This window comes from Lissotriton helveticus, chromosome 6 (assembly GCF_964261635.1).
Source record: "Lissotriton helveticus chromosome 6, aLisHel1.1, whole genome shotgun sequence".
NCBI lineage: Eukaryota > Metazoa > Chordata > Amphibia > Caudata > Salamandridae > Lissotriton > Lissotriton helveticus.
This window is the reverse complement of record NC_136067.1, coordinates 1,844,581,959-1,844,726,137: the sequence shown is the minus strand read 5'-3', so window position 1 is coordinate 1,844,726,137 and position 144,179 is coordinate 1,844,581,959.

The window sequence follows — 144,179 nt, the reverse complement described above, 5'->3', positions numbered from 1 at the left end:
AAACACAAGTGAGAAACAACTCAAAAACACACACATGGTCAAAGGCTGTGCACTGCAGGGTGTTGTCCGCCTGGAGCGAGTTTGGTTCAGGGCCACGGCCAAGCCCCCTCTGTGCATAAACAAACACCATATGTGACAGGGGGTTTGCTACTTGAGGGGAGTTTGGCGAAGGACCTGGCCATAGGCCATGCCCTGCGGCCAACCCCAATTGCACATGGCCAAAGGCTACGCATGGTTGGCGTTGGCCACCCACATGAGGGCTACACGCCAGGCCCTGTGGCCAACTCCATGCTCCCTTGCTGTGCAGGGCCAAAAGCAGTGCTCAGTGGGAGATTTAGGTGAATATGATCAACCCCCTCCCCGGCCCCCAAATTCACTGACAACCAATAGGTTAAGCCATAGGTCTAATAATATTTTTTTACTTTACATTTTACAAATATCAGAAATTCACTTAAAAAACAAAGGTTAAAGTTAGGCCTTGTAATAATTTTAAAAACTAGAGTATTAAAACAAAAAATCATAAAACACAAGGAAGTCACCCTTAATTCAAGAAAAAAGACAGGTTGTATATATACAAACAACAATAATGGATTCCCTTTTCAGCTAAATCAATATTAGAAAGTCTTTTTTACAGCACAGTAGTGACCTGGACCCACCTATTATATGGCGGCGCCTATTGTCAGGGTCTCAAGAGATTCAGAGACCCTCCGTCCCTATTATAGAGAAAAAATAAAAACAATGAAAAACAGTCAAAACAAGTACACATAAAAATCGTTCTCAATAATGTTAAAAAAACATTATTCACAATAGAACCATTTAAATATAAAAATATACATATCTGAGTATTTCATTTTTTTACCACTGTTAAAAAAGAATTATTACATTAAAACACATAAATACATATCTGTCACGAGCCAGGAGACAACACTGACTACAGTCTCCTTGTCTTACAGGCTCGACTCGACGAAACCGGATGTCAGGCAGCCTGGAGAGGACAAGACCTTCCGTTTTAAGTTAGCCCGTCGAGAGGCAGGTACGCAGGAAGCACAAAAGAAAACAGACACGATCTGACAGCGGCGCTCTCCTCCAAGCGAGATCAAGGGTTGTCCGGAAAAGAAGAAATAGTCCCTGTCAGCCGGTGGTCTCCTACTCCTTGCCACGTACGAGGAGGGATGTTGCTTACCCAGGGGCGTGAGCGTGTCTTCAATAAGGTTAGAATGTGGGAAGGAAGAAGGGAGAAAGTTATGACTCAGTAAAGTATGGGCTAGAAAGAACAAGCATTGGCATAGCCAATAGGTCTCACTTTTGGGACCTTATAAGTATTTAGTTATGCAGCACAATATCCTTGGTGCAACAACATATACTGTTGCATGGCTAAATACTTATAAAATCCCAAAAGCAAGACCTATTGGCTATGCCAATGCTTGTTTTACATGTTGCACAGCAGTTGAGCTGCCTATAACATGGCTTAAAGTTAGTTATTTAGAAGAAAAAAAGCACTATGCCACAGTCAGTGCTTTTTTATTTTTACTTTAAGCTATGTTTTAAGCACCTCAACTACTGTACTACATGTAAAAAAATATTGAAAAGCTAATAGGTTTCGCATTGTTGAAACCTATTGGCTTTGCCAATGCTTGTTCCCGAAAGGCATCAGGGCACAGACTCTGCTTGCTTGTTCATCCATTCATCTGAAATGAAACAGCTGCTCCCTTGGCAGTTTTTTCTGTATTTTTATTCCGTACGTGTGTGTCAGTGTTGAACCAATCTTTAAGAAAAGTGATTGGGATGAAAGCTGGGTCCACATACTGATGTTCAGATCAATCATCACTGGTTTCCACTGCCCCTCCCTTGACTGTGTTTGCAAAATTTAATATTAGGTATTGTGGTGGACCTGCTTTAGTGGATGACAAGTCAAAGAGAGCCTCTTCCACTCTTAGCACTGAACCTCTTTGGTGTATTCTGCGCCCTTTCTGCAGAAGGGCTCTAAATATCTACAAGTTGCCATTCTGTGGCAACTATATAGAATTCTTCGGGACCCATAAAGGCATTACAGCTTAAACTAAATGTCGGCTGCACTCTTCATCACAGTTCTTGTTTTACAGTCTTAACATGGCAGGGCATCAGTGCTAACTGAAGTACATATATTGAGGTCAAACCTACACTCAAAAAACTGCCAAGTGACGTCAAGGGTATCGCCTAGGTTTACAATTACACCACTGCTGCCCACAACAGTCACCACATGATTGCCCTTTATAAACTTTACCATAGCCTCACTTTAATCCTACACTTTACAGTGACGCCACTATCACCCAAACACTGTGCAACAATCCCATGACATGTGCACAATCAAAACCTTTAAGGGTGCAATTAAATGCACTGGCAGCGGGGTCTGTGTTGGGAATAGGAGAGTGTCACTTTGTTTGTCCTTGTCCTACAGCTGAACTTCTCGCTGTTTCTCAGCTCTTGCTTCCACTATCTTCTATCATCTTACTCTTCTTAGAGATGCGCATGCCTGCGAGGTGCATCATGGGGTGTGTAGTTTAGATGTGACAATGCAAATTCCTGTGTTAACTTTTCACGCCCCCTACCTTGCTCCTCAGCTTTCATTTCTGCAGCAATTTCCTTCAACACCCTTGTCATTGTTTTAAAAAGTCAAAATATACTTTCGCGAAACGTGCTGCTTAAGCAGACATGATTAAGCAGATATAGCCGACTCCCCCACTTCTTGCTCTATTTTCTCACCATTTACCCGAGATATGTTACAGCCAGTGAAGTGGCACAGAATACTTTTCAGAGAAGGCGGTATCAGCACATTCTATGAAGTGAAGATGTCCGGCCTGTCGCTAACCGCATCCCCTGCTGTTTTGAAATAACGTGCACAGGAGATAGGGAGAAAGCTGTCAAAACAATCCAAGATCGCCTCATTTTCCGCACAACCTACTGACTCACAGCGGGATACAAAGAATAGGAGAGTTCGAAAAAAAGAAATAGACTTTAAACAAGTATTTATTAAACAAGCACGCCACGGAAGAGAGACAGTCAGCAGAGGCACTCGTAAGGAGTGATTGATGGGAAGTGCAACAAGAGCGCGCGACTCGTGCTGACACGGAAAGGAGGAGTTAGCAGGGGGAGGGTGAGAGAGGAGGGGGCCTGCGCCTTGTTTCCCGTGCGGGAGCGAGCAGGAACCATATGGTTTCAAAGCTCGCTCCCGCAAGGGAATCACCAAACCTGCACGTGTTGCCATTGACGGTAATGCAATGCAATGCAAAGGCGAATCGATGGCTAAAGGTCTTCTTCCTATGCTGCGCATGCACGCTGCGTAGGTGAGACCTAAAAAAGGGGGGCGAAGAGAAGCTGGCAAAGTGGGAGGTATAAATGAAGGAAAGCAGGGCTGAGAAAGAGCTATCTTTAGTCTCTAAAACCGAGAAACCCAGCTGTTTTCTTAATCCTCAAACTCTTCAAGTCAAGTGACACCATTCTTCCTACTAAGAGTGCACCCAAATATAATAGGAAAGAAAATGAAGAAGAGCACGATGCTAACATGCTCAAAAGAAGAAAGAATAAAAAAACTATTCACTTACCTAATGTATGTTTAATTTTATCGAGGTTACCGGCAGACAGGAGTTCCAAAGGTTATGCGAGAGAAAGAAGAAAAGAAGAAGCCATAAAGAAGTGAAAAGTTGTTTTACTTATAATTTGTTAAATCTTATGACAACTATTCTATGCTATAAATAAAGGAGAATTGAGTGACACTTGAGAAAGCAATCCTTGTTACTTCAGTAACGCCCGTTCGACAATATCATAATTGCATTTTATACAGAAAATACATTCCATAAAGTGCTAATGTAAATGATTATACGCAAGAATAATATTTAAAATCCCCTAATACATAAATTATTCTACGATTCAATATATTAATAAAAAACATGACAATGTTGACAAACTTCATATATTAAAAAGGCTGTTGTGCTCAGCACTACCTCTACCCAAAACTGTTGACGCGGGGTTTCGGTGAAAAATCCAATTTTCATCACCTTCTTCAGGACAATTGATAAACATTCAAACATTATCACTTTATCGAAACAATATTGAAAAGAGCGGGAGACTATGTGACATCTGTCTCTTGCCTCACGGATCTTAAACTGGTGTAATCTCTTATCCACCCTCGCGATGACCTTATTCGCCAATTAATTAATGATGAATTTGTTGAAAATAATAAGACACTAATATTGATTCAGGTGAAAAGGGAATCCATTATTGTTGTTTATTAAAACAAAAAAAACACTAAAAGCCACCAGTTACAGTTTACTGACCTAACCTAACTTGCATGATAAATTCAATGACATCATTGATGACATCTCATATCAGATCATTGATGTCAACACTGATGACATCATACAATCTACTGCGGTTTATGTCACTATATAAACCAGTTTAGCATTTCCTATGAGCAGCTTTTCCCTGTACTGAACATTTTGTGCATAGCTGACCTCATGTAGACAATTAACCAAACATGGGTGGGCTAGTTTCTGGTGTATATGATCTTCGCTTTGTTAATAACTCTTCATGGCAATCTCGTTGCCCCAATCCTCTTTATATGGCCAAGCCCCTACTACGCACAGCCTTGGAATGATTACATTTACATTGCATAATGAGTGAAGAGGTAGTCGTATGAGAATAGCTTCAGATTCACATTGCATTCAGTAAAATATCATAGTAGTTTACACTGATTAGGCATAAGTGATTTTTTTATTTGGTTTTGAATGGTTTAACGGATGAGTCATATCTTACACTGACTTGGATGCTGTTCCATTGTTTGAGAACATACCCTGAGGAGCTGACTAAAGATGAGATCTTGTTACCTCGTTTAGATACAAGTACAGATTTATTAGCACATAGTGGAGATGTCTGTGCTCCTCTGAAGTAGTACATTTATTTTTTAAGTAGTTGGATAAGTTAAGTTTTCAGTGCTTTGAAAACCCTGCATGCTGTTCTGAGAGTAGTGTGAGATTGAAGGGGAAGCCATTTTGTTTTAATTTCATATTAGTGTGTTTTAGTTTGTCAGAACCCAATCTTGCAGCTGCATTGCGGATAACTTATAACAGGCCATATAGATGGAAAAGAGGCCTGTGAGTACGACTATCCCATATTCCAGCTGTGAACGAAAGAGTGTGTAACCTACTTCATAGCATCAGCAGGCAAAAATCTCCTTATAGATTTCAATTAGTTGGGAAGAATGTGAGTCCTTCCCAAGTAATAAGCTGAAAATCTTGTTAGGTCCAACAAATAATTTAAAAAAAATAACTTATGCTCCACCACTGGTAGCTATAGAATCGAGGAGAGAGGATTAAATTAATGAAAAGCGTTTAAAGTATTTTTTTTAATTTCTTTTTATTTAATAGTTGAATCATGACAGATACCAATTACAACGGATCACATTTCCATGAGCAGGCCACTCGCAGGAGGCTAGATCCTTTTTACAGTATCAGTTCTTACTCTTTTTAAACCCCTTCAGAATTTCACAGTTGCTTAACTAATCTTGGGTCCCCCTCTTCCCAAACAGAGCATCTATTACATTTCGCCTGCTGGCACCAGTCTAGGTCCTACTTCCAATCTTTTTCTGCTGGAGGCCTGCTTGCTCTCCAGTCTAGCTAGAATGCGCTTTGCCACTGCTGCTGCCACTCCCAGCCAGGTATTAACGGGGTTGGGCCACTTCTCTTCTTCTGACACTTCCAGCAGTAGCCACTTATCTTCCAATGGCACCTGCTCTTTTGTCACCTGTTTCATTATTGCAGCTATGTTGGACCAGTAATTTGTTGCATGACAGGGCAAGTCCAAATTGTATGATAAAATGTGCCCAGCCCACAACATCCCCTGGGGCAATCGGAAGAGTCAATCGAACCCATTTTAAACAGTCTTGTCCTGGATAGGTAGGATCTGTGCAATATTCTTAGTTGCACTAACCGGAATCTAGCTCTGATCGCTATCTTTCTTGGACTTTGAAGTGCTTCGCTCCAGTCTTCATCATCTAGTACCCCCAGGTCAGTCGACCATGTCTCTCGCAGTGGGACAAGCCTGTCCGGCAAATTGTTTAGGATTTGTTTATATATCAGAGATACTGTTCTAAAGGGCATTGGATCTAGTAGCAGTCTATCTTCTAAGGGAGAATACTGTGGAATTTTTTTTCTACCTCTGTCAGATGACTTTTGATGGCGGGCTGCAACTGCCAATATTGGAATATTTTTGTTTGTGCCAGGTCAAATTCGATCTTTAGTTTCTCAAAAGTAACTAAGGTGCCAGATCTTCATACATTGCCTAACTTCTCAATCTCCATCATGTGCCACTTCGAGTATGCGCTCAACTTCTTAACCTCACCTAGTTCATCACTGTTCCATAGTGGAGTTTCCTCTGTAAGTTTCCCTTCCCATCCCAGCCATCTACTAGCTGCATTCCAGGTTCGAAGTACCTCCAACGTGTGCAGTGAAGCCGATTCTGAACTTTCCTGCCATAGAGGAGTGCCAGGTAATCTCTTCTTCCAATGACCAGACAATCCACTCTATGAACAGGTTCCTGACTATCTCCAAACACCCACTCATTCACCACTGCTAGTTGGGCGGCCCAGTAATAGGCTTTAAGATCTGGGACCGCCATGCCCCCATCATAGACTCCTCTCTGTAATTTTACCAGCTAAATTCTGGCAGCCCCGCCGTCCCATAGTAATGACCTCAAGATTCTGTTAATTCTCTGCATAAATGATTCGGGAATTATGAATGGTGTATTTTGAAAAATATACAGCATTCGCGGAAGGGTCATCATTTTAAAGAGGACTGCTGTTTCCCACCAGCGAAAGGGGATGTTTGCGCCAGTGACCCACATCCGTCTAAAAATGATCAATCTGGTGCACAATATTGAGTGTCAGGAATACATTATCATCCCTGGTAATTTCAATACCCAGGTATTTAAATCTGTCCGTGACCAATGGGGCCGGACAGCTATTTGGTAGGGACAAGGGGCACGGGGCAAGCGGAAAGATCAAGGATTTATTACAATTGATTTGATATCTGGCATAGCTCCCAAATATATTGAAAATATGCAGAATTCTCGGAATAGAGGGCTTACTTATGTAAAGCAGGATATTATCTGCATATAATTATATTTTTTCCTCCTACGTATTGTCTACTGCTATTCCTCGAATAAGCGGATCACCCCAAACCCAGGTTGCTAACGGTACCAGATCCAAGGCAAAGATCATGGGGGACAAAGGACTTCCCTGTCTAGTACCCCTTAGCAATTTTATCACCCGCGAGATACAGCCATTCACTCTCACCCTGGCTCTCGGTCCCTCGTACAGCAGCCAGACCCAGGTGCAGAAATTTGAGCCGAAGCCCAATCGAGGCAACAAGAAAAATAAATAGTTTCATTCTTCCACACTGTCAAACGCCATTCGAGCGTCATGGGACAGGACTGCTACATCCTCTGCCTCATATTCCCTCGTCAGGTGCAGCACCCCATGCAATTTTCTCAGGTTTAGAAGTGTACTGCGCTTTTGAACAAAGCCTGATTGGTCAGGGTGGATCAGTGATGATAGCACTCCTGTTAACCTATTTGCCAGGTTCTTGGCTAATATTTTGGGTTCTGCGTTGAGCAGGGAAATGGGCCGGTACGATGCACACTTCTCTTGCATTTTTCATTTTTTTGGTATTACCACTTTGGTGGCAGTTCTTTGGTCTTCTGGCAACTGTCCCCTGTCCCTAGCATCTAATAACATATTTAAAAGCTGGAGTGCTAGTGCTATATCCAGCCCGTTGGGGCCCGTGGCCTTACCAGACTGGAGTTCCACTAGAGCCCCAGCTATTTCCTCTGCTGTTATGTGGCTGTCTAACATCTCCAAGTCTTCTTTAATTAAGGTGTTTAGTTTCATTGTAACTAATTGCTCCTCACACTCTATACTAGACCTACTAGTCTTGGAGGTGTATACCTCTTCATAGAAATCTGCAAATACTGCAGCTATTGCCTCATCACTTGTGTGTCCCACCCCCTCATTTTTTGTTTAAATGTGTTTTTATTGATCTTTAATTTTGCATTATTCCAATACTTCAGGCAATATTATTACAATACAGTTGCGTTTCGATGCCAGTATTTCACCTGGATCAGCTTTCTAGTGAAACAAATCTAAATCATACACGAATACATCATAAACATAATAGTTATTTTCTCTTAAAGTGAGCTTGCCATCCTAATGAGTAGAGAATTAGACTGTTTGCAACACACCATTAATATAACTAAATGAAACCTCACATTGACTTCTGTGTTTGAAATTATAATTTTTGAACATAGTAACACGATGCACTTTCTAGATCTATTAATTGCAAGTGCTGTTTGCTCCCCTGCAAGCAGGGCTTGGGAACGTTTTGATCCCACAGTATTGTTATTGTTATTGTTAACTACAGCTTGTATAGCGCCAAATCACCGTCAGGTCTCTAGGCGCTTTTTGACAGAAGAAAACTATACTAACAAAATGAACAGATACGTAAAGCCATGGCACTAGGTGGAGCTTAGGGCTTCTCTAAACAGGAGTGTTTTTAGAGATTTCCTGAACTGCAGCAAATTTAGTTCCTTACGAAGAGACTCTGGAAGTTTATTCCAAAACTGTGGTACCACCACCGAGAAAGATCTGCCACCCTTCGTTGCTAATTTATAGCGGGAACAGGACAGCAGTTGAATGTTCGAGGACCTTAAAGATCGCGTAGGTTTATAAACTCCAAGGCATTCTTTAGTGTAGGCAGGTGCTTGACCATAGATTGCCTTGTGGGCAATACACAAACTTTTGAACTCCACTCGTTGTTTTATGGAGAATGTAGCCAATGTAGCTTACATAGCAACGGCGATGCATGCGTGCGTCTAGGTAGCCTAAAGATCAACCTAGCTGCATCGTTCAGGACTACTTGCAGCCTATTTGTCAGTGTTTTGGGGAGACCCAAATACAGGGCATTCCCATAATCTAATCTTGAGATTATTGTGGCCGAGACAATGGTGCGGAGCGTGGAGAAGGAGAGCAGAGGGACTAACTTACGTAACTGTCTAATTAAGTTAGTGCAGGTCCCGACCACTGAGGAGATCTGACTGACCATTGACAACTCATGGTCAATCTTTATGCCTAGACTTTTTCGTTGGAGCAGGGTTTAGGGGTCGGGCCAAGGAGATGCTTCGGTTGAAACCACCAAGACCTTCGTTTTTTCTGGGTTGATCTTCAATGAATTTGCTGTCATCCAGCTCACCGTATGACTAAGTATTTTTTGGGCATGGGTCTGTGCGGATGCAGTGTTATCAATACTAAGTAACAACTGGGTATCGTCCGCATAGTTGAAAGGTTTACATCCCATGCTTACCAAGGAGTCAATTAAGGGCTGCAAATAGAGGTTAAAAAGGAGTGGGGACAAAGCAGATCCCTGAGGGACTCCACAGTTCAGGATACCCAGGTTTGATATACCTACCTCCAGTTGAATCCTTTGAGATCTTCCAGAAAGAAAGGATTTGAGCCATTTATAGGCTGCGTTTTGTATCCCAAACGCGGCGAGTCTGTCCAAAAGCAGGGTATGGCTGACAGTGTCGAATGCCGCTGACAGGTCTAATAATATCAGGGCACTCGGTTTTTTACTGTCAGCCATACCTCTGAGCTCATCAAGCACCGAAAGCATCACCAATTCGGTGCTGTGATGCGCCCGAAAACCTGCTTGACGCTCCTGGAGTAGGTGGTGTGACTCCAGGAAAGATGAAAGAGATATCAGAACGAGTTGTTCCAAAATCTTTGACAGGAAAGGCAGCTGCGATATTGGCCTATAGTTTTTTAGGTTGATGGGATCAGCCTCCGGCTTCTTTATTAGGGACCTGACTCGTGCTTCTTTAAAGCTGGATGGAAGCTGGCCAGTGTATAATGATTTATTTAGTAGGGAGACAAAATGACTTCCTAGAGCAGGGAGCGCCAAGCGAAAGATGCTAGGGGGACATGGATCTGCAGGTGAGCCAGACTTTGTTCGATTCATGAGCTGTCCTAAGACTGTGGAATCAATCGAAGGAAACTTAGGGATAGTATATTTTGGCGGAGGGGCTTGGGGATAGGGAGAAGAGGAGTGACTGCTGGAGGTATTCTTGATGTCATTAAGAATGATTTGTACCTTATCGACGAAGTAGTGTTGAAAGGTGTTACAATCAAGTATGGCTACTACTCAATGATTGTATGTTATGTACTGCATTAACTGTCTTTGACAATAGCCAGTAAAGGGTTATATGTTCGTCTCCGCTTGTGTGCCCCACCCCCTCATGATCTAGAATTTCCTTCACCCAGTTTTTCTCGTTATCTCTTTTCTCAAGCCATCGGCAATGCATGAGCCCTTCCTGCTCCCTCTGCTTCCTCCCCCTGTTCCCGTTGTGCTAATCTTATTTGGTCTATTAAGGTCCCCTCTCGGTCTTCCCTTCCCAGCAGCTCAGACCCCATGTTTACTATTCTCTGTTCCAGCTAATGCTATTTTTGTCTTTCCTCTTTCTTTTTAATGCCTGTTAAGGCCTGATATTGCCATCTTAGATCCACCTTGTATGCTTCCCAAAGGACACAACTTGAATTCACTGACCCCTCGTTTTGCTGAAAATGCCTCCCAGTGCCCTCCCTTATCGGCTCTACAAAGTTCTTGTCAATCAAGTGCCAGGTTTCCAGCCTGGGTGGCAGGGTGCCCCCTGCTGACCACCCTTTGAGCCAGGTGACCACCAGGGAGTGGTCTGAAATGCCTCTTGATAAATGCTGTGCATCTTGAAAGCATCCCACCTCCTGCCCCAGAGTGAACAGATAGTTGATCCGTGAGAGACTCCCATGCCTCGCCGATTGGTTTCTATACTGGTGCTCACTTCTGGTATGGTCTCTCCAAACATTCACCCAGCCCAGTGCCTCCACAAAACCTCCCAAGGGAGTACCAGAGTTTGCAGTTGCCCTCCCCAGCCATCTGTCCTCCAACAGGGAAATAACATTGAAACCAAATCCCAGCACACCACAATACATATCTCAATTTAAATAATCTTCAAAGTTAAATGTGAGCATGGACAACATGTATCATTTTAATATGTTTAGGTAGTTCAGGTTCCAGCCGACATGTGTTTAGTCGCTCGGGAAGAATTACCCGCGACTTCCTCAGGGCTTAAAGAAATGCTAAGAATCAATTCCACCTTCTGACTGGTTATAATTCCGTCCCAGGCTCAATGTGGCTGGGCAAAAAGGTCGAAAGACGTTCTCAATCAAGTCTCCTTAAATCAGTTAGGTATATGCGCGCAGTATCCAAATCCGGAACAATAGCAGTGCTCCCGATGCGCATACCAGTCTTAGTCAGTAGCGCTGTATCTGGCTACCTCCATGCGGCCAGGAGTACTCATATAACGAACTGATTTAAGGAGACTTGATTGTGAACGTCTGGAGTACCAGTGTGCGTTTCATTTTGGATCCAAGACTGTTTACTTTCCAGGACATGATTTAAAGCTTGAGTTGATCCTGCCTCTTTTACTTTCATGTATGTTTCCCTCCGTGCATAATCCTTTCGGGGTTCCCACTGGCATACCCTTCTTTGTTGCTTGTAGTGTGTCATTTCCCCTGGCTCTGTGTCATGTTCAACTGTTATCACATTAACTAGTAAAACTTTAACACCACTAACTCCCCCTCCCCGCCACCCTGCAATGCGGGACCCCAATTTGCAGAGTGCCTGTCACCCAAAACTGCAAGGGGGGGGGGCTGGCTGCAAGTGTTTAAAGTATTTAGCTGTATCAAAACAATTACAAATTCAAAACACAACATAATAAAAATCCAGCACATATATATATATATATATATATATATATATATATATATATATATATATATATATATATATATATATATATATATATATATTTATATTCACTGAAGGAATTGGGAATTGGCTGTTATAAAACCATTGAAATTCACTCAAAGAACTATAAGTTTTAGTGGTGTTATAGTTAGCTGGACATTTTACTCATACATAACCATTGAAATTGCTCCTATATAGTTAGTTGTACTAAGTATATATCGCGCACCCGCAATCCACTGCTGATGATGTCACATATTAGATCATTCATGACATGGTCAGTGACATCACTGATGACATCTCAATTGACATCACTGATGATATCACTGATGACATCATCCAGTGAATGTGGTTTGCTTTGTTATTTAAATATGCATTATATATATAGCAATTTGCATTGAAGAATGAGTGGATATATATAAATAAATATTTGGATGGAGGATTTAGTAGCAGTGTAATTGACTGTTTACTTGACCAATTTATAATGTCTCACTAAATATAGTAGATAGTGACTAAACTGTGTGAATATCTGTATCACTTTGTCAGTTGTTGTGTAAACTGATTCTACAGTTGGTTACTAGCTATGTGAAAGTCTATATTAGTTATTGATTAGTTAACTGAGTATTTGTATGGGAGTGTGAAAGTGTGTGTGGTTCGGTGGAGGGTGTGTGACTGTCCAAAGATGTGTGAATAGTTTATTCAGTAGATATATGAAGTTAAAACAACATGTTCTAACAGTTTGGGTGAGGGAATCTCTTTAATGGTGTGGTGATGAGCAAATATATTTCTCAAAGGTACAGGTCCAACAAACTAGAAAAATAAAAGGCAGTGTATGTGTCAGTTGTTGTATATAAATAAGTATACATAAGACACAATGATTGTGTGAGTGACTGCATGGATAACTGTATACTTGTAATAATGATTTTATAATTCACTAAGAATGACTTACTATCTAAATGAATAGATGAAGTGGTGTTTGTATAAGTGTTTTGCTAAGTAAATATGAAAGTATGATCCATTGTTTGCATAAGTGAGTAGGATGACTTCATATGTGAATAGGATGCGTGCTGTTGTTTAATGTCGATATAGATGTATAAGTATTTTTGATAGTGTTCTATTGTTCATTGACAGCATGTATGAGTGAATCCATAGGTAAGGGATTAGATGTGTGTATACATGTATGAATCACTGAGTGGATTTTTGGATACTAGTATTGCTGTGACAATGGATTTAAATATGATACTCTGTATTTTACAAAGAGTGATGAAAAATTGTAATAGTGTATGAAAAGGTTTATGTGATTGTCACGTGGATGATGTCATCAGTGATGTCATTTGAGATGTCATCAGTGATGTCACTGACCATGTCATGAATGATCTAATATGTGACATCATCAGCAGTGGATTGCGGGTGCGCGATATATACTTAGTACAACTAACTATATAGGAGCAATTTCAATGGTTTTGTATGAGTAAAATGTCCAGCTAACTATAACACCACTAAAACTTTTACCCCCACATGCATCAACCTATTTAGGAAGTGCAAACGGTGCGAATCGGTAAATTCGGCCGTTTGCGCTTCCTAAATACGTTTTTGGGATGCATCAAACACTTTTTCAGAATTCGCATTTTTTTGCATTTCTTAAAAATGCGAATGCATTTAAGGAATCGCATTTGTGCGATTCCTTAAATGCAATGCATCATTTTAAAAAAAAATGCGAATTATGAAATAGGAAGTGCAAATTAACTAACCCTGGGCGTAGTGGGCGTAGTGGGGCTTCGTGGAGCTACGTGAAGTGGGCGAGAAACTACGCCCACCTCCGCACTCCGCGTAGCCCCACTACGCACCGCAGGCCTCCCTCCCGCCCTCCCTAAATACTTTAAATTAAAAGTGGAAAAGAATTAAAAGGCACTTACCTTGCCCGCCGCTGCCCGCCGCTGCCCGCCGCGTCCCCGGGGCTCGCTATCTTCATGGCTTCCGTCTTGTGTATCTAATGCGCATGCGCGGGCGACCGCGCATGCGCATTTCTCGTGAGAAATGCGCATGCGCGGCCGCTCGCGCATGCGCATTAGATACACAAGACGGAAGCCATGAAGATAGCGAGCCCCGGGGACGCGGCGGGCAGCGGCGGGCAAGGTAAGTGCCTTTTAATTCTTTTCCGCTTTTAATTTAAAGTATTTAGGGAGGGCGGGAGGGAGGCGGGTGGCGGCCAGCTACGCTCCGTCTGCGGAGCGTGCATAGTGCCGGATTCTACGCCTGCTACGCAAAATGCGTAGAAGCCGGCACTACGCACACTCCGTGCACGGAACGTAGCCGCCCGCCCAGGGTTAAAATTAACACGAGGTTGACCCTCGTGTTAATTTGCGAAAATCTGTCAAAAAGCAAAAAAAAACATTTTTTAAACTGTCATGTTACAGACACACATGTCCTTAGGACATGTGTGTGTGAAACATGCACTTTCAAATGCATTTCAGGGGTGCGGGGCGGGGTCCTTTGGACCCCCCCCTGCACCCTTGGAATGCATCAACAAATTGCGAATTTGTAAATGCCTTCCCATTGACTCCTATGGGCCTTTTGGCCCATAGGAATCTATGGGATTTGCGAAAATGCACTTAGGAATTCGCTATTTATTTGCGATTCGGTAAAAATTGCGATTTTTACCAAATCGCAAATAAATAGCGAAAAAAATGATGCATAGCATTTTGTGATTCTTAATTTGCGATTCGGTAATTTTCGCAAATTAAGAATCGCAAAATCTATGAATGATGCATGTGGGGGATAGTTTTTTGAGTGAATTTCAAAGGTTTGTAAAAGCTAATTCCTAACTATATAACTCCTGAAACCTATGGTTTTTTCAGTGAATTTCAAAGGTTTTTTTAAATGCTAATTCCTAACTATATAAGGCCTGAAACCTATGGTTTTTTCAGTGAATTTCAAAGGTTTTTTAAATGCTAATTCCTAACTATATAAGGCCTGAAACCTATGGTTTTTTCAGTGAATTTCAAAGGTTTTTTAAATGCTAATTCTATTAGCGGATAGCGTTTAAATATATTAATATCCTAGTGGGACCACCTGAGCAGCCCTAGAGGGTCAGGGTGTTTCTACCCTGCCCCCTTTTTGTGTTCTACACGTTTGTTTTTCTGCTTTCTTGTGCCTAATTCCTAACTATATAAGGCCTGAAACCTATGTTTTTTTCAGTGAATTTGCAAGGTTTTTTAAATGCTAATTCCTAACTATATAAGGCCTGAAACCTATGGTTTTTTCAGTGAATTTCAAAGGTTTTTTAAATGCTAATTCTATTAGCAGATAGCGTTTAAATATATTAATATCCTAGTGGGACCACCTGAGCAGTCCTAGAGGGTCAGGGTGTTTCTACCCTGCCCCCTTTTTGTGTTCTACACGTTTGTTTTTTTGCTTTCTTGTGCCTAATTCCTAACTATATAAGGCCTGAAACCTATGTTTTTTTCAGTGAATTTGCAAGGTTTTTTTAAATGCTAATTCCTAACTATATAAGGCCTGAATCCTATGGTTTTTTCATTGAATTTGCAAGGTTTTTTACATGCTAATTCCTAACTATATAAGGCCTGAAACCTATGGTTTTTTCAGTTAATTTGCAAAGTTTTTTTAAATGCTAATTCCTAACTATATAAGGCCTGAAACCTATGGTTTTTTCAGTGAATTTCAAAGGTTTTTTAAATGCTAATTCCTAACTATATAAGGCCTGAAACCTATGTTTTTTTCAGTGAATTTCAAAGTTTTTTTTTAATGCTAATTCCTAACTATATAAGACCTGAAATCCCACCAGGAATCTCCAGTATGCACCAGGGGACTGCATTGCAGAGAGGTGTAATTAAGCCACGGCCCTTTTTACACCTCTCTGCAACGCAGCCCCCGTGCATGTTTGAAGAGGGGGAACTCATTCCCCCGGCATACTGGGGGCCCCTGGGGGCCAACTAGCCCACCTGGAACCTCCAGTATGCGCCAGGGGGCTGCATTGCAGAGGTGTAATGAGGCTGTGCCCCTTGTTACACCTCTCAGCAACGCAGCCGCCTGGCGCGTTTGCAGAGGGGGAACTAATTCCCCTTGCATAATGGGGGTCCATGGGGGCCAACTAGCCCACCAGGAGCCTCCAGTATGCGCCAGATGGCTGCATTGCATAGAGGTGTAATGAGGCCACACCCTTTTTTACACCTCTCTGCAACGAAGCCCCCGTGCATGTTTGAAGAGGGGGAACTAATTCCCCTTGCATACTGGGTGTCCCTGGCAGCCATCTTGTGCGTTGTTAGAACCAAGGCACAAGAAAGCAGTGAAACAAAGGTGTGAAACTCGCAAAGGGGCCAGAGTAGAAACACCCTGACCCCCTAGGCCTGCTCAGGGGGTCCCACAAGGACCCCCAAGGCAAAAAAAAATTTTTTTTTTTTTTTTTAAAGTCGCGGGGTACAAAAAAACAATAAAAAAAATATAAAACAACAATAAGAATAAAAAACAGTTCTTTTCAGAACTACCTCCAATTTATATAAAAATGCCACATTTAAAAAAAACTCTGTCTTTCTTTTTTTCTCCAGGGTACGCGTACCGGTACGTGTACTGATACGTGTACCGGGGCGCGCACCCCCTCAAAAAAATAAAATAATAATGAGTCTGTGTGTGTGTGGTGTGTGTGTGTGGGGGGGGGTGTGGGGTGTGTGGGGGGGTTTATGTGTGTGGGGTGTGTGTGTGTAGGATGTGTGGGTGTCTGTGGGGGGTGTGTGTGTGTGTGTGTGGGGGGGGTGTGTGTGGGGGTGAGGAATGTGTGTGTGGGTGTGTGTGTGTGTGTGTGTGAGGTGTGTGTGTGGGGTGTGCGTGTGTGTGTGTGTGAGGTGTGTGTGGGTAGGGGTGTGTGGGGTGTGTGGGTGTAGGTGGGGGTGTGGGTGTGTAAGGTGTGTGTGTGGGTGTGGGTGTGTGGGGTGTTTGGGTGTGGGTGGAGGTGTGGGTGTGTGAGGTATGTGTGGGGGGTGTGTGTGGGAGGGGTGGGTGTGGGGTATGTGTATGTGGGGGTATGTGTGTGGGGTGTGTGTGTGTATGAGTAAAATGTTCAGCTAACTATAACTGGTGTCAAACCTATGGTTTTCTCAGTGAATTTAATAGGTTTTTTAAATGCTAATTCCTAACTATAACTGGTGTGAAACCTATGGTTTTTTCAGAGAATTTCATAGGTTTTTTAAATGGTAATTCCTAACTATAACTGGTGTGAAACCTATGGTTTTTTCAGTGAATTTGAAAGGTTTTTTAAATGCTAATTCCTAACTATATAAGGCCTGAAACCTTTGTTTTTTTCAGTGAACTCGCAAGGTTTTTTAAATGCTAATTCTATTAGCGGATAACATTTATATATGTTAATATCCGTATGGGACCACCTGAACAGCCCTAGGGGGGTCAGAGTGTTTCTACAAGGCCCCCAAATCTTTTTTTTTTTTCTTGTTAAAAAATGAGGTACGCGCACTGTGCGTGTACCGGTACGCGTACCGTAAGCGTACCGTAAGCGTACCCCGCGATTTTCTGATTTTTTTTAATTTATTTTTGGGGCTTTGGGGGTCCTTGTGGGACCCCCTGAGCAGGCCTAGGGGGTCAGGATGCTTCTACCTTGTCCCCTTTTTGAGTTCTACACGTTTGTTTTTCTGCTTTCCTGTGCCTCAGTCTACCGAGGCACAAGATGGCTGCCAACAGTTTTTGTTTTGGAGTGTTGACAGACATTGGCAGCCAATCAGAATGCAGCTCGCGCACTAGAGGTACGCGTACCGTACGCGCACGTACGCATACCATGAGCGTACCGATAAGCTCACAGGTAAGCTGCCATAGATATATACATTTTTTTCAACCTAAATTACTCAAAATCCACTGAAGCACATATCTTGAGACATAGCAAAGGCACATCGGGCTACCAGTCCCTACAATTTTGCCAAGTTTGGTGGAAATCAATTCAGCCGTTCGGGCTAAAAGTGAGTTCGACCGCCCTATGGAAATTAACATGGGGAAAACACGTTTTGGGACCCCCCTTTTATCTCGGCCCCTGCTTGACGAATCCCCCCCAAACTTTCAGGGAAGGACCGGAGCGTCGTGAGGCAAAGTTAAGGAAAAATTCAGGAAGATTCCTCAACCGGCGCCAAATTTATTCCCAATAGAATGTTGCGATTTCCCTATGGAAAATAATCCTAACTATATATACCTACAGGCGACCGCCAGTAGGTAATATATATGTATATGTGTATATATATATATATATATATATATATATATATATATATATATATATATGTATATATATATTCACTGAAAAAACCATAGGTTTCAGGGGCGTTATAGTTAGCTGGACATTTCACTCGTATAAAACCATTGTACTAACTATAACTCGCGCGCCCGCAATCCACTGCTGATGATGTCACATATTACATCATTCATGACATGGTCAGTGAAATCAATGATGACATCACTGATGACGTACGACTAACTATAACGGGGGAATTTCAATGGTTTTATGTGAGCGAAATCTCCAGCTAACTATAACACCCCTGAAATCTATGTTTTTTGAATTTCTAAGGTTTTTTAAATGGTAATTCCTAACTATAACTTCTCTGACACCTATGGTTTTTTCAGTGAATTTAAAAGGTTTTTTAAATGCTAATTCCTAACTATAACGTCGGTATAACCTATGTTTTTTTCAGTGAATTTCAAAGGTTTTGTAAATGCTAATTCGTAACTGTAACATATGGAAAACCTATGTTTTTTTGTGAATTTCAAAGATTTTTTAAATCATAATTTTAAATATATTTATTGTTTTTTTAAATATTTTCTAAGTATATTTTTTAATCATTTTATTTTTAGGTGTTATTTTTTAAAATTACAGTACACATTTTTGTTTAATATTTTTTTTTACATAAAAATATATATTTTTCATTATTATATATTGTTCATAATTACTTACATTATTTTTATTTCTTTTTTTCTTTTTTTGGAGTTGCGCACCGTACGAACACCCTGCTCATTTACTGCGCAAAACGTGTCCGCCATTTTACGGTCGTTGTGGAGGATCCGAGTAGGGTGCGCGACGGGTACGACTTCTCCAACGCGGTTGCTCTGCGACCTGTACCCGACGCCTGGCACATATGCGAGATGTACGCATAACGTGACGTGACGGACGCGCGGTAGCGCTTGACGTCATATGCATATCGGACACGGTGGATGTGCTGCTTCCGCGATTTCTTTAATGTTGGAAAACGTATTTCTATATATTTAATATACATATTAAGACAAGAGATTTTCTGAGGTTATTATAAAAATAATATTCTTTAACTTTCTTAAAAAGTACATAACTTTTTATTGCAATTTCGAGAAGTCACGCTGGACCTGAGCACGATGCAAGCAGGGTGGGTATTGAGTGTGCACATCCAACGCGCATCCTACGCGCACACCATGTGACTTTAAAAACAGAGATTTGATTGGTTCATTACACTTCCTATTGAAACTATTATAGGACCCCACCCATTTCAATCACTCTTATTAGAACTTTTCGGAGGGAAAGACCTCCTGAGAATATCTGCTTCTCTTTCTTTTTTGGAGAAGAGATTAATTTAAAGATAGTATGGCTGCTAATCCACCATCATCTTCTGATTCAGAGAACTCATCAGAGCAAGAATTTGTTCCTGAACCTCCACTAAAGCAAAGATATACCTGCATTGTCTGGAAATTTTTCACCTTTCCACCAGGCTTAAAAAAGGGGACTGCAACAAAAATTACTTGCCGAATATGCAATGAAGTGCTTTCAAGGTGTGACCCCAACAAAAAGTACTCATGCGGAACTGCAAGTATGAGGAAGCACTTGCAATCTAAGCATCCGGTCAACTTTGCAAAGTGTGGTAAATAAATAAATTATTACCGGATCTATTTTTGACTATAATCAATAAACAGGTAGCTCAATAAATAAGAGTCAAGATTCGAGGTAGTTGGAGTTGACAGGCTTTAATCAAGCATAAAGGACAGGAACAGGACAGCCTGTACGGGAATAGGATGGCAGGGCCCGATAGCTGTCGGGCAGGATCTGGGAATTGGCTAGCAAACTTTAATATCCGTGCACAATATTTATAGTTAAACAAAAGACATTACATTCAATACAGTAGGCGTAGCAGTAGGCGGGGTTTGTAGCAGTCACGAAAGATAAGGGCAACATGATGTAACAAGAAGGCGTTACAGGGCGTATACATAGACATGTGATACAACGTAACAGAATATGTCATAAACGGGGCGGGAACATGGAGGGGGCTACCTGAGCAGCTGGGACCTCTAACCTATTGGTGCGCGCAAACTGACAATGACGTGTTACTAGGGAGAACTGGGGGGCTATGACTTCTGCGCTAGAAGAGGAGACTAAAGTCTGGAGTGTCAGAGCGACATGTACCCGGGCATATCTAGTATCTAGTGTTTAGAGTACATGTTGATAGAATCCAAAAGTTATCAGAGTAAAGGCTAACAGACATTAAGACTGGTGCATGCATAATTCTACATGTAGTGCGTGTGCGGGGAATATTTTATGAATATTAATACAGTATTTCTCTTACATGGAGACATAAAGGCTAGACCATGACGGAAACTATTGATGCGATTCAGTAGCTTAGGAATGCAGAGAAGGAGGGCTGGACTGATAACTAGAATCATAACATATTCTTGGCAGACTGGGAGGCAGAGCCAGGCCGAGCCGGGCACTGCGAGGCATGAAAGTAAGCTAAGGGTCAGGGATACAGGTGGGGGCTGTATCGCTCCTCGGAGAGGGTTCAGGAAACTGGAGCTGAATCTGATGTCCGGGCCCTTTTGAGGCCTAGAAACGGGGATAATTCAATGAATTAACGTGCACACTGTAAAACGTGGCAACGTAGCTTTACATAGGCCTAATATTCGTAGCTTTCACGAGGACTGGAAACTGACATACTAAAGATGGACACAACTGTAATTGCGTCTTTAATTGATCAGAAGGGAATACATGCATATCGATCATGCACATATGACATAACATGGGGAACACGTAGGCACATACAACATGGCAAAATTTACTTTTCCACATTCCCTCCTTGTGCCCTACGTTTCCATCAGGAAACATCTATATTCATGATACCATCTATCATTTCATACAGCATCATTTGCTCGTCTCGAATTGTCTTGGAACGGGACTTAGGACTAGGAATACAAGAGGTAGCGCACACGCCGCAAATCGCAGGGCCACATTGTATACAGAGGCAGCAACTGAATATGATCATTACTGCAATACCAAGGAATGACAATACTTTCCATCCCCAGGCAGATATGATACTCCAGAGCCAACCGGACCATGTCCAGGTGCCTGGATTCTGGTGTAACTGATGGGCAATTTTATGAAGTCTGGTTATAGCTGAATAAACAGACGGCGCGTTATTAGGAATGAAAATGCAGCAACTAGATCCGATGACTCTACATGCTCCTCCTCTATCGGCCAGTATGACGTCAAGAACGAGACGATTTTGGAGCACGACAAATCTCATAGCAGATTGCTCTTCGGTTAAGTTACCTAAAGCAGAAGTAGTCTCATTCACTACTGCTTCAAGGGTTCTGGTTAGTCTACGTATTAACTTACTATTCTGGATAGGTCCTATAAAGAAAAAGAAACCTTTATTGAAATCTGTATACTGTTCTAGAGCAGTTTCAGTTTGATCGACAATTGGGGACTCAATCTCCCTTCTAGGTCTAATGTGTACTAGATGTGTGTTTCTGTGATAATCAGATGGGGCTAAAAAAACTGGTGGCAGTAGGAAGGCAACGTAACATGTTCCATCCCAATCGAGGGGCAGACGAACATATGCGGTCTGACCACAAACAAAATAAGAATGACGTGAAGCTTTGAAAATAGATTTCCCACTGTCTCTATACTCGACAGTAGTAGTACAATCACTATGTCCTACATGTGCGGAACCATTCTTTCTGACACATAATTCGCCTTTGACTGGTAATACTGAAATAGCAGGTAAGTCTGGAGTAGTATCAGACTGAACATTCAGGACCATAAAATTCGAAGAATAATTACCTAAATTATAAACTTCATTTTCTAGATCTAACCCTGTTCTATGGGGGAGACCTTGCTTGTCTGGAAAACATGTTCTATTCAGAAGGGACATATCATTGGAGGATGACGTTAACGTGGACCATGCTCCACACGAACCATTATGTGAAAACGGATAAGGAAAGAGTGGCAGAACTCCCTTCGGTGTCTGGAAAGGGGGGAGTCGACCACACACCCAACAATTAGTAGCATTGCTGGTCTGGTGTGAATAGTGTAACATTCTTATAAATGTATTATTTCTCATAGCAAGACGATAAGATAACTCGTGAGGAGGCAGATCACTAAATGTGTGCTCTACTGTAGCATTAGAAAACTTATTTACATGAGAAATTGGAAAACATAAATGTAATGCATAACTTGTGCAGGTAACCATCAAACTTAGAAACAATAAGAAACTTAGAAAAACGATACATCTTATAGAGTTTTGACTAACTCTCTCACTATGGGGGTCTATCTCATACATGTCAGATACCTGTCTAACCGTTTCACCCGAGAGGGACTTAGACAATTAAACTGGCTGACTTATTTTACTAGACCGGAGCTTTAACTTATACTCCTGTTGCGGAATTTTCTCTAACAGAGGAACTTTCAGTTCAGGATTCAGATCAAAGTCTGGTTTCAGGCAGTCTTTAGAAATGGAACAGTTCTTTGAAAATGTTTGTTCTCGAACTCCATGGAACTTCTTTACATGGGACAGATGGACCCACCCCTTGCGGCCTTCCAACTTCACGGCCGTGCGGGTGGTCAGGAGGACAAGTCGCGGCTCTTTCCAACGAGGCTCCAGTGGACTTGAACGATCAAAGTTCCTCACAAGGACGAGGTCGCCTGGAATGACCTCATGCGGTTTCACTTCGGTATTGTCTGGAAATGCAGCGGCAACCTGGGAACGACAAGAGTGTAGGGCAGACATCAAGGAAGCTAGGTAATCTGTCAACATATTACTGGAAACATCTGTAATACTGCGGGGTCTAGGTGTACCCCACATGTTTGGGGGGCGGCCGAATACGACCTCATAAGGGGACAGACCTGATCTGGAATGTGCAACCATCCTCATGAAGAATAGAGCAACTGGCAGGGCAACTAGCCAGTCTACACCTTTCTCTTTACATGTCTTAGCAATACGGATTTTCAGGGTCTGATTATGTCTCTCTACGAGACCGGCTGCTTCAGGATGGCACACACAATGGAACTTCCACTGGTACCCTAACAAAAGGGAAACATGTTTCATTAACTCGGATGAGAATGGCTGGCCGTTATCAGAATACACGACCCTAGGGAGTCCATAACGGGGAAAGAATTCACGAACCAGCTGCTTGGCAGTGGTCGCTGCTGTATAATCTGGAACTGGATATGCTTCTGTCCACCTGGACAAAGCGCATACAACTACAAGGACATACTTGAAACCTCGACATCGCTCCATCTGAATATAATCCATCTGGAGGACTTCAAAAGGGTGGTCAGGGGGTTGGAATCCACCTTGTTCCACCGGGACACTTTTACCTGGATTGAATTGGCAACATATCATACAAGTACGGACTTTTTGCTTGGCTGCAGCTCGTAAGTGCTTGTTGAACCAAAGGTTCTGTATACTGTCTAACATGGCTTTTTCTCCTAGATGTGCTGGACTATGTGCGGTATTGATAATGACTTGAACCATGAAGTCGGGGAGAAACCATGTGGCTTTTCCCTTCGTCACCCATCCCTGATCTGTCTGGACCCCTCCTTGTTCGGACCATTTCTTGATTTCTTCAGGAGTAGCATGTAACTGTATGTCTATGACATCTTGTGTAGGGTCCTTAACTGTCATACAAGTAGTCTGTTCTGGAATGGATGTCTGTGTCTTGTTAACTGGAATGTCTGGTGTCTGAGCTGTAAGCTTGGCTGTTCGGTCTGCTAGATTGTTACCTTGGGAAATGATATCAGTAACTTTCGTATGTGCCTTGCACTTCATGATAGCTATAGCTGTCGGTAAATGTATTGCATCTAACAGAGCTTGAATGAGGAGACCATGCTGAATCTTGGTTCCATGAGAAGTCATGAAACCTCTCTCCTGCCAGAGTACTCCGAAGTCGTGTACAACTCCGAATGCGTAACGTGAATCTGTGTGTATGTTTACTTTCAGGTCCTTGGCACGTATGCAGGCTTGGGTCAGAGCAACTAGCTCTGCTGCTTGAGCAGACAGGATGTCAATACGGTGTGTTTCAATAACTTCGGTTTCAGTAGTCACTGCATACGCGGCTACTAGTTCTCCTGTACTAGTTCTCATACATGAACCATCCACATAAAGTGTCAGGTCGGGATTAGGTAATGCAATGTCTGTCAGGTCTTGTCTTGGCTTAGTCATAGTGTTAATAACTTCCACACAGTCATGTGTGGCAGGATTTGAAGTAACTGACGGTAACAGTGTAGCAGGATTTAGAACGTTGCAGCGTCTGATTTCTATGTGTGGCTGGAACAGTGTCAGTTCATAACCTGTTAAACGTGCAATTGTCAAGTGCTGAGTCTGTGTTCGGTTTAAAAGAACTTCCACGGAGTGTGGAACTTGTACTGTCAGGGAGTGTCCTAATACTATGGAATCACTTTGTCTGATTGCTAGAGCTGTGGCTGCAACTGACTTGAGGCACGCAGGCAGAGCCTGGGCTACTGGATCTAATGTGCTCGAGAAATAAGCACAAGGCTTGTACTGTCCTGCTTGATCTTGTGTGAGAACAGATAATGCAGTACCATCACGTTCTGTGACAAAAAGTGTAAAAGACCTACTGTAGTTCGGTGTAGCTAGAACAGGTGCTTGGCATAAGGCTTTCTTTAATTCATTAAAACTAAGTGTATGTTCCTGGGTCCAAGGGAGGACAGTCGATACGGCTGCCTCCTGTGTCGTTAACTGTATCAGTGGCTTGGCTAGAAATGCATACTGAGGAATCCATTGTCTGCAGTAAGAAGTGAGGCCAATAAAAGCACGTACCTCCTTCTGTGTCTTGGGCTGTGGAAGACTCGCTATCAACTGGATACGGTCTGGTGTCAACTGCCTACCCCACTTGGACAGTAAGTGGCCTAAGTAGATCACTTGCTGGACACAGAACTGAAGCTTCGAAGGGGACACCTTGTGCCCCATCTCGGCCAGGAAATACAGAACTGTAAGTGACGCACGTTCGCAGTCACGTTCAGAACGGGCTGTGATCAGTAGATCATCGACATACTGGAGTAGGGCAGTGTCTGTTGGCATGTGAATATTGTCTAGTTGTCTTTTAAGTGCTTGACTGTAAATACTAGGACTTTCTGTGAAACCTTGAGGAGCTCGTGTGAATTTATAGCTCCTTCCATTTAAACAAAAACCGAAAAGGTACTGGCTGTCTGGATGAATCGGGACACTGAAAAATGCATTCTTGAGGTCTATAACAGTGAAAAATGTAGCTTCAGAATCAATGGCTGTCACTAGGGATGAAATATCTGGGACTACTGGATACTGGGGTATGATACATTTATTAAGTTCTCGAAGGTCAATCACTAATCGATATACTGGAGGTGCATTTGGATCAGTACGTTTCATGACTGGAATGATAGGAGAATTACATACATTGGAGTCAGTTTCTACAACCACTCCTTGAGCAATAAGCTCGTCAATAATTTTGGATAAGGCTGCTACAGCCTCAGGTGGCAATCTGTACTGTCTGATTCGTGGCAAGACTATACCTGGCTTGAGGGTCACACGATGGGGTGTGATTCGCATAAAACCTACATCAGTTGGACCTTGCGCCCATAGATGCTGTGGAACATTTAATAACCTTGGATCAAAATCACGTAATACATAGTGACCTTTAAAGTCACGCAAAAACAATCGGATTCCTTCTGGAGAGCAGCAAATTACTGCACCTAATTCTTTCAATGTTTTAATGCCTAACAGATTTTCTGGACATGACTTCGTAAGTAACAAATCAGTAGTTCGGGACAATGGACCAACTTCTAGAGTAACTGGTTTTGAAATCTCGTTAACAATAGGCTTTCCTGAAAATCCAAGGGAAACATTTTTAGAGCCTGAGAGCGGAGCCCCTGGAACCTCGTCATGACTGATAGTAGTCCTACTTGCCCCTGTATCAATCAGAAACTTTCTGTCTTTCCCTAATACTTGACTGTGTACATAGGGACCCTCTTGATCTACAGGTATCTCGATGAGAGGCAAGCCTACCTCCCTCTCTAGGCTGTTTCATGAATACTGTTGATACTCTGGATACTCTGTCTGGGCATACTGGTACATCTGCTGTGTAACATGCTGTGTTGCAGCGATAGGCTGCGGTGCTGGAACTGTCTGTTGTGCATTCTGGGGTGACTGAGAAGTCTGTGAAACTTGTTCTTGTCTAGGCGGACGTGGTCTTTCTTTAGTCTTACCAGTTGCTATGTTGTGTTTCAGAACTGCACACTCGTTTATAAAATGACCTGGCTGTTTACAATAATTGCAAGTCCCTTTAACGGGAGCTGCAGGATGACTGACTTGATTCGGACCCCTCTTCTGACTGTCTTGTGGAACAGATTGTGCAACTAGTACTTTCATTTTCGTATCTTTCATACGTCTCCTTTCGTGTTCTTGCTCTTCCCTGATTCTATTCTGGTGATACTGGAGCATCTGTAACATTTGTGACGGGGTACTAGCTTGCCAAGTACTTCCGACTTTCAAAACACGATTTTTAACTTGTGGACTTGAATTCTCGACTAGTTTAGAAACAAAAAGATGAGGGTATGACTCGCTACTTGTCTTCAAACCACTGTTAATAATAAAACATTTCTCAAATCTAGAATAAAAATCACTAGTGTCTTCATCCTGTTTCTGTTTGCATGCTGAGATTGCATCACAATCTTCCTTTTTCGTGGCTAATAACCTTGGCAAAACTTGTATCAATAACTCGGGCAATTCTTTACATTTGTCCCCAAGACCGGTACCTGGTACTCGTATATTATCTTCAGCTTCTAGAGCTGTCCAATCAATCTTTTTCTCTCCCACCTCCCATTCTTTTTCCTTGAGTTTTTCATATACCCCTGCGGGCAACAGGACCTTTAGCATTTTAATAATATCTGGATACGTGTATTCTCCCATACGGAGCATGTCTTTTAATTCTCGATGGAACCCTGCTGGATCTTTGTCGTGACAGGGAATTAATTTCTTCATCTCTAAGAGTTCCATCTTTGTAATAGGGGTGTAAACAAATACTCGTTGCATTTCACCACCCGGTGTCCTAACTGGGTGTACTTCTCGTAACGGATGCTGTCTATCTATGTAAAAGGGTTTACTTTCTGGAGGTGAGACGTGAACAAAATGCGGATTCAAAAACGTTCTATATTTGTGGCGCTGTTCTAGAATGACACTAATTAAATCGGTACCTAAACCTTTCCATTTATACTGGAGCAACTTGTTCAGAATATCATGTAACGGACCTGGATCAGAATGTTGACCCTCATACAGTGTAATGAGGTGCTGGATCATATACATACCCACCAGTCGCTGCTCGGCTGGGGGCAGTTTCAGAAACATTTGTGCCACTATTTCGTCTGGAAAAGTGGTAGAATCAGTAATCCATCGGACTGCTGATCGGGCTAGTTCTTGTTCATGCATGGTACTAAGTTCACTATAACCGATTCGTGATTTCAGAATGTGATCGGTAGCTTGAAATACTTGTTCTAGAGAACCTTGTTCTAGTGCTGGAAGGTGAAAAACTTTCTTGTGTTCTAGGCGTGAATATCGGTCTGGAAGTCTAGATTAACCTACATACGCTATTCTGGCGGTATTCTCGTCTTCTACCTCTTCAGTATCAGTGTTGTCTTCTTTCTCGGACACGTTTCTCGTGTAACCTTATTATCTCCTTACGAATTTTCTTGTACATACTCTCTATACTACTGAGTGTCTTGTGTCTTCCTTCGGCTATATGATCACTCCACTTTGTCAGAACTCTCATTTCGATCGGATCTTTGTCTGGATAATCTTGTTCCCTTATTAAACAATTGATTAGAAACTTTAATAGCATGAGCTGAATCTCAGCTTTCCTTTGAGACATGATTTCGCCAATACTTTCTGGATCTTCTCCTGTACGGATGAAATGGTATATTCTGTCTAGATCTTCTTTCATATTCGGTAGGGTGTCCAAATACTCGGTCACCCGTCTTACACGCAATGAATATATTACCATATTATCATCGCCTGGGACTGGATCATAACGGCATTCGGTAAGAGCTCGTCTGATATCTGCAACGGACTGATACTTGGGCGTACGTTGTAACGCACGTTCATGTAACTCGACTAACGTTACACATTTGTGTGGCGGCGGGGTACCAGGAGGACCTCCCCCCGCGGCCCCTAAACTGGAATCGTCGACTGATACTCTTCGTGCGGGCAGAGTGACTGATGTAACGGGTACTTGTACTACGGGCTGGACCGGGGGTACCGTAACAGGTGCTGTAACAGGTGCCCCGGTGACTGGAGGAACAGGAATTACATTATTTACAGGAGCTGGCGGAAGAAGGATTTGCATATTCTGGGACTGTGTCGTCCAAATAGGACGAGAGAAAAATATCAGCTGCGGTCGGTTTGTGACGTAGCTTAATCGGAACTAATGGCGGCGGAAAATTACATGGTGCTTCCGGGGTTGCTTTTGGCAAGCCCTCGGCAAGAAGAGGATACATACCCTTAATAAGGGCATTTCTCTGTCTGTCTGACTGTTCGGCTTTTACTCGTTCACCTATTTCAATTAATTCCCTTTCTTGGGCTCTTTCTGAGGATTCCCTACTTAATTCTGTTTTTCTGATTTCTTTTTCGGTTCTTTTATGAGATTCTTTGCGCCATAACTCGATGGCATCTTTCTGGGACTGTCTGGCTTTCTTTTTCCATAATGCTTCTTCTACTCGCATGATGCACTCGGCATCCCACGTACCTGATACGGGCCATCTATACTTTTCTTCTAATTCTTTGGTGTACTCCACCCATAAATCTAGATATAATATGGCACTTATGCCATGCTTTTGATACATAAAATGACCTGGACTGTCCCTCGGCGGGACAGGAACTGCTTCCTCGAGCAGACCTTTTCTGGTTTTTAACTGACGTAACTTCGTGAACAGAGGCATAACTAAGGCTGGACACAATACAATACACGATAAACACAATAATAACTTTAGGAAAACAAATCACTCATACCACGACATTGAAAACACATGGAATAACATTTAAAACAACAGTTCGGACAGAATATTACCTGAAATACTGAAAACAGAATACATGAATTTCTCGAGAACAGAACTTACTAGAATGACTAGATGCACTGCTAAAACAGTACGAAACTTACCGGTCCCATAAAGAGACACGTCAGGACCCGCGCCCACCTAAGTGAACACTTTGTGTTGGATTTGCGTACCCAAACCCACGGACCAGAGACAAATTAATTGACCCTGTCTAGATACTACCCCAGCAACGGTACTCACCGGGCAGCAAGAACGGAAGGCCTCGGACTGGACTGGACTGCTACGACGACGGACGGACGAACTTCGGACTTCAGTTACAGGTGGGCCTCCGGATACCTCGGACCTTGGACTCTCGGCTTGGGCTCTGGTCGGGACTCGCCGCGTTCCTCCACCGCCTCGTCTGGACGCTGGACCGCAACCTCCGTCTCCTCCGTGGGCCTGAGGGATACTTGAAGCAGAAATATCTGCACGTGCACGGTATGGTTCCGTCACGGCTGCAGAGGATCAGGGGGCCTGCGTGGCTTCTCCGGCGCGTGGGGAAAGGGCAAGTCCCTATTCGGGCGCCATTATGTGGTAAATAAATAAATTATTACCGGATCTATTTTTGACTATAATCAATAAACAGGTAGCTCAATAAATAAGAGTCAAGATTCGAGGTAGTTGGAGTTGACAGGCTTTAATCAAGCATAAAGGACAGGAACAGGACAGCCTGTACGGGAATAGGATGGCAGGGCCCGACAGCTGTCGCGCAGGATCTGGGAATTGGCTAGCAAACTTTAATATCCGTGCACAATATTTATAGTTAAACAAAAGACATTACATTCAATACAGTAGGCGTAGCAGTAGGCGGGGTTTGTAGCAGTCACGAAAGATAAGGGCAACATGATGTAACAAGAAGGCGTTACAGGGCGTATACATAGACATGTGATACAACGTAACAGAATATGTCATAAACGGGGCGGGAACATGGAGGGGGCTACCTGAGCAGCTGGGACCTCTAACCTAGTGGTGCGCGCAAACTGACAATGACGTGTTACTAGGGAGAACTGGGGGGCTATGACTTCTGCGCTAGAAGAGGAGACTAAAGTCTGGAGTGTCAGAGCGACATGTACCCGGGCATATCTAGTATCTAGTGTTTAGAGTACATGTTGATAGAATCCAAAAGTTATCAGAGTAAAGGCTAACAGACATTAAGACTGGTGCATGCATAATTCTACATGTAGTGCGTGTGCGGGGAATATTTTATGAATATTAATACAGTATTTCTCTTACATGGAGACATAAAGGCTAGACCATGACGGAAACTATTGATGCGATTCAGTAGCTTAGGAATGCAGAGAAGGAGGGCTGGACTGATAACTAGAATCATAACATATTCTTGGCAGACTGGGAGGCAGAGCCAGGCCGAGCCGGGCACTGCGAGGCATGAAAGTAAGCTAAGGGTCAGGGATACAGGTGGGGGCTGTATCGCTCCTCGGAGAGGGTTCAGGAAACTGGAGCTGAATCTGATGTCCGGGCCCTTTTGAGGCCTAGAAACGGGGATAATTCAATGAATTAACGTGCACACTGTAAAACGTGGCAACGTAGCTTTACATAGGCCTAATATCCGTAGCTTTCACGAGGACTGGAAACTGACATACTAAAGATGGACACAACTGTAATTGCGTCTTTAATTGATCAGAAGGGAATACATGCATATCGATCATGCACATATGACATAACATGGGGAACACGTAGGCACATACAACATGGCAAAATTTACTTTTCCACAAAAGGAGGAGTTAAGGAGATTGTGAGAGGCTCCTCCTGCTTCATCAGAAGGCCGGAGTACGAGTGGATCACCACCATTAACCTCTACCGCACACCCTGATATTCGTCCTCATTTTGGGAAAATTAGAATGAGCTGTGTAAAATGTGGACGGCTGATAGCATATGGAGAGCAGTCGGTGGATCTGGTGTGTTGAGCTGTTGACCACCACCATTGTTAGATTTCTTTTCTCCTCTCCTTCCAGTTTTTAGTTCTCTTTTCCCAGTTCTCATGTTTTCCCCTGTTTAAAAAAACAAAATTGTTCGAAAAATTCCCAAAATAAACAAAACAACAAAAATATATTTTTTCTTTTTTTCAGAACTAACTGCTCTGGTTAAAGAAAGATCTAAACTAGTATGCTAAAATGTGAAAGTCGAGATGAATGTATGTGTAGTGCATGATTGACTGTACAAAATACCTTTCTGATGTGTGGTGAATGCATAAGTGCAGAATTATAAGGAAGTGCTGCAGCATGAGCATGACACTGTAAACTGTTTAACTACAGCATGCTGTGGTATTTCCAAAGCACAAGGATGTAACACATGTACATACATATGTTTCAACTCTGTGCTTCTCTCTGCACAGCTGCAGAAATTGCAGGCATGTGGTGTCACAGGCACCCTTGCACAATGGTGCAAGGATGTCCGTGTCATGTGGAGATTGTTTTTGTGCAAGAAGGGACGCCTTCTTGCCCAAAAACAATCAGTAAAGGCATTTTTTTCCTTCAATATATACTGTGCATTGCAACATATATTGAAAGTGAAAAAATGAGAAGTGAAAACAATTTACCTTGTTGTGCTTTGCTATACCAATAGAAGGATGGTGTAGCATTCACAAACATGTCCAGATTTATGATTTCTGATAAATCTGGAAATATGTATTGTTTTTTGCGTGTTCTGTGCAAACATGCACAGCAAAATCTAAAGAACACCTTTTCAATGCAAATTACTGTGTATAATGAGATTATATTTACATGGAAAAGAAAAGGTATACAGAATGCCTTTTCCTCACCTTCTAAATATGAAAGAGATTATTATAGGAGTAAATTTCGGTACTATTAACAGAGAACAAGATACATTTACAACTACTTAAGTTTTAGGGGACTGATAGGACATGTTTATATGTTACTGAATGGAAGGGATGCGACCTAATATGGCATTTGCACAAACACTAGCTGATGTGGTTTAAATTAAACCGTTTCATTTCTTTTAATTCTGAAATTATCAAGACCTGCAAAAGAACCATATTAGTCCATTCTGTACTATACCATATATCTTGCAGACAGGTGTTCTGAAGCTGTCCCCTATTTTATACCTTTTTGCCTTGCAATTTTCTGACAGAAATTTTGTCCATCCATGTTCCTCTTATTCTACTGTGTGGAAACACAGTTCATTCTGCATTTTAAGACTTACTAAAACTTACCTCAACAGTAATACATGTAAAAAACAGTACACATTTTATTCACTTGTTTTTTATAGTCTAAATGGTGGTAAATTTGATATTTTAAAATTAAGATCTGTAAAAAAAAAGAAAAACTAGTTATAACATATAATAATGCATTTTTAACAGCACAGCATAATTTTAACACTTTACAGAGTAATTTCTTTGCCTTTTTTGCTGTTCTCAGAATATATTGAATATCACTAGAAACAGTGATTTCAATTATACTCATCACATAACAGCGGGCAAAAAAAAAACCAATCAATTAGATTGTTTAAAAAAAACAATAATACATCTATAGTAAAATACTAGATAATACAAATCACATGTATATAAAATGATTACTGCTAAGAAAATGTTATAACTTAAATTTATAAACACAATAAATAATGCCACTTAAAATTATACACCGAGACAATGTGCAACAAAAAGTCCATAATTCAAAGAAATACATTTCCTTGATGCCAAATTGTTTTTGCAGTAATTTTTATGTAAATTATCCACTGATAATCCTATAAAATGATAACAATAAATCCCTCAGAGGCTGAATTATCTTCTCAAAACTTTGGCTTTAAAAATATTAGATAGGAATTTGGCAATTCGAAAGGCAAAAGTTGTTTGAAAACCAACTCAGCATCATTACGAAGACTCCAGCCTTTCTCACTTTTGAGATATGCAGTGTAATGTCCTGATGTTATTGAAGAACCATTGTGGAAAATTATTGCTACTGCTACAAAAGTCCTTCCAGATATTGATAGTTGTGTAGCAAGACAAAATTTTATTAAAGTGTCCAATTTTCTTCCATCAGCTGTACAACGTTGCATCATTAAAATGATATATTTTCCATATCTTTGCATAAATAATGTTGATAAAATTTCTGATTTGCATTGCCTACACTCCATGTTTTGGTTTGCAGCTTTAACTAATTTACTGAAAGACATTTATTTACAGTCCGGTAATGTCAAATATAAAAATATTTCAGTCTCCACATTAGTGCTACATGTATACATACAATTTTCACATTGATGTTCCTATTTATAACAAAGGCCAAAAATATTCTCCATGTCTACACCTTCATTTTCCAATTCTGTAAGCATATACATTAGAAACTCCCGAGCATCTTGTTGTATATTTTGTGTAAATTGTGTAGAACCAGAACATACATCCAAAAGATTATGAACATCAGAAACGCTTTGTATTTTACTTCTATCCATTTTTCATAAAGAGAATGTAACAAGGAACAAAATCTTTTTTCCCGATTCTACATAATTTGCTGTTGCAAACCTTCAAGAAAAAAAACAACATTGACCACTACATTAGCAAAGCAGTTGACACCAGAACTGTTTTCAAACTGAAAACCAACAATCTCTTCAACAGTGTCCTTTTCCTTTTTGCTTGCAATCACAACATTTTCTTGTTTTTTCCCTCCTCTACACCTTCAGTATAGATATTCTCATACCTTCTTTTTCGAGCAACCACACACTTTTCAAATACAAGATATTGACCTAAATTAGGAGCATATGTTCTTCTTAACCTATTGTATTCTTTGACACAGTTGTCATCTGCAGTAATCTTGGTATCATCAAAATCAATCAAAAACAAACCAGATAATGTTCTGACTCTGGACAAAGCAACATATGCAATACCTTCTTTAAACACAGAATTTCCAATGTTCACCAAAGCACTGTCAACACTTAAACCTTGAGATTTATGAATAGTCACTGCATATGCCAGAGAAAATGGAAACTGTTTTCTACGGACATATAAATCTTTAACAAGCAAAAAACTAACAGAACAACGACCAATTTGTTTCACTTCTTCAATCTGATCAAATTTAATCTTTAAGAATTCAATACCATCTTTATTTTGATAATGAACAAAATCCACAACTTTGCCCATTGCTCCATTAACTAAACCTTTTTCTACATCCAAATTACGCCTTAAAATTATCCGACAGTTCCTACATGCATAAAGATTATTTTCTAAACCAGCAGTTTTAGATATTAATTTTTCGAAAGAATCCAATTTTGTCTTCAATATTTCGGTTAAAATAATAGTGATTCCTTCATGTTCTATTTTATGAATGGCTTCCATTTTTATTATTTTTTTCATTTTCCAGTTTCAAAAGTTGTTAGTTGAATATAGAACACTCACGCAGTGTTGGCATTAAGCAGATTACAGATTTCTTATCTGGAATTTCCATGTATATTTTCTCAGGAACTATATTTTCATTTGGAAACAAATTGGAAAGTAATCGAGTCTGTAAAGCTTGTTTGCCATTTTCTGTCAGTAGTCCAATTCTTATATCATGGAGAATAGTTCCATAATCAACATCATTTGCCTGTCGCATATTTGTAATGAGAGTTCTTTGTATGCAAAATATGACCAAATGTTCACGTTTCCAACACTACCCAGAGACTTTCTGGTGTCTTCATGCGCAAGTGTTTTAAAAACTGGTTGTCCTTTTACTGGAGTCAGTTGCAGTAGATCTCCAAAAACGATGACGTGTTTTCCTCCAAATAGTATGTCATACTCTGTTTTAAGAACTTGCTGCATTCTTAAATGCACAAAGGCAAGCATTAAGTTTGAGACCATGCTTACCTCATCAATAATGAAAAGTTTCATTGTCTTCAAGACTCTTGAAACTTCTTAAAGCTTCTCCAGATAGCTTGTGGTATTCCAATTTGTTTTCATGTTCTTCTGGTAGCATTAGTAAATGATGTAAAGTAATTCCTTTAATGTTGTGTGCTGCCAACCCAGTTGGAGCAGTGACAAATACGACTCGGTTATTGTTTGTAGATTACTTGTAATTACTTTAATTAAAAAACTTTTTCCTGTTCCAGCTTGTCCACTCACGTACATTCGGATCGGTTGAAATGATGTACATGAGCACTCTTTCTTTACATGAAGTAATCCATGGTCAATCTGTTGTCTCACTTGCTCATATATTTGTTTATGCTCAACATTTAGTTGTTCTTCCAAATTTCCTAAGTTTGTTACATTTTCTTGAGCTTGATACATTGCTGTTTCCACCTCATTCATGGCGATTGCCGCTTCGCTTTCAAGAATTGGCTGTCCTAGTGGATCTTGACTCAGCGCAGCAGAACTTTATCTTGAGAACTGTCTCTAGTAATCTCAGCTGCAATTGTAGCTTCTTGATCAATTTCATTGTTCAACATTTTCACATAATTTGCAAAAGCACTACATTGTATGCTATCTTTACAAGCATTAAAAGAATCTTCATAGCTCTGGAAATCTCCAAGAAATTCCAATTCTGAACGCCACGGTTTAAACAGTTGTAAAAGAGCTAAATAGTAAAATTCTCTTTTATCAGCAGTGTCACAACTCAACTTCCTGTGATTAATCAAATTTCCTTTCGTTTGTTCAGAACCAATGACTCCATATTTTCCATCATTGATGTTCTCTGTGGTATTCCGTTTAAAAGTGTAGTTTTGCAGCACTTCATAGAGACACATGTTCTCAAGATGATGACTTCTGTTTGGGTAATATGTGTCCAACATATTCGTTTTAAAAATATCTGTACTTTCTGGATCTGTTTCTGCTAAATATTCAATTTCTTGAACAGATTTCAGTACCCGATTTCACATTGCTGCAAGACCTAGACTCACCCAAATGATTCTTCTAGATTTGGAGTATAGACTTGCCGATGATAACCGATCTGAGAATTCATATGCTCCAATTTCTGGATGCGATAACATCTTCAAACTGAAACGGTATAATTTCTTACTTAGAGTCTTCTCGTGAGAAATCTCTTCCCACATTTCTTTTAATTATGTCTTTTCTGATTTTGTTAAATAAGATGTTACATATCGAGCAACAGCAATGGAATTGTCCGCAACATACTGAATATCCATGTTAGCATTCCACATGGACAAAATTACTGGGTTGTGGTCATTTATGTTTTTTGACTCTTCTCTTCTTCTTAAGTTGTAGGTATTTTTCGAAGACTTTCTTGTGATAGTATGTCGCAAAGATGACATAAAACTATTAACTCTTCCTTTCGATATTACAGGACGTGGAAATCCAAAACGACATTTGGTGTAGTATGATGTACTGCCAACATCCTGAAATGGTGAAAAACACTTTGACATATTTTCCTTGAAAGACAAGCCAGAGAATGACCTTGCAAACCAGTATGTTTTCTCACTCTGCAAGGGTCTAGTCCTTGCAACAGCTTAATCTTCTGTTTAACACTTTTTTTACAATATGCATGTAAGAAATTGCGTAATTTATCAATAGATTCTTGACGGACACTACAAATACTACTACAATCCCAAGTGTACACTGGAGCTTTAGGACGTCTGCCTAGAACTTCATCAGCTATCACTTCTTCTGCATTTCCAGGAAGCATTTGCTCTTTCTAAATTGGACAACCATCTCTAACCTCATAAGCTCGACCACTGGTGTCAACTGCATACAACAAATGATTGCTCTGTAAATAACTCTCTTCATTAAAAAAGGCTCAAAACTTGAACTGTTTCCATTGTCCTAAAAAAAATCACCAAAATTTGTTTTGTTAATTACTCTTTTCCTCTCACTTTTGGCCTTCATTAAATGTATTGGTTTATCCAATGATCGAATTCTCTTCAATACTAAAATGAAGAGTTTTTCTTTTACTTGAAAAGCCTTTTGAACAATGGATTCAATATGCTTCTTCTTTTTATAAACGTGTGTTCTCTTTCTATATGTTTTTTGTGTCTTTCAGTAAGTTATTCAAAACTCTGTTGTAAAATAATTTTTGGCGGATTTCTTTATATTGATTTTCTCTTCTTTTACTATAAGTTGTATCCTTTGTTTTTACATTGCCTTTTTTGCCTTTCCTATTCTTTGCACTTTTTCTTGTGCTTAGAACATTTTCCCTGCTTTGCACATTTGTATTTTTTTCCTCAGTCAAGAATCTTTTTTATAAAGTCTTTTGAAGTCTTACCAGAAATTGTTCTCTTTTTCACCACATTATGTTGGTCTTTCAAGAGTTGTGATTGAGTTTTTTTCAAATAAATATCCTTTTTCGGACTTTTTATGAGTCTTTCTTTCTGCGGCATAATAACTTTATTTTAACGATGATAAACAGTATCTGTAAAAAATAAATATATATAAATATTTATTAAAAAATTATACATTTTTATTACTATACAAACACATTTCATATAAATTCTAACTAAAAATTTGTAGGCCTGAAGCAGAACTGTGAAAGTTGAAAGAGCACTACATACATAGTGCATACCAATGTGAAGCACTCCATAACACTAAAACCTGAAGCACTCTATGAGTACATACATATTTTCTAAATGATCACAATACTATAAGGAAAGACACTGAGTGAATGCATAATTGGTTCACTTTTACTTTAGTAAATAGATTACTACATGGTACATAAACAGTCACTATGGTTTTGCAACACTACAGATTTAGAATTTAGAGTAGTGCAGTGTTGTTTGTCTAGTGTAAGGACTCGTGCTGGGGTAGTGTTCTAGGGTAGCACAGTGGTATTTGGGTAGTGTAGGAGGTAGTGCTGGGGTAATGTTTTAGAATTTAAGGTACTGCACTGGTGATTGCATAGTATAGGTGATCGTACTGGGGTAGATTAAGGGTTTAGGGTAGTGCAGTGGTCTTTGTGTAGTGTAGGGGGGTCCTGCTGGAGTAGTGTTCTAGGATAGTGCAGTCGTGATTGGGTAGTGTAGGAGGTCATGCTGAGATTGATTTAATGTTTAGGGTAGTCCAATGGTGTTTAGGTAGTGTAGGGGGTTGTACTGGGGGTAGAATTAGGGTTTACGGTAGTGCAGTGGACTTTGTGTACTGTTGAGGGTCCTGCTGGAACAGTGTTCTAGGATAGTGCAGTGGTGTTTATATAATGTACAGGGTCATACTAGGGATAGTGTTTTAGGATTTTAGATAGTGCAGTGGTGTATGTATACTGTAGGCGGCCATGCTGAGTACTGCAATGATGTTTGACTAGTGTAGAAGATCGTGCTGAGGTACTGTTCTAGGGTAGTGCAGTGGTGTTTATGTAGTGTATGGGGTCATAATAGGGATAGTGTTTTAGAGTTTAAGGTACTGTAGTGGTGTTTGTGTAGTGTATGGAGTAGTTCAGCAGTAGTGTTTTATGTTAGTACAGTAGTGTTACGGTAGTGTACGGGGTTATACTGGAGTAGTGTTCTCTGATAGTACAGTCCTGATTGGGTAGTGTAGGGGGTGGTGGTGACATAGATGTAATGTTTAGGGTAATGCAATGGTATTTCAGTAGTGTCCAGGATCGTGCTGCGTGGTGTTTTATTATTCAGGGTAGTACAGCGGTGTTTATACAGTGTAGGGGGTCATTCTAGGGGTGGATTTAGAGTTTAGATACTGCACTGGTCTTTCTGTAGATAGAGGGTCGTCTTGTGGAAGTGTTCTAGAAAATAGACTGGTGTTTGGGTAGTGTTGAAAGATCTGCTGAACTATATTTAAGATTTCCACAACATTCTATTGCCAATAACTTTGGCATCGATTAATGAATCTTCTTGAAATTCTCCACACATTCGGCCAGCTCAGTTACGCTCCTTCTCTGAAAGTTTGGAGGTAATTGGTGAAGCGGGGGGCGAGAAAAAAAGGGGGTCCCAAAACATGTTTTCCCCATGCAATTTCCCATAGGCCCTTTAGCCACGGCTACAGCCCGAACGGCTGATGGAATTACACCAAAGTTGGCAGAGAGGTAGTCCTCAGTTCCGATTTTTGCCTTTCGATTATCTGGTGTCAATCTGTTCAGTAGTTTCAGAGAAAATTATGGTTAAAGTCATATATGTATCTAGGGGAGCGGTGGATCCCAGGATTGTACGAGGATTGACCTCGTAGGATAAGCGCACCGTCTCGATAACGCGTTGAATTCTAATTGGCTGTCAAGCGGTTGCAAACATTCAAAATCAGGAACTGTTGGCAGCCATTTTGTGCCTCGGTAGAAGCGAGGCTGAGGAAGTCAGTGAAATATGTGTGCAAAATGTGAAAAGGGGGCAGGGTAGACACACCATGACCCCCTAGGCCAGCTCAGGGGTCACATAAAGACACATGAACTACCAAAATACTTCTCTAAGACTGAATCCTAAATTCTTAGGCTCACTGTGTGATTCTAGACAAATACAAATATTCCTTATAAATACAGTAGTAAGATACTATAGTAGTGTTTGGGTAGTGTAAGGGATCCTGGTGTGATAGATTTAGGCTTTAGAGTAGAGAAATGGTGTTTAGGTAGTGTAGGGAGTCATACTGGAGTAGTATTCTAGCATACAGCAGTGATATTTATATACCATAAGAGATCATGCTAGGGATAGCGTTTTAGGCTGTAAGGTAGTGCAGTGGTGTTTCTGTTGTGTAGGGGGTCATGGTAGGGGATGTGTTCTAGGAAATAAACTGGTGTTTGGCTACTGTAGGAGGTTCTGCTGGTGTAGGGTAGTAAAGAGGTGAATAAGTAGTGTGGGTGGTCATGCTGGAGGTAGATTAAGGGTTTACAATAGTGTAGTGGTGTTTGGGTAGTGTAGGAAGTCATACTGGTGGAAGTGTCAGTGCTAGGCTACATGTACTTATCTGTCGGCAAAAACATCAACCATACATTATACATATTTCAGAACTGCGTTTTACTATTAATTCTAAATTCATTTTGGAAACACATAACCAATGACTATTTTCTAATTCTACCAAAATGTGAGAACACGATACGTTTTAACTAATAACATATCGGAAAACACATAAAGGGGCATATTATCAAGCAGGGCGTGAAAATTATCGTCCTTTTAGCGGCAGAAAACTGCTGCAAAAGCGGCGATAATGGCCTTGATAATATGCCGTCAAGAATTCCAATAGAAGCCCATGTTCACACTAGAGCATAGGTTTCTATTGGAATTCACAAGACCACATTATCAAGCCCATTATTGCTGCTTTAGTGGCAGTTTTCTGCCGCTAAAACGACGATAATTTTTAACATCCTGCTTGATAATATGCCCAAAATACCAAAATGCTTCTCTCAGAGTGATTCCTAAATGCACAGAAACACACGGTGGGGCATATTATCAAGAACGGCGATAACATTATCGCCGCTTTAGTGACAGGAAACTGCCGCTAAAGCAGCGCTAATGGGCTATATAATATGCCCTTGTGAATTCCCATAGCAGTTCAGGTTAACACCAGAACCTGGTCTGCTATAGGAATTCACAAGAGCATATTATCAATCCCATTGTCGCCACTTTTGTTGTAGCCGTGGCTAAAGGTCCTGTGGGAAATTGCATGGGGAAAACATGTTTTGGGACCCCCCTTTTTTCTCGGCCCCCGCTTCACCAATCACCCCCAAACTTTCAGGGAAGGAGCGGAACTGAGCTGGCGAACCGTTTGGAACATTTCAAGAAGATTCATCAATCTACGCCAATGTTATTGCCAATAGAATGTTGCGGAGTGAAGGTTGGATACCACCAAGAAGGTTGTCCTGGTAAAATAGTTCAACTTCTGACTTAGTCCCTGAAATGGAAATCAAAATCCTTCAGCAGGGCATGTTTGCAGGATGTATTCAGTGAAGTTCCCTCAAAGGCGGATAGCTGTTGAATAAGGTCCCACTGAAGCAGTTAGTTTTTGGCATGAAAAGCTCCAAGCGGGGAAATTTTACTTTTCATTCATCCAAAGTTCTCTTCTTGGTCTGATACTTTTTGCACCTTTCACACCTGATCAAGATTACTACCTTTGGACCTACTCTTTTTTTTAAGTGCAAAATCCTTCAGCAGGGCAAACCTGAAAGTTGTATCTGACAAAGTCCTCTCAAAATCAGAGGCTTTGCCATGAGGCTCCACTGAAGCTATGGACGTCTTTTAAATCCACAATTTGTCTAAGTCCTAACTATCTAGACTTTCTGGAGCAGTTCCTTTTGGTCTCTTCTAAGCCATGTAGGACCCCAAGCACTTAGGGATCAGAACTCACTCCAGCAGAAGCCACCAGCAGGGTCCAGTCCAGGTTCTATTACTACAGGTCAGCTGGACACTTCTCGAAAAAGGCCTCTTGTAGTTTGTTGTGTTAATATAGCCACACAAGAGGTCAGACAACGGAATTCTCATTTCTGCAAACAAGTGGGAGCAGGTCCAGCTCATTGGGTCTCCACACAGGTCACAAACAGCAGAACCAGTCTTCTTCTATTCTTCAACGGGTCCAGAAAGTGTTCTGAGGAGCTGGGGTGATGTGCATCATTTGTAGGATTCACAAGTCAGTGCTTAGGAGAACTGTTGAAAATGAGATAAAAGTTTCCACGGCCAATCCTTCCAACTGGTGCAGAACATCCTGTTTGCTCTACTGAAAACTATCCCACAGTTTTCCTTTCTGATATAAATCCAACATGGTGATACACTTCTTTCCTCTCCACCTCAGCTATACCAAACTGGTTCTGGGACCATCTCCCCCTCCCAATGGGCTGGTACCAAGCTGGCAACAAATGACCAGATACCAAGGTAATCTCTTTACACTGGACTGTGGATGTGTAGGTCTCACTCTTTTCCCTCTCAATCTAATGAAGTTCCTGAAGCCTTCCCAACTGCCATTCCTAAACTGAGCACAGTCACATACATCACACACAGGTCTTCTTGGCAAAAGTCCTACGCTATTATCTGCTCTAGGAGCAGTTTCCACACATCATTGAGAGGAAATCACTTACAGGGGTCAGTACTGGATGAATCATTGCTGTAGATAATCCCAAACCACAGTTAGATAGCATTTTTATATCTCAAAGGTTAAGCACAGACCTTTACAGGGAAATAGCTTTTGGAGGCTTGTCATTATATGAATATGTCAACAAAATTCTTGCATGTAATAATTCTGAATACTGGGCTACAAGGCCTACTTAGTGATCCAGTGTGCAGAGTTAAAAAAACAGCAAATTCAATCAGCATAAAAATGGGAGTGATCACGAAAAAACAAAAGATGAGTTTTCTCACATATAACAATGGGGTGGGGAATTCCTCATAGTTGCAAAACAAAAAAAAGTCTGTGGAATTCCGCAGAACTCTGCTCCACTCCACAACCACAGCCTGAAGACGATTCCATCATGTAACTGCGGGTGAGTGCAGCATTAAAGCATTTGTAAAAAAAAAAAATACATAACTGCCACTGTATCTTTCAGACATCTTCCCCTGCAGCTATGACGAAGTTGCCCTGGCCGATGGTCTGACTCCGCTGCAGCTGAATCTGATCCGGGCTAGACCTGACCCATGGGGTGGGTTGAGGGGGATCTGCCACTGCCATGCCTGTCAGTTTGGGAGTCAGGGTAGCGTATGGCGCTGACATAATAGATGGCAGCTGAAGGCGCTATGGCTCTAACTTGTCAGGTGGGACCTCTGACAGTGTCCATTTGGTCCCCCCAACACAGGGCCATCTATCACCCCATTTTCCCAAGTAGTCTGCTCACCCCTTGCACCCCATGGTGCTGCTGGACAGCGGAGAAGGAGAGGCCCGATCCTGGTGAGCTGGGAGTTTGCATTGCTTTTAAGTTAATCTGTGCCCCAATCTCGCCCTGTTTGCTTTTGTTGTTGCTGCCATTGTGTTGTCAGGCCTCCCAGCTCGCCTCTCCACCCCGCCCCACCTCCCAGCTGCCCCTCCCTCGCCCCACCCCCTCCACTATCCACATATGACAGATGCCTATGCGCGCAGCGTTCACGCGCAGCGATCGTGCCCCATGCGCGCCGAAGGTGCGCCAAAGGTAAGCCCGTCTACGCCCGTCCGCGCCTGAACCGCACCCAGCGCCAGTCCCCCTGGCCCCCACAAAACACATCCCGCCCGCATTACATACGACGCAGCAACCCTCTCAGCTCTAAACCCCGGCCGGTCACCACAATGCAACCAAGCCGCCCCAGGACACACCCATGGACCCTTCACCTGCCACTCCTGCAAATTCGACTGTATCAGATCCCACACCAAACCCACTAACTCCAAACAGTGCCCCGACAACAACTACCTGAAATGCATCCTCTTCAACACCCGCTCGATCCACAAACACTCCATTGAACTCTGGAATCTCCTCGACACCACATCTCCGGACGTCGCCTTCCTCACAGAAACCTGGATGAACGCCTCTTCAGCTCCAGACATCACCATAGCCATACCAGACGGCTACAAGATCATCCGGAAGGACCGCACCAACCAAACAGGAGGAGGCATCGCCATCGTCCATAAGAACACCATCCGCATCACGACCAGTTCCGACGATCACCTCGCAGCTACCGAACACCTTCACTTCCAGATCCACACCGACCCCAAGACAACACTCAGAGGCACCCTCATCTACAGACCACCAGGACCACGCACACAATTTAGCGAAGATATCTCTGACTTTATCAGCCCACATGCCCTCCCCTCCGAAAACTACATCCTACTGGGAGACCTGAACTTCCACCTGGAAAAGAAGAACGATAGCAACACCACCAACCTTCTAGACAACCTGGCCAATCTCGGACTCAAACAACTTGTTGACACCCCCACCCATCTTGCCGGACACACGCTCGACCCAATCTTCACCTCCAGCAAGCACTTCTCCTTCGATTACACCACTACTCTCCATTGGACAGACCACAGCTGCATTCACTTCAACTTCAAAAAGACCTCGACCCACAACCACCCACAACCTATCCCCCGAAGAAACTGGAACAAAATTACCACCGACCAACTTCTCACATCGCTTCACCAAAACCCCCCTGCCAAATCATCGGACCCAAACCAAGCAGCCACCAACCTCACACATTGGATCACCCACAGCGCTGACGAACTAGCACCCCTGAAAAACAATCAAATCAAGCAAGGCAACAAAAAAGCCCCCTGGTTCAACGACGACCTTCAGAAATCCAAGAAGCTCTGTCGCACCCTCGAGAAATATATGTAGATGATTGTCGCACACTCTCATTAATTTCACAGTGTTACACGATATGTGTGCTGCTCTGCATTAATACCTGCTAAGTATTATTGAACTACTTTTAATTATGGCCTAACACCACATGGGCTATTAGGACTGCAGTGCGCACTACTTAAATGAAAAAATTCTAAATGTTCAAGCAACTACTCCAATTGACCAAATAATATACAATGTAGTAACATTTATTTAAATCATCTTTAGATCATGAACATAAACGTTATTCATACAATGACTTCAAATTTCAATCATATACATTATTGTTTGCAAATTTGTCTGAACCACCACCCAATGCATTTCGGGACTTCTTTGTCCCTTCGTCAGGGGTTCCAGTTGTCAACTGAAAAAGCAACAAGGAAACAATATAAAACGATGCCATGTTACATATTGTGAGTTAAATCATAAATATACATCCACATTAAATGTCAACTAGAACATTAGCACAGATGTTTCTATAATATCACAACAACATTTTCCACAAGTGCAATCTCAAACACTGCCTGTATGATCATGTGTAAACAAACGTGTAAGTGCTCATGCGAAAAGATTGCCCAATCACCAATAGTAAAAAAATGGAAAAAGCGTACCTTGCAATTGTGTAAGATACTTATATCTGAAACGGAAATGAATCCAAAGCATCACTATGACCAATCACGGTAAAGTGATAAAACTACTACGTTAATGGCATACCAACAACCTGCTCACCTTTTTGAACGAACCTAAGTCCTGGTTCAAAAAACCAATCACGTGGTCAAATGACGACTCTGAGAAGGAATAGAGTATCTGTAATCAGTGACACCGTACTAATGAAAAAACTCCGTGACATTGTTATAACCGCCATCTGCTCACCTCTATCGCAGCAAGATGTCTCAAAGCCGAGAGTCCGTCAGTATAATCGTCAGTGCCTGAAGAAATGTAAAGGTAACATCAGTACCTTTAAGATATTAGCCGCTCATTACGTTACCATGCAGAACAAACCATCCGCGCTTACCTCCTAGGCGCACCGAGTAACTTCCAAACTAACCCGCCTGGCTGTGTGATGCACTTCCGTGTCATCGTTTCCAGCATATAAACACAACTACCGGGTGAACTTCCACCATGAACATGGAAAACAGACTCTATCGAACTACAACCAAAGAGTTAAAGAACTACGATTATAAATGCTTATATACACGCGAGTGTAAATAAATAGAGATTCGCACATGTGAATACATAATTATTCTGAACCTACCGCGTGTTTGAAAGACGGTCATCACTAATATGAACTATAAACCACTGGAGAGCAAGCAGCGTATTCAAACTAGAAAAACTTTATCAAATGACCCAAAACGCACTATGTGAGGATAACAACAAAGGAGATGACAAAAAAGAAGAAATAACAAAAAAATAAACTAAATAAATCCCTGCCTGCTATTTACACCTTAAGATCAATAAATTAACATAGTAATTAACCTGCCTACTATTTACAACTCATACATTCACAATGTGTAGATTAACATACATCAATGTCATTGATCAAACCCTCTAATTTAATTGCCATGTGTTGTGTTGCCACATGTTCTAAGGTATGTATATGTGGGATTCGTTGAGGTATTTTGAGGCCGTCATCCTGCCTATTTTTACAGAAAACAGCTGAATTCAAATTTGTCATTGAGCCCCCCTGGGGTCAAAGTTTGTAATTTTTTTATCCAGAAGGCCTCTCTCTGGAGGAGTGCCTGGTCATTGTCTCTGCCTGCATAACGGGCAACTGCTTCGATAATCTGGCATTTAATCTGTGCAATGGTGTGTCTTTGTTCGATCCAGTGTACAGCCAATGGAGACGTGCGGTTTTGATTCCGTATCCGGCTCCTATGCTCTGATACTCGTGTTTTAAATTTCCTCGTGGTTTTGCCAACATATAGCAGTCCACATGGACATTTGATCGAGTAAACAACAAATTCAGTGTTGCAGTCAGACGTGTGATATAGTGGTATTTTTTCACCAGTTCTAGGGTGTAATAACATGGTCCCTAATATCATATTATTGCAGTTGTTACAATTCCAACATTTGGTAGTACCACGAAATGAACCACTTTTCAGTTTGGCTTTTGCTGGTTGTGTTAAAAATTCTTTGAGATTTTGAGCTCTTGAATATGCACATAATGGTTTTTCAATGAACAGATTCCCAAAATCAGGTTCCACTTCCAACAGTTCCCATCTGTGTAGAATGATCTTTTTAATGTCTCTAGAGGCTGAAGAATATTTTGAAACAAAAATCATTCGGTTAGTGTTAGTTTTTTCTTTTTTAGTCAATAAAGAGCTTCTTGTCATGTTGTTTACTTTCTTGAGTTGTCTATCAAGTATGGATTCTGGATATCCTCTTTGGATGTACCTTGCCTTTTGTTCCAGTAATGATACAGCACAACCTGTTTCATTGGAAGAGATACGTTTGATCCTCATGAATTGAGATGTGGGCAGATTGTCAATTAGATTTTTTGGGTGAAAGCTGGTGTATAACAGTGCGTTATTTCTATCAGTTGGTTTTTTGAATAACTTAGTTTCTATGGTTTGATCATTCAATTTTACAACAACATCCAAGAACGAAATTTCATCATGATGGATCGTGGAGGTGAATTGTATCCTCGGATCTATTTGGTTGAGACGAGTGATGTTCTTCGCAAGTAAGTCTTCTGAAAGACGCCAAATTACAAAAATATCATCAATGTAACGTCGAAAAAACATAGATGTACCATTTTTTGAGGAGTTTAACAGCAATCCCAAAAACTCAGGAAGACTGGATATTATGCACGATAGATGTCGTGGCATTATATACATCAATTCCACATCAATCAGGTCTGGAAGCAGTCGAATGGGCATTACTCCAAGAAGAAGGAACAGACAGCCAAAAATGTTTCGTGTTACAACTACTGGAGTTCTGCTTAATGAACAGTTATTTTGAGTGGCAAGATGTTTTCTACAACAAAATGAATGGTACATCTATGGGTTTTCCAGGGGCACCCATGTATGCCAATACATTCATGGCGAAATTTGAACATGACCATATAATGTTGGATTCACAATGGCAAGAAGGTCTGGTGTTTTTTCGACGTTACATTGATGATATTTTTGTAATTTGGCGTCTTTCAGAAGACTTACTTGCGAAGAACATCACTCGTCTCAACCAAATAGATCCGAGGATACAATTCACCTCCACGATCCATCATGATGAAATTTCGTTCTTGGATGTTGTTGTAAAATTGAATGATCAAACCATAGAAACTAAGTTATTCAAAAAACCAACTGATAGAAATAACGCACTGTTATACACCAGCTTTCACCCAAAAAATCTAATTGACAATCTGCCCACATCTCAATTAATGAGGATCAAACGTATCTCTTCCAATGAAACAGATTGTGCTGTATCATTACTGGAACAAAAGGCAAGGTACATCCAAAGAGGATATCCAGAATCCATACTTGATAGACAACTCAAGAAAGTAAACAACATGACAAGAAGCTCTTTATTGACTAAAAAAGAAAAAACTAACACTAACCGAATGATTTTTGTTTCAAAATATTCTTCAGCCTCTAGAGACATTAAAAAGATAATTCTACACAGATGGGAACTGTTGGAAGTGGAACCTGATTTTGGGAATCTGTTCATTGAAAAACCATTATGTGCATATTCAAGAGCTCAAAATCTCAAAGAATTTTTAACAAAACCAGCAAAAGCCAAACTGAAAAGTGGTTCATTTCGTGGTACTACCAAATGTTGGAATTGTAACAACTGCAATAATATGATATTAGGGACCACGTTATTACACCCTAGAACTGGTGAAAAAATACCACTATATCACACGTCTGACTGCAACACTGAATTTGTTGTTTACTCGATCAAATGTCCATGTGGACTGCTATATGTTGGCAAAACCACGAGGAAATTTAAAACACGAGTATCAGAGCATAAGAGCCGGATACGGAATCAAAACCGCACGTCTCCATTGGCTGTACACTGGATCGAACAAAGACACACCATTGCACAGATTAAATGCCAGATTATCGAAGCAGTTGCCCATTATGCAGGCAGAGACAATGACCAGGCACTCCTCCAGAGAGAGGCCTTCTGGATTAAAAAATTACAAACTTTGACCCCAGGGGGGCTCAATGACAAATTTGAATTCAGCTGTTTTCTGTAAAAATAGGCAGGATGACGGCCTCAAAATACCTCAACGAATCCCACATATACATACCTTAGAACATGTGGCAACACAACACATGGCAATTAAATTAGAGGGTTTGATCAATGACATTGATGTATGTTAATCTACACATTGTGAATGTATGAGTTGTAAATAGTAGGCAGGTTAATTACTATGTTAATTTATTGATCTTAAGGTGTAAATAGCAGGCAGGGATTTATTTAGTTTATTTTTTTGTTATTTCTTCTTTTTTGTCATCTCCTTTGTTGTTATCCTCACATAGTGCGTTTTGGGTCATTTGATAAAGTTTTTCTAGTTTGAATACGCTGCTTGCTCTCCAGTGGTTTATAGTTCATATTAGTGATGACCGTCTTTCAAACACGCGGTAGGTTCAGAATAATTATGTATTCACATGTGCGAATCTCTATTTATTTACACTCGCGTGTATGTAAGCATTTATAATCGTAGTTCTTTAACTCTTTGGTTGTAGTTCGATAGAGTCTGTTTTCCATGTTCATGGTGGAAGTTCACCCGGTAGTTGTGTTTATATGCTGGAAACGATGACACGGAAGTGCATCACACAGCCAGGCGGGTTAGTTTGGAAGTTACTCGGTGCGCCTAGGAGGTAAGCGCGGATGGTTTGTTCTGCATGGTAACGTAATGAGCGGCTAATATCTTAAAGGTACTGATGTTACCTTTACATTTCTTCAGGCACTGACGATTATACTGACGGACTCTCGGCTTTGAGACATCTTGCTGCGATAGAGGTGAGCAGATGGCGGTTATAACAATGTCACGGAGTTTTTTCATTAGTACGGTGTCACTGATTACAGATACTCTATTCCTTCTCAGAGTCGTCATTTGACCACGTGATTGGTTTTTTGAACCAGGACTTAGGTTCGTTCAAAAAGGTGAGCAGGTTGTTGGTATGCCATTAACGTAGTAGTTTTATCACTTTACCGTGATTGGTCATAGTGATGCTTTGGATTCATTTCCGTTTCAGATATAAGTATCTTACACAATTGCAAGGTATGGTTTTTCCATTTTTTTACTATTGGTGATTGGGCAATCTTTTCGCATGAGCACTTACACGTTTGTTTACACATGATCATACAGGCAGTGTTTGAGATTGCACTTGTGGAAAATGTTGTTGTGATATTATAGAAACATCTGTGCTAATGTTCTAGTTGACATTTAATGTGGATGTATATTTATGATTTAACTCACAATATGTAACATGGCATCGTTTTATATTGTTTCCTTGTTGCTTTTTCAGTTGACAACTGGAACCCCTGACGAAGGGACAAAGAAGTCCCGAAATGCATTGGGTGGTGGTTCAGACAAATTTGCAAACAATAATGTATATGATTGAAATTTGAAGTCATTGTATGAATAACATTTATGTTCATGATCTAAAGATGATTTAAATAAATGTTACTACATTGTATATTATTTGGTCAATTGGAGTAGTTGCTTGAACATTTAGAATTTTTTCATTTAAGTAGTGCGCACCCTCGAGAAAGCCTGGAGAAAAAACCCAACCATCGACAACATGGCCTCCCTCAAGAACGCCACCCGCAAACACCACCAACTCATCCGATCCTCCAAGAAATTAGCATTCAGGGATCGACTTAACAACAACTCCCAAAACAGCAAGGAACTATTCAACATCGTCAAAGAATTTACCAACCCCAACGCCGGCTCCAACGACATCACTCCCTCCCAAGAGCTCTGCGACTCTCTATCCTCATTTTTCTACAACAAAATTGCCGACATACATAACAGCTTCTAAAACCAATCCAAAGACCAGCCCACTTCACCCACCCCCGAACGAAAACCGCACTCTAACAACCTCCATGCCTGGAACACAATCACCACTGAAGACACCATCCGCCTGATGAACTCATCCACTCAGGATCGCCAACCGACCCTTGTCCCCACCACATTTTCAACAAAGCAGACTCCATCATCGCACCCCATCTCCGCGATGTCATCAACTGCTCCTTCAACTCCGCTACCTTCCCGGAAAGCTGGAAACATGCCGAACTCAGCGCCCTTCTGAAGAAACCCACAGCTGACCCCACTGAACTTAAGAACTACCGCCCCATCTCGCTCCTCCCATTCCCCGCCAAAGTCATAGAGAAAGCTGTCAACAATCAGCTCGCCGCCTTCCTTGAATCCAACAAATCCCTTGACTCCTCACAGTCCGGCTTCCGAACCAAGCACAGCACCGAAACAGCCCTCATCGCAGCAACAGACGACATTAGAACACTACTGGACAATGGAGAAACGGTTGCCCTCATCCTACTTGACCTCTCCGCAACCTTCGACACAGTCTGCCACAGCACCCTCATACAACGTCTCAACAATGTCGGAATACAAGGAAAAGCTTTGGAATGGATCATCTCGTTCCTCGCCGGAAGAACGCAGAGAGTCCGCCTTCCCCCTTTCAGATCAGAGGCCACCGAAGTCATCTGCGGCGTACCCCAAGGATCATCACTCAGCCCCACCCTCTTCAACGTATACATGAGCCCCCTAGCATTCATCGCACGCCAACACAACCTCAACATCATCTCCTACGCAGACGACACCCAGCTAATCCTCTCCCTCACCAAAGACCCAAACACTGCCAAAACCAACCTTCACGAAGGAATGAAAGATGTAGCCGAGTGGATGAAGAACAGCTATTTAAAACTAAACTCGGACAAAACGGAAGTCCTCATCTTAGGCTCATCCCCCTCTGCCTGGGACAACTCTTGGTGGCCACCTGCCCTGGGAACCGCACCCACACCTACGGATCACGCACGCAACCTGGGCTTCATCCTTGACTCCTCTCTCTCGATGTCCAGACAAGTCAACGCCGTCTCATCATCCTGCTTCAACATCCTACGCATGCTCAAAAAAGTCTTCCGTTGGATCCCCACCGAAACTAGAAAGACGGTCACCCACGCCCTGGTCACCAGCCGTCTAGATTACGGAAACACCCTTTACGCCGGAACCACAGCCAAACTACAGAAAAACTCCAACGCATCCAAAATGCTTCAGCCAGAATCATACTGGACATTCCTCGTCAGGCTCACATTTCCGGTCACCTGAAAGACCTCCACTGGCTTCCCGTCAACAAGAGAATAACGTTTTGTCTCCTCACCCACGCACACAAAGCCCTCTTCGACCTTGGACCCGAATGCCTCAACACACGACTAACCTTCTACACCCCCACCCGCCAACTACGATCATCCAATCAAGCCCTCGCCGCTATCCCACGCATCCGTAAATCCACCATGGGGGGCAGATCCTTCTCCTACCTAGCGGCCAAGACCTGGAATTCTCTCCCCACCCACCTCCGCCTTACTCAAAACCACCTCTCCTTCAGAAAACAACTAAAAACATGGATATTCGAAAAGTAAATGCACCCCCCTCCCCCAAGCGCCTTGAGACCCTCTGGGTGAGTAGTGCGCTATATAAATCTCTGAACTTGAACTTGAACTTGGAGGGTGTGGAGGGGTTTTGAGGCATGGGCACTGATGGCAGATGTCAGAGAGAGGCAGGCATGTGCAGAGACCCCTTCAGAGGTCAGAGGCTGCTCCCGCCCAAGTGGAGAGTTATCTGGACGTTTCAAACTTGGCTCCCCTCTATATTGCCTCTTTTCTGTCATGCCTGATAAACACAAACAAAAATGTGAGACCTGTTGTTTACATGGGGAAGGTCAGATGCCGGTAAACTCCGCTATGTGGCAGTCGGAGGCATAGCCTTTTCAGAACTCCAAGCGGAGTGGGCAAGACTTTGCAAGCTCCACCAGAGGAGCAGAGTTCACTGCCTGCCCCTACATATAACCATTGGTTTTGTGCTGTAAACTGTTGATGCACAGACTTGGTTCAAGTAGGCGTGTTTGCCAATCCTTATAAATGTTACTGCTAGGGTTATAGCTGATAATGAGAAATTTTGTCTTTCTATGATTCAGCTTGAACTTTTTTGAGGACATCAAGCTTTGTATTTTAGATATACAGTGGGTAATGTAGTTGATTGATGGTCTATTAATATAATTACATAAATCTGCATATTGTCAGGATTTAGTGATATAAAAAGCCAATAGAGTTTTTGAAATCCCCCCATGGTTCTGGGTACAGGTTTTTAAGAATATGTGAAAATATTGGGCCCTGTGTATCACAAACATTAGTTCTTATAGGATATTATAAGTTGTGATTAATCTGCAGAAACCTATATTTTTCCGTTAGATGTGATTTGAACCACATTTGTACTGTTTCCCCAACAGAGTATCAAGAGGACATGGTGCAAAGGAATGGGGCATGGTGAACCTCATCAAACACACTGACACGTCCAGCAGAACTTGTCAGACATTGTTGCTCTTTTATCCACCATTAAATATGCCTCTTCGAAAATGTTAAACATGTCCATTTCAGCAATTTGTCCAGATCTGAAATTGTTCAGTAGCCCATTTTCTTAACTATATTGAGTTAGATGTTTGACTACACATTTAACATTGGCTTGGCAATGAAAAGTAGACCCATGATGAGGAGATCATTTTCACTTTTGTAAGGGTCAGCTTCTGAGTTTCAGGTTAAATCTTATGATGCCTTTCTTTATGATATGTAGAAATGCCTAGCTTGTTAGGAGATGCTAATTAAATTTTTTTAGAGTGGGAGAAGAAAGTAACCTACAGTTTTAGCTAGATAGGTGTCATGTGACCAAGGGGGGCTTAGTTTGTCTGCTGGAAAAAAATATTTCCTCCAGTTATTCAAAAATGATCAGGTCAGTGAAGGTCACACCATTTAAGACTATTTTTGGTCTTGCACTTGTAATAAGGCAGAAATGATTACCTTTGTGAGGAAGTAACTTTCTGCCAAACTCTAAATCAGACCCTTAGTTTGAAAGTATATAGTTAAAATTCAAGTAAGAGCTGCTCAGCCCTCGGGACACAAATGGAGAACTTACCCTGTCACAACTTAATAAATAATAAATTAGATTTGGGGACACATAAACCTTCCATGATACAATTGAAAAAGGCAAAGGCAGACCAGCAAATAATTAAATCAAGCTTTTTATATTAAAAAGAGATAAGTGACAGGAAGGTAGCACCTTATCTAATTCCCTCCTATGACAACAACCCCCCTTTTGTACCATTTTGCTCGCCATAAGTTGGCAGGGTATGCTCAGACGTGAGTGTTTCCGGTCCAGGGAAGGCATGGCTTGGCAGTTCGGGCTGGACTGTTCCCATGAGGCACAGGGTCAGACTGATTTGCATATGGTCATGTCTGAACTGGGGTGGCAGAGTGGGCTAAAGGACGGTGATGGATTATCCCAGATCTGTTGACTGGGTGTGAGTGTTTGATTGGTTCAGATGCTCCGTCCATCACCACCCTCTTTTGTACCGCTTTGCTCGCCATAAGTTGGCAGGGTATGCTCAGACGTGAGTCCATTGCTCCCTTTGCCCCTGGATTCAAGCAAGCCTGGCTGAAGATGGCTGAAATGCTAGAAACATGTCATAGGAAGCTTGTTTCCGGTCCAGGGAAGGCATGGCTTGGCAATTCGGGCTGGACTGTTCCCATGGGGCACAGGGTCAGACTGATTTGCATATGGCCATGTCTAAACTGGGGTGGCAGAATGGGCTAAAGAACGGTGATGGATTAAACCCAGATCTGTTGACTGGGTGTGAGTGTTTGATTGGTTCAGATGCTCCGTCCATCACCATCACCACCCCCTTTTGTACCGCTCCTATGACGTGCAGCAGGGATATCGGAAAAACGATTTGGCAGTTTCATGATACATACGATTACATGTCTAAGGAGTCTCTAGATCCCAGTTCTTGAGATGAAAAGGCATCACAATAATCCAAAATGGATCCAAACTTACAGTTTCCAAATGCAATACATCCTAAACTATTTTACATCTTCAGTGTATTATCAAGTGCCTGAAGAAGTGATTACGGCTGAGCCCATTATGTTTTTTAATTGAGTCTGAGGACCACTTGTGAGGCAATCAACTTTAATTTTAATATGGTTCTGTCTGGGGCAGTTTTGAAATCAAAATTAAAAGAAATAAATCTAGCTGAGGGAGAAAAAGAATCGAGTGATTAATGGCGGTTGTAATTGTTAATTAGTTGTGTGTATATAACTGCAAACATTTCAAAGTGTTACGTATGACTCCGTTTTACCTGATTAAATTAACTATTTAGCTTCTGTATCTACCGTGGGTTGGAAAATCCGGGAACCCATACGAACATTTTGCAATGGGTTTATGTAACTAAGCAATACATCTTTTTTTCACTTACATCTTATCTTGGTAATCGAAATTCTCACGTTTTGGTCACATGTTGGTCTGGGAATGGGAGGTGGTTTGTGAAATTATGGAAAATATGGGGGTCAATTGGACTCAAAGAAAGCAGCTATAAAATCATTCTAAGCTGGCATCTCACTTCATCCCACCTAAAACGTATTCATGGAGGCTCTGGCCAGTGTTGATTAGATTATGACTATGCATCATTTGTGGTGGGCTACAGGGGGATAACAGGCCTTTTGGGGAGAAATAATGAAATTGATTAAAGAGATACCTTTTTTGATCCCTTCACATTTACTTCTAATTTTCAGTGGGCGATGCAGATGAAGAAGGTTGTGTTTATTGTTGTCCTTGACAGGCAAAATATTTATCCAACATCTCTTATCGGTGAGATTGAAACCAGCTCACAAATTGAAATCACCAGAGGGTCCCTCATTTGTGGTATTGTGGGTCAAAGTGTGGCACAAATATTCTCTGGAAACAGTGGCCGGTACTCTCAAGGACATGGTTAAGAATAGCAAAATACGGGGCATAGCCTGAACTGATGTTAACGACAATGGAGTCAGTCAGTCAGTCAAAGTACTGAGGGGCATATTATCAAGGGCGTTTATCTCCGCTTTTTTGGCTTTAAAAGCCAAGAAAGCGGAGATAAAATTATCTCCCTATTACCTAGCTGTCGCTAACACCAGTTAGCGACAGCTAAGAGGAGATAGCGACCATCTTGGGCCCCACTGTGCATGTCAGTGATATTTATCACTAATGACATGCAAAGTGGGCGTGCCAAGATGTTAGCAACTGGAAAAGTCGCTAACATCGCTATCTCCTATTACCAACTTTTGGAGATATTCGCGCTAAGCGCGAATATCTCCAAAAGCTAACACCTGCCCCTGAGCAGTTCTTAGCCATGTTATCCAATGGGAGGTGGATAACATGGCTAAGAGCATTAGCTCGGTAATGCATGAATATCGCTGACTTTTCAGCGATATTCTTGCATTGCGGCCGTTTTTTATCGCATTTGCGATAAACCTTGGTAATACCAAGGTTTATCTGCGATAAAAATCGCCGCAGCTTTGCGGTAAAATTTTGTCTCTAACCAAGCAATAGCGATAATTATCGCTATTGCTTGGTAATATGCCCCTTTATTCGGTTCATGGCAAAAACCATAAAAGTATGCAATGGAGTCTTGAAGGTTGTCCCCTCCAAACCAATAGTGCAGACAATAGCAGGAATGAATCCTTCCCATCCTTCTTTCTGAGTTTACCCATGTTATATGCCAGTGTGAGATAGCTCATTAGACTGAATACTAAGGAAGAACTACATGTGTCTATGTAACTTACATGTCAGTTATGTCGACATCGCAAATATCAAACCTTATCACATGAACTACGTACATGTGTTTCCATGCCATTATTTTAATCGTTATTGTTATTTTTATTTTCATTGTTGTTCCTTGTTATTTTACAGTACATCTCATAAACAGATATTGGGAAAAGAACAAAATGAGGCTCATAGTTTTTGTATTTCACGTCTGTTTGGTGACAGTGAAAATATAGGGCATCAAAAACAAGATGATGGATAGAATTCTCGAATTGATCTCAACCACTGGTAATCCCTTCACACTTTCTATCCATCACATTTTTGTATACTTTAGACAGTGAAAATGAAGTCATCTTTGTATACTTGTCCATCGCTGCGACATCAACATTTTACAAATTATATTGTAGCCTTCAATTTCTAAATAATGTTTATTAGGTTATTGCTAGTGTTTGCAACCACTGTTGTCTATCTTCAATTATGACATCAGATATTCAGATAGAAATAACTTTGATTATTATTAAGTTCATGACAATTTGTTTTTTATGTAGAATGCTTTTATGGATGTACTTTTATATACCGAATAAAGCTTATTTTGACTTTGACATCAGATATTATACCATCAATACAATTCCTGGTGATCCCATAGATCACATTACTAGTTGCTTCACCAATTACTAAAGCTGTCAATGATTTCTCTTCTATAGCGTCTGTTTGCTGACAGTGAAAACATAGCATTCTTTTTTCATGTATCCTTTGTGAATATATAGGTAAGTTGAAAATTATACTGGAGCCTTACAAATAAAATGAATGCTACTGATATGCACTGACAGTAAATGCAGTATCTTTCTTAAACACAGGAAACATCATCGGTTTTCTGACAGTGAAAATACAGCCTTGTTCCCAGGCCCAACTGAGCAGAGACAAAAACATCCCCTGTTGGTTCTCGGGATGAGGCTACTCCCTTTCCTTAAAGCGTGCTAGGCACAACTGAAGGTCATCACCTGCTGAATCTAGGAACAGATGGACTGGGTATAAGACATTGTTTAAGCAATCATTTATGGCTCAAAGGACCTCATTGCTGATGTGAATGGTGTTGATATGTGATGCCACCAGTGATGCTAGTGAAGGAGTAATTTGTGATGTCTTCTGTTCGGTCATGTGCAAGGTCATGAAAGTGCACTGGGGACAAATTAAATATTTGTACCTCATTATGACCCCGCAAGTTCATGTTTTTTAGGTTTTGGAACATAACATTATTACATTTTTGCCAGATGATTTTTTTAAAAAGAAATGTTAAATGTACATATTAAAGATTTTATAATGTTGCTGAGGACTTAGATGAACACCAGAAGCTCTCTTAATGAACGCTTTCTCATAAAATAGGTGGAAGATAGTTAGATAGATGGATAGATAGATAGATGGATAGATCGGTAGATAGATAGATAGATGGATAGATAGATAGATAGATAGATAGATAGATAGATAGATAGATAGATAGATAGATAGATAGATAGATAGATAGATAGATAGATAGATAGATAGATAGATTTTTTTCAATTAACTTTATTTACATTTTCTTAAGTAATACTGTTCTATGTGGTATGGACCAAAAGTAGGCTGGGCGGAAGTTATTTATTTATCTAATGTAAATGCAATTCAGTGTCCTAAAGAGATTGGGTTATGATGCTCTCAGTACAGGAAGCATTTATATTTTGTACAATAAAAACTTCGTGCAGGGGGTATATTGGGTTGGAACGGGTGCAATGATAGGCTTAGATAATGCAGTAACTTTCCTGCATAAACAATGTAAAGTGTGTGCATGCAGATGTTTTTTCATTGACATACCACTGCATACGATCACAAAAATAGCTATTATACATTCAAAAGGCTCACTGACACTAAATAAAAAATAACAAAATCATGGTACAAAAATGTAGGCCTTCATTACGATGTCGAGTGCCCGAAACTGCATCGGTCTGCAACTGTCCGACCATAGGTCAGCGGTTCAGACCTCTGTATTAGGATGTGACCGCTTATAGTGCAGTCAAAATTATCGATTCTACAATGGAAGGTTGTGGGGCGGGCGGAAAAGGCCCCCAGCACAAACTTCTATTGTAAAATGGATGTTGTAAAAAAAATCCCTGCACTGTGTAGCAGGCAACTCACAGGGATGTTTGTGGGGGCACCATAGGTGCCCCCCGGGAGCAAAAGCAGAAGGGCAGAGTGCCCTGCTAGGGGCCACCAAAAACACTTTACAACAGCCTTTCCAAGTCGGTAAAGGCTGACAAGAAAGAGCTATTTGAAACGGTCATCATAATCCCAAACCATCATTAGGAGATTATGGATGGCGTCCGACGCACCGACGGGCTCCATGAGCCAATCAGAAGTGTCGCGGATAGTCCCTCTGCCCAATGTTTCCACCCCCACTTCATAATGCGGCGGGTGGATCGCATTGTCAGATGTCGGGCAGACCACAATGGCCTGACATTGTAATCAAAAATATAAATCACCAAAATCTAATTTCCCAAAACTTATAATAATAAGTTCAAAAATGTCGAGAAAAAAATATTGTTTCACACTAATATTGTTAAATAACATACACAAATACTATATATATATATATATATATATATATATATATATATATACATATATATATACATATATATATATATATATATATATATATATATATATATATATATATATATATATATATATATATATATATATATATATGCCAGACGTCCTCTCTCGGTTGAAAGAAGGAAGGGACACAGCAGTGTTCTTTTGAACATTTATTAAAGAAAGGTCGGCATGACCGGTTTTGGCGTCAAGCCTTTTTCAAATGCCGCAGTTCGTGAAGTGTGCCTCCGTTAGGTTATTAATGAGCTCCTCCCATTCCTTGATGCAAAGGCTCAGCTGCAGCGCATTCTCGTGTCGACGCCTCAGATGTCCCTGCACGGACTTCTGTTCCCATCGTGCACCACGTTGAAATCCAATGCGCCGCAGGGGTAAGTAACCCACGAATTTGCAGGGAATAAATGTTCTTTTGCCCCCTACTCCCAAGCTCATGCCATCAGTGTTGCACAGGCTGGAAGCGAAAGACAATGCAGACGCCACTCGGGAAGTTCCGGACCGCCACCAGGCAGCAGCTCCTCGTCAACACCGCTAGGCAGGCGGACTGTGATATACCGATACCTCTGGAAAATACATGTTAGGTTCCTAATGTCCTGTAGTTATCACAGCCCAAGTAGGAAGGGTCCCTTCAAAAGTGCCACAGGAATGCACTTGTAATCTGCCAGACGTCCTCTCTCGGTTGAAAGAAGGAAGGGACACAGCGGGGTTCTTTTGAACATTTATTAAAGAAAGGTCGGCATGACCGGTTTCGGCATCAAGCCTTTTTCAAATGCCGCAGTTCGTGAAGTGTGCCTCCGTTAGGTTATTAATGAGCTCCTCCCATTCCTTGATGCAAAGGCTCAGCTGCAGCGCATTCTCGTGTCCCACAGTAATATTTTACAAAATGTGTAAAATGTGCACTTACTATGTTATAAATGCATATTTGAACTTTTTTGATTTAATTGAAAATATTCTTTTGTATTTAACAATGTGTAAAATCTGCAAAAAATTTGCACTGTCAAAAAGTATGTCTTCCAGCCTCATCAGGTAGCTGTTGGTCCGTTTTCTATGTTCATGGTATGCACTTTTTAATGGTGCTTTGCTTTGTAAACTCTATGGCTTGTGAGGAAGAGCGTCTGCTTGAAACGTGTCGCCACTAAATACACCTTCTGCTAAAACAAACCCTAGTGTGCGAGTTTTCTTTTCTGCCAAGGACCTCCTTAGCGGGATTTTCCTTCGTTACATACCGGGCTTCTCGATGCCCGGAACTGGCACCGTTAGGAGTGGAGCTGGTGTTCGCGACCATTTCCTTCCAATAATTGTTTCCCAGCTCCAGCCGCCGGATTGAAGATGCCTTTAAGAAATAAAACGGAACGAGTCAAGGACGCTGAAGTTCGCCTGCCCGTAAGTGAGGGACTGGTGGGCGTGCACCGGAGGGAGCACCTCACCGGGTCGTTTCACGAGCCAGTTTCTGTGCACGCAGAGACTCTAGTTATTGTATTTGCTAATCCAGGCAGGGGTTCCGCGCGCTCGATATCGGGAGCGACGCTGGCAGGACTTTGTTTGTTTCAAAATCTTGAACTAAATACCCAAGAAAATGAGCAAGGTAAACATGCGGGGAGCATAGCCGTTGAGGCTACTAATCGCAACAAGTGCACAGATAGAGAAGATGCCGCACGCTCACTCTTCTGCGAAGACGATCATGTTGCAACAGGAACTGTTCAGGAATCGGCTGACACAGCGAGCGCAGCGGGGAAAAGCCTCAAACAAATACTGTTTGCATATGAGAAACTTCTGAAAAAATAAATTAACCGAAGGTGGGAGGTCCCTTCACTGAACAATTATATCGAAGTCGGCAGAGTGCCCAGAGGACTTCGTATCCTGATCACTCCCACATACCAAAACCCACACCCAAAGCTACTGGAAGACTGGTCGGGTCTAATGGCTAATACTTGCACAAATATGCTATGTCTCTTATCAAAGTATGCAGCAATTGAACTTGAGCAGGTACTTAAAGAGATTGAACAAATCAAAATGGAACCTTACAATCATACGCCCAAGGGGAAATTGAGCTTGCTCTTGACCAGATGGAAAAGAGACTCGAAAAATATGAAGAGGAAATCAAACAAAAAAAGAAGAGAAAATTCCCAAGAGACAAAATCGATTATGCTAGTGGTAGAATATTGACCTTTGGCCGCAAGTCTGGTGCTAAATGCCAACAAGAAGCTGTGTCGCTGGAATCAGGCTCTGAGACGTATTCCGACTTGGAAGATCAACCAGATCAGGCAAGAAGATATGTCCCCACTTTCATACCTCTAGAAGAAGCATGACTTTGAGAGCAAGGCCACCAGAGATGACCCGGGGATCCGGAAGGGGAAGAGGAAGAGGCCCAAACGCAAGTGGAAGAGAACAAGGAGGGGAGGAAGAAAGCACAACAAATTCAATGCCGCGTGGTAGGCAAACACGGCAATCCAAACGGAAGTAATGGGTTAGCAAAGCCTTACAGTATTGAACCTATCGTCTCACGAACTAACAGTGTCAGAGAAATCTCTGGTGGAACTGGGACTCTCGTTTTGCCCCATGGCAAATTTTGACTATGCTAGAACTAGGATTGATGTATTTCTATTTGTCAGAAAACTGAAATTGATGAAAATGTTCATGGTGAAAATGAAACGTGCGGGGGAGCGTGGCCTGACGGAGGGAGGTTGGGAACTACATGCCTCTAAGAACTTCTCTTTAGAAACATTGAAGATATGGCACATGCAGTAGAACTGTGTGGGGGCACTACAGAAGGCCTTAGTTAACGTGAAGTATTAGAACAGATGGGCCTTGTACTAGGCGGGACGACACCCACTCGCTTTAGACCTAAATCCACATTTAATCCCAATGCACCTCATGATGGTCTTGATACCTTTCATGAGGTGGTCATCAGGGACCTCATCAAAATCTGACTACCTCCCAGACACAGTGCTACGAAGTTGAGAAATTTCAAATGGAGCATAGTCCACCTGAGCATAATATGATGTAACGTTATGTAGTCCACTAGGAATTTTTGAAATGCACTTGAATATTGTTTGGTACAACTATAGTGATTTTTCTCAGGACCGACTTGCCCCACTGCAAACCCCTTGCTCTCCTTTGCTGTTGATTTTCATTTATTATTTTTTTAGTATTGTTTAAACCACACACAAACACCACTGGCCACTCTCTCACCCTCCACCACCCATTTTTTTGTAAGTGAGGTTCCCTTGTAAATACCCCCCTCACTGTCCTAATTGAGGACTCTGTGATAGTTTCAAATTTTTAAGACACTGGTAGGGTAGTTGGCTAGTAGAAACCGGGACGGCAATTTCTGGGTTGCACCCGGGTTCACCAATTTTTTGTCTGGACCAAACATGCCACTTGGCTTGGACACACAACCACGACCACTCGGTCTGATATCAGTATGATGATTACGAACGCTCAGACTCAAATGTGAATTCCAACATTTTTGTCCCAGAAGGCAGTGCATCACTAGACTTATTAAAGTTTGCGAACATGGCAGGAAAAAACTGACACACAGGGACCAAGCATACTGTCCCACAGTAATATTTTACAAAATGTTCAATGTGTACTTACTGTTATAAATGCATATTTGAACTTTTTTGATTTAATTGAAAATATTCTTTTATATTTAACAATGTTTAAAATCTGCCAAAAATTTTGCACTGTCGAAAAGTCTGTCTTCCAGCTTCATCAGGTAGATGTTGGTCCGTTTTCTATGTTCATGGTATGCACTTTTTAATGGTGGTTTGCTTTGTAAACAAATATAAAAAATAATAAATAAATAGTAATAATAGATATATTTAAACAATATCAAGAAAAGTATTGATGTCTGGAAATAATATATATACCATTCCCACTCCAGTTTGTGCAACAGTAGTGACAGACTGGGCTTTCAGAGGGGTTACATTCACTATTCCAACTCCAAACAGGTCAAAAGTTGTTAAAGTATTGGACCTAGGAGGGGTACGATTCACTATTCCACCTCTTGTCTGTGCAGCAGTAGGGAAAGCATTGGACCCCGGAGGGGTAAGATTTACTATTCCCACTACAGTCTGTGCAATGGTAGGGAGAGCATTGGACTTCGAAGGTACTGAATATACTATTTCCACTTTAGTTTGTGCAACAGTAGCGAAACGTTAGACTTCAGAGGGGTATGATTTACTATTCCTACTCCAGTCTGTGCAACAGTAGAGAAAGTATTGGAATTCGGATGGATTAGATTTTCTATTCCCACTCCATTCAGTGCAAAAGTAGGGAATGCGTTGGACTTCAGAAAGGTAAGATTTATTATTCCCACTCAGGTCTGTGCAGCAGCTGGGAAAGTACGTCATTTCAAACACATTACATATTTGATCAACCCTAATAATTTCGAAAAGGTATATGGGCCAGATGTAGGTAAATCGTATTTACCGATTCTTAAATATCGAATTTTACCGATTCGGTATTTATGAATCGGTAAATATGAAGGGGTGAGATGTAGGTAATTTTTGAACTTGAAATACCGAATCGGAAACATTCGGTATTTACCGATTCGGTAAATACCGAATCGGTATTCCCTATTGATTCCTATGGGCTGGGAAGCCCATAGGAATCAATGGGAAATACCGAATCGGTCTTTATCGAATCGCTAAATACCGAATGTTGCAAGGGTGCAGGGGGTGTCACTTTGACACCCTCTAGCACCCCGAATTCAGGCACGTGTGACATGTGGCACACAGACATGCCCTAGGGGCAGGTCTGTGTGTCATATGGCATAGGTGTGCAAGCACACATGTGCATGCACACCTGGATTCGGTATTTTACCACCCAATTGGATTGGGTGGTAAAATACCGAATCTGTAAGGCCTTTGGGACTCAGAAGAGTCCCACCTACATTTGGATTTACCGAATCGGTAAAATTACCGATTCGGTATTTTACAGAATCGGTAAATTTACCGAATCGGTAAATTTACTGATTCTGTAAAATAAAGGCCCCCTACATACCGAAAACCCATTTACCGGTCGGTAAATGGCCACCTACATCTGGCCCTAAAAGTCTGAATATGAACATTATTTATTAACCACAAAAAAGTAAATAAATAAAAAACAATTCAACAATTTACATGATTGTTAAACAAATAAATACATATGTATCCATTAAAAAAAAGTATTTATTACTTGATTAACTTCCCACATTATACCCTGTGAGCCTATCAACTCGCGCTTAAAATAAAACTAAAATAAATTAGTATAACACAATTTACATAATTGATAATCAATTAACTAACAAAGTTCCAATTAATTATTTGTTAATTAATTATTTCTTAATTGACATCCCAACCTATATTCCTTCAAACTTAGCAGTGCACAACTACAATATAACTAAAAGAAATTAATATTACATAATGTATATAATTAATTATCAATTAAATAATTAATAATACATAAATACTTGATAATTATAACTTCATTAACTTGCCACCATATATCCATACAATCCCAGCAGTCAACACCTAAAATATTACTAATATATAAAGTAATTACACAACAAACATAATTAATATTAATTAAATAATTAACAATAAATTAACAATTAATTATTAATTAATGATTGCTTAATTAACTTCCCACCTCAGACCCTTACAAACCCAGCATCCCACACCTAATATATAACTAAAAAAATATAATTACACAGTTTACATAATTAATTAATAATCAAATAAATATTTAACATTAAATTAGTAATTCATTGGTAATTATTACTTAATTACCTTCTCACCCTATACCCCTACAAATCAAGCATCCCACTTCAGCACTATAAATTACTATTAGTAATTAAATTACAAATTATAAACCTCTTCAACATACAAACTACTTTTAACAATATTATTAACAATTATACAAACGATATTAACATAAAATTAATATATGGACTAAAACATATTGAGATAGATTAAAAACAATATTTTTACAACTATATAATTAAAAAAATGTCTATAACAATATTCTTGACAACGATGTTACTTACCAGAAGAAAGCAATATTCTTCACAACAATATTTCTGCATCATCAATATTTTTGTATCATGATATTTTTTCCGATATTTCTGTATCCCGATATATGCAACTCGTTGTTTTTTCCAAATGCCATTGAAAGGCTTGCCAAGTACATCTAATGCTGATAGGCAATTATTTTCTTACTAGGTGAGGAGGGGCCTAAAATAAGCAGGCCTCAATTCATGAAGGAGACGCAGCATGTTAATGAAGGGCATTAGTCACGAAAATACAGTAGTTGGAGCCACTTAGTGTTGTAACCACTTTAGTTGCATTAAAGAAGCAATGGTCAGGCTTGATTTTGTTGTTCAAATACAGCTGATAACAGGAGTGCAAGTCCCGAAAAAGCATGGGGCCCTGGGGCAAAGAGGTACAGCTGCCCTCCTCTTGTGACAGAGGGTATATTGAGGCTTGCACAGTGAGGGTAGATGCTGCGCTCACTGGGCCTCATTTATGAAAAGTGACGCATCGCTGCGTGAAAACAACGATGCGTCACTTTTCACTGCGCTCTCCCTGCGACATGATTGATGCGTCATATTTATAATATGACGCATCATGTCGCAAGGAGTTACAGATACGTCAGTATTTCTGACGTATCTGTAGGCGCAAAAGTGATGCATTGCTGGAGTGTGTCACAAAAGTGACGCAACTCCAGCAATGCTTCCTTTCACATGGGGAAAGCTCCATGTGAAAGGGCTTGCGTCAGTCTTACGCCTGCTGTGAGGCAGGCGCAAGATTTTGACGCAACAGCATCCTAAAAGTGACGCAGTGAAATCTCATAGATTTCACTGCGTCACTATTACGAGGCTTTTTGCGGGTGAACGCCCCCTCTGCATACATTATACCTGACGCAGGTATAATGTAGCGCAGGGGTTTACAAAGTGACGCATCTGCTTAGATGCGTCACTTTGTAAATAGTGCGCATCAGGAGGCATGTTTTACGCCGCAGATGCGTCACAAAAATTGACGCATCGGAAGCGCAAAACTCATGCAAGGCCTCATAAATGAGGCCCACTGTTTATTGCACATTGCCTTCCAAGAACCATATTGGTATGGCGAAGGGGGCTGTACTTTTGTCAGCATGCTCCCTCCCTAATATCATCACTGATCTTAAGAGCACTATTTACTTGCATTAACTTTAACAAGAACATAAATGGCACACCTAAGAAAATGACATCATCACCAATAATTTTGGGGTGATATTTAATCTGTACTCAAACTCATGAGTAGTTCTGGAATTGCAATGTTGGCGGAAGCATTTCTGTCTCATCCTTCTATTGCGCCTACTTCTGTGCCAGGTCTGCTATAGATTAATGTTCTGTTCTTTACAACCTACACCCCTTACACCCAAAAGTAGAAATACACAAGGGAGCAGAATTTGTGTGCCCAAAATAATCAAGGCGCACACATTTCATTTTGTGCACATGGAAATATTCCTTATGAATTTGTGCCTGTGTAAAATGCACCTCTGTGAGGAGGTGTGAGCCTTCTCAAGCAAAAGCCACAATACTTATATGGGTGAATGACAAAAGTCACTAAATTAAACTCTGTTTAACCCTCTAGTAGCATGGCACAAAGCAGTCAAGCTTAACTTAGAGGCAATGTGTAAAGTATGTATGCAGCAGTCACACAATAAATAAGTGAAAACACAACACAAGAAAAATCCCACAGCAGTTTAGAAAAATAGAGTAAAATGTAATAAATTATTTGGCATGAAAACGAAGACAACCCAATCAGTAAAACCTGAGAGATGCAATTTCAAAGATTTAAGATAAATATAGCACCTAAAAGCACAAAGAGCCACTTGCAGTTATCTGGTCGTGCGAGACCGGGTGAAAGTCACAAGTTTAGGCTGACTGTGATGGAACATAACAAAATACAGGGACCAGATTAGTCCTGCCAAAAAAGTTACCTTCTGAAGTCCATCGCAAAGAGTTTCATTTGAGGTGGGAGGGCATGAGGAGCAGAACGAACGTTGCAGTTGGTCGTCGCTGTAGCGCAAAGGTCCTGTCAGGCATCATGGCCTGTTTTTGCTGGAGGGTCGTGTTGGCGGTCACTATAGGCTGCCAATGCTGTAGTGTGAAGTGCAGATCTCGCATTGCTGCTCGTCACTGGTGGTCACTACAGAAAAAAGCGTTGGGGTCACTAGAGTTTCACGTTGGTGGTTGGCACGGGTGGCAACATTTTGGACCAAATGGGCCTGTTCACAGTCGCGAAGAGCCTAAAATTTCAAGATATCTATATTTGGAGTCAAAGGAGAGCCGTCTAGCTCTAATGCTAGTCAAGGGTCCAGGACCTGGGAGGCAAATCTTGGGGATCAGGAACTCACTCTTGCAGTGATAGTAGGACTCATGCAGCAGGTCAGGGAAGATGGAGGGAGGCTTCTGGAGCTTGTTATATCTCTGTATCTCAGAGCATGAGGTCAGTGAGCTGACCCTTGGAGTGACTCAGCCTGGGAGGAAGGGAGCAGATCAAGTCTTCCTACTCAGCAAGCAGGGCAGGCCTCAAGCAGCAGGCTACCAGTGTCCTTCTTCTGTAATATCCATAGGTTAATGAGTGACTGAAGAGTGGGTTTGAAGCTCTCATTTTTATACCTGTTTCCCACTTTGAAGTGGGAGAAGCTTTTGGAGTTTTACCCTACAGAGGTTTCTGGAATATCCTGCTTCGCTGCCCTGGTCCCCTTTTGTATGAAGTCCTTTGTGTGTGTGCTGAGGCAGTCCCATTGAAGTGTAAGTGTGTTTGGTGACAGGTCGTCCCTTCATCCTGCCAGAGATGGTCCCTTCTGCCAACACCTAGTACTCCTTTTATGATAGTGTAGTGGAGGAATACACAAATGCCAACTACACCTTGGTATATGACCCAGGAACAGGCTCCAGGCACCAAATGGTTAGGACAGGAAAATGCAAACTTTCTAAAAGTGGTATTTTCAGAACTGTGGCTTAACCATTAAATTACAATTTTACAGACACCAAACATGACTTGGTTACCTGTACCAGCACCACAGGACTAGACTAGGGACTACTGGAGTGCTCAGTCATCTCCAATACAGGGCATTTGTGAGACCTCCTCCTTAGTTCTAGCCCTCACTTTGTCTGACAATCTGTAAAAACATTTTTCACCTGAATACTTACTCCAGTATCAATGTCATGGTAACACAGGTGTGTAAGCCTTGGGGCGAAAGAGAACAGATAGGCAAACTGTCCCAACAACTGGCAACAGTTCCTCTGCTATTCTGGAGTCAAAGTAGGGAAGAAGATGACACTCTCTACTGACCCATCCTGCTCCTTGGCACTCTCGGAGGTCAGGGAGAGGCTCACCCTCCTCTTCCACCCCATCATCTGTCCACAGAGTGTGGTGGCCTTGGGTCTCTCATAGTGGGATTTAAGGCAGCTGACATGGAGTACCCATAATGGATTTCTTGAAGTCTTAAGCTCAACCAGGTAGGTGACCTATCCTCTTCAAGGGCTCTGGGTCCCAGGGGTTCCAAAAATTCACACTTTTTGGCCACGTTGAACCTCGACCCGTGTTGCCTTCTGGTCATACCAGAGTTTCAGGACCTCTTGGCTGGCCTCAAGATTCTCTTTAGCATTCTTCCAGAAGCACTGTATCTGGCTTTGGAGAGCCAGCAAGTAGCTGACTACATCCTGGGAGGCTTCCTGGGAGCTTGCTCCCATCCCCTTCACCAGACTGAGAGGTTCCCTAACAGCGTGGTTATAGAGGAGTTCAAATGGATTAAACCCAAATCCCTTTTGTGGTACCTCCCTGTAGGCAAAGAGTAGGCATGGTAAGAAGATGTCCTATTTCCATCTTGTGGGCTCAGGCAGGCCCATAATCATGCCTCTGAGGTCTGAGGCGAACTTGTAGGCTACCCAACACTCCTCCCACATGGACTTCATGTATGCCAACATGAATTTGGTGCCTCTGTCAGAAACCACTTCTTTGAGAACCCCCCCTCAGGTGAAAATCCCCTTCAGGACCCTAGCCACTGTAGTGCAGATACATACCTCAGTGGGATGGCCTCTGAGTATCAAGTGGCATGATCCACCAAAGCCAGGATAAACCTGTTGCCAAAGGCAGTTTTGGGGTCCAGGGGCCCAATAATGTTTATTCCCATCCTTTTAGAACAGAAGAGAGGCCAATGACAGGAAGGGGAACCAGGGGAGTCTTTAGCTTCTTCCCTCCTTTCCCTCTGGCTCGGCAAGTGAGACCTGATTCACAGAATGTATCTGAGGCCTTCGTCATCTGGGGCCAATAGAAATGGGTGATAAGCCTGATAAAGGTCTTGTTCACCTCGAGATGTCCTGCTAGGGGTATATCATGATCACTGAAAGATAAGAGGAACCCCTTTACATCCAAAGGAATAGGGTACTATATAGTTGCATCACAAAAAACAGTTTCCTTTGGAGAATATAATATCCTGTATGCACTATATGTTCTGTGTATTCCACTCAATCACAGAATATCTCATTCAACTACACACTATACATACATGGGAAGTAAGACCATATATCCCCTACAGATAATCGTGACCACTTAAGTTGTAAAAAAATACAAATCAATTTATTGGTTAAAAACTCCTCGAGTACACAATTAAAAAAAAACGGCTGACATAATACATAGCATTGTTGATGTTCTACACTCAATTGTGAATAGCACTTTTACAAATATTTAGTACACATTAAAAAACAACAGTCAAGTTAAAAAAGAGGGTACATATCATAGACAAAAACACTGTGTCATTAACAAAGTACACATCCTTGCTAGAACAATTTTACGGGCTGGTGCCTGGTACTTTTCTATTTGTTAGACACCCATTGGCCACAGCCACTTAACAGATTGTGTTATTCTCAAAAAGGCGTTGATGAGTTTCAATGGATTCTTATAACATCATCTTTTTCAAGACAAAGATTTTGACTCTCATAGATATTATATTAACACTTGCTGTTGGACTTGGCCCTTCTGGCAGGTTCACCCCTAAACTTTTTGCTTTTAATGGTGACCTGGTGATAGTGATTTTTGGTTTCTGCGCACTTTCACTGTGTCCTAGTGGAAAGTGCGTGCGCACTCTGAGTGCGTGGAGTAAGGTTGGCCTGCCCTCCCATAGGAATGCATGGGGAATGTAAGTGTCCCTGGTAGTTCCTGATGCGTGGGGTGTGCAGGCTCGAGTTTGGTATGTGCAGACTTGTGTGATTGAATGCTGCGCAATGATGTGTGCAGCATGTTTGTGTCTAATATGGAAGTGCCACTTCTAGAAGTGTGCCTGTCTATGCAGTGAGTGTGCTGCCGTGTGATTGGCTGGGGCTGGCTGGTGAGCCTGGCTCCAGGAGTCTGGGTGGGTCTGCCCGGTGGTGAGTGTTGAGATTAGCATGTGTGATGTGAGGGAGTGGTGCACCTGGGTCCTGAATAGGGCCGAGCTTTCCCCACACAATGCTGGCTCAGCCCCCTGTGGTGCGTCTAATGTCCCTAGCCCTGCCAGTGAATAGAGTGAGGGGTTGAGCACATCAAGAGTGCTCACAAACCAGCTGCGACTGGTTTTTCCCCTCACCCTGAAGCCAGACAAAGGATTTTCTAGTATAAGAAGGGGCTGTGTCCCCTTATAAAAGGTTCTCTTCCAGGATCCTATCAGAGGGGGGCTGTTGCTGCTGCTGGGTGCCAGGAGGACCGCCACTTGGACTGCCTCCCTGCCTGGAGGCCCAGTGAGCTGGCTCTGGGCCCAGCCTTGCCCCCCCCCACATCCTGAGAGACTCTTGCTGGACTTTGGGGGCCTGAACTTTGCCCTATAGCGCCTGGGAGCGCTTTGCTGTTAATTGTTGATCCCCTCCAGCGACTGGAAGCGCTGAATTCGTCCCCTAGCACTTGGGAGCGCTTATTTCAGCCACTAGCGATTGGAAGCGCTGTAATTTCCCCCCTAGCGCCTTGGGAGCACTCTCTGTTCCAAGCCGGTGCCCAAATGGCATTTTCCCCGCAAAATTGCAAGCTTAGAATCCCTGGCGAGTGCCCACCCCGCCAGGCACCTGGTGCCATTTTTGTGCCCCTGAGCGAGTGCCCACTTCGCTTTATATCTAAAGTACATAGGGGGCCTACCCCTCGTTTGGCCCCGTTTATTCTTCAACTCGAGGGAGCCTACCCCTCGGTTGATTATCCCCCAGCCTACAAGTGCCTGAAAGGGGATGCCGCGCTGCCCGCGGTGACCCGGAAGTACTACCTCCAGAAACCGGAAGTCGAAGGGAGCCCACCCCGCTCTCCGGTGTCCAGAGGAAGAGTGCCAGAGGAAGGAGCGTGGCCGGCAGCGAGGCTCTGGTGCAGAAGAGCCCCACCCGCGGCACCAGCGAGTCCGCCAGAGGAGCTCCCCGCCTGCGGCCGTGTCGAGGAGACGGCCTCCAGCCGCCAGAGGAGTCCGGAGGAAGCCTACAAACCGGTGAGTGGGGCCCGGGGGTAGTCGGTAGGGAGGAGGGCGTCGGGGCACATTGCCGGTGCCCGCCCCTCCCCGCAAGCGTGAGGACCATTTCCTCAGAGTCCCCGAGTGGGACTCCAACGTTTAGGCAGTTCTGTGAATCAGAGCCCACGAGGCTCAGCGGGCATTTTCCATTCGAGCCTAGAGAGGCTCCAACGACGGGGCAAGTTGGTCTCAGAGCCCACGAGGCTCACCCGGGCATTTTTGTTGTAGAGTCCAGTGGGGCTCAGGGGGCATAGTGTGATACGAGCCCGGCGAGGCTCTTGAGTGCCACTTTTGTTTAGAGCCCAGAGAGGCTCAGGGGCATTGCTTTGTTGTAGAGCCCAGCGAGGCTCCAAGGGGACAGTTGGTTCGCCAGAGCCTGCGAGGCTCCAACGTTGGCCCCATCAGTTTCTCTACAGCTGCCCAGCACTTAGTGGGCAGCTGCTACGTTTAGGCCCCCCCTGACTTTGGGACAGTTTTGGTGTTAAGGCCTAATGTGAGTGCTGCGCAATTGTTTTTACACCTCTGAATGTTTTTAGGCATCATGTTTTTTCCTTCCCTGCACCTCTGAATGTGTTTTGATGCATCATGTGCCTTGTTCTTAAACCGCTGAATGTATGTTTATGCATCATGTGTTTTTCTCCTACACCTCTGAATGTTGTGATGCATCATGTGTGTACCTATGCCTATACCCCTAAATGTATGGTGATACTTAGGTGGTTGTTTTTCTCCTAGTACAGGTGTTGCTAGTGAGGTCCTGGTTCCCCGCGTGACCTTTTCCTAAGGTGGTTAGGGTGGGGTAGGTGGTACTTACCTGTTACCAGTGATTACTGGTTGTGTGCTCTATTTTCTAATTTGTGCTACAGTGATTTTATATACTAGGTCTTAAGTGCTAGTTCTAAAAGTGCCTATTCCTGACAGTGGTCCAGGTGGCCCTGTCTTGTACATATCCCCTGTAAATTCTGCCCATGCCTGTTGGCACATTGTAAAGTGTGTGTTTTTATCTAATGTGTTTTGGTATAATACAAAGGCTATTTTTATATATAACCTTGTGTGGAGTTTCCTTTGTGGAAGGCCTTGGGTGTTGTTGCTGCGTGCGCGCGCAAACACTTAACTCACATTGCCTCCGAGTTTAGCCTTACTGCTCGTGCTACGTTACCAAGGGGGTGAGCAGGGGTTATCTTGGCGTGTAACTCCCTTGCCCTGACGTGGAAGTGGTGGTCTCTGACTGACTTTGGCGCAAGCCCTGGCCAGCCAGGGATCCCATTTCTAACATTGGTGGCAGCGGTGGGATCCGGATTTGTGTTTGTGTTGTACCGCAGTGGCAACTGGCTGCACTACAAAACTCTACATTTTAGATGACCACATTTTAGGGATTATTGTTTTTTTTTAAGTTCCATATTTCTTCTCCTAAAGGTATCATTGTGTAATTGTGTCCAGTACATTGGTTCCCCGCACTGCGCCCAGAGTTGGTACCTGTGTCACGTGTGGTCAGGTTGAGGAATCAGGGGTGGTAGAAACTGCCTTACCAGTCCGTGGGGGGGGGGGGTTGTGTGTGGGTGAATGGTGTGTGGCACTAGACAAGTGAGGGTGAGTTCTCTGGGATAGGGAACTTGCTGAATACCTTGTGAATTGTGTGCTCCTGTGAAGCTCAGACCCCTAGGTTCCCTGTGTAATCTTTTCTCTAGAACGTCCGCCAAAATGGAACCTGATTTTGATTTCAATGATCTAGATACCTACAGTAAAGGGGAGCTGGTAAGGTTCTGTGAAGAGAGAGACATAGGGTGGGGTGAGTCAAACTATTACGGACTTAGGGACCGCCTGATAAGGTGGCAAGAGGATCAATGGGATCTTGAGCGCAGTGAGGAAAGGGCCTGGGCCTCACACCATGAGGGTGGTGGGTCTGTGGGGAGCCCTGAAGATTCAGAAGAGGAGGAAGAAGATAAAAGTACCTGGGCGCCAGTAGAGAGTAGAGACCCCATAGGTAGGGAGTCCCTTGCTGGGTCCAGCGTAGGAGGCAGCGCCTCATCCCTTTCCCTGTCCCCAGAGGAGTGGTTGGATAGGAGGGAAGAGAGGGAGCACCAGCTGGCTATGGAGAATCTCAGGTTAGAGCATGCCAGAGAGATAGCGCAGCTGGGTGTGCAAGAGAGAATTGCAGAGGCTGAGAGGGCCTTGGCCAGGGAAAAGATAGCCCTAGAAGGTAGACTATCCCCTGCGCGCAGTTTTAATTTTCTGGACTCCCCAGGGCGGGTTGAGTCCAGTGGTGGCAGCTATATAGAGCCCAGTGCAAGAAGTCCCACCCCCAGTTCCCATAGTCTGGTACCTGTTTCCCCAGAAGAGGAGTATAGGTTGAAGTTCAGGGACAGTAGGAAACTGTCCCACCAGTCTTGGGAGGAGTTTGCAGGGGACTGTCAGTGTGCACTGATTGAGTGGTTAGAGGTTCCCACGGGACTTGATTTTGACAAACTGTTTGATCTTATTCTCAAGGAACAGGTGCTCAGTCGTTGTTGGCCGGAGTTGCGGCAACACCTGTTGAGGTTGGAGACCTTTGATCCTTGGGAGCTTGCAAGGGAAGCAGACAGATTGGAAAGTGCCAGAGGTTCTCTAGAGTCATTAGGGAGTGATTCCAAAAGTAGTGGTTCAGGTATCTTCCAGCCCAGCGTGTTGGAAGAGGCTCAGTGTAGCCCAGCTAGGTCCCAGGATAGCGAGGAGGGTGTAGGGGCTTACTGCCTGGCTCAGTGGAGCAGGAGTAAGAGGGTGACCGAGGGTCCCCAGACGCACGAAGCCCTGCCTCAGGACTTGGATGGTTTCTTTAGGGAACACCAGGTTGGGGACCTAGGTTGTCCTGTTACTCCACTTGAGGAAGATCTCCTAGTGAGTAGAGGACCTGGAGCGCCTGTAAACAGGGTTCCTGTGGTTCTAGAATCTGGCAGTACCACTCCGGTAGGGAGGGTACAGGAGACCAGCGTGAGGAGTGATTGGGGGATGAGTTCCCCAGTGGAAGAACCAGTGGGTCAGGGACTACGCAGTTGGGCTGAGTTCCCGTGTAGTGAACATGGTGATGCCACTTCTGTTCTGGGGGGTCTTCACGCCCTGTCAGGTGGACAGGGGACGGGAGATCTGCGCCAGACAGACAGTCACACAACATATGTGTCATTTGTTAGCCTCAGGGGGACGGTGTATAAGTCCCCAGAAGTCCTGGAGTGCCAGGCAATTATTCCACCAAAGGTTTTAGACCAGAGGTTGAGAGGCCAGGTTCAGGATCCACCTGACCTGGAGGGAAGGACGACTGTAACCAGCGTCCTGACCGGCTCTTCTTCCAGAGGTACCGCCCCAGTTGGTAGGGAGCAGGACTCTGGAAGGGGTGCAGAGGGTGGGAGAGCCCACCTCTGACCCCGGTGCAACCTGAGGGGTTAAACCCTGGGTTGGAATGGCGTTCTAGGTGTACCCCTCGCTGGAGGAGGAGGAATCCTAGGAGAAGAGGTAGGGGCAGGAGATCCTCCCCTGAGACTCCTGGTCCGCCTAAGGGTGTAGGCCCTAGGTTGGAGAACCAGTGGCAGTCTAATCCTGTCCTGCAGACAGGAAGAGTGGAAAATGGCTACTATGTGCCAGGGGTTCCTACCCCCCTCTCTGCGAATAGGCATGGGCCGGTGGTACCTGGGTGGCCTAGGGCCTGGTCCTGGCCGAGGACAGCTGGGGTGTACCAGTGGGGTAGCCCAGTTAGTCCCTACAGTAGTTTTAGAAGGAACCCCATGGGTTCACCGTGGCGTAGAACCGGAGGGTGTCCCTGCAGTTGCGGGCCCGCGTCCGTGTTCTATCGCCCCAAGCAGGGAAGTTCATCACGGTGGTGATTGGTCTCCCCTGCGTTTTGGCTGGAAGGGGGTTGTGTTGGACTTGGCCCTTTGGGCAGGTTCACCCCTAAACTTTTTGCTTTTAATGGTGACCTGGTGATAGTGATTTTTCTTTTTTGCGCACTTTCACTGTGTCCCAGTGGAAAGTGCGTGCGCACTCTGAGTGCATGGAGTAAGGTTGGCCTGCCCTCCCATAGGAATGCATGGGGAATGTATGTGTCCCTGGTAGTTCCTGATGCGTGAGGTGAGCAGGCTCAAGTTTGGTATGTGCGGACTCGTGTGATTGAATGCTGCGCAATGATGCATGCAGCATGTTTGTGTCTAATATGGAAGTACCACTTCTAGAAGTGTGCCTGTCTGTGCGGTGAGTGTGCTGGCATGTGATTGGCTGGAGCTGGCTGGTGAGCCTGGCTCCAGGAGTCTGGGTGGGTCTGCCCGGTGGTGAGTGTTGAGATTAGCATGTGTGATGTGAGGGAGTGGTGCACCTGGGTCCTGAATAGGGCTGGGCTTTCCCCACACAATGCTGGCTCCGCCCCCTGTGGTGCATCTAATGTCCCTAGCCCTGCCAGTGAATAGAGTGAGGGGCTGAGGACATCAAGAGTGCTCACAAACCAGCTGCGACTGGTTTTTCCCCTCACCCTGAAGCCAGACAAAGGATTTTCTAGTATAAGAAGGGGCTGTGTCCCCTTACAAAAGGTTCTCTTCCAGGATCCTATCAGAGGTGGGCTGCTGGTGCTGCTGGGCGCCAGGAGGACCGCCACTTGAACTGCCTCCCTGCCTGGAGGCCCAGTGAGCTGGCTCTGGGCCCAGCCTTGTCCCCCCCACACATCCTGAGAGACTCTTGCTGGACTTTGGGGGCCTGAACTTTGCCCTATAGCGCCTGGGAGCGCTTTGCTGTTAATTGTTGATCTCCTCCAGCGCCTGGAAGCGCTGGATTCATCCCCTAGCGCTTGGGAGTGCTTATTTCAGCCACTAGCGCTTGGAAGCGCAGTAATTTCCCCCCTAGCGCCTTGTGAGCGCTCTCTGTTCCAAGCCGGTGCCCACCCGGCCTTTTCCCCGCAAGATTGCAAGCTTAGAATCCCTGGCAAGTGCCCACCCCGCCAGGGACCTGGTGCAGTTTTTTTCGCCCCCGAGCGAGTGCCCACCTCGCTTTATATCTAAAGTACAGAGGGAGCCTACCCCTCGTTTGGCCCCGTTTATTCTTCAACTCGAGGGAGCCTACCCCTCGGTTGATTATCCCCCAGCCTACAAGTGCCTGAAAGGGGACGCCGCGCTGCCCGCGGTGACCCGGAAGTACTACCTCCAGAAACCGGAAGTCGAAGGGAGCCCACCCCGCGCTCTGGTGTCCAGAGGAAGAGTGCCAGAGGAAGGAGCGTGGCCGGCAGCGAGGCTCTGGTGCAGAAGAGCCCCACCCGCGGCACCAGCGAGTCCGCCAGAGGAGCTCCCCGCCTGCGGCTGTGTCGAGGAGACGGCCTCCAGCCGCCAGAGGAGTCCGGAGGAAGCCTACAAACCGGTGAGTGGGGCCCGGTGCTAGTCGGTAGGGAGGAGAGCGTCGGGGCACATTGCCGGTGCCCGCCCCTCCCCGCAAGCGTGAGGACCATTTCCTCAGAGTCCCCGAGTGGGACTCCAACGTTTTAGGCAGTTCTGTGAATCAGAGCCCACGAGGCTCAGCGGGCATTTTCCATTCGAGCCTAGAGAGGCTCCAACGACGGGGCAAGTTGGTCTCAGAGCCCACGAGGCTCACCCGGGCATTTTTGTTGTAGAGTCCAGTTGGGCTCAGGGGGCATAGTGTGATACGAGCCCGGCGAGGCTCTTGAGTGCCACTTTTGTTTAGAGCCCAGAGAGGCTCAGGGGCATTGCTTTGTTGTAGAGCCCAGCGAGGCTCCAAGGGGACAGTTGGTTCGCCAGAGCCTGCGAGGCTCCAACGTTGGCCCCATCAGTTTCTCTACAGCTGCCCAGCACTTAGTGGGCAGCTGCTACGTTTAGGCCCCCCCTGACTTTGGGACAGTTTTGGTGTTAAGGCCTAATGTGAGTGCTGCGCAATTGTTCTTACACCTCTGAATGTTTTTAGGCATCATGTTTTTTCCTTCCCTGCACCTCTGAATGTGTTTTGATGTATCATGTGCCTTGTTCTTACACAGCTGAATGTATGTTTATGCATCATGTGTTTTTCTCCTACACCTCTGAATGTTGTGATGCATCATGTGTGTACCTATGCCTATACCCCTAAATGTATGGTGATACTTAGGTGGTTGTTTTTCTCCTAGTACAGGTGTTGCTAGTGAGGTCCTGGTTCCCTGCGTGACCTTTTCCTAAGGTGGTTAGGGTGGGGTAGGTGGTACTTACCTGTTACCAGTGATTACTGGTTGTGTGCTCTATTTTCTAATTTGTGCTACAGTGATTTTATATACTAGGTCCTAAGTGCTAGTTCTAAAAGTGCCTATTCCTGACAGTGGTCCAGGTGGCCCTGTCCTGTACATATCCCCTGTAAATTCTGCCCATGCCTGTTGGCACATTGTAAAGTGTGTGTTTTTATCTAATGTGTTTTGGTATAATACAAAGGCTATTTCTATATATAACCTTGTGTGGAGTTTCCTTTGTGGGGGGCCTTGGGTGTTGTTGCTGGGTGCGCGCGCAAACACTTAACTCACATTGCCTCCGAGTTTAGCCTTACTGCTCGTGCTACGTTACCAAGGGGGTGAGCAGGGGTATCTTGGCGTGTAACTCCCTTGCCCTGACGTGGAAGTGGTGGTCTCTGACTGACTTTGGCGCAAGCCCTGGCCAGCCAGGGATCCCATTTCTAACATTGGTGGCAGCGGTGGGATCCGGATTTGTGTTTGCGTTGTACCGCAGTGGCAACTGGCCGCACTACAAAACTCTGCATTTTAGATGACCACATTTTGGGGATTATTGTTTTTTTTTTAAGTTCCATATTTCTTCTCCTAAAGGTATCATTGTGTAATTGTGTCCAGTACATTGGTTCCCCGCACTGCGCCCAGAGTTGGTACCTGTGTCACGTGTGGTCAGGTTGAGGAATCAGGGGTGGTAGAAACTGCCTTACCAGTCCGTGGGGGGGGGGGGTTGTGTGTGGATGAATGGTGTGTGGCACTAGACAAGTGAGGGTGAGTTCTCTGGGATAGGGAACTTGCTGAATATCTTGTGAATTGTGTGCTCCTGTGAAGCTCAGACCCCTAGGTTCCCTGTGTAATCTTTTCTCTAGAATGTCCGCCAAAATGGAACCTGATTTTGATTTCAATGATCTAGATACCTACAGTAAAGGGGAGCTGGTAAGGTTCTGTGAAGAGAGAGACATAGGGTGGGGTGAGTCAAACTATTACGGACTTAGGGACCGCCTGATAAGGTGGCAAGAGGATCAATGGGATCTTGAGCGCAGTGAGGAAAGGGCCTGGGCCTCACACCATGAGGGTGGTGGGTCTGTGGGGAGCCCTGAAGATTCAGAAGAGGAGGAAGAAGATGAAAGTACCTGGGCGCCAGTAGAGAGTAGAGACCCCATAGGTAGGGAGTCCCTTGCTGGGTCCAGCGTAGGAGGCAGCGCCTCATCCCTTTCCCTGTCCCCAGAGGAGTGGTTGGATAGGAGGGAAGAGAGGGAGCACCAGCTGGCTATGGAGAAGCTCAGGTTAGAGCATGCCAGAGAGATAGCGCAGCTGGGTGTGCAAGAGAGAATTGCAGAGGCTGAGAGAGCCTTGGCCAGGGAAAAGATAGCCCTAGAAGGTAGACTATCCCCTGCGCGCAGTTTTAATTTTCTGGACTCCCCAGGGCGGGTTGAGTCCAGTGGTGGCAGCTATATAGAGCCCAGTGCAAGAAGTCGGACCCCCAGTTCCCATAGTCTGGTACCTGTTTCCCCAGAAGAGGAGTATAGGTTGAAGTTCAGGGACAGTAGGAAACTGTCCCACCAGTCTTGGGAGGAGTTTGCAGGGGACTGTCAGTGTGCACTGATTGAGTGGTTAGAGGTTCCCACGGGACTTGATTTTGACAAACTGTTTGATCTTATTCTCAAGGAACAGGTGCTCAGTCGTTGTTGGCCGGAGTTGCGGCAACACCTGTTGAGGTTGGAGACCTTTGATCCTTGGGAGCTTGCAAGGGAAGCAGACAGATTGGAAAGTGCCAGAGGTTCTCTAGAGTCATTAGGGAGTGATTCCAAAAGTAGTGGTTCAGGTATCTTCCAGCCCAGCATGTTGGAAGAGGCTCAGTGTAGCCCAGCTAGGTCCCAGGATAGCGAGGAGGGTGTAGGGGCTTACTGCCTGGCTCAGTGGAGCAGGAGTAAGAGGGTGACCGAGGATCCCCAGATGCACGAAGCCCTGCCTCAGGACTTGGATGGTTTCTTTAGGGAACACCAGGTTGGGGACCTAGGTTGTCCTGTTACTCCACTTGAGGAAGATCTCCTAGTGAGTAGAGGACCTGGAGCGCCTGTAAACAGGGTTCCTGTGGTTCTAGAATCTGGCAGTACCACTCCAGTAGGGAGGGTACAGGAGACCAGCGTGAGGAGTGATTGGGGGATGAGTTCCCCAGTGGAAGAACCAGTGGGTCAGGGACTACGCAGTTGGGCTGAGTTCCCGTGTAGTGACCATGGTGATGCCACTTCTGTTCTGGGGGGTCTTCACGCCCTGTCAGGTGGACAGGGGACGGGAGATCTGCGCCAGACAGACAGTCACACAACATATGTGTCATTTGTTAGCCTCAGGGGGACGGTGTATAAGTCCCCAGAAGTCCTGGAGTGCCAGGCAATTATTCCACCAAAGGTTTTAGACCAGAGGTTGAGAGGCCAGGTTCAGGATCCGCCTGACCTGGAGGGAAGGACGACTGTAACCAGCGTCCTGACCGGCTCTTCTTCCAGAGGTACCGCCCCAGTTGGTAGGGAGCAGGACTCTGGAAGGGGTGCAGAGGGTGGGAGAGCCCACCTCTGACCCCGGTGCAACCTGAGGGGTTAAACCCTGGGTTGGAATGGCGTTCTAGGTGTACCCCTCGCTGGAGGAGGAGGAACCCTAGGAGAAGAGGTAGGGGCAGGAGATCCTCCCCTGAGACTCCTGGTCCGCCTAAGGGTGTAGACCCTAGGTTGGAGAACCAGTGGCAGTCTAATCCTGTCCTGCAGACAGGAAGAGTGGAAAATGGCTACTATGTGCCAGGGGTTCCTACCCCCCTCTCTGCGAATAGGCAAGGGCCGGTGGTACCTGGGTGGCCTAGGGCCTGGTCCTGGCCGAGGACAGCTGGGGTGTACCAGTGGGGTAGCCCAGTTAGTCCCTACAGTAGTTTTAGAAGGAACCCCATGGGTTCACCGTGGCGTAGAACCGGAGGGTGTCCCTGCAGTTGCGGGCCCGCGTCCGTGTTCTATCGCCCCAAGCAGGGAAGTCCATCACGGTGGTGATTGGTCTCCCCTGCGTTTTGGCTGGAAGGGGGTTGTGTTGGACTTGGCCCTTCGGGCAGGTCCACCCCTAAACTTTTTGCTTTTAATGGTGACCTGGTGATAGTGATTTTTCTTTTTTGCGCACTTTCACTGTGTCCCAGTGGAAAGTGCGTGCGCACTCTGAGTGCATGGAGTAAGGTTGGCCTGCCCTCCCATAGGAATGCATGGGGAATGTATGTGTCCCTGGTAGTTCCTGATGCGTGAGGTGAGCAGGCTCAAGTTTGGTATGTGCGGACTCGTGTGATTGAATGCTGCGCAATGATGCATGCAGCATGTTTGTGTCTAATATGGAAGTACCACTTCTAGAAGTGTGCCTGTCTGTGCGGTGAGTGTGCTGGCATGTGATTGGCTGGAGCTGGCTGGTGAGCCTGGTTCCAGGAGTCTGGGTGGGTCTGCCCGGTGGTGAGTGTTGAGATTAGCATGTGTGATGTGAGGGAGTGGTGCACCTGGGTCCTGAATAGGGCTGGGCTTTCCCCACACAATGCTGGCTCCGCCGCCTGTGGTGCATCTAATGTCCCTAGCCCTGCCAGTGAATAGAGTGAGGGGCTGAGGACATCAAGAGTGCTCACAAACCAGCTGTGACTGGTTTTTCCCCTCACCCTGAAGCCAGACAAAGGATTTTCTAGTATAAGAAGGGGCTGTGTCCCCTTACAAAAGGTTCTCTTCCAGGATCCTATCAGAGGTGGGCTGCTGGTGCTGCTGGGCGCCAGGAGGACCGCCACTTGAACTGCCTCCCTGCCTGGAGGCCCAGTGAGCTGGCTCTGGGCCCAGCCTTGTCCCCCCCACATCCTGAGAGACTCTTGCTGGACTTTGGGGGCCTGAACTTTGCCCTATAGCGCCTGGGAGCGCTTTGCTGTTAATTGTTGATCTCCTCCAGCGCCTGGAAGCGCTGGATTCGTCCCCTAGCGCTTGGGAGTGCTTATTTCAGCCACTAGCGCTTGGAAGCGCAGTAATTTCCCCCCTAGCGCCTTGTGAGCGCTCTCTGTTCCAAGCCGGTGCCCACCCGGCCTTTTCCCCGCAAGATTGCAAGCTTAGAATCCCTGGCAAGTGCCCACCCCGCCAGGGACCTGGTGCAGTTTTTTGCGCCCCCGAGCGAGTGCCCACCTCGCTTTATATCTAAAGTACAGAGGGAGCCTACCCCTCGTTTGGCCGCGTTTATTCTTCAACTCGAGGGAGCCTACCCCTCGGTTGATTATCCCCCAGCCTACAAGTGCCTGAAAGGGGCCGCCGTGCTGCCCGCAGCGACCCGGAAGTACTACCTCCAGAAACCGGAAGTCGACGGGAGCCCACCCCGCGCTCCGGTGTCCAGAGGAAGAGTGCCGGAGGAAGGAGTGGGGCCGGCAGCGAGGCTCTGGTGCAGAAGAGCCCCGCCCGCGGGACCAGCGAGTCCACCAGAGGAGCTCCCCGCCTGCGGCCGTGTCGAGGAATCGGCCTCCAGCCGCCAGAGGAGTCCGGAGGAAGCCTACAAACCGGTGAGTGGGGCCCGGTGCTAGTCGGTAGGGAGGAGGGTGTCGGGGCACATTGCCGGTGCCCGCCCCTCCCCGCAAGCATGAGGACCATTTATTTAGAGTCCCCGAGTATGACTCCAACGTTTAGGCAGTTCTGTGAATCAGAGCCCACGAGGCTCAGCGGGCATTTTCCATTCGAGCCTAGAGAGGCTCCAACGACGGGGCAAGTTGGTCTCAGAGCCCACGAGGCTCACCCGGGCATTTTTGTTGTAGAGTCCAGTGGGGCTCAGGGGGCATAGTGTGATACGAGCCTGGCGAGGCTCTTGAGTGCCACTTTTGTTTAGAGCCCAGAGAGGCTCAGGGGCATTGCTTTGTTGTAGAGCCCAGCGAGGCTCCAAGGGGACAGTTGGTTCGCCAGAGCCTGCGAGGCTCCAACGTTGGCCCCATCAGTTTCTCTACAGCTGCCCAGCACCTAGTGGGCAGCTGCTACGTTGAGGCCCCCCCTGACTTTGGGACAGTTTTGGTGTTAAGGCCTAATGTGAGTGCTGCACAATTGTTCTTACACCTCTGAATGTTTTTAGGCATCATGTGTTTTCCTTCCCTGCACCTCTAAATGTGTTTTGATGCGTCATGTGCCTTGTTCTTACACCGCTGAATGTATGTTTATGCATCATGTGTTTTTCTCCTACACCTCTGATTTGTGCTACAGTGATTTTATATTCTAGGTCCTAAGTGCTAGTTCTAAAAGTACCTATTCCTGACAGTGGTCCAGGTGGCCCTGTCTTGTACATATCCCCTGTAAATTCTGCCCGTGCCTGTTGGCACATTGGAAAGTGTGTGTTTTTATCTAATGTGTTTTGGTATAATACAAAGGCTATTTTGATATATAACCTTGTGTGGAGTTTCCTTTGTGGTGGGCCTTGGGTGTTGTTGCTGGGTGCGCGCGCAAACACTTAACTTACATTGCCTCCGAGTTTAGCCTTACTGCTCGTGCTATGTTACCAAGGGGGTGAGCAGGGGTTAACTTGGCGTGTAACTCCCTTGCCCTGACGTGGAAGTGGTTGTCTCTGACTGACTTTGGCGCAAGCCCTGGCCAGCCAGGGATCCCATTTCTAACACTTGGTCAGTTAAAAATACTTCTCAGTGGTGAGGATGACCACTCCAGCTGCCCTGAGCATATACTTCGTGGGTGTTTGGGGTCGTTTCCTCCTGCTTCCTATCAAGATTGCAGTTCAGTCAATCTTCATCTAAGATAGGCAGGAATATGTTTTCGCACTTCTAAATCTGTCCCAAAGGACATGTAAAAATCTGGCCCGGTTGGCGGCTCTGATTAAAGGGGGCAATAATTGCCTTCTCAAATTTGGACAGGAAGGTGTCTTCGCGCTACTTAATCTGCCACCAGGGGTGTGTACAATTCTGGCCCAATTGATGGCTCTGATAGAAAGAGGATGTGGTTGTCTTCTTAAAATTAGGCCTTAATCAAAGATTCTACTTTTGCCTTCTTAAAATCTCAGAGTACAAATTCCCCTGTGATAATTAGGGTTTCAATTGATGCACGCTCCTGCGTGATATCGTCTTAGCTTAACCTCGCTAATAAAATCTGTGATTGAATGGAATACACAGAACATAAAGTGCATACAGGATATTATATTCGCCAAAGGAAATTGTTTTTTGTGATACAGGGATATATCATGAGCTAGTCCCAGTAGGAAGGCCCTGTAGCACTGAGGGACCACCAACAAATGGGTTGCCTCAGGTGCAGGAGCTTTAGGCTTGTTATATAGGAGTTCATTCTCCCAATAGATGAGGTGATCTCTAGAGCTGTAACCAGCTGCCTGGACCTCAGCTTGCTGTCTTAAGCTTTCTAGAGTTGGGCATTCTTTCTGCACCTTGTAGAATTCCTCCCTAGTGGGCCCACTCTCAGCTTGCCATCCGGGAATCTCAGGCAGGTCTCCCAGAGAGATAATGTCCTCCCCAGTAGGTTCTTGGGACAGCTCCCCAGGCACCCCTTAAACCTGTTTTGCACTCCTGTGCCCTTCCTCTTCTCAGCAATGACCTGGGCCATTGTTCTAGGCTTCAAACCTCCTTGACTTCCCTCCTGGGCAGCTATGGACTGTGTGGTCATGCACACCCACTCAGGTGACCCTAACATCTCCAGGGGAGAACTGACATCCATTTCCTTCCAGACAGTGTGCTATGGGTCGTTGCCTAACAGACAATCTACAGACATGGCAGGGCTCACAGCTACCTTCAGAGAACCTGAAACCCACCCACTAAATAGGAACTAGAGCCACTGGGTAGTAACTCACATGGTTGTCTGCGACTATGATCTGTTGGAATTTATTGGGTATGACTTGCTCTTAGGACACTATATGACACCTTACAGCACTCATACAGGGTATCATGTCCCTCAGAGCTTCCACCCTTTGCCCATTGACGGTGACCCACTGCCTGTACTTGGAAGTATTTGAAGGCATGAGAGCTTTAGGCAATATCCCCCAGGGACACTAAGGTAACCTCAATTCACAATCCCGTGCTAACTGGGTCCACCTCTTCCCAAGCGCAACACTGGCCAACTCCGGTGTTTGCCCACCAGTAAGGGATGTGCCCTCTTGACGCCTTTGGTGTCTCCCTTGGAGTGTCTATACTTATACCACTCAGTACACTGGGATGTGAACCTCCCTGTCTGCTTGTAAAAGAACCCTGTCTTATTTTGATCAGGTTGGGACTTGTTACTATTCTCTTGGGAATTATTTGGGGGGCCTATGGAGAACTCCTTATTTTTAAGTTTTTCTCCCCACTCTTTATGCTGTTGGGGACTTGACCATCATTTTGGGAATCCCCCCAGATGCCCTTCTGGACACTCTGGTGTTGGCCCCAAGGTCTGCCTCCTTAGCAAGCTTGCTGGGGTCAGTGAGCTCACTATCATCTAGGTGTTGGTGCAGCTCGGTAAAACAAGTATTGAATATGTGCTCCTTCAGAATCAAACTGTACAGCCCAATATAATCAATGTGTTTGCTGCACCCCACCCAACCCAGTGACATCTTAAGGATTTTGGGGACCCTGGGCCAAACGTATTTTGGGGGGCCCCTGTTCAAAACTGCTTTGAATTTGTGAACCGATGTCAGCGCTTTCATGACCTCTTTGGCCAATTCACTCACAGTGTACAGGCACACTTGTCCAAATTCTAAATGCATTTACATCTAATATTCAGGGATAGTTGTGCTTTCAATATTGTAACACAGCTGCAATTCACTGATATTACTGCAAATAATCTCTGTGACACCCTCCCTTCATATGTGAGGTCCTATTTTTATCTTAAAGAAAGTTTTTTTATGGATGTTGCATGAAACATAAACATAACATTTCTCTGCAAACTGTCTGTCATAGACTCTCACACACCACCCTCATTAAAAATAGATTACAGTAAAATTGTATTTAAAATTAATTAATCAGGGCAAGAATCTGCAGAACAAAGTTGCCTGTATCAGGTGGGGCCCTGAAAGGATGGGGCCCTTGGCAAGAGCCCACTTTGCCCATGCCTTAAAACATCTCTGACCCAACCACTGAGTGCCTTGCTGGTATAATCTAAGAAGTCCATCCAAGACTGGTTAGGGAGTTTGCGGCTGTCCTTGAACTTAGCAAGCTTGATCCCCTGTCCCCTTCTGGGAACCTGTGTATTCGGAATGCTACCTCATATCCTGAAAACAATTTATCAATATCATACCGCACCACATTGCTGGGCACCAGGTCTTGTGATGTGAGGAAGTAACATCTCCAGTGGATGCGAAGGGTACACTGCCACAATTGTGTAGCACTCAGGCAGAGCAAATGCTCCTGTAAACGTCTGGAAAGAGTATGGCGTAAAAAATGTAATCTAGAGGACAAAATATTTATAAACAGGCCTTGAAATTCAACCACAATAAAATTCATGAGGCCAAAAAAAGATTTTTTGTGGCCAGAATTGAGTCATCTGGCAATAAGGGTAAGGAAATGTTTTAAATTGTGAAATCCTTTTCTTCCCTGCTTCCAGCTGCCAGGCCTTTTACACCTTCTATGGACTGGACAAGCCTACTTGCCATCTTTACCAATGACAAGCTCAGAGTCACCCAAGACTCGTTCACTGAGAACCTCTCGGCGGAGGGTATAAAGTCCAAATTTCTAACACCTGGAGCTCCTGTGGAGGGTCAATCATGAATACAGTTTCCCCCTCTTCAAATGGAGATTTCCTTGGAGATTATGAAAAGCCTTAAGTCTGGCTCCCCCTCGGAATCCTGGCCAGCAAATTTGCTGCCGTCGGTGCCTGAGGTTATTAATCCAGCTGCTAATCATGTCCTTAATTCCTTGCTGAGGACCAGCCATGTGCCCAGCATATGGAAAAGTGCCAAAATCCTGCCATTGCTAAAAAAAAACCTCAGCCGACCCCTTGGTAGCATCCAATTATAGGCCTATCTCACTGCTCCTGTTTTTTCTAAAACTCTAGAGAAATATATTAACTCAGTCATTTAGGAATATGTGGAAATTAATAATCTCCTCCATCAGAGCCAGTCTTGTTTTAAATCTAATTTTAGTACGGAGATGGCTCTTCTTGAAATATCAGAGTCCATCAAGGAGTAGCTGGATAAGGGGGGTAAAGTTGTGTTGATTTTGCGGGACCTCTCTGCAGCTTTTGACAACATGCCACATGACCGACTCCTGCAAATCACTACAGGAGTATGACCCACAAACCACGTTGGGATCAGGGTAGGTAATTATAATAAACAGACAATATCCCAACTGGTATTTCTGTAGAGACAATAAAACATGTATGCGAAAAGCATTACGTGAACAGAAACAAGGAGAATCGATACGTTTTGGAATGTGCTCATGGCATCGTATAATTAGAAAACAAGGTAAGAAACACAGTTGTAGCAGCACTGTACAAAAATAAATAACAAAACAACCCGAATTGGACTTGGTGCTTGGTATGTGCAAGTGACATACGGGTGGCGACGCAAGTGACAATTGTGATCAGCATGAAAGGCGCATGGCGTGAAAGTGTGCGAATATATACAGTGAATCAAAAGATCAACGTGGCTCAAGTTACAATGCGAAAGTTTGTCTGATTTGAACGAAGGATTCAGTTGAGCCAAATTAGGGGATGCGCCATTTAATGAGCTGAGGGGTCGACGACGTTTCGATCCTTGTTAGTCAGGCTCATCTTCAGGACCGGGTTGCCTTTGGAAAACGGTGCTGTGCATGGAAGGAAGGAAGAAGGTAAGGCTAGGTAGGGGTGGTGCGAAAAAGGGGGGAAGGGAGGGAAAAGGATAATTGTTGTCGCTGGCGCGAGGGGTCGGGCACTGAAAGGGGCAGTCCGGGCACAAGTGGCGAAGCTGGGTCCGGGGGCATAAGGGTAGGCGGGAAGGGGTGAGAGTGGTTAGGAGGGCGTGTAGGACAAGTGGTGGCTGTGAGGCTGGGAGGTGTACAAAGGGCGTTGAGAACAGTGGGAAAGGGGGTGAAGTGAGCCAGAGGGCGAGGTGTGGAGGTGAAGCTGGGTAGAGAAAAAAAGAAAAGATCACTTAAAGGATGGTGAGAAAGAGAGAGAGATAAATTCTGCGGTGAATTAGAAACCTAAGTGATGAACAGGTGGGCCGGATAGTTAGGGCCACCCGGTACATGAGCAGTGAGCATGGAGGGATGAACATGCGCTCACATGAGGCCGTTACCGAAAGTGCACAGAGAAGAGGGCTGGTGTGCACCAAGTGTGAGCTGGTGCCGTGGGGAGCGGGTGCAGGGGTCGTGGGCTGGAGCGGGTATGGAAGAGTTCAATGTACTCAAGCTAAGGTGGCCCACAAGGATGGAGTGCGAGCCCGAGAAAGAAGCGCTCGGAGAGTAGGCTGGGGGAGGGGGGTGTGAACGGGCGGTTCAACGAGGGGTTGCGGGTGGCGGACTGGATGCCCAGAATGTAACCCGTGTGGGCTGGTGCAGGTGTCGTGGGTTGAAGAGGGTAGAGAAATGCTCGATAATCATGCAGTGGTGGTTAGCGGGGAGGGAGAGAGAACCGAGGAGGGTGTGCTCAGGCAGTGGGCTGGAGGGAGTGCGAGTGCGGGCGGATCAAGGAGGGCCTGCATGAGGCGGGTGCAGATGGAACGCAGAGGGAAGCAGGCAGTACGGCAAGGGAGTGTGAGGGGCATGGCGTGGAGGGAAGTACCTGGAGCAGCAGGGCGGAGGGAGTAACTGGTAGTGCCGGTTTGGCGTTGGGTGTCTGGAGGAGACCTGCGAAAAAGGGGGGGAGCCGGTGAATGGGAGTGTTGATACCGTCGGGCACAGTTGGAGGTAGGGGGCGAGGGCCAATTACCTGTTTGTGGATAGTACTCGACCTCGGGGGTGCATCAAGCGGGGCCGGGACCGACTCCTGCAGAGATTGCAGGAGTCCGACCTAGGTGGTATGGTTCTAAAGTGGTTCTCCTCCTTTTTTGGAGTATAAATACCAAGAGGTCTGGTATCCCTATTTTACATCTCCCTTTCCTTCTATGAAGGTGGGTGTCCCTCAGGGCTCAATACTGAACCCCACACTTTTCAACCTTTATATGTCTCCCCTTGTCCCCTTGGTAGAAGCTTGCGGTGCTACAATAATTTCTTATGCTGAAGACACACAGCTCCTGTTCACCTGTGACAAGGGTGAGGACTTTGCTGGGGAGAAGATCAACCAAAGCCTGATTGGGGTTTTTGCCTGGCTGAGGGAGAACCAACTCAAATGTAACCAAGAGAAATCGGAGGTAATTTTCTTCGGCTCTCCATCTTTGGATGAGTGGAAACAATGGTGGGCATCAGACATTTGCCTCCCCTTTCGTCGGTTAGCAAGGTTTAACCTGGGTGTCAAGCTGGACCATACTCTGTCTAGGAAAGCCCAAATCCAGTCAGTCGCAGGATCCTGTTTTGGCCTCCTGTAGGTGCTCAGGAATGTCTTTCCCTCTTTGCTCTTGCCTACCGGAAGACCATTGTCCAGGCTCTTGTTGTCTCGCGACTGGACTATGTTAATGTCCTATACCTAGGCCTCCCGGAGTACCTACTGAATAGATTACAGGTGATCCAGAATGCGGCCGCCAGAGCGCTCCTCCTGCTCAAACCTAGAACTCAGATCTCTCCTCACCTGAAAGCTTTGCACTGGCTTCCCGTGAGGAAAAGAATTTGCTTTAAGGCATTGGTCTTGGCTTTTAAGGCTCCACAGTTTACGGGCGCACATTATCTCAGAAGGAGAGTCACATACTATGTCCCCCGCAGAACCCTGAGGTCATCCTCACTGCATCTAGCTGCGGTCCTCAAGATTTTCCGTACCAGTATAGGAGGTTGCTCTTTCCAAGTGCAGGTCGCACGAGTCTGGAACCTCCTGCCGGTGACACTCAGATAAGTGATGGACCTACGTACCTTTAGGCAGCTGCTTAAAACCTGGCTCTTCCGACACTTGCCTAAAGTCTTCCCCTCCCTCTAGGGTTAGCTGCAGACCAGTTTTGAGGTTCTCTAGAGCAGGGACACTCTTTCTGAGTAGCTGTGCGCTTTATAAATACCCCCTCATTCATTCATTCATTCATTGTTGCTGGACTCTGAAGCTTGTTTTGTTGTTTTTTTTACTTCATGGTGCATGAGCTAGTAATAGTTTCTTTTCAGTGACAGCCCTCTCAGCCTCAGCCTTCTCTTTTACCAAGACTGTCTCTGCATCAGCCTTTCTCATCTCTACAGCAATCTCGACCACTCACTACTTCCTCCATCCTAAGTGTGGTGAGCTGCATTGTGAACTCTCTTTCTGCTTTCCTGTCTGCCAGTTGCTCTGGGGACAGTTGGTGGCATGAGGCCCTGCTGCTGGCCCTGGATTTGGCAGAGGACCTCACTCCTGTGGATCCTCCTCTCTGCTGCATTGGAGCCATGATCAGGGAGATGTATCATCCCCCTCCACCTTCTCCTCCTCCTGCTCCTCCTCAACATCCCCCTCTTCATCCTCCTCCTCTGTATCTTCAATCAATCAATCAATCCCCTGGGGGCCTTCTGGAGCTCCTTCTTCTTGGAGCCCTTGGATGCTGGCAGGCCCCTCTCCCTGCAGAATCCTTTGAGCTCCACCACAATGTAGTTCTCCAGATTGCTACGCTCAAACTCCATGCAAGTAGGGTCAGAGCACAAACAGGTGGAATTGAAGTGAATTTTGAAAAAGCAAAAAGAGCCAATTAAGTAAAAATGAAAACAGATTGAATATGGTGTCAAACTATTTAGATAGGATTTTAGTGTTACACAAAATCACTGGGCCTCACTAGGCGACTTCAACTGGTACAAAACCAAGCGGCACGATTAATATATAAACAACCCAGGTGGCAACATGCTTCCCCCCTCCTTAGGAAACTGCACTGGCTCCCCATTCCCCAGCGCTGTGCCTTTAAAGTTGGCTGCCTGGTGTTCAAATCCCTTAACGGCAACAGCCCCAAAATCATTAATAACCGAATCTACTGCTACATTCCCACACGCAACCTCCGCTCAGCCCAACTCCATCTCCTTACAGTGCCGACTTTCAAGCTGAAGCGCTGAGGGGGATGCAGGTTTGCGACCCTAGCCCCTCGACCATGGAATTCCATCCCCCTGGAAATCAGACTTAGCACAAATCTACTCCGCTTCAGAAAATCTCTCAAAACATGGTTATTCGAACTAGCTTATAAATGATCTGTTCCGGGTTGGCATAACATAACATAACATAACATAACATAACATAAATGAATCCCACCACTGAATACCAATGTGAAAAAAATGTGCTATTGATTGAAGGGAGTGTGAGCCCTTCTAAAGCAACAGCCACAATGCTTGTCAGGGTGAACCATAAAATTCTCTACATTAACATGTGCTTCACCCTCTGGTAGCTTGGCACAAAAGCATTCAGGCTTAACTTAGAGGCAATGAGAAAAATATTCATGCAGCAGTCAAAGAGTAATAAAGTGATAATACAACACAAGAAATATCCAACACCAATTTGGGAAACAAGAGTAAATGTTAATAAATTATTTGACACTAAATGAGAAAATCCAAATCAGTAGAACAGTACATATGCAATTTCAAAGATTTATGGTAAATATAGCAACTAAAATCACAAAGTGTCACTTGCAGTTATCTGGTCGTGCGAGATCAGGTGAAAGTCGCAAGTTCAGGCCAATCTCGATGGAGCACAGGCCAGATAAAGGGACCGCTGAAAATGTTACCTTATAAAGTTCAATGCGAAGAGTTCTGTTTGCGGTGGAGGAGGCCATGAGAAGCAGGGAGAGCGTTGCAGATGGTCATCACTAAAGTGCAAAGAGCATGCCGGGCATCGTTGATGGTCGTCGCTGTAGCCCAAAGATTTTGACGGGTGTCATGGACGATCATTGCTGGAAATTCGTGTTGGTGGTCACTAAGGGCTGTTGATATTGTAGTGTAAAGTGCAGATTCCGCGTTGCCAGTCATCGCTACCTTGCGTAGCGCAAAGGGTTGCGTTCACTGGAGCTTTGCATTGGAGGTCGGTGCAGGTGGCAAAAGTTTGGCCTGGAAAGGCCCATTTGCTGTCACAAAAAGGCCAATACTTCAGGATTTGACCTTTTCGAGCTAGAGGAGTGCCCTCTAATGCCAGCCAAGAGTCCAGGACCTGGATAGGCACCTCTTAGGGATAAGGGACTCACTCTTGCAGAGATCAGTCAGTTCCTATTGTATGGTCAGTTGCAGATCCAGGCATCAGGTCAGCTGAGCAGATGCAGGGTTGTCTCTGGAACTTGTTATGCCCCTGTAACTTAGAACAGGAGGTAAGTCAGCTGACCATTGGAGACACACTGCCTAGGATGAAGGGAGCAGTTTCTCAGCCAGCAGAGCAAGCCTCAAGCAGGAGGGCAGTAGGGTGATTTTCTTCTGTAGTTTCTACAGCTCCAGAAGTGTACTGAAGAATAGGTCTAAGGGTCCCCTTTTTTTACATGATGTCCAATTTGAAGTGGGAGAAGCTTCTGGAGTTTTCCCCCTACAGAAGTATCTGTAATTCCCTGCCTCGCTGTACTGGTCCGAGTCTGTCTGGGGCACAATAGGCTAGTGTTAAGTACTTTATGTGTATGCTTAGGCAACCCCATTGAAGTGCAAGTGTAGCAGGCAACAGGTCCCGCTTCATCCTGACGGAGTTGGCCCATCCTGTCAACATCTTGTCCCCCTTTTGTAATAGTGTCTGGGTCAAATGCGCGAAGACCAACTGCCTACCACACCTTGCCATGTGACCCAGCAACAGGCTACAGGCACCAAATGGCTAGGACAAGAAACTGTCAAATTTCTAAAAATGGCATTTTCTGAATTGTGACTTAAAATTCCCCTTTACCATTAAAGAGGGTTTTAAATTGCAACTTCTCAGACACCACGAGTGATAATCCTATCTGCTCCAACACAAACGCTATCACTTATTAAATATAGTAAAGTAGCCCAATGTTATCCTATGCGAGAAGTAGGCCTAGCAGTAGTAAAAAAACTCATTTAGGGGTTTTTCACTACTAGGACATGTAAAACTTAAAGCACATGTCCAACATTTTAAATACAGTGCACTCTGCATAAAGTTCTGTTATGGGGCTACCCTAAGTGTGACTTATATGTATTCAAAGAAAGGGTTAGGCATGGCAAATTATTTATTTTGCCGGAACGAAATGGCAGTTTACAATTGCACACAGATGCTACAATGGCATTCCTGGGACATGTTTTAAAAGGTTACTTGAGTGGGAGGCACAATCACTGCTGCAGGCCCACCAGTAGCATTTAGTTACAGGGCCTGGGTACCCGTAGTACCACTTTACTAGGGACTTATAAATAATAAAGCCAATTTCACAATGTTTAAAGGAGAGAGCACAAGCACTTAAGCAGTGGTGCGCAAAGTATTGTGGACAAAAACAACTACTTCCGCATAACAAGGGGAGTGAAGGCAAAAAGTTTGGGGGAAGACCATCGTAAGACTGACAGGTCTAACAACCTCTCGCTCTCTCACTCAGATTTGGGAAAAGGGTTATGTGAATTTAGACACCTGTGTGCTCATAAACATCCATCTGTTTATTACCTTTCATACTTGAATGAACTCAATAATTGTATATAAATGTGTGAACAATTTTCAGTGGTAGAGTGTAACAATGTCATGAATTGCATTAATTTATAAACCAACGGTTTGAAATATGAACAAGTAATATTTCACTTACAGCTTCAATAATTTTAAAAAATGCATTACCCCATAGCTGTTAAGAACACCATCCTCCACTAGTCCCAACAATATTTTTAAAAGGTTTTCCATGTCCTACTCAAGCCTTAATGTTTTTTTACAAAATATGGCATAGCAAAATCTGAACTATTAGTTTCATCAAGAGATGATGACCCATATGACTGGGCATTGGCCCTGGTTATGAAAATTTAGAGCATGCCTATACTGTGTTGTTACAATCAGTTATAGCACATATAGTTTTCTATAAATAGCATAAATGAAATATTACTTGTTGCTCTTAGCTACTCATTTAGATCATGCTGAAAGATTGAGTGTAGCAAATTACATGTAAGCCGAGGATCATCTGAGTTTTTGGCTTGATCTAAAGTTTTACCTAAATAATTGGGCCACTGTGCAAGGGTTAGCTTGGTATTCACAAGGACTTATCTCTGATTTATCTCCTCCTTAATGCATCAAAAGTGGAGATGGATTTAACACCCCATTCACAAGCTGGTGCAAACTGCAGACATCGCCAGTATTCCCGCGATAACTGCCCCAAAATGTATTCCCACGGTGGACACCACCAACTAACCCTAATGAGATGCAGAGTAGGCGTTCCGTGCAAAAACACACTAAAAAACCACAACACCACTTTCACAATGAACTGCCAGATCTGCGAAGCACAACAAAAACAGGCGATAAGCCGCGATAGCACCGGGGATTTAACACCTGCCTTTTGCTGGTGCTAAGCAGGACGGCTACCCGCAGCATGAAAGGGAGCCCATCCAAGAGCCACACCTGAAGACCCACAGATACCATGGAGACAATGATCATGCAGCTCCGATACCCATGAGGGCCACAACATCCCCAGCCACCACCCCCAGCCCCCTTCTGCCCCCCTGACAAACACATACCGTGACGACACAAGAGCCACACAAAACGCATGATGATGGACATTGCCACAATAAATACACACGTGTGGCCAGAAGAACGAGAAACAGTCACACAGCACTGAAGTAACAACCAAAAACTGTATTGAAATACAACACAAAACACCAATGCGGAAGACTCCTATCGGGTCCATCAGGGACAATCTCGACGTCACAGCCTGGAAAATAAAGCATAAAATCAAGACATGTGTCATGCGGACATCAAAGGAGTGAGACACAGAGAAACAGAGAAGGAAAGTAAGCCAGAGAGAGAAAGAGAGGGAAGGAAAGGAAGGGAGAGAGAGAGAGAGAGAGAGGGAAGGGAGAGAGAGTGAGAGAGAGAGAAGGAAAGGAAGGGAGAGAGCGAGAAACGCCAACACCCCTGCGCACACAGGCCCCACTGTTCACCTGCTGCCACCGGTGTGTCCACCAGTAGGCACACCATGTGCCTGTGCAACCTCCAGGCCCCGGTCCCGCCACCATGGCATGGTCCACATCATGCACGCCCGCCCCGCGGCCCAGTAGATCCCACACATGCCGCTGAGTCCTAAGTCATCAATGGCGAAGACCACATTAGTGCACATGTCATCAACGCAGACTGCACACCCGCTCAGCTATTTTGGTGCTATTAACCCTGTGCGACGCCAGTCAGCGCCACGTGGTGGTAGGCCTGTGACGGCAGCAAGGCATCGGATGCCACTAACCCTGTGCGCAACAACTCATGGGCCCTTATGGTTGAGAACCATGGGGCATCCGTCATCCAGTCACCACCGGCAGAGGGGAATGTGACGTTGTCGCCCCTTATATTTGTGGGGTCACATGGCCTGTGATGCTTGTGCCAGATGGGTGTGGTGCAGTAGCGGTCGGCAGTAGGAGTTACTGCAGGGCGGTGATGTGGTCAGGGGGAGGGGCAGGGTGGGGGGTAGTAATGTATGGATTACGGAGTTGAACAGGTAAGTAAACATTTAAATAAATAAAACGAATTTCGTTGCGCGCACTGCATCACCAAATGTGATGCAGTGAGCGCAACGAAATTCGTTTTATTTATTTAAATGTTTACTTACCTGTAAAACTCCGTAATCCATACATTACTACCCCCCACCCTGTCCCTCCCCCTGCCCACGTCACCGCCCTGCAGTAACTCCTACTGCCGACCGCTACTGGTGTGGTGTGTGTGCAAACCTGCCCTTAGGGAGTGGCCATGACATGCTGACATTTAGACCAGTGACCTGCACACCACCAGCGAGTACGCCTGCGACAGTTAGCTATGTGTGCCCCCCCTCGGAGTGTAAGCAGAGTGGTCTGGCCTGGTGTACGCCGGACCAGCGCAGGGCTTGCAACAATGACTCAGGGGCTCTGGGCGTGGTTCAGTCCATGTCTGGAAAATGAAGTGACTAATGCATGTGTGCCTGTTGTAGTGTCCACTGCACCTGGAACACAATAGGCAATGTAGCACACTGTGACTGGTATCCCTCCAGATGATCATCATTGACGTAAGGGAAATCACTGTCCCTACATTCATCCACACATTCATTTTGGAATGATGAAAGACATGACACAGCAGTGCGTTATTGAATGTTTATTGCACATCCAGTGGTATATTGCAGCTGGAGCAGTACAGGGCCATACCAAGCACACTACACAATATGGGCCCGTGGTGGGCCAGCCAGAGTCCATCCGGGGATGACAAGTACTATGGAAGAGGAAGAGTACAGTCCGCAGTCTGGTCGCTGTGTCATTGGTCATCAAACAGGATATGGCAGTCCATGTCGCGGTCCAAGGTGAGTGCAGCGGAGTGTATCGGGGGTCAGTGGAAGGTCATGGGGCCATGTGTGGTACCAAGCAGAAACAGGACAGGTGGCGTAAATGAATGCTAGTGCCTTCTTCTGAACACAATCCCATCCACGTCCTCGTCCTCGGATGTGTGCTCTGCCCCACCTGTGGGTGTTGCAGTACAGGCTGCGGCACTGTGTGCCACTGACACATCAGGGGCAGGAGGAAGAGTGTCGGCCACACTGTGTAGCAGTGACACATCAGGTGCTGGAGTGAATACGCTTGCCACACTGTGAGGCACTGACACACCAGGGGTTTGTGATGTGGACGGTGTGGGGGCAGCAGCATTCATCAGCACCATACCTTGTGGCAGCAATGCCATGATGAGGATGTGCATGGCATGGTAGATCCCAGCTACATTTCGCTGATGTGTAGTGGTGGCTGCCATCCTTTCCACATCCATCCGCACAATGTCCTCCATGAGCTTTCGCATGTGTGTCAGCTCAGGGCTGGGATCTCTGGAGCCAGTCTGAGCGGACAGGTGTTCTTCTCTCTGCATCATGACTCCAGCGTTGTCAGTCAGGGCTCGTTGGAGACCATGGAGCGGGCTGTGGGTGTCCGTTAGGGACTGGACCTGGTCCCTGATGGGACCTAAACACCCATGGATGGTGTCCAGTTTGGTAGCCATGAGGTCAAATCCCACCCGCACCTGCTCAGCCGTCTCCCTCTGGCCCTCCAGCGCACAGCGTTGGAAGGCCATGTGTTGTTCCTGGGGGTCTTGGGAGACTGCCGGGGCTGTGGGTGCCTCTTGCTGGGTGGTATGGGTAGTGGGTGGGGTCTACTCGATGCATCTGGGTTGCCCTGATCCTGGAGGTGAGTTGTGGATGATGTCAATGATGTGTTGGAGGGCTAGGGTGTCGATGCTAGGGGTGTCCTCCTCATCATCAGTGAAGAGTGGATGGGACTGCTCTGCAGGTAGTGTTGACGGTGCTCCTGCAATGTAAAGGGGAGATGGTGTATTACAATGTGTCCATATGTATTTAGCCGCATGGTACATGTTGACATTCAGACAGCATGGCATTGTACATTGTGACAGTCTGTAGATCAGGGCCATGACCCGAGTCATTGTGGGTGTGCACTGTGCTCTGCTTGATTGTGCATGTGTGCCGTTGTGGCCATCTCCACCAGTCCCCCCAGTATGTGGTGGTCACTCACCCTGTTGCGGTTGTGTTGTGTCCTCACGAGCATTGTCCGGTCCCCCCACTCCGGCCACAGTCTCCACACTGATGACTGTCAACACCAGCTCCTCCTTGTCATCCAGCATGAGCTGTGGCGCTGGGCTCCCACCTCCAGTCTGCATTGCTGCCTTCTGGTTGGCTGCGAGTTTCTCCTTGGTCTTGTGCTTGATGTGAATCCATCGCCTCTTGGCCTCGTCCATTGACCTCTTGTGCTCTCCCACAGCATTCATCTTGTCCACGATGTCCCATCATATCCCATTTTTGGTGCCCAATGACACGTTGGAGGTGACGAACAGTTGTTGATGGTGTTCCATCACCTCCATTATCAGGATCCTATTTTCCTGCGGACTGAACTTTGTCATGCTCTTCTTCTTGTCCTTTCCCTTCCCTGTCCCCGAGGTCCCAGGCTGGTTGTCCGGGGTACTTCTGGGGTTGCGCTCGTCCTCTGCACCTGCCCCAGTTGCCTCCATGGTGGTTGGGTGTTTCAGTGTTTTATTTTACTTGTATTGTAATTTTTCCTGCCTGCCATGTGTGTATTGCAGACCAGGCGCTGCTTATCGTTGATTTCCTCATCACGCTTTGGAACATCGTTTTTTCGCATTGAGATTTGTGTTTTTATCTCTGTCTGTCGCAGTGGTTGTATCGCGGACATTGGCCACGTTATCGGCGGGCAATTGCATGGTACCACGTTTACACAGGGTTATTTTCCAGCAATATGCTGCGACGTGTAAATTTGCATTAGCATTTTTTGATGATGTTTAGCACATGTTCTAGTGAATATACCCCCAAGTCAGAGAAACTTGGGCCCTGCATCTAATCTGTGCCAGATAACATTTGCACCAGTTTCATACTACCACCAGAGTTTAAAAGACCTCATGGGGCTCAGAAAAAAGTCTACCACATGGGCACTATGGGACGGGGTGTATTTCAGACAGGTTCCATTATAAGTCCCATGGCGTTTTGCTGAGGTAATATCACACCTGGTAAATACTTATATGACAGAGTGTGATATTTATCCAAAGTAGCATTACCCCATCAATCCGAGTTCTGCACTAAGAAATAGAGGATTAGCACAGTAACACCCTGTGTTTTCTCCCAGTACGAACTGTGAAAAATGAAAATGTTTTAGTTTGCCCGCATGCATATCTGGCCATGCCTTACCTGTCGATCATTGTGTTGGGGGAAAACCTTGTGGTTATGTCATGTCGGCAAAACTTTGTGGCAAAATTCCAAAACTCTGCACTGCGTTTGTGTCAGAAAAGTGACGTCAATTGGTGCAAAGTGTTGTTTAGGGATTTACTTTACAGCGCAAATCTTTATATTCTTTGGAAAGCAGCTCTAAAGAAACACAAATTAGTCCAACTTTCAGCTCCTTTATGTCAAATGGATGTTCCATGGAAGGTATGTGGGAATTCTCATGCAAATACCCATAGGTTTTGACACAAAGCCCTATGAACAAAAAATATAGGACTTTGCATAAATAATTAAGCCTCATTAAGGTAGACATAAAGTTGACAGATGTTTTCTTTTCTCAAAAGGTTTAAAACTTTGCAAGTGTGATACAGTGTAAAGTACACATGCATAATGGGAAAAGTGTTAAACTATTTCTAAGCACAATATATTTCCCCTTGGTACAAAACCTATTCTTGGCATCATGCAGTGCGAAGTTGTTGGCATTAACGCAAGGCAGCCAAAAGAGTGCCAGTAAAGGGAGACAAACAGCACCACATCTAAACAGATAAGGCCCTGTTCTGCTCTTTTCCTTTTGCACAATATAGAAGTGCAACTTTGGTTCCTCCACTGCACTGCGCTGCTTGAAAACTTTATAAAACTGCACCTTTGAGTTTCTATTGTGACGCAAACATTGAATTATGCCCTAATCGAGATGCACAGGGGGCTTGTTATCAGCCCCAATGTGTTCTCCCCTTTAGGTCTCACTGAAGCAATGCGTATGCATTGCATCGAGATTCTAGTAAGCAGTACGAAAAGTCTGCCAAAACTGTGGATTAGACACAGTTCATGTGATCTATGCGCGTGCACGCCAGCCACATCACACACCACCATTTGTCTGTGCCTCGCATCAGACTTCAAAGGCTACCGCTCCCCCGCCCTCACACCAGACTTCAAAGGAATGCGCTCCCGCTCCTCTGCCCCCCCGCCACAGCACAGCAATGCCATCTCTCTAGGGACACGCAGCTTGAAAACACTTGACTTGTTAGCTGAAATGCTACATCCGCTATGCTTTGCCTCTAGACACGTTGATCCCTCGCAGACTGTGCTGACTCTGCCCCTCCTGATTCTGAAACTGACCAACGCAGTCACCACCAGTCTCTTCTCTCTGTCTTATGATGTCTGCCCTGCCACCATTTACTTCGGACCCTCGCCCTCACACCTCCTCACCCTCACACACCCTCACACCCTATCACCCTCATACACCCTCACTCACCCTCCCTCACCTTAACACACCCTCACACACCATCACACCTTCTCACCCTCACACCCTCACCCACCCTCACTCACCCTCACACCCTCACCCTCACAACCCTCTCACCCTCACTCACCCTCACCTCCTCAGACCCTCTCACCCTCACACCCCTTCACCCTCACCCTCACACCCTCTCACCCTCACACCCTCTCACCCTCACACACCCTCACTCACCCTCACACCCTCACACTCACACCCTTACCCCCCTCACCCTCAAACTCTCTCACCCTCACCCCCTCACACCCCCACACCCTCACACCCCCTCACCCTCACCCCCCACCCTCACCCAACCCTCACCCTCACACACCCCCTCACTCACCCTCTCACTCACCCTCACACCCTCACCCACCCTCACACACCCTCACCCACCCTCACACCCTCACACACCCTCACCCTCACACCCTCACACACAGTCACACACACACTCACACACCCTCACTCACCCTCACTCACCCTCACACCCTCACCCTCACCACCTCACCCTCACAACCCTCTCACCCTCACTCACCCTCACACCCTCACACCCCCTCACCCTCACACCCCCTCATCCTCACCCTCACAGCCCCACACCCTCACACACCCTCACACCCTCTCACCCTCACACACCCTCACCCACCCTCACACACCCTCACTCCCCCTCACTCACCCTTACTCACCCTCACTCACTCTCACTCACCCTCACACCCCCTCATCCTCACACCCCCTGACTCTCACACACCTTCACCCCCTCACCGCCTTAGCCTCACACACCCTCACACCCCCTCACACCCTCTCACCCTCACACACCCTCACTCACCCTCACACCCTCACCCTCACACACCCTCACCCTCGCACCCCCTCACCCTCTCATCCTCACACACCATCACCCTCACACACCCTCACCCTCACCCACCCTCACCTTCACACACCCTCACCCTCACTCACCCTCACTCACCCTCACACACACTCACACACCCTCACCAGCATAGCATAACAAAACATAGCATAGCATAACAAAACACAGCATAGCATAGCATAACAAAAAAAGCATAGAGCAAAACATAGCATAGCATAACAAAACAAAGCATAGGATAGCAAAACAAAACATAGCATAACAAAACACAACAAAACATAGCATAGCATAAGAAAACATAGCATAACAAAACAAAGCATTGCATAACATAACAAAGCATAGCAAACAAAACAGCATAGTAAAACAAAACATAGCATAGCACAACATAACTCAACACAACATAGCAGAACAAAACAGCATAACATAACAAAACATAGCATAACATAACATAACACAAAGCATAGATTAACAAAACATAGCATAGCAAAGCATAGCATAGCATAACAAAACATAGCATAGCAAAACAAAGCATAGCAAAACAAATCATAGCATAATAAACACAACAAAACATAGCATAGCAAAACAAAGCTTAGCATAATAAACACAACAAAACATTGCATAGCATAACAAAGCATAGCAAAACACAACAAAGCATAGCATAACAAAACACAACAAAACATAGCATAGCATAACAAAACAAAGCATAGGATAGCAAAACTAAACATAGCATAGCATATCATAACAAAACAAAGCATAGGATAGCAAAACACAACACATAGCAGAACAAAACAGCATAAAAAACATAGCAAAACACAGCAAAACATAGCATAGCATAACAAAACACAACAAAACTTAGCATACATAACAAAACATAGCATTGCAAAGCATAGCAAAACATAGCATAGCATAACAAAACACAACAAAACATAGCATAGCATAACAAAACACAACTTACCATAGCATAACAAAACACAACATAGCATAGCATAACAAAACAAACCTTAGCATAGCATACCAAAACATAGCATAACCAAGCATAGCATAACAAAGCATAGCATAACAAAACATAGCATAACAAAACATAGCATAGCAAAACAAAGCATAGCATAATAAAACACAACAAAACATAGCATAGCATAACAAAACATAGCATAACAAAGCATATCATAGTAAAACAAAACATAGCATAGCATGACAAAACACAACAAAACATAGCATAGCATAACAAAACAAAGCATAGGATAGCAAAACTAAACATAGCATAGCATAACAAAGCAAAACATAAGATAGCAAAATAAAACATAGCATAGCATAACAAAACATAGCATAACATAACAAAACATAGCATAACAAAACACAACACATAGCATAACAAAACATAGCAAAACACAACAAAACATAGCATAGCTTAACAAAACACAACAAAACATAGCATAGAAAAACAAAACATATAATAGCATAGCAAAACATAGCATATCAAACACAACAAAACATAGCATAGCATAGCATAACAAAACATAGCATAGCAAAACAAAGCATAGCATAATAAAACACAACAACATATAGCATAGCATAACAAAACATAGCATAGCATAACAAAGCATAGCGTAGCAAAACATAGCATAACAAAACATAGCGTGGCATAACAAAACACAGCATAGCATAGCATAACAAATCAAAGCATAAGATAGCAAAACATAGCATAGCATAACAAAACAAAACATAGGATAGCAAAACAAAACATAGCATAGCACACAGCATCACGCCGCACCACCACAGCATCACTCAGGGGCACCACAACATCACTATGCCCTACCAGAGCATCACTGAACGCCACAGCATCACTCGTTCGCCATCACAACATCACTCAGCGCCACCACAGCATCAATCTATGCAACCATTTAGCAACACCTGGTTCAAATATGTTCTCTCAACGTTTCAAGCTTTATTACAAATGTAACAAAAAGATGTTAATATTTCACTTCTGTTCTTGGATTATCGTCACAATAAAATACACTGAACATAATCTTCACAAAAGTTATTTACAAAACTTTAAGCTATTGCCATTATAAATTACAATAACTTTTATTTAAGTATTAATTATTGAAAAAAAAGTAAAAGCCATCGTTATTTGTAATATCAATACATGTAAGTCACGTAAATACAACACATATTGCATTACAAATGCTATAGGTGTCACATTTGCAAAAGTTATAACTATTGGCATTGTAAATGACAAAGGGCCAGATGTAGGTAGCCAAATACCGGTCGGTAACGGCCGAATTCGGCCGTTACCGACCGGTATTTAGGATTTGGTATGTAGGGGGCATTATTTTACAGAATCGGTAAATTTACCGATTCGGTAAATTTACAGATTCTGTAAAATACCGAATCTGTATTTTTACCGATTCGTTAAATCCAAATGTAGGTGACACTCCTAAGAGTGCCACAGGCCCTTAAGAGTCTGTATTTTACCACCCAATCCTATTGTGTGGTAAAATACCGAATTCAGGTGTGCATGCACATCTGTGCATGCACACCTGTGCTATGTGACACACAGACATGCCCTTAGGGCATGTATGTGTGCCACATGTCACACATGCCTGTAGTCTGGGTGCTAGAGGGTGTCAAAGTGACACCCCCTGCACCCTTGCAGGATTCGAGTTGGCGCTATATAAAACTGCAAAAACATAAAAAGAGCGGTCTGCAGCGTTCTTCACTTGCCTGAAGCACTCTCTACGCCTTTGCTCATCTCACATTACAAGGACCCTCGAAAAACTCTCGATTGGATAAGAGTCCTCTCTTGAGACATATCTTTCTATTTTTTTGGAGTGCAACAAACCCCTCCATCCCTCAGATATCAGGAGGCAATAAGGCACTATTGAAGGACATTCCTCCACTGTTGCTAACACTGCCAGCATTCCGCATGGCAATGCGAACAATAGCTGATAGATTTTCACAGCTGAAGATGGATTAATTTTATGATTTTTTTTTTAAGCATCAGACCACAGCCGCCCTATGTGGCCTCCTAAATTAAGGCATTCGAAAGGATGAATTCTGCTTGAATTTCTAATGTTTGAAGCGTCAAGGAAGCAGATTTATTTTGACTTATGTCACGGATCCGAAAGACCATGACCCAAACATCTGGATGAGAGAATGTCCCCCAACTCATCATGTTTATAGAAATTCACAGAGAATACTTCTTGAGATTATGCCGCTGGATTACTGGTATAAAAATAATAATAACTCGGCGCAGTGCTTAAGGCTCTAATGCTTTCTGAAGGACGTGGATTTTCCTTTTATTTTAATAGAAGGCGTAGAATCAATTTCTCCAAGTATACCGTTTCCGAAAGTATCATTTATTTCTGCTTCAGGCTTTAGTAGTTTTGCACTAAAATGATTCCTGAAAAAGACTAATAAATAAAAATATTATAAAACGTTCTGTTTTTGCAATTTATAATTATATCTTCATTCTAGAAAAGTGTTAAAAATTTAAAAATTCTGCAGGGGATGAGAATTGTTATGTTGAGTCTTCTATTTTGTATTGATTAGACAATTCTGCTGTGAGTAGTAAATCGTATGCTTTTTTATAGAATTGCTTGTGGTAATATGTAAGGAACCTATTATAGTGCAAATGATTAGAAAGACAGTGATCCAATTAACAAAGTAATTTTCACATGGAAGTGTGGCTTACCTACTCAAACTATCTTTTTTTACAAGTGCAAAACCACTTTTGGAACTCACAAAAGTTGTTTGTTCATTTACATTTACATGCATAACTATTTTTGTATGAATAAATCTACTTCCCGGGCGCAGAGTGGGCATGGAGTAGACATTCCTTATCAAATGCTCTGTGATTTTGTGCACAGCCATAAACTTAGATTTGTATGGGTATTCACAAACTCCTCTATGACCTCTTTCCTTCTGGATAAGGTCAGGCGCTTACTCTTGACGAGATAGGAGTAAATCCCTTTACCTTTTGGGAAGGGCAAAGAAACACTCAACACATCCAAAATGTCTTTGCTGCAGGAAAATGTGTTTCACCATGTGCAACAATACTTTCCTCTAGAAGTAATGAGAAAAAAAAGTTAGTAAGAGAATTTCCACTCGCTCAGCAGTTTTGCAATGAGCAAATATACATGTTTATATTTGCTTTTGATGCAGAAATGGAATTCACTAAAATATGCTAAGATCCCACCTAGAACCATGTGACTGTTGCAGCCCTCAGGAGCCTACAACCGTTCCAACAGTGGGAGCTACATCTGACAGAGAAATTGATCCTGAAATACTGCCTAATAGTAACTTAAGTGTTATTGAAGAAAGGAATGAGATAAAGAAAGACAAAAGACAGTCGAGGAGAAAAGGAAGAAAGAAAAAGTGAAAAATGAGAGTAAGGAAAGGGGAGGGACACAAATCAATGAAGAGAGAGAAAGGCGAGAAGAACCGATGGCAAGAAGAAAAGGAAATAAGAAATAAAAGACGGGTAAAGGAGAAGAGGTGAAAAGGAGAGAAAATGAAAGAAAAGAAGGAATGAAGAGGAGAAGGAGGGTATAGAAGGAAAGCGAAGGAACAAAGATAATATGGAGGCAATGTAAGGAACAGGGAGAAAAGAGAAAGAAGGAAAGAATGCAGCAGAGAAGAAAAAACACACAAAGAAAGTATGGAGAGAAAGAAGAAAACAAAAATGTAAAAGAGAGGGAAGAAAAAGGACATCAAGAAAAGAGGAGAGACAAAAGGAAAGATATAAACACAGAGGAAGAAATAGCAAGAAGAGTCAGCAAGAAGTGAACTGAAAGCAGAGAAAGAAAGGAGAAAAATAAAAACGTAGAAAGGAAGAAAAATGGAAAAAAGGAAACAAGAAAGGAGGAGAGCAAATAAGAAAGAAATGTAAAACAAAAGAGAGAAAGGAAGAGCGGAAGGCAAAAGGAAAGGAGGAAACAAAGGAAGAGAGAAGCAAAGAAGCAAAGTAGAAGAGAAGGGAAGAAAGAAAAGAGGAGAGAAAGAAAGAAAGAAAAGAGGAGAGAAAGGAGGAAAGGCGAAAGTAGAGAGAAGAAAAGCAGGAAAGAGAAATATGGAAAGAGAATAGAAGGGGAAAAGGATAACCCGAAAGGAAGGACAAAGGAATGAAACTTAAATGTACTGCATATCTAAAAAAATGTGTTTTGTTCCTGGCTGTCACGTCTCCGTTTCTTAAAAGACGGGTGCAGAGCTTTAAAATACAGCATCAGCATGAAAGCAGCAGCATACTGACTAGGAAACTCCATTGAGAGGCACTGAGCCACTGCAAGACAGGCAAGTTCGCAATCTGGATACGCCTGGTTGTAGGTCTCCAGATGTGATCTGACTGACAGACCCTTGTGAATCCATAAAATGAGCAGATCTACATGCATGCTAGATCCTAATTCTGTGCGTGGGTTTTCTCACTTCTTTTTTAGGCCCGACTCCCACGCTTCGAGTAAAGGGGCCGTACTAAAGGTGACAGGTTGCCTGCACGTAAAACATGGCTTGTTAAGGAGAAAGACACGTGACCGAACTATCTCCTAACATCCCGAACCTGTTGTCGCTGCACGTCCCCCGGGGAGCAGGTATGTGTCAATGAAAGGGTTAACCTATTGTAAGGTAACCACAGACAGCTATGCACCAGCTAAGCCGTACGGCTCCTTTCCATGTGTCCCCTCCCCTGCTCTCGTTCACTCTCCCTTTTTCTTTTTTCAACAAGCAAGTTGCCATGAAAATTTTGTTAATGAAATATTTGCTTAGAAGTCTGCTCTGGGCTAGGCTGATAACCTATCTGTGTTTGAGTTTGGCTTCCCTTATTCTAAATACTCATCTTCTGTCTGTTTAGCTTATTGATTGGTTTGGCAGGGAGAGCAGCCTTGTCATCAGTGACCAAGGTCAAACGAAACAAAAGGGGACACAGGGAAGAAAGGGGAGCGAGGAGGCGTAAGCTCGGTGGCGCGAGAGTGGAACATCTGACCTGCCAGGACTCCTCTTAAAGGGGCAGGCTGCTGACCCCCAGGCCCTGAAGGTCACGCCCAGCCCTGGGCTGCGAGCAGAGCGTGAGGCGAAGCTCACACATAGCATGTTACCTGTCCAATTCACACACCCACTTGAGTGTTAGCCTTCGCATCCGGGTAGTGACTATTATGTGTAGTCATGGTAACAGCCAATAACGAGTCCAGTACAAGTGCAGATATCAGCTTTAGGGTTTAAACACAATGAGCCCGATTCACCAAACAAGGGGAGCAATAAATCGAAGGGACCACCCCCAAAATTGTTGGATGCACAGGGAAAGTGATATCCCCATATTAAATATTATTTCCACCACGGAGGAAAAATAAATAAGTGAAGCAAACTAGGAAGTGCTTGTACACTTTCTCCGCAGATTTGCTGCATAATCAAACCATATATGTGTATGTCTCTCTGTGTGAAAAATACATTCCTTAAAGGTTCCAGGAAAATGCCTCAAAAATCTGCAACTTTCTCTTGTTTCCAAGAGTACTTGTGTACATTTCTGAAATCTGTACCTATGAAGTCAAGTGAGGTCACAAACATGCTGGTACACAATTATGATCTTTTGAGAATCTGACCCATTAGAATCTGAAAGAACAGTGTTGTAAATTTGAATAATGTTTGAGCACTTCTTTATGCTGTCCAAGTTGTTTAGTCTTCCTGAATGATAAAACCAATGCCTCTCATTATTTTAAAGCCTAAATTCGAACTTGCTCAAAATTATATAGTGGCTTCAATTGTTGCAAAGACCCATGGACCTATCACAGTTTACATCAGCTCATAATATGGTCTGGCTCACTTGCCGGGTGAGATCTGATTGTAAGCTGCATGTGATATTTGCATCCTGGCAGAGCTGATTGGTGGGGTCATATAAAAATGGGCGGCTGCCCATCTGCAGCTACTCAAGTGGTAACTGCAGCATTTCCAACAGCAGAGCCTCAGGTTCTGTCCCATAGATTTGATTCAGGATCTTGGATCTCTAAATATTATGAAATATCGTCCACTGGTAGAGCGTAGGCCTAGGCATCAGTGCTTAATTTGTAAAACAATAAGTGCCATGGCCTTTGTAAGGAGGCTACTGCAGCTTGCACCACTTATAGCCCCTGCTGAGCTGCCAATGACAGTACCAACACAGCTACTAACAATCACACCCGTACAAGTGTGGCAATTAAGACTACTCTAGCCCCCCCAAAGCTATAAGATGGCTTGGGTGGCGTGTATTAGTAATTTTTAATATCTATTGCATTAATTAACAACTGTTGTTGTGCTCATCTCTAAATTAGACAAAGAGCACCACCATGTGGCAGTCTGTCATAAGTGCCAGTGTTGACAATTTAGTGCCAGTGCTGAGCACTTGAAACCACTGGTTCAAGTTAAGCACTGATAGGCATCAACTAACCAGATAGGCTTGGGAACCTCCCACCAGAGTCTAAATAACAACCTCCATCTATCAAAGTGCAGTTCTCAATAAATGAGTACCACTGAATTGGGTGGGGAAAAACACTAGAGTGCGATTAGATTAGTGATAGAGTAGCCTGTTTTGTACCTGCTAACACTCACAGTATCATTGAAAAAAACAAAAACAATGCTCTTTATTGCACATCCTAAATCAACGAGTTAATTCATGTTTGCAGAACCCACAAAACAGAAATAATGAGTGTCAGTATGCCCATCACTCCTCAATTTCATGCAGGTATACACCAGAACATTGAATTGGGCCTTGAAGGCCTCACCGTCATTGTAAAACGTTGACCATTTTAGAGGCAAGGGGAGTTGTTTCCCTCCATAAAAACATGCATTGCACCCTCTGTAGAGGCACCTCAAACCTACCTTTGGAAAGGGTCAGGAGGAGTCCCTATTGGGGGATGTAGAGAGAAACACTACCTCCATATCACGAGGAAGTCCTCTATGATGGGCAATAATGCATCCAAAGTCATGGAGGCCATTGTCATAAAATCCCAAGGTCAGATTCCATTTTGAATATTTCATATTAGCCAGTATGGCTTTGATCCACATTCATAATATCATTATGTTTCACAGAACTTGTGAAAGTGTCATTGCATCTAAACAATGAATTTGCTGTCCCATAAGGTGACACAAGTCTGCTACAAGCTATGCAATACCTACGTTTCAAGATTTGACCATAGATGTGTATGATAAGTATGAGTTGAAATTCATGCTGATTTAGACATGTCATAACTATGAGTATTAGAAAAATCCCCAATGTAGGCTAAATGTTCAATGGTCAACGAAATATAAACTACTTGAATTGACCACTGAATAGGAGAGGCCTGGAACACCAGGTTATCATGAAAGGTCCCGTCAGAGTGCTGCATAGCATCCACTACTATGACAAGAGTCAATACAGAGATGAGGGGAGCTGAGCCCAGCTGATCATGTGTTTTCCTTACTAAGGAATGTCTTTCATGGAAGAAGATCTACTATGAACAGGTACGGAGTATTCTGGGCCCCAAGAAACTCTTGAGTCACCATTCCAAATGGCGCTGCAATGAGAGAGACGCTGTCAACATGCAATATTTCTCAAGTTGATTTTGCCTTCCATTGCAGTTCTATTTCAAGGAGTTTCTCATGTTGGCACTGTCTTCCATTGCAGCGTCATTCGGGCGGTGGCCTGATACTGAGCAGTGACATTATGTGCAGTTCTTAATACTGAATTTCGGTTTGATAATGTTTTATTACAGAACCAGATTTGCAGCATGTCCCAATGTTGAGGGTTTTTCCTCTCAAATTATTTTTCATTCTTAACTTGTTAACTTGAAGGTCACTACCTATCTTATCCTGATAAAGACCTTGAGAAATGATTACAAGGGTTGAAACATCAACGTACTTACCTGTTGATTAAGAAACATTTTAGTGTCTAAAAAAAGTACTAGAATATTGAGCCTTTTTGGAAACTAACTGCTTTTACATGTTCTATGTCCCTGCTTAACACTTGTGCTGAACTTAGATCACAGCCAAACATCCACAGTTTGTGCCAACAGTCTAAGCATTCCGAATGGCCTAATCAATCTCTTTTTTTCAACTCAATTTATAAGTTAGACGAATGAATAAAATACAACAGACAACACTGGTTGACCCCTCAGTGCAGCTCACCTAGCACAGTTATGATCCCAGAATTATTTCAGTACATAAAATGTTATTCACATTTCAACCACATATCCCAGGTCATGTTCAGGGGTCTTCTGATCTTACTTTGGGTTTGAGTAAGATTTCCCTTTGGATGCATAACAACTTGCTCAAACTCAATGGCGATAAAACAGAAGTCATGATTTTGGGCAATAGGCCCGATGTTTGGGGACCTCATCACTGACCTGTTTAGGTGCTTTTTCCTACACATTTAAATTAGGTTTGTTATAAACGAAATTGAGGCCCTAACATAGGTACTCTGTCTCAGAGGCACAAATCATTTGTGTCACAGAGACAGGCAGGCCCTTTCACACAGGCAGGCCCTTTGACCTAGATTAGCCCTCCCTTCACAATAACGAGCAACAGAGGGGCTGTCCCTTATCTGATGTGTGCTCTGGGCACAGAAGACGGTCCATCCTAAATACGTAATCTCCATGTCCACCAGTGACTAACCTACATCACAACAAATTCTTGGAAACAGGCCCTTTCTCCAAGAACACAAATTCTTGGAAACAGACCCTTTCTCCAAGAACTCATCTTCCTCTGACCAACTTTGCGTCAATCCAAGGCACCTATCCGGTATAAATATACCTCCCTTTGCCCAAGCAAACAAGAGGAGACCAAGACTTCCATGCCGGAGGCGCTGCAACCTGAGTCATGTCACAGCTCCAGCTGGCAGAGGTCTATCACCCATCTGTAGGTGTCCAGCTCGAGATCAGGATGAAGTCCCACTAAGGTAATGGGGTTAGACTAAATCCTAGGGGGGTTCTTGGCTCTCTAAGACCTATACACATGCTAGGTACACTTAGTTACATCTAGTTAGGCATCATAGGAGTATAGGCGTTTATCTTAATGCATTCTGTATTTCATGTATTTGTTCATTACTATTGCAAAATGGTAGAACTATACAAAGCCTTTTTATTTAACTGCACTGCTGGCCATAATTCACTGCTACTGTCCAACAGTTGTCGCAGCACATATAACCAGTACTAGAATAACAACTGTGCAATACATTTTATTGTAAACACACCCGACTACGTACTTCTCTGAGATGAGTGACTGAATGAAAAGTAGTATATTGTTTCCACGAACCTGAGGGATCAGGGTTTTATGTTATGTGGTTGCCAGAAGCTATTCCCTTCTTGTCTTCAAGAAGTTTCTAGTGGCCTCTGAGCTAGCTGGTACACAGTAATTAAGTTCAATATACATAATGGGGGCATACTGACCTCAGTCCAATGCCAAGCCTATCGTGTATGTTATTCCAATGCGCAGAACCTGTAAGGGAAATAGGAACTACACTACAGGTTAAGAACCTAGTTTTCATTGTGGACGAATCACTATCCATGAAACCACAAGTGGCTAAGATGACGGCTACTTGCTTTGCTGTACTTAAATGGCTAAAAAAGATCCTTTGGCTGATCCCCTTCTTGGTAGAAAGGACTGTGATTCAAGCTTTCATTATCTCCAGATTAGATTACAGCAATGTGTTATACCTGGGAGCTGATAAATATACTATCCATCGACTGCAGCTTGTGCAGAATGTGGCCGCTAGGCTTCTCTATCGATGACTCAAATTTGCCTTAGTTTCTAACCTTCTTCGTGAGTTGCACTGGCTTACTGTCTCTCACTGTATTAAGTTTAAAGCTTTAAGCTACATGTTCAAAGCAGAATCGGGAGTTGGTCCATCCATATCATCCATTCCATCCTCTGAGGTCTTCTCAACAGACCCGGTTTATTGTACCAAGATTCCGCCTCTCCCATATGAAAGGCCGTTCTTTTGCCTATCTAGGCACTCAACTCTGGAACTCCCTTCCACTTTCTTTGAGAAATTCTGCATCTCTCTCTCTGCTTTTCATAGGGTCATAAAGACCTGGGTCTTCTAACTCACTCATTTAGCTTTCGGAATCCCCCCTACTTTGCCTTGTGCTGGGAAACCACTCGGAGTAGCTGTGCGCATTATAAGTCCAATAAAATAATAATGCTAATATGATATTTCTGGATACAACCCCTGGATCTATATACATACTCTTCTGCTTCGTGTGGCAGTCCATAGCCTGAGTCCATTCCTTCATCGGAGGCACTCTCTCAGCTCACTAGTATTGAGCCATGTCTCTCTTGGCTATCATCAGACCCAATGCCACAAACAGCCAAGTGGTTCAGTGGCCTCCCAAACACCCATAAGTCCCAATAGGGTCATCTTCAATTAAGGGATAATCTGTCTACCCGCAATTCTAGACAACATATTACAGACCTGGTGCAGTACCTTTGTGTTACTGGACACTCCCAAATAGTGTGGAAGAATGTGCCCCACCACGTGCATCTCAAATATCTGTAACCCAATCCCTGTTTCATTCACCTAGTGGGGCTTGTGTACACCTTATGAAAGTATTTCAGCTGGGTGAGACACAGGTGCATGAACAACGCAAGGACCCTATGGGCCATCTTCGCTTCAGTCCAGTCCAGGTCATCCAAACCCTCTGCCTTGTCTTGTGCCCATCATTATTTTAGGCTCAGGAAGGGAATTGGAGGTTTGTTGACAAGCATGCAGTTAATCCTTGAGACACGTTTAGTTTTCAAGCACTCCAGTGGGATTCTAATAGACTTAAGTCAGGGAGGGCTATGAGTTATACTTTGGGGGCCTCCAGTGGATGAAAGACCTGCAAATAATGACAGTGTTGTGTTTTTGACACGTTCCATGTCCCAGCTAAGTATGTGAAGGGGTGAAGGAGATTCCCCTCCCATTTGTCACCCAATCATGATATCCCGATCAAGTTCCATGAGTGGTGGCCCAGCAGTTCCATTGTGTGTTTAATCCAATTGCCATGCCATAACAAGGTCTCTTCAGTCAAGACCTTTTTGCAGCCAATCCATCTGAGGGCTGCATACCAAAACTTTAACTTGGTTGCAGTGGCAAGTGGTAGAGCAGGCCAACTGTTGGGACGGTATAATAAATGCAGGACTCCGATTCTGTCATGCAGTCTAATTCTGAACTGGTGCAAGGATCATATCGCTTAGCGAAAAAACATTAATTACTAGCAGAATTTGGCAGGCCCAATAGTAGTTTAATGTCTGCCACTCCAACACCCGCATCGTATAGGAAGTGTATGCATTTCCTAAATTATATTCCAACTTGTTGCCCTGTCCAGAGAAAGGCCGAGATAACAGACTGGAGCAATTGCAATGGCACCATCGCAATGACCTATGGACATTTTTGTAAAATGTTTAGGAGACAGGAGCAAAATCAACCTACATAGGGTGCCTCCGTCCACCACCGGTAGGGTAGCGCTCTTCACATCTTGATCTTTCACTGAATTTGGGTCACAAGAGGCGCAATATTCAAATCCCTGGGCCATTGTTGGTCTTGGGAGCTCCACACGCCAGAGTATTTGAAGTCGTCTGAGGCCAGCCTCAGGATGACAGACATCCCAGGTGCGCCCCAAGCACCCCGCAAGTTTCACATACAGTGATTTATTCCAGGTCACTGTTAGGCCCAAAGCGTCCCGTAAATCTGAAGTATCTGTATCAGCCATGGCAACAATGATTGGATTTTGGATATAAATCAACATATCATCAGTGTATAAGGAGACCTTTTGCTCTCTAGAGGTGTTACCCATGAATCCACATAGCGGAGCATCCCTGCGGATCCAGTCGGTCAATGGCTCGATGATGAGGTTGAATAGGAGAGGCGAAAGAGGGCATCCCTGCCTCATCCCTCACTGAATCTCAATAGGGGAGACAGGGGTGTTTTCAACGCAGATTCATTGCCACCTGCACATATCTTCTATATATATGAGGCTAACATTTGTGTTTTCCAACAATCGGACCATGAAGGGCAAGCGCATGAAATCAAACTCCTTCTTGAAGTCTACTAGCACAAGGGCTCGGTCAGTGCCAGTCTCCCTGTGTCATGCAAGGAGGAAATGTAGTCATTTAAGACAGTGTTGTGTAACTCATCCTAGCATGAAGCCATTCTCATCATAATGTATTAGCTGTCTGATAGTTCCTGTCAGTACACAAGCCAAGACCTTGGCCAGTATTTAGCTTCTAGCTGGTCAATCTCCTTACCCTTCTTTCTGCTCACCCGATTGGTATGAAATCGATTTCCCCCTCAGAACTGCTGTCAGGGCCTCCCTAAGTGTGGTTGGCGAGGCAACTGAGCCAAATTACTCTGTGATGTGGGTTTACATGTAGTCTGCGAAACTTTGGTCGTGAAGCCACAAAGCACTCAATGGCCAAACACATGCCCAATTCACTCCCCGGTGTCGGATACTGAGCCATATGGCTGTGTGGTCTGTCAGGGCACACAGCAGTACACAGCCCTTGTCTAGGTAATTTACATTAACAGCTGGTAGAAAAAAATATTCTACCATGGCTTCCGATTTATGGCCTGCTGAGTGATGTTTGAATGCCTTCTCCTGTGAGTGTGTAAGTCACCAGGCATCAGTCATGACGAATGAGTGTGCCCAATCAGTCAGTACATGGGGCCTGTGAGTGGCATGCATGCTTCTTGTGTCCAAATTAGGGTCAATGACTGAGTTAAAGCCACCTCTACCATAACTCCGACCGCTATATGAAGTAACTCAGAGATGGCCTTCAAAGTACCATCCACCAAAGTAAGTGGAGAATACACCAAAACAAATGTCTGTCAGGTCTCCCAGAGAGTGGGTTCCACTGCATTATGTCTTCCTAGGGGGTCAGTGTGTATATCAATAACTTGAAGGGGGAAGTTGTTTGTGAACAAGGACCACTGTGGCCCAGAAGCTATTGGTGTATCCTGATTGGTAGGCTCTGGTGTAGCTATTGCGAGCCAGAATCATGCGCTTATTACCTAGTAGGTGAGTTTCCTGACATAGAAGTAACTGTGGACCATATCATTTAAGATACTGGAAAATTGTCCCTGCTTGACTTTATTATTTGAGCTGTACACTTTCCAGGAAATCAGGCTAAAAGTGTCAAGGGGAAATGTTATGGCAGTGTGTGTGTGTAAGATGAGTATGGAAGCATTCAGCTGTGTTACTGCTTTGACAAAAAGAAAATACGAATCTGAAATTCAAACATGTTAGAAAGTGGGTTATTAGTAGGGGTAAATGTGTATCTACCACTTGCAATAAGGCCACTAACACAGTGTAGGTCTCAATAAATTATTCCTATACTCAACCATGGGTAGCTTGGCTGTGAGCAGGCAGGCTCAATTTAGGAGACAGTTATGTAAAGCATTTAAAAATACCAATTCAGTGAATAATTTGAACACAACACACAATAAAAGTCTAACACCAACTTTAAAAAATAGGACATATTTTTATCTTTAAAATTACCCCAAAATAATAAAAATCCAATGTACGGAACCAGCGATATGAATTTTTAAAGATTTAGCAGTATATATCGCTTAGAAACCTATAGTGCCACCTTGTGACTAAGTCTGGGTGCAGAACTCCACTCCGCTCGCAGAGTTTGCAGAGTTACGTGGAGCTCTCAGAGTTCCGTAAAACTTCTCCCTGAGTTTTTTTCCTTGCTCACGCTAGTCAAATTGAAGTTAGCAAACAAGGAAAATCCACCTCCCAACGAGATTTTTCCTCATTTTCGATTGTCAACATCAAGTTGGCGCTCGTGGAAAATCAATCACTCTGCGAGATTTCTCAATGCAGGCGGTCAGATTTCTCATTGCGAGTGGTCGCGTAAGATCGCGACGCATCGCGTTGAGAAACCATCCATTCGCGTTGAGAAGCTGCCGCTCGAGTAAGAATCTATTCGAGTGGCAGAAAGGAAGCAGCGCCCACTTTCACAGTGCATGGTGCTGTTCACAAGGATTGCATACCAAGGACAAGCAACTGGCACTGAAAATCACCACAAATGGCATTTATCTAACGCACTTCGCTGCTTGCGGAGCTCTTGGTAGCGCAGCAGAGTTTTTTTTGCAGTTTGTGAAGGTCCGCACAGTGGAACTCTCCAAACTCCGCCCAGGCTTACTTGTGACCAGGACAAAGTCAAAATTTGAGGCAGACAGACATGGATCCATGCTCGGATTCCCCTCGCAGTAAGCCTCGGTTGAGATTTTACCTTCGGACTAGAAAACATTTCCGGAGCTTTTTCTGCCAGGGTCCCTAGACGTTCTTCTCCAGTCAGATTCAGTGAGGGTTCACCGCTTGCTTTTCAAGGGACCTCCTGGTCAAAGTCGAACTTCCAGAGCTTTTTAGTGGGACGAAACAGCAGGTCAGGCCAGCTCGTGGTTGAAGGTGGTCAGCTTGGCTCTCGCGGTTGAGTCTGTCCCCTTATGGAGTATTTACCCAAAGTTGCTCCAAACTTCTGGAACTTCTTCCTGAAGTTCTTCCTGAAGTTCCTTTTAAGGGTCCAAAGTGTTCAAAACACAATCCAAGAGTCTGGAATCTCCAAGATGGTCCATAAAAGATTGGGACAACAATTCCCACAATGCACCTGGACAAAACCCTTACAAATTCATGGGATGCACTCCAGGCAGGGCATTCTTGGTGGGGATGATCCAGGTGAGCTCTGTTATCCACTCTTTATTCCTCTTGAAGCAAGATACATCCAAAGGGCTGTAGTTCCAGATAATGCAGCAGGCGGGGTCAGTCAGAATGCAGGGCCTGATGGTCCAAATCAAGTTTCCAGCTTGGCAAGCCTTCTTCTTCTCCTAGTTTCAAGCAGAAGATCTAGGAGGCTCTGCTCCTCTCACATATTTATTCAGTGTTCTCTGGGGTCAAGCAGGGGAGCACTGCTGTCCAATGAGGTGCAGGGCAACACCCAAGAGCATGACCACTTCCTCCAAAGTGTGGCATAGTCTTCTCCCAGAAAGCTTTATTCCTCCAAAATTCTGTATGGTGAAATCTCAGCAGAGGAGCAATAACTATATACATCACCCTACAGTATGGCTCATTTCCATAGCTCTCCTCCCCATACCATCTTCCTGCCTTAAGTGTGCCATCTGGCTGGGCTAGAGGCGGTGGGGGCTGGAGGGGGTAGGTGGACCTGACATTCTCTGCCTGTCCTAGTCCTCCTTTGAAGCTCATGCTTTACGCCCCTCCCCCTGTTCTGGTATTCATGTGTAGCAGAGATCTCTCCAACAGATAGGCTCTCTCTGGGGGAGCCATTGATCACTGCATCAAAGCATTCTGCTAATCCTGTTAACTCTGACCAATCAGGGGAGACTACAGGAAGGCTGGATTTTGGCTTGCAGACAAGAACGTCTTATAACTTATTTTCTGTATACTTTAGGATAAATTCAACAATACATATTGTTGAATTTATCAATAGCATTCTCCTAAGTCCTTGAAAGCTATTTCTTTAATTTGTAGCGGTAGTTAGGCATTAATACACTATTGCCATGTTATCCTATGGGGTTAGGTATCTACCATGGGGAAATGAAATGTGCAATTTCTCCATCACCAGGCATATACAACATCTTTTATAACCCCCCACCCCTGGCACACCTAGGGAAGACTTTATGGGCCCTGAATATGCAACAGTAGTGTAGATCCCCACTCCAAAATGCCCCTAGCACTAAAGATGATTTTGGGAGGCACTTTACTACAATGTGGAAAGTGAAATGTACAATTTATGTATCCCTAGGGCACATAAAACATCTCTTATATGGACCCTTCATATAATGACATGATCCCCTGTCCCTGGGATACCCAGGGCGGACCGTGGAGGGTCACTAGTATGCCACAATATTGTAGAGTACCATTTTTTAAGTGCCGCTACCACCAAAGTCGAGTATGAGTGCAATTTACTTTTAAAAGCAATGCGGCAACTTAAGGTTGCTTTTAAAATTAGCTCAGGCTTTCAGCACTGCACACATGCAAATGCAGAAAGGGCGGGCCCTCTACGGCCCTCATCGGCACGAAGAGACAGGGACTGGGCCCTGATCCCTGCCCAATTTCCTTAAGTAAGTGTCTATCTACTAAACTTACCTGCAAGCGCCTATGATACTATTCTTTGCATAACCTCCTACGGATTGACACAGACGCCATCTACAATAACTTCCTTTCAACATGTCAAAAACAAAATTGATTGCCCCCTTAATACCATAGACAATTATATGGTTCAGAAAGTTGCAAAGATTAACAACGACAGGAGATCTTCTCTGGGACTGAGCTACTCACCAGAATTGCCTACCGATAATACGCCGTTAAGCACTTCCGTTTTTAATATCAGCAATGAGGTGTTCCAGACCCCGGAGAACAATTCTTTGACCCAGCTTCTAGTAGCTATCTCTGAACCAGTCCCCGAGACTACACTCGAAGAAGAAATAATTATCCTAGAAGAGGAGGCTCCTGCCCCGGTCCCAGCGCCTAGAGTAACGAAGGGGGGGGGGGGGAAGAACATACCCAAAAGGGGCGGTCTTCGATCAAGCAAAAACCGTCCAGACGTAGCCCTTCTGGAAAATAACGGAGATGACCCAAGGGGTACTATTGGAGGGAAGATTCATTTGGATGAGGACCAGTTCAAGAAGTTGCTAAATGCTGTAGATAACAAGATCAAATCTATAACCAAACCCCTTCTAAGTAAAATAGATCAACTCACGGAAGAGGTGAATAGGCTGGGGGGTCTTTTACAAAAATCATTAGAAGGAAAAGCGAAAACCCCATTGCCAAAATCACTCATAGTCGAATCAAAAACTACCCAAACTGCCCATAGGATAAACCCGCTCGCAAATTCTCCTCTGACCACCATGGAGAGAATAGAACTAATGAAGGGGGGCTTGAGGGATCTAGACCTAGATATTAATAAAGGGGACCTTGCAGGGCCGAACCATAGTGGCAGAAAAGAAGATGTTAATTTTGAGAAGGGGCCCGTAGAATTAATTGTAGAGGCGTCCCCACTAATACTTGTTCTAGCAAACGTTCCCCAGTTGGAATCAGGACAAGAAGAGAACATTCCCTCCCTCATAAACAAATCACTCCACTGGTTATCAAGGAACATGGCTTTTAAACAGGGAGGCATGGATCAGCTGGCACAAGAAGTAGTTAAAGCCAGAAGAGTTGAATGGATTGGGGATGGCACCAAAAAATTCGAGGGGGATTGTGTGGTGCTACATTTTACTGACCCAGTAGTTCTGCCAAACATTCTAGCTAACATATATCCCCCCCAGCGTAGATCAACTGAAATAGTGCCACTAACGTTGGATTTCTTCTATTCAAGAAAAGGTAATACTCTAAATCCAACTATGTTGAAAACCAAATGGAACCCTGTACAAAAAAAGGCCAAAAGCCTTGTCAATAGAGATAACCGGGGAATCCCGCTGGAAAATAGGTTTTCGGCCCTTTCTGGGCTAAGTGAATGTGATTGACTGGAAAAAAGGACAAGCTTAGAAAAGGTTAAGGCCTTAGAGTCTCTTGACAGCAGAAAGGTGGGCATTACAAAGCATCCAGAAATAAACTGTAGTTTGGGTAAGACACCAAACCTCGGGGAACGTATTCCTAGTCTAATAGAGTACACCCCAATAAATACCCACACTATTGTAAGTAATGAGGAATGCAATCCTCTATCCTCCTCACCCCCTCCTAATCAGAGTCAACCTGTACAAGAGCGGACTACTCAGATGAAAGGTATCGTTAAATTTATATCATGGAATCTAGCGGGAATCCACCATAAACTAGAAACTCCTGAATGGTGTGAGTTTATTGATAGCCATGATGTTATCATGCTGCAGGAAACCTGGGCAGTTGAACCAGTTTTTCGGCAGGGTTTCTTACATTTCTATGTACCTGCGAAAAAGAACACCAAAGGGAGGCCCTCAGGGGGTCTAATTATCTGGGTTTGACAAGCTTTACATTGTACCATCAAGCAGAGACCCACTAGTAACTGTGATTTACTCCCACTAGTATTCACCTGGGCTGATGGCCATAATATGGCCTTATATAATATTTATGCCAGAGGAACTTCAGGGGGCATAGCCTCTGATGTGATAGGTGCATTAGATAATGATATAGAGACTCTACCCACGCAGTGCACTATCCTAGTGGGGGGAGACCTGAACACAACATTTGAACCACTAGGATTTGAGGATAATGAACTGGCCCAAGAGGAAGATACCAAATGGGGAATTCCCCAACTAGACTTGCCGCTGGTGAAAAAGTGGACAGAAGGTGCAATACAGGCTAAGAGTTTATGCCTGTCTAGGGGACTGAGTGCAGTAAATGGGCGTACCCTTTCTGACCCACAAGGCAAACACACCTTTGACAACCTGAGATCAAGTAGCAGGATAGATTACATTTTCATAGATGTTAGAGACTGGTATAAAGTGGTAGACATGCAAGTGATATCGAGACTGGAGAGCGACCACAACCCGTTGTGCCTGCTCATCAATCTGGAACAAGGCAAAAACTTAACGAACCAGAAAAAAGGTGTTACGACACTAGATGTTGTTTCATCCAATAATCTCCGTCATATTAAATGGACAACCCTGCTAGATAACCTTGGGGATATGGAGGCCTTAGGGGAAATAGTTACTGCAGAGGTTGCCAGATTACAATCCTTTGTCAGTGAACCAAATTTTAAACATCTGATTGAAGAGTCACAGCCAGAGTTTTTTGCTAACATACAGAAGTTATTTGTCAAAAAAACCCAGCAGAGGAAGGGTGTAAGACCACCAATAAAAAGAGCGTGGTACGATTACTCCTGCAGAGAAGCGCGCCAGAAACTCAGCATAGCGCTGAGGACACAAATAGGAGTACTAAAGGCCAGAGATGATTACAGGAAAGCACAAAATAGGGCAAAAAGACTGTGGGATGAGAATACATGGCTAGATTTGAAGAAAGCATGTGCAGCCAATCAACAGAAAGAGTTTTGGGCCATATTAAAGCGGGGCAGCGGGGGAATACCAGATTGCCCAAAAAAACATGTAGCAAAGGAGGCTTGGGTGGATTTCTTCAAACCACAATATGCAGACAATCTGCCCCCTTTAACTGAAACCCCCCCAGAAAGGGTATTTTATACCCAAAGCATATTCTCATTGAAAGACGTACATGAGGCAATGGATGGGGTAACCAGAGGAAGGGCGCCAGGAATCGACGGAATACCGGCGGATGTGTTTTTATCTGACAACTGGTGTAAATATTTTGTATGGCTTGGTAATGCTATCGCACAAGGAGCCATGATCCCAGTAACATGGAAGGGTGTGGAGATTATACCAGTTTTTAAAAAAGGGGACAAGGCTTCACCAAGTAATTACAGGCCCATCAGCCTTATCGATGCTGCACAAAAACTGATGGGCAGGATGATACAAAATAAAATACAAGCCTGGATAGATGATAAGGATATCCTCTCCCCGTATCAAGCTGGCTTCCGCCCCCTAACTAGCTCTGTTGACCAGGTATTCCATTTTTTAACTATGTTCTGGAAAAACGTATCTCTGACAAACGGTCCATTATATGCTGTTTTCGTGGACTTGAAGTCAGCGTTCGACTTAGTACCCCGTCAGAATCTCTGGATTGTCTTGCGGGATCTTGGAATAAGCCCCGAATTGTTGACTTTGCTCGTGAGGTTGCATGAAAACAACTATGCCCGGATTAGGTGGGGTGCCCAGGGAGATGTCACTGAATCCTTTCCGGTGGATCGAGGGGTAAGGCAGGGCTGCGTCCTGGCCCCCACCTTATTTTCCCTTTACATCAATGGTATAGTTGATTTTCTAAAACAATTTACGACAGATGCCCCAATACTAGACGGGGAGCGGGTTCCAGTATTAATGTTTGCTGATGACACTTTGCTGGTCTCGCGGACCCCAAGCGGTTTACAGAAGACAATCAACGCCTTTGGAGACTTCTGTTGGATTCGGGGCTTGGAACTAAACACAACAAAGACTAAGTTCATGAACCTGAATCCTGTTAAGAAATTCAAGGGGAAAATGTTTTTTAATGGATCTATATTGGAGGAAGTAAATGCTTTTACCTATCTAGGTATTTCCTTACAGTCCAACATGAATTGGAAATCCCATATGGATTCTGTGGTGCTAAAATTCAACCAATTGGCAGGGGCAATAGCTCAAAAACACAAATCCTCAATTACAAAACCCATTCAGCCAATAATGGAGATTTATACCATGAAAGTGTTGGGAGCTTGTTTATACAGATCAGAGTTATGGGGTTTCACGAACCTGAGTTCTTTAGTCGTTGCAGAAAATAAATTTCTTCGACGAATGATTGGTGCACCCCAGAGCACTCCCTCGATCCCGCTCCAATATGACCTCGGGAGGAAAAAGATAGAGGACATGGCTAGGCTGCGTCCCCTCCTCTATTGGAGGCGTATAAAAACTACTCCTGAACTGAGTCATTACGCAGCTGCCCTTATGGATGTTGTTAACTCTGATCGCTTCCATAAAATATCATGGCTTAAAGAAGTTAGGATCTTGCTCCAAAAATTGCACCTAGACCACTTGTGGACAGCAGTAGACCCACATGTCTTTCCATCCAAGGCATCACTGAAAGAAATGTATTGGGATATGATATTTACTACCGTTCTGATTTCCAACCAACCATCCATGTTGTCATCCCAGTTTCTGGATTTTAAAATTATACCTAAATGTGAACAGTACTGGGATTTGATCTCTAAACCCCTAGATAGAAAACTGTACTTTCAGTTTAGAATTGGCTCTTTACCCCTTAATGCCTTCACTGTTAAATGGTCCCCCGGTAATGTAAAAACTTGCTCTCACTGTAAAACACATGTAGAGGACATTCCCCACTTTTTGTTTGTCTGCCCATTATATGTTGCCCCAAGAAGCAGATGGCTAAAACCGGTTTGCAGGAACTTGGGGACAAGGAACTACTTAGAGGCACTAAGGATACTAAGATCTAATTGTGCCCCCAATCTTGCAATTGCTGTAGCCAAATTTATGGGGTGGGCCTGGATAATACGCACACGCACTTTAAAATTGTAAATTAATTACGGGAAATGTAATTCAACTTCGTAAGGCCCTGTGCTGTGACTTGGTTTTTATATAACGTATGAATTCATTTAAACTGAACTATTCGCCAACACTGTATAATATGAATGGTATTTAATCTGTATTTTATTCTGTTCTTAAAATTTTAGAGTAGTATTTATTGTGTTTAGCTTAGGGACAAACGCTTTTATGACAGTGTTGTCGAATAAAGTATTCAAACTTGAACTTGAGAAAGGGCTGCTGGCCTCTAAACTGCCATGCCCTATTGTATACTAGGGCTCTCTAGAAAGTTTAAATCCCCCTTCCCTATTATCTACTAGGGACTTATAGGGTAGGCCATGCGTGTACCCTAATATATAATGTCCCTTCTGTATGTGTGTGTTTTCACTGGGTTTTCATCATAGCACTGGCCCAGGGCCTGGTAGACCAGAGCCCAGGGACAGTCAGAGTCAGTTACCACCAGTATCAGTTAGGCAAAAAAATGGGGTGCACATGGCACACAGGATGACTTTGCAACAAAACAGAACTAAAATCTCAACTCCCGACCCAAACATGTCCTAAACAAAGTATCTGTCACCCCAACCTAATTGGTGGACCGCAAGGCAGGGAATTAAATCCATAAAAGTAATCTAAGTGTCATATGAGGACGGATAAAAATATACAATCCATCGAATAAGTATATGCAACATTGCAAGCAACCATAAAGTACCTACCGTTGACCCAACAATGAACAGTAAAAGAAAGTTATGGAGATACAGAAAAGTACTAAAGTCACTCTTGAGAAGTTTTCAGTGGTACCCCTCTGATGGCATCAGGCGTCAAGGATTTTTCACTACCACTGTCCTCATGACCCTCGCCATTTGCCGGCTATCCAGTCTAGCCACCGAAACCCTATTGGATCGGATAACTCTGTGGCGACCCCCCCAGCATCAGCCCTCACCGGGGGTGGGGTTTGAGGAACAATCTCCCTCATGGTGTGTCCAATGCTTGGGAACAACTGGTTCCCATGTACTAGGGGGGTCCGCACCTCATGGCAGTCCCCCGCCTCCTGTGGTGTTGCAAAGAAATGTGTTTCCCCCTCAAGGATCACGTTTAATTTTGCTGAAAACAGTATCATATAAGTAAGCTGCATTGCCTTCATTTTTGGTTTAACCGCAAGGAAATATTTCCTCATTTGTTGCACTTGTAGCAGGTAGTCTGGGAAGACAGTAACTCTGAGGACTCTCTCTGTATATGTCATGTGATGCATAACTGGTGGAATATCACTGTCAGTAAAGTTTATGAAATTGGTGGAGCCCCTCAAGGGGACCTCACCACCAGGGATTGGCCAGTTTTCCTACTCTATAACAAAACATGTGGACAGGAATTCGGCCGGCATCACTTTATGTAGCCTGGTATCCAGAAAGTGCTCCTCGTTGTCCCATTCAGGACATCTGATGGTCCCATGAAATGAAGCTTGTTCTGTAGGGATCTTGCCTTTGCGTCCTCGATACAACCTTCCAGGTGATTTCCCATCTGCTTTAGTCAGGTGACATCTGGGTTCAAAGTGCGCACAGTGTCTTTCATCCTAGTTATTCTGTTTTTGGTCTCTGCTACAAAAGCTGCCATTTTCCTGAGGTTCCATCACAAAAAGGCCAACTTCAGATTGCACACCTCCGATCTGGGCATTCAGGGCTGTGTGTGAGGTGCAATCGTTTCTCTGAAGTAAATTTTGACACTTGAAGGGTTGGGATGAGAGGGCGCTTCTTCCTGAAAATCAGGCGCCATTGTAGGTTTGATGCATTTGTCAATTGTGTTCAGTTACTGGGGTGATCCCCAAGGCTGTTTCTTCCCCATAGTCAGGACACAGAATACACCCTGATAGGCAGAGAGACAGCCACAGGTCCAAGACACAAGCGTAGTCCCTCTACACTGGTCAGCAAACAAGCCAAGGGCTATGAGGGAACCCAGTTACCCAGTTCGGGGCAGTCACTAGAAAGAACAGCTTTATGGGTAACAAGTCACCTTCCCTTCCACCGCAGCCTCGGAGGCGTGGACCCAATGTGTCTTGCCCAGATCTTGTACTTATAAGGGGCCCGGGTGTGCAAGCTATGTAGAAGAAGCAAACCAGTTAATCATGGACCCAAAATTATATAGAGAGGATGAAGGTGTGCTTGGGTTCCAACATCATTTGTGCTTGCCCAGCATTCCAATGCAACCCCACTACCACTGGCCTCGATAATTATCCTTATCTACACTTGTGGAGAGTAACACCAAGCAGGAAATTCTAATTCCATGCTGTTTTAATGTAGGTGTGGGAGGGAGGAAAACATTGCACGACCAGGAGGAGCTCTGCTGAGAAAGGCCCCCCTTCCTGTGGCCAGTCGGGCCAGAATCCCAGCACTCAGTTGCTGCCCACGCGATGGGCCTAGCAGTCAGCCCTGAGAAGACATGGGGAGCAGCTGGATTGAAGACAGTAGGAGACTCACCGGTGGAACCAATTAGGGTCAGTCCAGGCTCCCCATGTCCACAAAGGCCAACTCCACCACCATGGTCTCCTCAACTCAGCGTGGCCCTCTCCCATCAGGCGTATTTGTAGACCAACAGTCCGCAAGCCCTGCAGCAGTTACCGAGTCCTTAGCCGCTGCACAAATGCTTGGAACTGTATTTCTTCAACTGCCCAGTGGGGGATCAGCCCCCCTGATTGGGATAAAATATGGGCGATAACATCTTGGTTAAGCTAGGATGATTACGGATGGTCAGAAGTGACCTAGAATTCATCTGTCATCCTGTATATTAAGTATGCGTGAAATTTGTGAATTTGCGGTACGTGAATTAGTGCGAAAGTGAATTTGCGTTCCGCATAATCCGCGAATTTGTGCGAATTTGCGGATTTTTTTTTTGCGTGTTCCCGGGGCACTTTGCGTGTTCGCGGGCCGCTTTCAGCGCGCCGACTGCGAAGTTACCCATGTGGTCATACATGGGCGCGGCCATCTTGTTTGCGTTGCTTATTTCATTTCTGGGCACTAGTTGCATTCTCGCATTGTCAGCCGGGCGCGATTACGTGGTCGCGTGCGTTTTTGCGTGCCCGCGGGGGAAATATCGCGCGAACTTACCCACGAGGTCCTCAATGGGCGCAGCCATCTTGTTTTTCATTCATTGCTATGGTTCTGGGCATGCTTTTTCAATCCTCCCCTAATCTTTGCAATCCTTTGTTTCTTTTAACTGTTTTTGATCTTTTTTACCCATATCAATCCCTCTCTTTTTCTACATCTATATTTTGGGGTTTTTCTACTTTTGGTTACTTTAAAACTACTCTTTTTACTCTTTTCTTTTATTAACTTTTTCTCTATTCTCTTTCTATTATTTCCATTCCTGTCCAGGACCATGGCAAAGGGAGCCGGGAAGAAGAAGGGGAAGGGTTCCGCACCCGTACCCGGTTCCCTTGCGGGCGATTAAGGGGGGAGCAAGTAGTAGCCAGGGAGATCTTCAGCGCGGTGGAGGTGGCCGCACTGATTTTCTATGTCCAGCGCCACCTCCCCAAGACCGTGGCAGCAGATGGCAGGCCCGGTTCAGGGTATAGCCTCCGGGAACGTCGCCAGCTATGGGATAAGGTGTGCCGGACCATGCGTAGGGAGTCGGGGGTCCGGCGCACCTACCATCAGGCGACGCACCGGTGGGCTGACCTCCTTGACCGGGAGCAGGACCTGCTCCACCTGCTAGGCGTGGAGATCCCTGGCCTTGGTGAGTAGCTATTTAATAACTACTTTGTTTTCTTCTGCTCTGTGTTATATTGCTAATATATGTTTTTCCCGAAGAGAAAGAATGCTGCCGATTCGAATACATTGCAGGTAAATTCATGTTTAAATAGCTTCTGTGATTGGAGGTGCTCGCCTGCTCAGTGGCGTTGCTCCAATGCTTACTTGTTTGCAACTTTGTGCTCATTTGAGCAGAACTGTGTAAAGCTAGAGAGACTAGAGACTCAAGTCTAGTCCTTCCTTTGTACTCCTGCTGCCACTAAGAAGAGATAGTGGTGGATTGATAGGTTGAGTATAATATGACTTGTTATTTAGTAGTAGGACATTTTTTAGTGGTCTGCAATCATGATGACGGACTGTGTCTGTCACGTCGCGTGCTACTGAGTGTCCTACAGTCGTAGTAGAACCTTTTTGTTGTTGGTTTAGTTAGTGATTTACATAACTTTCCAAGTAGACGGTCTGCGAATCCAGCAATACTGTACTATCTATCCTAGTTGACCAGATCAGATAGGTCAATCAATACATGTAGTGCAATTGTTGGTAATTTGTTTCCCCGTGATAATTTTAGATTGTGGTCAAAGAAATTAAATATTTAAAAACACCAATCATCCATGTGTGTGTTTATTTCATGATCATCAGCACCTCCCAGGGGCAAAGAGAAGACCACACCTGAGACTCCGGCGGAGCCAGGTGGGCAGGATCGGTCCTCTGCAGGCTCTTCTGCTGGCCCCAGTAAGTTGTTCTGTTGTTAATATTAATAATTATACTTCCCTAACTTTTACAGCTCCTATTCATTCCAAACTGTTTCCTAATTCTATTTTTCACAAAATAGTCTGATCTTCTTGTAGACTGTTTCTACATTCTTATCCTGCCTCTACCATCACTCTCTGTGCTACTACTATTTACTATTTTTATTATGAGTCGGTCTGTGTAGGTAGCTAAGCTTGCCCAGTCGGCAAACTGTGTTAAAAAAACTCCGATCCAGCAATAGCTCTAGAGGCACTGAGTGCAGTCCTCTGGGTTGCCTTTGCTGTCTATTCCAGTCTTCTTAATGTTAGTGCTTTGACAATTTCCAACAACAAAATGTCAATGTCCACCAAGAATAAGCTAGTAGTTGGCTTTTTGATTTGATAGTAGCACATACCATACCGCTAGTGTTTCAGGGACTATTCTGCACATACAGAAGTATGGACAAGAGAAATAGGACATTGTTGATGATAGGTGCAGTTCGACTTTCCACATACCTCAGTCAGAACAGAAGTTGAACCCCCAATCCCCTGACCGACTATCTAGTGTGTCTGACCAATCATTATACGACCCAGAAGAACAGAAGAAGACTACCGAGTCCCGACCTATCAGAGTCAAGGAAGCATGCTTGCAAAGTACAGTAGTGCAACTGCAAACCCTTCCGCTCACTCACTCGTGAACAAAAAACACACAGTGTTTTTTAGTTTTAAAGTTTTATTTTCAAATAAGAAATAAAAAAACAATTTCTTTATTTTTAATAGCGCAGTATTCTCAGCGAGCAGTGGTGATAGATGACGTTAACACCCTTCCCTAGTATATACTTCAACTTAACACATCTAATTATTAATAGTAACTGTGAGGGACTCGGTAACCCTCACCTTGTTGGAACTTCAAGTCCTCCTGGTGGTGATGAGGAGTAGGTGGTTCTGTCTGTAATTAGAAAAATGTTGCGCGTTAAAAAGCAAGCATTCATCAGTTGTGCCAAAAAGTTTTGCATGTTATGGCTAACCATATAAGTTAACACAGTCCCAATAATTAAAAATTGTTTATGTATTATCATTTTCTCTTCCATTACGAGACGAAATAGGGGGTGGTGTATGGCATCTAAAAATATGACATGTTTTTTCTAGGCGTCATCACAACATCGGATGCAGGCACTTCCCACCACCAGTGCTGGGGCCAGTAACGCGGAGGGGTCCACTCCAGGGGCGGATGTGGTGGCTCCACAAGTGTCACCAGGAGGAGCTGCTGCGGGCGATGGCTCAGCAGCGGCGGACGGTGGTAAGTTATTATACTCCTTACTTTTTGACATTTTAGAGTAGGCTCGCAAATGGGTGTATGATGTACTGTACAGTGGACAGTACACTATTAGAAGTACACTGTACTGTTATGAACAGTTACTAATTTAGAACTAAATTTTTGCCAATCACGGAGAAGATAGTCACCCTTGACTTAGCCATAGCATTAGCGGCGGTAGTACTCGAGTAAGCAATGGCCCCCTCTATTTGACTTCAGCTCAGCTGTGAAACTTTTATCGTGAAGCCAAGTCAGATCAGATGAACTTGAGGGATGTGATGAACTAAAAGGGAAAGTAGGGTGTAAGAAAGGACGAGCGAGTCGGAACATTTATGACTGTAAAGAATGATATGTGTTTTTGAATGCATGCAGAGGTGGCTGATAGGAAGGAATCAGATGCATGGCTGCTTGAAGCAAGGATGGTTGGAGGAGAAAGAAAAGATGACTGCCTGTGTGGGTGAATCAGAAAATGCATGTGTGGTGTGCATTGCAATATATCATTTGGGTGAAACTCAAATGCAAGTCAAGACGGTGGTTTACCAAATAAAATGAAAAGGGAGTTAGTTGGTTGTTGAGAAAAAGTAAAGTTGGTACAGTTGAGACATTAAGAATGATAGACGTTTACTTTGGAAGCCTGGATGGTATCTTCTTCCTTATAGATAACAGAGGTGTATGTAGAGCAGACGCTCAGTGGATGAAGAGTGTTACTTTCTTTGAACAGCATGTCCGTGCCAGAGTAGCAAAGCAGAGGAAATCCAAAGACTAGAAGGTGTGATTGTTCAGAAATTCTCCCTTGACTAAAGTAACAGTACAGTAGTTTACTTTGCAAGCACAGCATATATTGTGTATGTATTGTATAGTTGACAATTATATCAAGTCAAGTCCCTTCCTCCAGCAATTATGGGTACCACACTCGCTCCCTATGTTAATAATTTTCGTTCAGCTGTGTCAATCATGGGTGGACTATCGCTGTTGTTCACTCAATCTATCACAACAAAGCACCTAAAGTCATCCATCATATAAGCAAAGATCATGTGATCGGCTGGATACATGATCAGAAATGAATAGTCTTCATTTTCCTTTTGTAGTACTGAAGGCCCGGGGGGGCAGTGCGAAATATAAATTACATTGAGCAGTAGCCCTTGATGTAACCGAGTATGGCCAGTGCCACCCTATAGAAAAGTAAGAGCTTCCCTATCCCCACCTGCATGTACTGCTTAAAGTAATGCGAGTCTGCGTCATTAAGGCTTGTGTATGTTTTTCTTGGGTGCAAGCTGACTGAGTTGGCATTATGCCGGCTACCACAAGTTCACGTACAAGTAATTTCTTTCTCAAAACTAAAGAAAAAAAGAAGAAGACTGGTGTATTCTCTGACTATGTAGGGAGTCTATAGTGCTGCTAGTAGAATTCCTGAAACTCCCACTAATGTTACAGGCCTACAAAGACGGCGGAAAGATACATGCCAAAATGTTATACTGTGCTTGCAAATTGCTAGTGTTACTGTGAGACAACTTTCTGTTAAATTATTTTGTGTTATTGTTAAAGAATATTGGTTACAGTATTTTTCTTTCTTTCTTCATATAGATGCTCCACAAAAGCTCACCCGAAAGGAGATGGCTGTCCGGGCCAGGGCCCGGAAACTGGAGGCCATTTGTGCAGAATATCGCCGGCTGTGGGCTCGGGAACAGGAGGAGGAGGCGGCAACAGCTGCATCCTCCTCCAGTGCCCCGGCATCCACTAGCCAGCAGCCTCCAGTACGGCCCCGTGGTCCGACAGCCTCCCGCTGCCGATGCTTCGCTGCAACAACACCAGAAGCTGCCCCCCCCAGAGCCTGGATTGCACGCCTGCGCCGGCTACGCCGCCGAGTGGACTACCTGGAGCGCACGGTGGAGAAGCAGCAGCACCAACTCCGGGGCCTCCGCAAAGAGCTGCGGGACCACCTGTCCACAGGACACCGCCGGAAGTGACTGTGTCCCTTGCCCCTTTTTTAAAGACTGTTGGGTGGGTGGGAATTGGGAGTTGGGGATTCTGAGGGACTTTTTGCGGGACATTGAAATGGACAATTGTTGGGGTAGGGTAGGGGGGTGGTTTGGGTCTTTGGACTAGTTTATTTTTGTTAGGGTAAATATATATTTATTTATTGTACATACTTCAACATAGTGTACGCTTTCATGTTATTTTGTGGGGTGGTGGGCGGGGGTTACTGCACGTTTGGTTTCCTCAAACTTACCAGCATGAATTATCTAAAACGTCCAAAAATGTACAAAAGTGCCACTAACAAAGTTAGTGAATTCAATTGGCCTTCTTGTACTTTACTAGTACTACTGTCAGTCTTATCTCTCCTCCGAGTCCTAGCCCATTATTCTACCTCCCCAAAATGCTTATCTTACCTGTGATTCGTGTTTGAGAATAGAGCTAGACACAGCGCTGGCTAGATGGCAATTGGCGATTACGGTTGCCCATGAAATCCATCCAGGACACAAATTCCATTGTTGTGGTGGTAGTAGGAGTGGTACCGGTGGTAGTAGGAGTGGTACCACACTAGCAGTGGCAGCATATGAAAAACAAAGGGAAAAAAAGAGACATTGAGTGGCCTGAGAGGAGTATTAGAAGGAACAGTATATTTGTAGGCTAAGCAATGCTGAAGATAAGTTTATGGCTACAATAAGAACAGTGACACAGCAACATAACAAGTCTTGACATGTTGGAGGATGATGTTGACGATGGATCCAATCGATGGTGGGCATGAAATTCAGAATTGATTTGAAAATAGTAAAATACTCATTGGTGTTTTTTAAAGCAAAATTACAATATCCTAGGATTCATCTAGCTGCCTTAAAATTGATTTGAGGAGGTTGCTTGCACCTTATCCTCCCCAGTAAGTGTGGGGAATTATTGCTGTAATTTAATCACACCGCAATGAAAACCACACAGCCCGGGGGAAGAGGGTTAGGGTTTGAAAATTGGATGGGAATGGGGTTTTTTGGGAAAGTTTTGTGGAGAGAGGAAAAAAAAACACAGCATGGACAAACAACAAATGAAGAAAAACAAGTCTTTGGATACAAAGATATCCATAAATCTTTTAAGGGACATAAAGGAAGTGCATGCATGAAGTTGTTTGCTAAATGGATGGTTCGGTTACTGGAAAGTAGTACTAACTACTACTTACTAAGTAGTACTAAACTTTTAGACAGTACAGGGCTGCTGTAATTACGCAATTTCACTCAGAGAGAGAATGACTTAGTAGTACATTACATTAGTTTTAAAAATAGCAAAAAAAAGTTATGAAATAGCTGTAGGGATGAATTTGAAGCAGAGAGTCGCACTCATAGAAGTTCACAACAATAAGTTATTTAAAAGATAAGAAGTGAAGAGGAAAGGATACTGTAACTGTATGTTGTTGTTGTCCTGTTCAATTTGGGAAGTTACATGCATCCAGCCATTCCTCTTATTCACGGTACTCCTCCATTCCATCTGACGCTCCGCCGATCAATCTTAGTGACCAGGCCCACTGTCCACTGCCTGCCTGGCGGATGCGGAATTGCGGATTGATGTTGTTCCCATGGCACAAGGTATAAGCCGGCCTGTAATAGTTGATGGAAAAACAGGAAGGGATATTAAAACAGCATTGAGAAAAAATATAAGTTACGGTGTGTAGTGCAAAAATAACACTTTCAGAGGCGACAGTATTACATACATGCATCATTTCTAAAGTGCGTACTCTGAGTCTCCTTTTCAAGGATAGTAATTGCACACAGCAGGCCAGGGCCATGCAGACGGTCAAGGCAGGCACCACTGAGTAAACCACCCTGATGATGTAGCATATCTCTTTGACACAGACAGACAAAGCATATGTAATTTCATGCAGCAAGCCACATAGCCACAATTTTACATGAACTGCTGTCAGGTCTCTGGCATACACCACACTTGCTCGACCACTCCCATACCACGACTAGACAGACATGTAGGTCTGCTGTGGATGTTATTGACTTGTTTACCTGTTGTTTGCCACTCACGAAACGGCCGTATTTCTTCCGTAAACCGACAATAATGATGATCCATCCATCCCAGTGAGTGACTGTGTAAAGAATAAAGATAATATATAACTTTAATCATCAAGACTCATCATCATCATGGTATTTTATTGGCAGACTCAATGTTGTCTACACACTGAGTCCAAGGACATTTTCCATATTGAAAAATGCAACGTAGTGGCTGGCCCCTGCAGTAGAAGTACAATTTGTATTAAACAAGGTAACAGAGTACGCTTGAGTTACATTTAGTGTGTAAAAGATTAAATAATAATAACAGAACACATAGATAGGATTCACTTCATGCACAACAAACAAACAACAATTGCTTTCATCAGAGCCAGATAGCCAGTGTTGTCCACCACTGCATGCCATCTCATCATTCATTACCAGTTCCACTTGTCATCATCTTATTCTTAAGTGAAGGGCCACAGGGCAGCCTCTTGTGTCGATTTCAGAAGATGCAGTCAGCATAGTGAGTCATTCCAGTCCCACTTCTTTTGAGGGGACTCGTGTACAGACTGAAGCGATAGTTTCTAGATTCTGCATAATCCGGCCATCTGCCTTGAGGGAACTGGATAGGGGGAGTCTGAGGGAGGAGGATAGAGGAGCATGACTGAGTTGAGAACTTCAGGAATGCAAACAGTGGCACCTTCAATATGGAAAATAAGACGAAGACAGTGCTGCTGATGGATTTGTTGTGATTAAAGGTTTGCTGTGCTAAAAGTTGCAAATCAAAGAAAGACACACAGAAATGAAAGTCAAAAAGAACGAAAGAAAACAAAAAGTACGTTTTTCAAGCCTAGTTGTCAGGTAAGTAGAGCTCGTACTCAAACTCTGTGAATTGAACATGGAGTAGGTCAGCTAACAGAGAAGAGTTTCCATCACCAAGTCGGTGTCCTCTTCTTCCTGCGTGGATTCACGTATTTTGTAATCTGGTGGTATGAAGTGCTGATTCATTTTGATCATTGTTAACCTCTCCACATTTTTGGGCGAGAGGCAGGACCTTTTTGAAGTGACAATGGCACCAGCAGCACTGAAAACTCGTTCCGAAGACACACTTGCGAGTGGGCAAGACAAATAATTTATAGCCAGCCTGCTGAGCAGTGGCCAGTGAAGCCTTTTCCCATACCAATACACCAATGGGTCACGATCAATGTAGACCTCTGTTGGGTCATCCAGATAGGCCTGCACCATCCACTCAAGGGCCTCCCTGGGTGGTGCTCCACTTTGCGTACCATGTGTTTGCTTTGCATCAACACTGGAGCGAGCAAACCCTTGCCGTGTTCCAATCCGCTTCCGACAATATTATGGCTGGGCCTGGAGCAGGTGATGATGACGAGGATACTGTTGCTGCTGTCAGTAACGGCTGTGAGGGAAAGTGACTGCCTTTGGCCACAGAAGTGGACCTTGAAGCCAGATGGCCTGCTGCTTCAGTAGTATTTGTGGTGTTTCCTTCAATTTCCTGTTGCTCTTTTTCGAACCGAGTGGCTGACACAGCTAGCCAATGTTTTTACTTTGAAACATCTTCTTCTTCAAAAGGAATGAATACTTTGCTGGTCAGTGCCTTTTTGTACCGTGGATTCAGAATAGTGGAACAAATGTAATGTTGTTCTGAATGTATTTTTTTAAGCCTTTCATTGACAAGTGGGTGGCTTAATAAGCTCTCCGCCAACCGATATGCGTCTTGTTTGTGAACATCAGCTCAGGACGTTGAAGACACCGCCTTCAGTTCTTGCTCTAGCATGAACAGCAATGGGATAGCTTTGCCCAAACTACAGTCCTCCCTGCTGACTTCACGGGTGAAGACCTCAAAAGGACGAAGCATGTCTGTCAGGCTTTTAACTAGGTCCCATTCCTCCGGCTCTAGCCTCATGTCTTTCATAGCAGCAGACCGTATGTTAATGCTATTGACATACTCATTGATTACCAAGTACTGCTCAAACAGACGTTCAAGCATGTAGAAGGTTGCGTTCCAACGTGTTGCCACCTCCTGGATGAGTCCTTTGACTGGCACTCCAAGGCCATGTTGAATGATCCTCATCTCTTTCCGGGCCTTAAAAGAATGGCTGAAATGTGTGCAGATTCTTCGGCAGGTGGTCAGTAACTTGCTGACTGTGTTTTCTCTTTTCATGAAATCTCGAACAATAATGTTAATGCAGTGCGCCAAACACGGCACTCTGAAGTAGCCAGCATCATGCATGGCCTTAGCTATATTACTGCCATTATCCGTTGAAACATAGCAATCATGCGACTTCTTGGCACCAGCCATTTAGAGACCTTACACTTAAACTCATCCAAAATGTTTAATGCAGTATGAGATTTATCCATGGCAAACATGGCTACTGTTGCATGTTTCCGACTCGCGTTAAAAATTGTGGTATGGTCAACACCTGTAGACATCTTTTCTCTAACCCCTGCAAAAGAGACCCAGTGTGCAGTGATGCACATGTAATCCATGGCTTAGCAACTGGTCCACATGTCTGTTGTCAGGTGGATAGTGTGAACAGCAATCTTCTGCAAAGCTGACCCAATCACTTCCAGCACATCTTCATGTAGTGCTGGAACCGCAAATCTGGACAAATAGGACCGGCTAGGAACCTTCCATTTAGGGCAGACTGTTGCCACAAATTCTAGAAAACCCACCCCTTCCACGAAAGAAAAAGGGAGAAGGTCCAGCGCTCGCATTTTAGCCAGCTTTGCGTTATACAATGGGCGGTTGCGTTAAAATGGCGCCTCAGACCAAAACATACTTTAAAGGTGGTTTGGACTGTTTTCATATGTGATGATGATGATCCAGACTTCTTCAACCCAGTTAGGCTCATTGATGTACTGTATCGCATTGGTGTCTCTCCCAGACTCTAAGTGTGCCTCATACATGTTGCTGGGGTAGAGGGTGTGGGCGCTACCACTGCAGTGCTGCTGCCAGGGGTACTGGGTGCACCAGAAAAAATGTCTGTCGCTTCTTCACTTCCCCCCTGCACGATCAGCCCCTCGTCATCATCAGATGCAATATGAATGGATACATTTGGATTTGTTGTACTTTTGGCTTCCCGGATCTTCCTTATGTGCGCCTCCCAAATGATAGTGTGGTGTTTTTGGAGATGACCTCTCTGGCCTCCCGTACCATAGTTGGTACCAAGCTTACCCCGACTAACTACTTGTTTACAAATCGAACAAATGACATGTTTTCCGCCTTTTTGCTCACACTAAAGAAGTCCAAAACTGGGGACTGGAGATGTCTGCTGGTGGCGGAGGTGCTACTTTCAATGCCAGATGAAGTGTAGGATGGGCGTGGCTGAATTTGACTCTGTTGTGCACTTACAGCACCACTACTTGAGGCAATGGAGGTCGAGCTGGATGGAGGTACCTGCCGACCCTTCTGACGAATAAATATGGAAGCTGTAGGTCGTGTTGGTGTAGTAGTTAACTGCATTGGTGGTGGTACCAGTGCCATGCCACCCACATCACGCTCAGCAGCAATTCGGGACAGGGTCGAAATGTCTGTCTACTGTATGCCCACTGGGCCTAGAGTGATGACTGTGATGACTGGGTCCTTATCAGACTGTTCACCAGCAGCAGAATACACCACATCTTGTTCGTCGTCATCACCCATAAGTGGAAGCATTGCGGGAACCTTCCTTTTAGGCTTAGCTACCTTTGTCGGCTCATGGCGTACCTCACTCTCAGACTGCATTGGTGGGTTCCAATCAACATCAAGATCATCAGAAGGAAGGGGGCTTGAAGAAGAACTTGTAGTAGCCCTCCTTGACCTTTTTCTTGCTGGGGATCTGGAAGACAATGGATCATCATCAGGAGGAGTGGCTTCCTCGGATGATACCGCTGCTTGAATCTCGATTTCCTGATGTGCCCCTTCTTCTCGAGGAACAAGCATTGTGAGCAGTTGTGCCGCCCCATGCGCCTCTAGTTGCGCCTCTCCATGCGCCTCTCCATGCGCCTCTCCATGATGCGCCTCTCCTCGCGCCTTTCCCTGCGCCTCTCCTTGCGCCTCTCCTTGCGCCTCTCCTTGCGCCTCTCCTTGCGCCTCTACTTGCGCATGTACTTGCGCTTGTACTACTTGCACCTGTGGTTGTCGTTGCGGCTGTTGTTGTTGAATACTCGTCAGATGAGTTACACCCTGCGTTGATTGGATGCTACTTTCCTGCGATGAGCCAACATCACTGGTCGATGGTGATTGAGCAATTAAAGTGGCTGCCTCTGCAGCACTCATGGCCTTGGACCTAACTTGGCGTGGTGGCACTGAACCCAATGAAGCGAAGGTGCTGCTCCCAGCTTGGTTCCCAGCGGACCCCTCTGCTGCAGGCGTAGTTTTTTTTCCCAAAAAAAGTGTCTGTAGGCACACCAGTCTCTTTGGTAAGTGACGCCACTTGCTTCTTCTGCTCCTTCTTTCTGCTAGTGGCACTGGCAACTTTCTTGGTGGAGGAGCTACGGCCACCTTTCTTTGGGCCCATCTTCTTCACATGTCAGAACAGCAGGCCGCAGTTGCACGAGTTGCAGAGTTGTCTGTGGCCACACGTGACGTCACGTGATGTTGTGCTGCACACACCGCAGCAGGACTTCTTCCTGGCACTGATGATGAACGATGACTGATTTGTGGTTGTCTTGTGCACCTAAAAGCAAAGGAAGCCAGAGGAACATCAGTTAAATAAATGTTGCATATGTCGTACTTCAATTAATATTTGCAAATAGGCATTTATTTTTACAACACACCCAAAAAAGGAAAGACCAAAAATAAAATTAGCAATTCTAATCCAAAATGGATGTTTACATTAATAGAAGAGACACCCCAAAGGTCCATGCACCACTGAGTACCCCTGGGCATAATGGTTGAAAGCAAGGCAAACTGGGTGCAGGTCTGAGCACACTGCCTGGCTTCAAAATGGCCCCTTGAGCCTTGAACCCCACCCACATGACCAGGCCCTGCCTGGAGCAGGCCTCAAAATGGCCCCCACCCACATGGCCAGGCCCCAACAACCCACCAAAAATTCGAAAAACACACAAAAATCACCACAATCCAATGCCATCCATGCCCCCAATGATGTTTAAATTCAAGACACCCCACAGAAAGACTTGGTCCATGCACCACTGAGTACCCCCGGGCATAATGGATGAAAGCAAGGCAAACTGGGTGCAGGCCTGAGCACACTGCCTGGCTTCAAAATGGCCCCTTGAGCCTTGACCCCCCCACATTGCCAGGCCCTGCCTGTACCAGGCCTCAAAATGGCCCCCACCCACATGGCCAGGCCCCAACAACACCCCAAAAAGTCGAAAAATACACAAAAATCACCACAATCCAATGCCATCCATGCCCTCAATGATGTTTAAATTCAAGACACCCCACAGAAAGACTTGGTCCATGCACCACTCAGTACCCCTGGGCATAATGGGTGAATGCAAGGCAGACTGGGTGCAAGCCTATGGTGTCATATAGTTACTGCTTATCTATATACCGTGTTAAGTTAGCATGAGCTTATTAAATGTTTAAACGCCATTTTTCCTTTTGCTGCTTCTGCACACGACACATAATTGTTGATTTAGCTTTCAGCCTAGAAGATAGTTGTGATTTACATGAGAATAATATGTTATAATAAGAGAATAATATGCTCTGATATCAGCTTTGCTTGGTAAACTATGTCTGTACAGTGAGTGCTGAAGCTTCAAGGATAACTCGACACAGAATTGTTGTGAGGTCTGATCTCCGCACCTTCATAGACATAACATAAGTGCAGCTCCTGCCAAATTCTGGCTTTAGGCGCGTTTTATATTGCTTTGCTTAGCGCACACACACACTTGATGCGGTTCGCATGCAGAGAGCTGATGGAAGCTGATGTGATCTCTTCACACTAGGATCTTGAGGTATGGGGCCGCCCTGCTAAAACCCAAAGAGACCTTCTTAGATATTAATATAATATGCTAGTTAGGGAGGGTGAGAATTAGGTGTTGTTAACCCTTATTCATTACAGTATTTTAGCATGCTGTCACCTTTTGCTTTCTATGAACTAGTAACTATGCTGATAACTTTGCTTCTGATAATAAGTTTCCTTGTATTATCTAAGATACTGCGTTTGAGAAGACGGCATTAGTAAATAAATATTTCAAATGTGCACGTGTCCTCATTTACTCCACGTTCTGGTTTGTAATGATTGTATAACGAAAGAGTGCTCATGTGTTCCACATGACCTGAGGTATTGTAAGTTCATGTTCTGGTTTGTCTAAACATTGGGAGTTTGTTATGACCAATGAGACACTGTAGCTAGCTCGGTAAGGGGGTTTTGGTTACTGAGGTGAGTTTTGGGTCACCCTAATTCACTGAGGTTCCAAATCTCTATGCACAGTTCTGTAGGAGAACGGAATCCCTGCTACATGGCGCCCAATCGTTGGTGGTCTTATATCATGACACGTGAGTAGTATATCATTCAATCCTTAACCCCTTCACTGTCGTTTCCGGAAAACGGCGGTGTTGGAAAAAACCTACCTATTTTTGAAATAGGTCTTTTCAAGCTTAAATCTTTCTAAAAACGGTTTCCTTGAATTACTACCCAGTTGTGCTACAAAGTTTACTTTGTTTTTCTAAGTTCCTGTGCAGTCATGCCCCAGCCTGTGGACATTCCACAGCATAGTCGAATTGCGGTGCACAATCATTTGCAGACTTACAATGTACCCGTTGAAGGCTTGGCTGTGATTTTGGTGGTGAGTGCGGAAGCAGCTTACCCGTACGAATTTGTGGGTGACATTTATTCGTGGGTGACATTTCCGGCTGTGGACGCTAATTCTGGTGTGTTCCACACTTACACTCCCTCAGCTGTACCGGATGAATATACTCCGTACAGGGCACAGGAAGTACCTATTGATACTTGGCAGCATCGCGTTTGGTTTGGTGGCGCCCTACCCCATTCTTTAACTGCTCCGAGGTTAGGTCCTTTGTCCATTCCAGGCGCCAATTGGCCTATTTTGGCTGGATTTACTCCTCACCCTCAGCACGGCAATTGTGCCCTTGCAGAAATTCGAAGACTACATATAGTCTCTATTGCCGTGATTCGTGCTTTGGTGCAATACATATCCCGCAATCTTCCGGGTGGGCCCCCGGGAGGCGCGGCGCTTCCGGCCGGACAGGGCAGTTTGAAGCTCAGTCCCGTAATGGTCAATGCTGTAATGGGCAAGCGTCCCCAGGAAAAGGATGATTTTCCTTTCTGGCTTGCCGAGAAATTTGACCAGCTGGAAGCGGTATTTCCTAATACAACTCCTGGTGACAAACACAGGATTTTAACGATTAGTTTACCAAAGGATTTGGCTCCTGAAATCGGTGACTGTGAAACCTGGGGAAAAACATTTGCGGCGGTCTATGCGAGGTGTTATGGCACTCCGTCTATGGCTGTCCTGCCTACGATCATTAAACGTGTTCCGGATGATCACGGACCGGAGGCAGCGGATGAGTTAGGTATGCGCCTGTGTGGCTCCTTTGATATAGTTTGCGATCTCATTCTTGCTAATGTCAAGGGGGATGCAGTGAACTTTCAGGTAGCTAATGCTTTGCAGGCGATTCCCGATGCCGATAAACCCAGACAGTTAGCGAGAATTATTGTGGCGGCTTATAAAACAGTGGGTCGCAATAGCAAGGGTCTAAAGCCTTTTTCTGTCAAAGAGAAAAAGCAACCCCAAGGGCAGGCTTCAGAAACAGAAGTTCATCCCACGTCCAAAAAACAAAATTGGCCTAAAAAACAGAAACAGGGTAAGCAACAGCAACAACAGTAGACACAAGAATATCGTCCTGCGTCTCCAATGCCTGCGCAGACAGAACGTGTTTATGACATGCGCGATCGCGCGACGATTAAATCACCTGATCGATTTCAGGTTTCTGATCAACGCTCTCCTCGTTCCTTTCAGGACGCATCGGCCCCGAAGACCGGTGGTGGAGGAGGCGGAAGGGGTCGGGGTGGTCAGCAAGGACGTGACCAGCCCCGCCAGACAGACAGTACAGAAAAACAGGACGGCTCAACGCCGAAGAGACCGCAGTTTGCCAAAAAGAAAGTCGCTGCTTTAACAGCGCATCGATATGCCACAGATAGTGAGAACGCGGCTTTGGAATCTGACATGGGCTCTGACTTTGCTGGACAGCGCGGCGGAGATTACCATAGTGAGAGAGGCCCTGCGTCCGCTACTGAAGGTGACAGCGACTGATATTTATGTTGTGATAGAAACCGCCGATACAAGAGTTGCCCCCCCTGATAGACTTTATGAAATTTTCCTGTTAATCGAAGGTGACATACAACGTACCATCAAAGGGGTATTTTGGGAAAATCTACGTATGACATTTTGCTTTCGGAGGCTGGCTGGCCCCCACCTTTTGTGCTCGCAGCACTGCGAGGGGAGGAGGTAATCCTCCCGAGTTTCGCGAACACAGTCTCGCAAGAGGATGCGCTGCACTTTGCAGAAGAGTGGGCTAAGGCTCTAGCACCAGCTCTGTACCGCAACCAATGTTGTTGGGATAAATTGTCCCCATGCCACGAGATTCCTTTGCGCTCTCAGCCGCAGCCTCAAACTCTATATTCCATACGGCAATCCTTGAACAATTGGAATATCAGGGAGTAATTGAAACATGTGTGTCACCGATGAATAACCCTCTTTTAACTGTGACCAAGCCTGACGGTTCATATCGTTTGGTATTGGATTAGCGGCATTTAAACTCGCATTGTCGTAACTGCGCAGTACAGAATACTCACGGCTGTGCTGTAGTGGATAGTCTTCTGCGTAAGCGTTTTAAGACCACGCTTGACATTTCCAACGGTTTTTATGCCCATCGATTGGATGGTCTTAGTTCCCAATGGACCAGCTTTACTTGCGGCGGTGTCCAAAAACAATTTCGGCGTCTCCCAATGGGCTATATAAATAGCCCTGGGATTTTTACCGCCCGCATAGTCTCTCTCTTAGAGAGGATCATCCCAGATGCATGCTCGTATGTGGATGACATATATCTCACAGACGACGAAATTTGGGAGCATCTGTGTCGAGTAAACAGCATAATTTGTAACTTTGCTGACATGGGTTACAAATTTAACTTTGCGAAGTCGCACATTGCAGAGTACACAGTGTTGTTCCTGTGCTATGAGCTCAACAATGAAGGTAGAGGTTGGGCTCCTCACTTCTTGGAGAACTGCGCACAGTTGTGCGCTCCTACAACACTGAAAAAATTACAGTCTTTGCTGGGTTTTTTAAATTTCGGGAGAACTTGCATTCCGGAATATGCCCACCGTGTCAAGCCTTTGTATGCTTTGATACAACCAACTTTTTCCAAATCATGCTGGCTGCCTGAGCACTCAGCCATCTTGTAATCCTTGCAGGCTGATCTGCTCGCTTCTAAATTCTTACTGACTCTTGATAACCACACTAACCTGGTGATAAGAATCATTCCTGGGACGGTGGGTTTCACGTACCTCACTTTTAATGAAGGAGACACAGTACCTATTGCTTACAAGTCACACTTGTACACTTCGGCTGAAATGCGGTTTTCCACTGTGGAGAAAGTTTTAACGGCTGTGCAGATGGCGATTCTTAAGGAACGTGCTCTGTCACAGGGGAAACGCATGTTGGTTGTTACACCCTGTCCTCATTTGGAGGCAGTTACGAAAGCCAGTGTACCAAATTCTAAAGCTTTGAACCCTCGGTGGATTCAATGGGCTGCTTCCTTGACGTCCACGGATGTCACGTTTATTTTTGACGCCTCGTTACGGTCGCAGGAGTACTTGCAGTATGAATTCGTTCATCCTGCTCCTCTGGCTATGAGACCTTTGGAGGACTTCCATTGCATCATTTACACTGATGGTTCGGCGCAGGTTGCGCATGGCTCTAAACACGCCTACATTTCCGCATGCGCCATTGCGGTCGGCACCATGGTGAACGATGTGTTCAAGTCCAGAGTAGTGCCCTCGCAGACTCTAGGGGACTGCACCGTACAATTGGCGGAGCTTCGTGCTCTCTTACTAGCGTTGGAGTACGCGGATCCTTGTGTGACCACTCTTATTGTGAGTGATTCATATTACTGTGTCCAGTCTTACAATGAAAACTTGTTCTTTTGGATTCAGAATGATTTTCGTGATTCCAAGGGTAGCACAATAAAACACAAGATGATCTGGGTTCGAGTGGCTGAGCTTAAGGCTACCTTGCCACTCGTGTTTGTGATTCATACTCTCGGCCATCAGCGTGTGGGAGTTCACGCTGTCGGTAACTCGCTTGCTGATGAAGTGGCGAAATCAGCGGTAACTACATATTTAGTTGCAGCAGTTACACGGTCCAAAAATAAGATTGATGATGACATCTTGGCGGCTGTTTCTGCCACTGAGAAGGGAGGTAAACATCCTACGGGGTTCCCTTTGAAGTACACATACCACTTAAGTCCCGATAAGGTTCCTTTTGTGAAAATTCCTGAAGTTGGAGAACGTTTGATTCCCAACTCGGATCGCAGGGCTACATTGATTACAGCGGCGCATGAAGGTGTGGCGTCAGCGCATGCGGGCGTCTCGGCAACTGTAGCTCAATTACAACAACGTTTCTGGTGGCGGGGACTGTACAAACAGACGCGAGACTATGTCCTTTAATGTGACATTTGCCAGCAGATTAAACCTTCGACTGCTGCGCGTCTGCCACAGACACAGTTGTACATATCTAATAAACCGCTAGGTTGTGTTTATTTAGATCACTGCGGTCCTTTTTCCTCTGATACTGCGTATAAGTACATCTTAGTAGCAGTTGATTCATGCACACGCTTTGTGTGGGTATGGCCCCATCGCAGCGCTGATTCACGGACTGTCATAAGAGATTTGCGTGTCTTTGTAGGGAATTTTGCCTGTGGTACCTTCCATTCGGATCAGGGTCCGGCTTTCGCCTCTAAGGCGTACAAGGATGCCATGACTTCGATGGGGGTCCAAGTCAAGTTTTTGACTCCCTACAGACCTGAGGGTAATAGTGTAGTGGAGCGGATGAACCGTGACTTAAAGCAATCATTGACAGCTCGAGTTATAGGCACTGGCAGAAACTGGCTGGCCCACCTCAATGGCGTGCAGCGTGCACTTAATAATCTCCCTAGAAGGTCTCTGGGAGGGCGGACCCCATACGAAATGCTCTTTGGCATCAAGATGTACGTCCCTGACCTTGATGGTCTAGACTGCGTGGCTCACGCCACAACCTTTGACGTAGATGAACATTGCAATGTTTTACAGGATCTACAAAAGACCAGAGCAGAGACAGTCTTGCAAACGAACATTTGCCCTCCACATCGGATGATGCGTTGCAGATCCCGGTAGTTGGCTGGCTACCCCAAGTTGGAGAACTGGTTCAAGAGAAGATCGATAACAAGAAAGAATTTGGACCTTCCTATCGAGCTCCGGTTGAAGTCCTTGGAGTGAAGGGCACAAGAACAGTCATTTTACCTCCGCTACCAGGTCGTAAGGAAAACAGGTTTATCTCAATTGACAATGTCAAGATACACAGAGTGGCCGATTCTTCTTAGTATGACACCGGCAGTCTCCTGTCCTTCCATTGTGAGAAATTCTGTTTTGGCCACTGCTTCTAATGCTGAACCTGAAGTGGCCATCGAGTTACCTGCAATTTCCAGTCCTTTATTAAGTACTTTGCCTGGTACAGACCATGATGAAATTGACTACACTTACCCCACTGACCTATCTATGCCTGATCTGCAGACACGTTTGGCCACAGAATCCAGATTTTCATTTGACACTGTTTCCAATGCCTCAAAGAAGCCCTCACGGTTTGCAGTTTATGCCAGTTTATTTAAAAAACATTTTTTAATTCCCCCCTGGA